Source organism: Haemaphysalis longicornis, unplaced genomic scaffold (assembly GCF_048455015.1).
Source record: "Haemaphysalis longicornis isolate Haplotype H1 unplaced genomic scaffold, Haemaphysalis longicornis Haplotype H1 scaffold_2, whole genome shotgun sequence".
NCBI lineage: Eukaryota > Metazoa > Arthropoda > Arachnida > Ixodida > Ixodidae > Haemaphysalis > Haemaphysalis longicornis.
The window spans coordinates 90,168,970-90,313,148 of record NW_027526295.1 but is presented as its reverse complement, the minus strand read 5'-3'; the positions used below and the strand labels follow the sequence as shown (position 1 = coordinate 90,313,148).

At 45.9% G+C, this 144,179-nt stretch overlaps 1 long non-coding RNA gene across 1 annotated transcript; it reads right to left on the bottom strand.

Annotated features, from left to right (window-relative positions):
- Positions 1 to 32,300: 32,300 nt before the first annotated feature.
- LOC144167245 (uncharacterized) lies at positions 32,301 to 100,806 on the bottom strand. Its single transcript, XR_013321899.1, has 3 exons — positions 100,625 to 100,806; positions 89,048 to 89,130; positions 32,301 to 32,402 (listed from the first exon to the last, which is right to left on the bottom strand). It is a non-coding gene; the product is annotated as an uncharacterized LOC144167245 (long non-coding RNA).
- Positions 100,807 to 144,179: the final 43,373 nt, after the last annotated feature.

Here is a 144,179-nt window from a genome sequence, read left to right as displayed (position 1 = left end):
AATCAGAATGGAAAATCAGGGCTTAGTTAATTAGGACATAAATAAGGGTTTGCAGCCAAGAAGAAAACCTCGGATACCAAAGGGGAGAACGTGGTAGGTCAAGGGTGGCCAAGGGTAACCCGAGAAGTTTAAGCCCTTTCGGGCATATGTATTTGTAAAAACATGACTACTGAGGGGCCAAGGAGGAAATAATAAAATTGCAATCCATTCATATGCATACCTACGTTTAAACATAACGGGTGCTTAAACAGCAGCTCCACGAGCAGAAAAGTGGTACCAGTTCGTGGTACTCAATTCATCGGTATGACCGACCATTGCAAAATTGCCAAAGCAGTAGCATTCTTCAAGTCTGGTGCTGAACGTAACCCGTTTAATTCTTATCCCATACCATTCACTTGTGCCCCAAGAAGTTTTTGACCATATCATTTACTCAAGCCTGGTGACATTTCTTGAAAACAACTCCTATTTTTTCGCCATGCCAACACGGGTTTTGAAAGTCTTTTTGTTGGGAAACTCACTTTATTACTTCTACAAGTGACCATTTCTGCGCTGATGGTGATATGAAGTTCGTTGATTGCATGTTTTTACTTTTCTAAAGCATTTTATCTTGTCTCTCATCAGCTACTGTGTCAAAAACTATGCGTGATTTAAATATCGATCCCCGTATTCTAGCCTGGATTTAAAAAGTCACACATCACGCCGTGAACCATGCCGACGGTGCGAAGCACTGCGTCGCTAGATGTGTTTTGCCTGTTTGATGAACGCCATAATCCATTAGTGATGATGCACTCCGAGGTTTAAAATATTTGAGGTGAAATGATGGGCTGAACTGACAAGAGCCACCGCTTTCCGCACTCTATCTCCGGGTCGGCATGATATTTTTGCAATTTTGACGTAGCTTCCCGCGCTCTTTTCTGCGGGTCCATTTGAAGTCCTAGCCGTTTTAACGTCGCTTCGTTCGCTTTCTTCTCCAGGGGCGCTTGTTGTCTTGGTTCGCGTTAAGCAGCAGCATGATGCAGTTTGTTTTCGTTCCCATCCATGAATAAAGAGGATCCGTGATGTCGGAACGCGCTCATATACGCGTTGCACCGGAGCGCCCTCTCGTGTCTGCGCGTAGCGCCCTCTCTTGTAGCTCACTGTAGGCACCACGCGCATGCCTGGAGAACGCACGGATTACGGACATTGCGAAGTCTGCACATTCTTCGCATCTAAAACTTTTTAACCGGCAGATCACACTTTGTTACAGCAAACGACTACGATATCAATTTCTGTCCAGTCAGCTCCGACGTACCCCGAGATTACGTGCTCGGTCACTATTTTTTCTCGTTTACAACAATGACCTGCCAAACGCCATTACATCTCACATTAGATTATTTGCAGATCACTGCGTTTATACACAATGATTTATTTTACAGCTCACTAATCAACACTACAGTCTGACCTTAATGAAGTAGCAAATTGGCAAATCCGCTGAAATACTAACAAACGTACAATGATCCGTACAAAAGCGCGAAATCTTTATTAAACCACAGTGCCTGCTTTATCTTATCTCATTATGCTCGCAAGACCAGTATATTTTGAAGAAAACGAACGCTAATCCTGCCTACCCTTTTCCTTCGCAGAAAGATGTCACGGCTTAACCGGATTCCCAAAATCTACCACTTCAATCCACAGGTAAAAAATTTCAATCCGCAGCTAAAAAATTTTCCACGCCAGTATACGTATCTTCGCGCATAGATCACCCTTTCAAAGTGAACATACCTCATTGCCGTACTATTCTGTGTTTACATTTATGGATACCTTACACATGAGACGATTGAAACCGCCTGCCAAGCGTGACGGCTACTGTCACCGATGCACGCGCATTTCGATCTGCAATTGAACGACATCTATCTGTCCTATAATAGTGTCCTCTCATGTGTTTATTGGTTTGTCTGTTTGCATATCTTGTCTTCTCGTGGCATTGACAATTTCTTAGGCTATTTTGTACAAGTGTCGTTATGTGTTCTCCCTAACTTACGGTACTCTGGCTCTTGCTTTACAGTGTTGTTTTTCATCTATACTGTGTATTACATATATTTGCACGCATTTTCAAAGAGTGGTTCTTGTATCCGTATTAAGAGCATTGCATTTCTTCCGGGGTATACATCCCATTTATGTAGTTCTTCGTTCCGCTATTAGTAGGAACACCACTTCCTTCTGTAATGCCCCATGGAGATCGAAGGTACCGAAATAAATAAATAAATAAATAAATAAATAAATAAATAAATAAATAAATAAATAAATAAATAAATAAATAAAACAATAAATAAATAAATAAATAAATAAATAAATAAATAAATAAATAAATAAATAAATAAATAAATAAATAAAAATAAAAATAAATAAATAAATAGATAAAAACAGGTAAATAAAAAATACTAAGCAAATTAAAGTTCTCTTTCGGTGATGCTCAACCACTGATAAAGCTTAACCGCTGATGCTTTCGCTGGTAAAACGTAGAAATAGCGTTTCTTTTTGCTGTATTTTCACCCTTTGAACGTTTCTTGTGCATATAGATGTTTCCGTGTTTCTGCTGCATAAACTGTTGTAGTTCTAGCGTGCGCTTTCGCTCCTCTTTACTTTTTTTTGTTTTGTTATTGTTCTCTAGTACGATGAGTTTCTTATTAATTATTCGCCAACTAACTTGCCCAGCTTAGCGCCTTACTTGCACTATTCAGAGCTTGAATTAGCGGACGGCTGTTAATTTTGCGGAAAACCTAACTTCGGCTTTCCATAAGTGTCAGCTATGAAATCAGGAGCAAACAACTGTACATTTGTTTATTGCCTTGATGAGGCCCAAACGTCTGGGCAACATTAAAGAAATGGCCGAAAGAATTTACCCTTGCATTCATATATTTCTGCCCAGGACAAGTTGGGCAAGAATAAGCAAGCTTCAGAACTGGTTTTTTGAGGTTTATATTTGCCTTATATCTTCAATGGCTTTCCTTCCGCTCGATGTTCAACGCACTTATATACTCTGAGAATTGCTGACCAGAGCATTGCGTTATCAGAAAATAGTGGAGAAACAAAGAGCACCATGTTATTTCAATGTTTCGTCTTCTTGATTATTCACTTGGCTGCTTGCGACCGCAAAGAAAGAATGGTCTACACGACGTCATGCTTGTATGGTAAGCTGAGCATTCCTCCTAGTATGCAACTTTTGGAGCGAAGTATAACACCCTTTGACAACTTAGAGTAGAATTGATAGTTTGATTGACCTTAAATTCGCAATAATTGTTGTTTGTAAGCAATACAGCATACGAGATCCAGTACCAACACTGTGTAGTCTTCTTTACAAAGTATCTACAAAAATAACCTTGGTGGGCAACCACAAACAACGCCCTAAATAATTCAGACGTAATGTCGTCAGCAGAAAGAATAAGACGGTGTAAATAACGTGGCCAAACCGGAGAACTCGTTTGGAAAACGTTGATGTCGCTTTTATGCTAGCACTGAAGAGTTTGGCAATATTAAGCTTACTACCTTCTCTACGTGTGCCATCAAGCAGAAACGAGGCACAGCATTGATGTTTCTGTGATGCACTATTAGTAGCAAGTGAAACAGAGGTGCTTAACACGTATGAACAAAAAAAATATATTTTCATTGGGTTTTTTGCATGGTAATTTAGAAATTTTTGAAGTACATAAAAATATAGCAATCAAAAATTTAAATATCTACGGAGGTTTGGGTCAGTATACTGAAATGAAGAGACGTATTTGTTGAGACTATAGTACTCCTGTAAAATGAACACCATCTCCCTCCATTTGAGGAGAAGCCTGTGGTAGTGGATAATATTAAAGGGGCCCCAAAACTAACTGAAACTCATAAAAACTCTGCCTACGAAACTGTACAAATGTGGGGACATTGAGATGACAGGAAGAGACGGGAGCATACAAAAGTTTCTAGGTAAGTATACACAGAGATTTTAACAAGGAACAGCAGCTTCACAAAATTTACGCAGCTCATTCTAATGATGAGGGTAAAAAACAAATAAATACCAAAAACATTCAGGCAAATATTAAAAAAAAAATGATCTGGGAGCTTGATTGACAGAGCCTGGGGTGCAAAGAAATGTTTGACATTGCTGCCACTTGATAGTGGCGCATGAGATCGTCGGTTTCAGTTATGTGGTAATAGATGAGCATGTGTTGCTTCTAGAGCAGACGTCGCCAAACTTGGAGGCATGGTTATCAAGGAAATGTTTGTCATGTGGTTGCACTCAATGTAACTATCAAAAGACGAAGTGCTTTATTAGGCATACACCATTAATACGTTGAAGAGATGCAAGGACGTAATTATGCTTCTGCAGGATGTGACTACGAATAGAATCAACTCTAACCAAATCATGGGTAGTGTGAGATGTAGAAAACTGTAAATTAAAAAATACCAATGCAGTGTGTGAGGCAGAGATATCAGTTACCTCGTTTGGCGTAAACTTAGCCTCTATCAATACGTGAAACAACAAGGAGAATGAGCAGCTCTCCCGGGTTTTCTTTGGTTTAAAACTTTTCAGCAATTTCACACCAGGCATACCGGGTGTTCATTATATACCGCTCGCGTGAACTGATGTTCTAATCCCCCCCCCCAAAAAAAAAACACGGTAAAATATTCTTCTTGAGTACGGAGGGGGCTGGGAGGAAATTTATAAAAACCTAGTTTGACACAGCAGGTTGTTCGCAAAGGCCCCATCATTCTTTATAACGCGGCGAATCGTTAAATGTGCATCTGACCGTGACAAGAAATGGAGGTCACTTGTTCATAATCACCCCTTTTTAATATTTAGACAATGCGAGATGCCCCTGAGTTTATTTTAATATTTAGACAATGCGAGATGCCCTTGAGTTTAGTGTACCACATCCACCTTCGTACTTCTAAAGCTGTGTGGGAAATCCACTGCAAACGAACACTAAAATAAGAATTGGTTACATTTCGGTAACAAATCCCATATCGGGGCTGACTTTACCTCTATGGTGCACACCAATTCAGAAATAAATAAATGAATGAACGAACGAACGTACCAACGCACTAATCTATGAATGAATGAATGATTCAATGAATGAACGAACGAACGAACTAACGAACAAAGATTGAATGTACCAAGAAAGGATTGAATGAATGAACGAATAAATGAATGAATGAATGAATGAATGAATGAATGAATGAATGAATGAATGAATGAATGAATGAGATATCGCTACCGTCACGCATGCAAACGTGTAAGGGAAACAAGTCGCAAAAAGAGCACTTCATCCCAAAAGTAGATGCGTGGCCGATGCGAAAGATGCGCTGCAGGTAAAATACAACGCAGGCTACCTATTTTTAGGATGTGGTGCAGACTATGGTCTAGAGTTACAAAACAAAAAGTTGGCCTGTTTAGGGGCTCATGGGTATAGTCTTAAATTCAAGTTTAGAGTGCGATGAATACCGCCTTTGGACAAGTAACCGGTTCTTTGAAAAAAACAGAAACCTCCGAAGTATGGTTTTTCTGTTCCCGCTCTGCCGTGTAAAAGTATACAAGTCCGCAAATTTTAAATTCAGGCAGCAACTATAACTTTTTTTGTGCAACGTTATGGGGGTCATGCGCATTTACCAAGCTTAGAAAAATCCCCACAGGAGAAAAAAGTATCCGAAAGCGTGAAGAATTTCGGGGAATTTTCTAGTAATGACTAGCACTCATTCGCTATTCCCCTAGCATGTGAGTTTTTTGCAGCCGTTTTTTTTAATTTTCTTACTTTGTCCTACAACTTATCTCCATCCGCTCTTTGTAAACGGTTACTGGTGTCACTTCCGTCAAATCTGACTTTTTCTGTAAATTCATGGTGTTACACTGTTCGCCGTTTTTTGGAATGGTTTTTTTTCAAATTTCTTGTTTTTCAATATCCAGTCCGACCAATTATATCTATCTGCGCTATTGTTGGCTGTGGCAACTAAATAATAGTGTAAACTAAGATAACTGGCGGGTCAGAACTTTCGAAAACCAAAAATAAAAACAGTAAAAGCGAGAAACAAGAACCCTGTAGCTCCATTCATTTACACATAACGTCAGAACTCCTCAAATAACACCTATGTTTGGTATACTGGCGTAAATTGCGACCATTGGTAGAAGAAAACTTAGAAAAACGAACAACAGAGTTTACTTCATTTTAAGTTACAACCCAGATAGTTTGCAGGGTAGAGAGGTGCTACGTAAGATTCGTAGCGGCTATCATAGGTTGGTTAGATGGAGGGTAAGGCTAAATTTGAAAATAGAATTAGGGAAACTCATGAAAAGTAGGAAAACCACTTCGGGGTCAGTCAGAGCCAAGGCGAAGGACTTTAAATTAACTCTTCAAAACAAATTTGCCTTTCTAAGCGAGAAAGGGATGGTACTGTAGCGAATCGAAATGACAACCTAATAATGGCAATTACAGAAAGTGAAGCAGCTCTAGGCGAAGCAGCATGTAGAAAAAAACTGCACAACTAGGAAAACAAAGGAACTAATTGCGAATCGTAAGTACGTAAAAGAATCATTTTGGTGGATGAAGTTCTGCTAGATCACCTGTGTAAAATGAGTAAATTAACACAAGTAAAACAAACGGCACTTGGGCATATAACATGGCAGTGATTCAGGAATTGCTGGGAATAGGACGAAACTCAAAAGGAAAGAAGAGGCAGCTAACCATTCGTACGCCAGTGACCTCAAACCAAGACAAACCTCTGAGAGTACGTGCTGAGCTTTTGACATCCCACTAGTGACTAAAGGGAAATTAGAAATGTTAATAAGGCCACGAAAAGAGGAAAACCTGCAGGTAACGACGGCGTCATCGTAGATGGTTTGAAGGAGGGATTCAATATTGCATTGAGAAATCTTGATGCACTACGTTGTGAATGAATTAGTAGTGAAGAAATGGCCTAAGCCGATAATTTCATATAAGGGGAGGTAGGAAGCGCCTAAATATTTGCAGACCGATCATCCTACTCTCCGTTTTTTACAAGCTGTTTTTAATCTTATATTTAGCCGCATTGGTTAAAGCGTCTAATTCCAACAACCCAGATAGCTCACTATGTTTAGGAAGGGGTACTCAACCAGGAATTATAATCATGTTCCCATCCAAACCATAATCAAATAGGCAGAATTCTATAATCCCCTTTATATGGCATTTATAAGTTACGATAACGCGTTTGACTAAGTGCACACCAAAGCACTGCTAATAGCATTAAAAGACCAGGCAATAGAAGACACTTACATAATACTTAGCGACGACAAACACCGTAGCGGTACTAAAACCAATAAAAGACCAGAGAATACACGAGAGCTACATATGAATTCTAGACGATATCTGCATAAAGTATATATGAGAAGGCTGACACTCCACCAGCAAAGCAATAACTTCCCTATCCGGAAGGGAGTATGCCAGGGCGATACCATCTTGCCAAAACTCTTCACAACTTGTCTGCAAGGGTATTCAGAAAGCTTGACTGAGAAAAGACATAGATAATACTTGAGTCATTTCAGGTTGGAAATTGCCAAAGTCCTGCTCAGTAAGACTGCAAAACACCTGCAACAATGCTCGAGGAACTACTATCAGAAAGCACGGCCGTGAGGCTAAAAGTGAATAATACTATATTTAAATAAATGGAGAATAAGCCTGCTAAAAACGTCGTCGTCTGATGTGGAAACGGAATGCTGGAGGAAGTCAAACAATATGACTACCTCGGGCAGATCGTTAGCGCTGACTCCACCACGACAGTAAGTTGCGGGGCAGATCAGCTATCGGCTGCGGACACTCTAAAAGGATTCTCAAATAATCAAAGGAAGCTACCTCTGTCACTCAAACAAAAACATACAACCAGCGCATACTACCGGTCATGACATACAAAACATAAAGGCGGCGCCTAACTGAACAACTGGAAAGGAAACTTTGATGGCATCCACGGGCATGGAACGAATAATCATAGGAGTAACGCTGAGGGGCACACAGTGAGCTCTTCGTGGATCAGGGAACAAACTTGAGTAGATCGTGACATTGTTCAAATGAAGAAAAAGCAATGGAATGGGATGGGTATGTAATCAGACGAACGGAAAACCGGTGTACAATTACGGCAGCACAGTGGATAGCAAGTGTTTGGTTTGGAAGCAGGTGAAGGTCGATAACACGCTGCGGGGACAAAATAGAAATATTTGATACCAACAGTGCACGACAGGAGTGTTTGGAAGTCGAAGAAAGAAGCCATCGCCATACAATGAGCCTGCCAAGCTCATAATGACGTTATTGCACCGTTGAAAGGTGGGACTTCCGCCAAATCTGCATTTTTGTGGTAACACAAGGTGTTAGAGGATTGGCTGTTTTGGCCTGTTTGTCTTCTAGTTTTTTTGGGGGTTTGCCAAATTATTGCAACAAATTACCTACATTTACGCTAGTGTAGCGATTAGAGGCCGAAATTACTCCAGGTCTGCATTTTTGTCGAAACTCAGGGTGGCACACTGTCCTCCTTGTGGGCTTTCTAAGCAATACCTGCTAGCCATTCATGCAATACATGTAACTACAACATTGTAGGAGATGTCATTGCCGATTGACTGATAAAGTTGAGGCTACAATTTATGACATGCATAGGCCTCCTCCGCATCAATGATAAATGTGTAAGAAGTTTGTTTTCTGCTAAATAAGATCCAAATAACCAGGCAATAGAGATAAGAAATTACCCTGAAAAGTAGTGAACACATCTTTTGTATAAATATGAGCACAATATTATCAAACAAGATACTAAGTGCAAAGCCCCCTTTTGACCACAGTATGCGACATATAATATTGTTCACAGTGGAAACATCTTATTGTCACTTCAAAACATTTGCGTTTTATGAATCTATTACATTTATTTTGCAATAAGGTAATACAGGCTAACGTTTACACAACTGGAAAGTGTATTACTTTCCTTACTAATGGCCTGTTACGCCCCACAGAACTATATGCTTCCTTGAAATGCATTCTATGTTTGCATCAAGTTGCTGTGTTGCGGTGTTATAATAAATGAGGTTTTTCTTTGCAGTCAAACAGCATTCCCCAAAACTTGCAGACGTTCTGTTGGTTGACACTTCGCGAGACAAGACACTCCTTGAAGGCCTCATAAAGGGCCACTTTGTATGGACGGTAGCTGGCCTTTATACGTATATTGCTTTGGGCTCTGCAATATGTTCTACGTTTCAGTGTGCATACCAGCATTACAGACTGCATAACCAGGTGTTAATATTTCGCAGTGGCAGTGTTCTGTGTGGTTTCAAGCGATGGAACACTTATTTATTCGAGCGGTTACTACCGCCTACTCAAAGATTACATAAACTGTAGGTGTGTCAACATGTACAGATCGGTCTGAAACGCTGGGGATATTCGGTGTAGTTACCGGCTTTTGTGGTTCTAGATATATGCCTTTTGCGTTCATTTGCGTAGGTAAGAGAACAACGACCGAACACCGCTTGGTTCAGAGCTTGCCGTTCATTGTCTTCGCGTACTTTTTTGTGTGCATTCAGGGCTTATCGCGTACTCGCAAGTAAAAAAGTGTCATCATTATATTTCAGTTGTCAGATTAGCTTGCTACTTATGTAAGGTCACATAATTGTCGATAATGTTTCTTTAGTTCAACTAAGACCGTCATGGGTAGCTCCTTGGTATCTTATTTAGCTAACATAGTAAACGTGTTTGCCAAGAATATTCGTATAGACAAGGTACCAACAAAATTGATAATTCTTTGGTGATTCAATGTATGTTCCTTTTTTAAGAGCGGGGCTGTTGAGGATCAAGCGTCATCATAAATCTGATATAGTATTACGTAAGGTAGAGGCACGAGCAGGTTCACAAACCTTACTGATAGGCGGTCTCACTGCAAGCGGACTGGCGGAGAAGGGTTCCTAAATGAACACAGATAGGACACAGTGGTCTTGCACAGGCGGTTTCGGGACTCTGCTGATTTGGGAGGGCAGGAATGGAGGTGAGCCTGCCACCAATTCCATTTAGCTGCACATTCTTTTATTGCAAGAGCAGAATTTGCAATGGGGTAGTGCTTCCATTCTCCTGCGAGCAGGTTTGGCGTTAGCCAACGTGTTTCCGCAGATGTTACACCCTGTGCCACTGTGCCTGATTTTGCGGATTTTTCTTTATTTATTCCTCCTCCTTCCCCTCGGAATAATCCAGATAAAGGTATCATTCAGGCCGAAGAGGGCGTAATTCATGGTGAAAACCTAAACGGAAAACCGCAGGCAAGCATCTCTTTCATCGTCATGACAAAAACGGAATTTATGAACCCGGAAGTTCGCATAATCTATGCAGGAATGCCATGGAATACACGTCATGAGTAAGTCTTCAAATAAAAACTGCAATATTGTCCTGCGTGTGAGTAAATGGGTTATTTGAAGGACACAGCTACACTTGGGTGTCTGCTACTTTGGATAGAAAAGTTGTGATTGGCCTTAATATCAACCAGGGCTTTTGTCACATGAGCCTACTGCCGGTGCACTGTGTTTATTTTATCTTCTTCGAGGGCAGTAAAACTTACTATTTATTATCAGTTGAGCTATCTCCGTATCTCGGTTTACTTGTTTTTATTTCGGCAGTACACTACCAAATATAGACGCATCGCCTTGCTGCTAGAGTAAAGGTTGAGCGTTAGTTTAAACCTTGTTTTCGAATTTAATACCCTTTTACCCTCGAAGAACTACCTCAAGGTCGTGCTCCCCAGAATTTCCTTTTCTATTTTGACATTATACGGCCAGCGTTTTTCACACCCTGCCTGGGCGAGATCCTTACACAAGTCATACCACTTCGCCATACATAGAGAAGGCCGTCTCTAAATCTTCATTCGAAGAGATAATTCTTCAAATTTGTTATTGCGTATACCAGCGTGTACACACACTGTTAGATGTCTAGACCTATCGGGCGCACATTACGTCATGAGATCTGCAGGCATTCGCGGAAGATTTTGTGGCAATTTTTGTGGCCCTGTAACTTTTGAAAAATAAGCAGCGTTCTCTTTTTAGGCGCCTGTAGCATCAGAGTTTTTCGTGAAACTACCTTTCCTTCAAAGTGGAGACCTCCTTTCATCACCAACGCTGTATTCGTTCTAGCTGCCTCACTTTCCAGGCCACATCAAACTACTTAACTGCATTCAAAAGTGCTAGAACTAAATCTGAACTCCTACTCCCGTCGCATCGACGTCACCGGTATGCTCAGATCAAGAAGGCGCATATTGTGTAATCTCCAAACACACGGTACTCGGAATATCACTGCATGTCATTTTGATCAGTGCGAGCCCAGTTTATTTTAATATTCTTTGTTGGGACGTTTTGAATGACTTTCACCAATGCAGTGCGCCTCTAAGGCGCAGCACCTGTCGAACTAGAGGATAGTTCGCAACTAGCCTTAACCCTTTCGTACCCACGAAGCCTTCGTTTTCTCTTGCTTGTGTACTCGACAATACATTCGCTTATCCAGAGGTGAGCAGGTGCCATGGGTACTCCCTCTGTCGTGCGGTATCAGACGCTCTAGAAAAATACGGCTAATGGCCCCACCCAGACATAACCTTCCCACAGGCATCCCTTTCGTTCTCGCTTAGCTATTACACCCTGCTTCATCCTCAACTCCGCAAGCCTATCCCTTGTTGTCACTTAACTTGCATAGACTGCAATTCCCACCTTTTCACTGCATGAAAATGACTAAGCGCGATCCCATCTTATCACATAGCATCAGTCTACACCCACATGCGTTCCTATATTCCAAAAACATGCACCCCGTTTGATGCTGCAATGCTAGTTCAGCCAATATTTTACACAAACTGCAAATGAATTGAATACAACAGTGCCGAAAGACATTTTAACAGCCCGGGCAGAAATTGTGGCAAAAAAAACTGCAGGGCCATCTTTGTGTAATACCAGATACACGGGAAATGAAGATTTAAGTGAATGTTCGACCATTGGGGAAACCTGTTAATGTGAATGATTGTCACAAAATGACTGAAAGACTAGCCCTTCTTGCGACAAGCTCATGCGGAATCCTCCTTCAAAAAATGGAGTAGTAAATTTTTTCTAATATAATTCAGTTTTATATAAGTATAGCACTAATGCTTATTCAGTACTAGGATTTTCCAGAAAACAGATTGCAGGACATTGAAGGGGAGCCGAAATAGGGAGTCGTAACAACGCAGGTGATAGCCATGTTGGATAGGTGCCAAGATATGACATCTGGGTAAATAATCTACCATTTTCTACACAGAAAAGCAGAAATTACCACGGAAGGCGTGGCTCTGGAGCCACTGAGTTTGTGGTTTAGATATAAATGGAGTGGCACAAATGATCGTGCTTTTTTAGCCCCGCTCTCATTTGCTAGCACTCTTCGACCTATTCCAAGGGTACTTAGAAGCCGCGACTAGACAAAACATGAATTACTTTATTTGAAAGACGAAGCTCGCAATTGTGAAGATCTGATGTTTGGCAAGTCCAAACCAGTAAATTCCCCGACCATGAGGACAAAAACTATCTGGGTCTGATGACAAAGATATCAGTTAAAAAAACCAAACGAATAAACTTGCAAACAATTTCCAGCGAGAAGAAGTTCAAATTTCTCAGAAAAAATCTGTCCTGCGAAGAACCTAACGTAGAAGTTAAATAGTTCCTACCTAAGATACTTGCAGCATCAGCGCAACTGGAGGAGCAAGAATGAAACTTGCTCTGAGGTCAACTAAGTCACAAAACAATACACCTCATCAACAAGTAACAAACCCCTCCTCACCTAAAACAGGCGTGCATATAACAACAAAGGAACATTTATTGAAAGCGATGGCTTAAGGCCGCATTGGGATGGGCAGGGAAGAAAGATGGAGACATCAATAGTGTCCCAAAATGGAAGACTCAAGAACGAACCGCCACAGTGCGGATAAAGTCTGCTTGACGAGGCGCTTCGGGCGGATCCAGTGCTCGTTAGCGAGTACCCAGGCAGGCCGATGAGTCTCACGTGGCCCTGCCAGACCTATGCAGTCCGATACAAGGTGATGGATGGTTTGCTTCAGCGACAGCCCACATGCTTAGCAGACGTACGAAGGATGAGATGGCGATGCCGACGCAGATGAAATGTCTTCGGAAGCTGCTGCCATGAAATTTTGCGCCTCATTGTTCTAGTCGAGCCGTGCCTCCACCTGGCCACGACGTCATCAGTTAAAGCGTTCCCTGAGCGCGCCCGGGTAAGGACGACATTTGCGGCGCTGGGAAGTCCAGGAGGCGCTGGGTCCGTGTTGATATGCACTGTTGAGAGGATATCTTGACGGCGGCGCTGTTTGCGGCAGCGGCGCTCGCCATCGGGAAGGTGCATGCAAAGGTTGACATCAGCGAAAACGAAAACGAAGAAACAGAAAACGCAACCACCGCAAAACGGAACCGAAAACACCCATGCAAAAAATAAAAACGCACGGGTCGAAATCAATACTCTAAACCAACGATCGACGAAAACAAAACCTTTTCAATTTACCGAGGTTTACCCAACCACAAATATTGGGTGTATGTTATTGCCGACCATTCTTGGCAAATTATCGGAACTTTTTTGGTTGTGTAGTGGTTGCTGCTCTCCAGCGGAGCAAATCCCGCGCAGCCAACACGTGCCGTGCTAGAAGGGGGACTGCCCAAAGAGAGCGACCGACCTCACCTTCGGTGTGGCATGGCGCGCGCGACGACAGCGAACCTCTAGCATATGGTTTCTTCGTGGATGAGTTCGTGGTAGAAAAACGTATCAACGGAACTTCTGCCTTGTGTGAATACTCCTGTTCGTAATGCTGAACCGAAACTTAATTTTGTGCCCGCTGGTAGTCTGCTTAACTAGTTCTTCGCTCCACCCGCTTCGTGCACTTCCCCCCCCCCCTACAAGGTAAAGTCACACAGAGAAAATGTTTTTTTTCTTTGTGTTCTTTCCTCAGCCGGGTAGCACGAAGAAGACGACATAAACAGTGCCTCTGGCAACACTTGTTTAGTTCTGTCTGCCGTTGTATTCGCTGAGATCTAGCCTGGTACCGCGGCTCTCTGTTTTAAGCGCTATGGCTAATAAATCGGTGCAGCGCAGTACAGCCGATTTTTTCTGTGTCTATCAGAACGCAACAATATTGTTAACTCAGAACGTATAGCATAGGTTTCCCAAGTTTTTTCATTTGAATAAGGGTCTATAAGGCCATCCTGGCGCACCTAGTCTTTCAGAGCAAACTCTTGTATGCTACGTCAAGATGCCGTATTTTCTGCGTCGAGATGACTCTGCGAAGCAAAAAAGTGAAGCGCCAAGAAAACCGAGTGCGAGGGTCCCCAAGCCTTAAACAGAAAGGAAACATGGAAGTCTCTTGAAGCGTTTCCCAGAAGGCGTTTTGCGTAAAGTGTTTTTGACGTAGTTTGCGTGAGAAAAAAAAGGAGAACATTCACGTAATGAATCACGCGTTAGCGCGATAACGATGCCGCCAACTGCAGCGCTAGGAAACAAGAGCAATGCCATGCCGACGAATGTAAGCGCTGCCGCCGGGGTGATCTGGCGGCGAGGTGGGAAGAGCAAGCCCGCTACGCTGAGCACACGAGGCTACGCACTGTGGTACACAACCCTGGTGTTCTAGACTCACCCACAAAGAAGCAGTGCCAAAGAGAGTGCCCTACGCCTTCGAGACCACTCTCAAGCCGCTGCGCTTTTTACCTACTTGAAACTGATCTGTTTACCGCACCTCATCGTTCGTCTCATCTTTGCTCTGTCGCCACGTAGTTTGTTTTGGCAGAGGTTGCGGCCTTTATCGCCTTCGGGGCCCCCCATTTGAACCTGTCTCGGCTCCCAAGGCAATACTGTCAAGGCTCGCATGTTATTTCGGTCCGCCGTACCCACGTTTAACCACGCACGTGCCCATTTCCAAATCCTGTGTCCCCTATCTATTATCCACCCACCCAGACCAACCGATCTCACCAGCTGCGACCTGCCCAAGTCGAAGAAATTCGGCAGCCCAGTTCTCCTTGGCATTATAAATGGCTTTAGGCATTGCCCTACGACGAAAAGGAAACGTATCAAGAGGAACATGAAGCGAGCAGTGGTACGTGAACTCATTTCAAGCTCCGACGATAAAGAAGCGGTGTGTAGGGGCAGCCTGCGCTTGCGCTCTGATGGCGCCCTGCACATAAAGTAAATAGATCAATTCATCCTAGCTCATAGCTCATCTCATCTCTGTTCTATCGCCATGTAACAATTGTTGCCCGTTTCGAATCATTCTAAGATATCTCCGTTTCAAAAGAGAAAAACCTTGGCGACTCTTTTTGTCGATATCGTTGTATTTTGAGAATATACCTACTACAGAGCACCCATATATCTAAACAGTTTTCCAAGAATGCATACTCCTTTGTCGGGTTGCTGGAGAACTTTTCACCACCTATTTGCAATGCATTTGCGCTTAGCACCTATTGTCCCAAGAATCTCCGCCTGTCGAATATAGCAAGTTGCTTCGGTATCACCGGACCTACGCGCTACAAACATCCCGCATAGACGCTCCCTCTGAAGTCGGCCCGGAACTACGCAGTGAAGGCTGCCGGATCTCTCCCTGTGTAGGGGGTTACTCGAGGCCTTTTTTTTGCGAGCTTCCATATCTCACAAGCTGAGAAAGTATTAGTAATGTCTCCGCCACGTGGTACAGTCTATTCACGTAACGAATGGTGCCGAAAAAAGAGGCCTTGGTGCCTACGCTTTGGTGCTGAAAAAAGAGGCCTTGGTGCCCTCTCGCAAGCGTGCGTTCAGAGTTGTGGGGCGTTTTGAAGCAATAGATGCTTGTTCTGGAATGGCCTAGATAAATGGCTAATCGAGTTCGTCACTGAAACTCCGCCCACCTTCGAAACCAAAACATTTCCAAAACTGTATGCACAGGTTTTGGCTTAAACTAGTTGGTGGAGAGCGCCGACGACTGCGGGTGGTCACCGTAAGCGCAAGATATAAATTGTGACGTTGACCAGCAACAGTGGATGGTGCACCCACCACTATAAATACGTAATTTAAGTGGTGCATACAGAGATAATTTAAGACAGCGCCATTGTTTTTTGGTGGGCGAAGCTCCTTTTGCTTTGGCCCTGTCCCGACTCTCGTTGCGCCGTGTACATACTGCTGATGATGATTGTAGCAGGATGCCCCTAAGGATTGGCAAACCAAAGATTGGACGAAAAGGTCAAAACGTTCATCGGGTTTGTTGCTACCCAATAAGGAGGAGAGGAAGAAGAAGAGGTTGTCGTTCGTTGTTTGCGAGTTCAAGACACGTATCGGGGGTACGCGACACAAGATGCTCTACAGAAGGCGACGGACGAGTTGTGCTAAATGTCACACACCGAATTTGCCATCGTACCCATTAAGATTCTCATCGTCCCAAACAAGCTCTACATGATCAACACAAACATCGACGTCGTTGACGGGGTTGTCAACGGAGCGGTGGGAAGTCTCAAGCATTGAAAGCAGGGAGTGGTGGTCTTGACGCAGCGGCGCCCGCTTTCAATCCCACTACTCCCTGGCTGCGATGGGAAGTGCATGGAGCTCTTCCCACCGCACTACAAACCGAGACGCGAGCATAGATACCAACGCGCCTTATGTACTTCACTCACTCAGATGGTGCGCGCAGTCAAGAAGGCCTATAAGAACGTGTCTAGTGCCATTGATGCGGCGGCGCCCGGTTTCGATCCCACGACTCTCTGACCGCGACGGGAGGAACGTGGAGCTCTTCCTACTGCGCTACAAACTGAGACACGAACATCGCTACAAACGCACCTAATGTCCTTCAGTCATTCCGACCTATAACAACGTATCGAGTCTTTATATGATCTGTGGACGAATGTTTCACGGTTTTACCGATATTTTATCTTCGCCCCTCTCATCATCATTCACTTCGTGGAGATGGCGGTTTTTTATTCACAACTTTAACTTAGATTGGGAGCTTACGGTTTTACGTGCACCAGCAATACTTGGCTAAGGTTTTCCGGGAATGCAACCTGCAAGTCGCTCAAAATAGTTGGCACTGCTCGAAGCGCACTCCACAAGCCGGGTGGACGACAGGAAGCTCCTAATAATTGTGATAGCGCGCCAAGGTACCTTCATGCGACGAAGTATTGATCTTAAATTTGCAACCTTGAAATGTCAATAAAGTGTGCCTAACAAAGTGTTGCATAAGCTCCTTGATGTATCACTGGCATGACCACCTCGAGTTTTAACTAGACTATAACGAGATTTAAAACAATGTGTCGTCGTTATGAAGTTTTCTGCTCGTGACGCAGAGAAGGGAGGTTACTAGCAGGATAGCATGGTAAGGAAATAAAATTTCCGTCCCAGACGTCCCTTCTATTGTATTTCTCAGATATCAAATCCACGCTTTTGTCAACGACATTCTTCAAAGCGCCAAAAAGGATGCAGAAGGTTGCGTTTAAAGACCCGAAGTAACTATGAGAAACTCGAAATATGTTCTTTGCATATAAGATACCTTAAATGTGAGCGCGTTTTAGATTTCTTGAGCGTTACCGAATGGATAACTGTAACCATGGTGCCTGTAATATCAATGTAGCCTGTTAATAAAAACTTGTGTTACCGGATGCCACCTTCCTATTAATACCTGCAGGCATCTAAATCTCTGTAAACACCTTGGCATCGACGGCCCGTTGAAAAGGGGCTTTTACGAGATCATGAACTTCCCGGCGGATAAGGAAGTGAATGAGTTGGCCTACAATGCGGTAACCACTACTCACTATGTTACACATACAAACTGATATTGCTGTACAGTTTATCAGTGGCCACAGGAAAAATACTATTGGCATGTTTATATGTTATTATTGGTGACGAACTTTCTCCAGAAATATGAATGATAATTCCCACTTTAGTGTCAGGGCCTTGTGTTTGCTCAGAAAAACAGGACAGTGTTTAATTTTTAAAAGTCGCTATTACGTTATGATTGAAAACGATGTTTTTAGCAGTTATTGACACGCAGTATTTCAGGATGTGGTTCCAATGTTTTTTATTACTACTTAGCTAAAACTGTAATTTCGGGGGTAGTATCCGTGTAAGTATAGCCAAATTTTTGCATTCTGGTATAATAGCAGCATCACCACGAGCTTTAACAAACATGCAAGGGCAAAATAGTTGTGACTGTGAAGTTAACGAGCCATTTGTTTATAGAGTTTAAGAACAGCTCCATGATGTACGTACATGTAGGTTATGACATAGTAATGTGTACATCTGAGAAAAATGTAAAGTATTGAATTACATCAACTGAGTGTTATGTTTAAGGTTCAGCGCGCAGTGCTGTGGAGCCAAACATTGTTGAAGAACTTTTAAGTCATCCCCGCATAGCTTCGATACTACGACAAAGAGAAGACAGGCACTTTTTATCTTGAAGCTTCTTTTCAGTGGTGTCTTTTCAAACACGATCCTTAAACTACTAGCCACAATTTCATTTTCATGTAATAGCTACTTTCTTCACATATACTGCCGAGCAGTTCTACTCTGCAAATGGTATTTGGCCTATCCAGGTTTCCAAATAGGATTTTTTTATTGGTGACGGTATGGCAATAAATCAAGTTCTAAGTTGAATCGTGCATTTGCTTGTTTTTGGAGCCACAGACATTCGCTCTCCATATGCAGCAAGCGTTTCATTCTGGACTGCCACACTTAAAAACGTACAAATTCTACACTGCAGTTCTCTCTTGAATGACAGTGTAGGCCAAATCGCTGGAATTTTTTACACCTGAGCAGGCATTTGTGTTCCAGAAGAATTCCAAGGGTTTCTGGGCCGAAGTACTTCCTATCATATTCCAAAAATGCCAGGAATTCTTTTTAAAATATTGCGTACGTTTCAGATATTTCAAAACAAATATAAGTAGCATCGAACTCAGCAATAATTTTAACAACAAAGTGCTCTACTCACCACGAAAGATGTTCGAAGTGCAGAGCAGTGATTCGCAATAGCGGCTGTGTCGGCAATATTCGCTTACTGTTACCTCTCACCCTCGTGGTCATCGCCTCCTTGTCTCACTCTTTCCTCAGTGAATTGAACAGAAGTTTGGCCAATGCAATTCAATTCTAGCGCCTTCGCTGTGTGCGTGCTGCCTCTGCCTGGAACACCAGAAGTGGAAGTTGTGTTCTTTTAACAGCGACCCTGTTTACCAAATTGTAATTTTTCGTGTCCGCATTCATAACTACGAAGAAATTGCCGAGTGCACGCATGTGACTACGGTCACGTAAGCGCGGGCATTGGCCGACTGCCTGGCAGTTGACAAAATTAAGAAAATGCAATGCACTCGTGTACGTGTGCCTCGCGACGACCACCCAGGTTTCCTTGCGCCATAGTCACGGCAGTACGTGCTCGCAACAATAAAGGCACATCATACTGTACTAACCTCCAAGGTCATGTCCAATGATGATCACTTACAAAAAAGTGAGAAAGCCTGACACTCATTGCAAAAATGATGGAGTAGACGTTGTTGCGGCAGCGTAGAAGAAGCCAAATGGCTGCAATCGTGGACGTAAACCTTCGTGATATTCGTGAGAGTTCCGTATAGCTTCGCTGTATTTAATAGATAAGTTCAGGCAACATGGAGCAAATATGCGACGAAAAGGCAACTAACGAAGCCCGGCAGCGCGCGCCCGACACGCAGTAGCGGAAAAAACGTCGTTCGCTGCTTGTCTAACTGGGACAAAAATGTTTGTCATTTGCGAAGCGGCGACTAGCGGCTAACCGAAGGAACCAATCAGGTCTTCCAAGTTCCCCTCCATGGAGAGTAGAAACCACTGGAGGGCGGCCAATTTTAAGGATATTAACAGACGTACACTTGACTCACGCCTACTTTGCGCGCTAAAAAAGGAATTGTTCTCCTGGGATCGTATGAGAAAGAATGAGGTTGCAAAAAGTAGTGTCGCGTTACAGTGACCGCCAAAGCAGCAACGAAAACACGGTCCGGACTCTACTGCCGTGCCTTTGGTGCCGCAGTAGGCATGTACGCTATTTTTTCTTAGGTTAACTAAAGGCGATCCAGCTCAGTAACTTGTTTTAATGGCATTGTTGGTCCCATCTGCAAGATGGCGAGTAAGGAATATAACTGCGAAAGCCTATCAAATACAAATACTAGAAGAAGCCAGCCGTGTGTATTCAGAGCGTAGTTGAACATGACGTCGCTACTGATGATGATGCTGTTTAGCAGTTTTCATTTTGCAACAAAGAGGCATTGCACAGCGACCTCAGTCGTCAAGTCACTCTAGGAACATATCGGCCCCTTTATAAAATATTTCTGCTAGTCTGACTCCTTGGTTCGTATATCTTTCCGGATGTCTCTCTCCTCTTTTCGCGCAAACGATCTTACCTTCTTTTACTAACCGGTACTTCTGTCCGATTGGCGTGCTGTATTTTGCACGAGAGCGCCATCTGTTGATTTAGAAAAAAGGTAAAATGCCGGCTTGTTGTTCTGCGAGTCGTTAGTTGAAACCTCCCCGGGGGATGTTCATTTTTATTGTATTACCCGGCCTTTAGGGCTATTAAAAACCGAAAAGGAATATTTCCGTGCAAAATCCGTCGCCCACGAATCATTCACAAACGTTATACGACGTACATCCCACGCGCGAATGTCCTTCATTTGGTGCTGTCAATGAATGCCTCATCTGGTTCTGGAAATGGGGGTTCAGTTAGCCACATTTTGAGCAACCCAGCGGCGGCTAGGCGGCGGGCGCATTGTGCCTTGCTGTGTGTAGTTCAGCCCGTTAATCATGCGGCAACCTGCCACGGCAGATGTTCTGACACGCGAACGTCGTCGTGAAAGATCGCTACATGCTTCTGGCGTTTGCTCGTTAGTGCGAGCTTCCGCTTATTTTGTGCTTGCTTTCATCTCTCACGTGCTTAAGTCTTGCTTCGCTATTCTGGAGCGTCGTTTTGTTTTCTTCCGCGGCCACCCTTTTTTGCTCACTCCCATATTTTCTGTTTTCGCTTACTAGCTGTTCCAGGAGTTTCAAATGGTTGTGCTTGTATAAACTTGTTCAGGAATTTTGTTAACCATTGCTGGAAGGTGAATCTGGAAACAAGCCGGTATCTTTTCGAAGCCACGTTTTTGTCTCTTTGACGTCGATAGGCTTGATTTGGCTGAGTTACGCCATGTGGCTCCGGTGGCTAGTTAGCGTGACTGCGGCCGAGCAGCGAGAACAAGCCGGGTTCCGAAGCCTCCAATTTTAAGACAATTGCAATGGTTGACACCTGTAGGCCCCTGTTTCCGACAGCTAAACAAGGTCTATGTATGACCGCTGCAGCCAGCAAACAGTAATTTTGCCAGGGTACTTGCATAAAATAGCACTCTTCGTATACACAGCGGCCGGGCACCGGTGGTTTGTCGGAGTATTTTCTGAACTTAAAAGCAACATGTTCCCTAGTAGCAGATATCTCTTCTCGTCCCCAATCCCTCTTGTCTTGGCTGACCGGTACGTGGACCTCTGCTGTAAGAACCGTTCTAAATTTAGTGGTAATTTACACATCTTTTTTTGATAAATCGAGCAGCGTGACCATTTGTTATGTGCATATGAGTGCTGTTGCCTTTTCAATAATCAAAGAGCTGCTAATTTAGCACTGCTAAAAAAAGCAGGCTGCAACATGTCAAACGGTAATCGTAATTTGTCGTCCCCGCCACAAAAAAACTGGATTTTTTATTCTTAGAGGATTCAACATTCACTAAATACACTGAGTTTACACAAGCTGGCCACAACTGAATCAAAGTTGAGCAAGACCTAAAGTGTAGCAGTCCAGTGCTGTCATATTGTACCAGATATCGATGTTGAATTTTAGGATTAAGTACTTTGAAAAAAATTTCCACGCCCATTGTGGTTATGCGAATGCTTAAGTAGTAGTTTATACCACTTGTGTGAAAACAGAAAAATATTTTTCCAACGAATACGTATCGAAGCTGATTAGAACACAGGTACCACGCAACGGCTTGTAAGCACGAATCCCCTAAACCCAATTACTTTCTTCTAGACAGCATTTAAACGTTTGCAAAAATGTTTGATGTTTTTCTTTATTCTCTAGGCCACTAAACATTCTTCAATAAAGCATGAGATGTGCTTTATATTCTGGGAAAACGGGACCGAGGTTGGATGCAGTTTTAGTCAATTCGATGCCATTTTTTGATGTAGGCTTACCAGAACGTCGTGGTACCAGATGTGCATCAAAAACGCCACTACAATTGCATCCACTGTCTGCAACTGCTCCGCACTTGCTAATAAAACAAATAATTTTGCGCTATTCCGGATTTTTTCTCCTAAGACCGGAGGAATTGCGTTTTTTATGCTAAAGTATTACGTTGTCGTAAGTATTTACCTACACTCTTCGGAAATCACGCATCAAATGCGAACGTGCTCTGCACGGGTACATGTGGTTATTGGTGAAAAGAAGCACAGCGTATACAGCATGAAACAACATACGAGGAATGAACACGGAACTCATCGCAGGCTTATTAGGAGCGCAAGTACTTTGCATTTGAAAAACTCCTCTCAAAAAGATGCCGCCTAAGTTATCGCATCAACTTACAAAAAACACAAATGTATTTTAAGTTTACACCAATGTTCGCCGCTGTGCACGGTGACACACAATGTGTTAGAGGTTCTTTGAAAACCAAAGTTCACCGTGGTGTAACATGCCAGGTTAGTTGCTTTGCTTCCGATAGCTCATTTCAGGGAAATAGATCGTAGTTAGATTTGTGTCTCCCCTCCCGCCCCCGCAAGTGTTGGCGTTTCTAAAACAGAGCACCTGGCGGCGAAAAAAAAGCTACGCGACAGCCGCTGGCTACGTAACTGAAGACGCGTGGTGGGGCTGCGTGAAAGAGACTTTAAGCGCGAGGCATCCCCGAAAATAACCTTTTACGCCACAGACAGGAACAGTTCTGCGTCATTTGGAGAGAAAGCTACAAAATTACGTTTCTCTACCTCTGGTGACCCGGAAAACAAAGTTTTCGTACCGCCATTGCCGATCCCGAAGGTTCCACTCTTTGACAGCAAGTTTAAAAAAACCCACGCCCAGCCATCAGTGGTCCAAAACCAAGAGCCGCAACTTCTGTAACAACAGCGCATACAAAACGAGCTACACTCGCCCTACAATTCCGCAGGGCTCCTCTCGCACCACGCCCCCAAAGCCTACCTCAAGCAGTCGCTGTAAATGCTGGCGCCGCTACACCAGTGGCTGTCCAAACCGCGGACGTAAATAGTGTCACCGTCAAGATCCCACAGTTTTAGGCAGACTCATCTGAAGTTTTGTAAGAACAAATCAAGGCTCAGTTTTGCCTGGAAAACATTTTACGGGACGGGAGGCCTATGAATACGTCGTCACCCATGTCGACCCACGCTAAGCGACTGAGCTCAGCGCATACTCTCAAGTTCACCAGCTAACGGAACTTACCTTCATTTGAAGATTTCATGATCGAAGACCAGAGAATTCGTCAACTCATCATTAGCACCAGCCGATCTACGCCCACTGCAGGGCAAAGGCCTCTCCCATTATTCTCCAGTTATCGCTGCCCTGTGTGCAGCGGTGCAGCGGTGTCGTAGAGGTAGAGCATCCGCCTCGCGTGCATAAGAACCGTGGTTCGAATCCCCGTGCCTGACGATTCCTACCAGATTAAAAAAATCCGCGTGTTGATAGAATCATAGAGTGAGGCCTGGGGTGCGGCTTCACCGCGGTGACCATTGCCGCAAATCCTTCCCTCAGCAGAGCAAGATTGGCCACCCTGGTGTAGTAATGGTCACAACTTCCCTTACATACACCAATTACTCCGCCGACTACATTAGAAAACAGAGTAAACATTAGTAAGCAGTACCTACGGAATATGCGTGCAATCGCAATCAACATGCGGGTGGACGAATCCATACTCTGAACTCTGTGGCTTCAGCCCCTGACCTCCCACGCACAATCCATACTTCAGTTTCAGCTGAATCTACCGCAACTAGACCAACTCGGCGAGATCGCGGACCGAGTCGTCCAAGTCTCTTCTGCGCGGCCCCAATTCACCGTCTATGACGTCGGCACCCCATAGCTCACAGCTAGCTAGTAGACCGCATCAATGCCGTCACCCTGTCAGCTGAACATTATTCGAATACACATCGACAATCACGCCCTCGAAACTGCTTACCAATCCCTGGCAGCAACGTTGGTAAATCGCATCACCTTGGCAACAGCCACTGCCACTATCGGCGTCCCCTCGGCGACCGGGACCAGAAATATTAACCAACCGCTTCAATAAACATTGAAGAAAACACTGGCACCCCCAAGGCAGTCCCATTTTTGTCAGTGATCAATCACCGAAACGGTGCTTCCTCATAAACTGCGATTCCAACATCTACTGCTATCCACGGGCGTTCCTTCTTGAAAACGTACTTGCACATCTTTCGAGCTCCGTGCGGCGAATAACACGGGCATTACGGCCTACGGCTCGCTCCGCCCCAACATCCAGCCAAAAAGCCTACAGCGCAGATTTTTACAAATTTTCGTCATCGCCGACGTACCAGAGGGAAACGCCGGGCCCGACTTTTAGGCACACACAATCTTCTACCGGGTTGTCGAGACCAACGACGTACCGATGCCACAACAGATGTCTTCTCGCCGGGAAAGCGTACTTATCCACTACAACCCACCGTCAACCTCCTTGCCGTTGAATATCAATCACCGTACTATGGTCTTTTCACTGAATTTCTCTAAATAACACGACCTAGCGGGCATCCTGGAGAGGCACACTAAGCAACCTTTCATCTCAACAGTACCACTCCTGGCCCTCCCGTTTCTTGACGCGTACGTTCTTAGCTACAGACCACCTGCGATATGCCTCAAGCAGCGCTTGAAGCTAACCTCTGAAAAGAAGACGCCCGACACTTGTACGGACCGTAACCAAAACGGCTCACATGCTACCAAAACAAAAACAGTCTATGGCGACCTTGTGCAGATTAGCGCGCCAATCACCACCCGCACTATCCCCAACAGGTACCCTGTTCGTCACCTACAGACCTTCGCCCACCACCTACACGACCCTACCATTCTCTCAGTTACTGATTTTTTAAAGTCCCACATGCAAATTCCCGAAAACACAAATGATGTCCCGCAGACAACGATCATTAGATTCTACGGCTTGTTCGAGTATTTTTTTTCAGAGTTTTGGTTTCCTGATCGTAGGGCAGGCATCCCATACTTCCCCGATGGAGTTGTGGGTGAACTAGATTTCTGCTTCCTGTATCTGAAGGCATTCAGTTCATCTATCGAATAGAGAGAACCACCGCCAGCACTTCTGACTACTCTTCCGGCGTCTCTTCGACCACGGCGTACTCATGACCGTCTAGAAGAGCACGTTCGTCACTCCCGTAGTCACATTTTTCGGTCATCAAATCTCCTCAGAAGAGAATACACCCATGCCTGTCCGCGTCTTGCCCTTCGCGACTACCTGCAGCCTAATGCCGCAAAGGACCTCCGTCTTTTTTTTATTGGCATGCTCAACTTCCACCGGGTGCTTTGTAACTAAAGCAGCCAGAAATCAGGCCCTTCTCCATGTCGCGTTGGCCGGCCTACCAGGCAGCCAATCTGTAACTTTCACTCCAGCTTTAATACGGGCATTCGAAGGCTACAATGCTGCCTATGTAACTACGTTCTGCTCGCTCATCGAAATCCGGATGCTCACTGGAGCCTCTAGCACCGCTGTTGGCAGTTCTATTAGGCCACGTGTAGGGGTATAATTAGTTCGCGCCAGCGTTTTTTATAAACTATCCTGCCTAAAGATGCTCTGCTCCTCTGGAAGCTCCACCAATAAAACCTCGGCCCCGGGGGTGACAACCTGGCCAGCTTACTATAGCGGGATACTTGCCATCTACCAGGCGGATCAGCACTTTCGCCACATCCTCTAGGCACAGCACTGCACTATCTCTACAGACCCCAAACCTATAGCGTACGCCTTATCTAAACACCCCAACATACGTCCACCGGTCGAGCAGAACCAACTGTCCTCTATCGTGCGGTCTGCCACAGACATCCACCACATCATCGGGAGGAATAATGTAGTCGCTCACGCGCTCTCCCGTGCCTCGGCTGTCGAGTGGCTACGGCTCTTTCCCCCTTCCGTGGGAACGGTTTGAATACATTCACATCGAAGGTTTCACCCCCTTCCTCCAGCCGGACCTTACCGCCATTGCCTAGTAGCCCTTGATCGTCTCACTCAATGACCTGACGCAACGCGCCTGCCCAGCTTCAGCTGGATATCCGGTTCCGGTATCCCTCGTCCCGTGGTAACCGACCAAAAACGGCAGCTTGAGTATAAGATATTCAGGCCCTTCGGGCTCTCCACCGGACTCGAGCGTTTGAGGACTACCAGTTACCCCCTTTTCCAGAAAGGCATGATAGAGCACTTCCACCGACACCACTAGGCAGCCATCATATGCCCCGGTAACCCAACCTAGCTCAAGGTTCTCCTGATCGTCGCTTTCGTCCTGCGCGCCACATGTAATCCGGAAATTTTTGCTGTAGTTACTAAGCTCGTCTACGGGGAGCCGCTTCGCCCACACGGACAATTTTTCTCCAACTCGACCTGCGACAGCACAAGCACGAACCCTACCGACTTCGTCACCCGGCTTTACCACACCATGCGCACACTACGCCCTAGGGCAGCACCACATCACACCAATCCTACTCAGTTCGTGTTTAAGGACTTGGCAACGTGCACGCATGCCATTTGACGCGACCACAGCAGACCTGCACTAGGCTTAATCGAAACATCCGAAGTCCTTTGCCCAGATGACAAAACTGCAACCATGCAAATCAATGCGACAAAAGTTCGTGTCTCCATCGACCGAATGAAGCTCTCATACATCATCTCCAAGGAGACGCTAAAGCCCCAGTGCGCCCCACGTAAATCCATCCCGAAACACTACCGACCCTCCGGCCAACTCTCTAAACCACCCGTTGTAGACTTCATATGTGGTTTATCAATTTTTCTCAGCCCTCAGGGCTCCTTTCTGTATAGACGGAGGAGGGGGGAGGGGGCTAGTGTGCGTCCGTGCCGGCGTGTCTGTCCACGTTTCTTAAAGAGAGCACCCGCCGGCAAAAATAACGCTACGTGCTCCACGCTTGCTCCGCTACCGAAGACGCGCGACGGAACCACGCGTTCACGGTGCCTCTTGATTTCAGCCCTGGCCTCACTGACGTCCCAATTTCAGGGGTCGCATGCTCCCGTTTCGCGTGGCCTAATTCAAGGCCTAGCTCCTGACAAATTTCGATGAGTTCTTTCACTCTAAAGGGTCCCTGAAATACCTTCCGCCGATGGATGTATGTACACGTAACCAAATAAAGCAAAGTATTGGCAATTCCTTCCAGCAAGAATTTTCTTAAAGTGATGACTATTAGATAACAAATCGTAAATCAAAAACCGCACATTATCGTAGACCCGCGCTTCCTCCTCCTTTCAACTTATTCTTCGCTGTTGACGGCGCGCGAGCCTTCCCTCCCATGATGCTGCTCTCCTCAGCGGTGACGTACTTCCGCTATTGCGCTCCTCAGACTGCTGTCTGCAACGGCCAAGCTTTTTTGACACTATAAATCCCGCACTCCGCTCAACGCTGGAAAATCGAACGAAAAATCTGGCCGCATAAGTGCGGCGGCCTGGCCTTGCCTTTTCGCGGTGTAGGTTGCTACAGTTGCGGTCGGCTACACGTCACCTTTTATCGGCGGCGACCTCTCAGCCGCACGGGGAGGATCGTGCGCTCGTTCCCTTTGATGCACCGCACACTGTTTATCCAAAAAGCGCCGTATCAGATGTGGCCCCACTGGTCTCGGGTCTTATTTTGCGGCGCTGGTAATTCCTGCCGGCAGCATGGGAAAACGACATTTTAAACCGATAGCGAACCCGTGCACAAAACGCTTCAATCTTGTGACCAGTTAAGCTTGTGGCGACGCGTGGTGGAGAGCGGCAACGTAGACAAAACATGCTCCGCCGCGGCTCTGAGCTTTCTAGCGCTGGATCTAGCGCCATTGCTTTGACAATCTCAAAGATCGGTTGTCTTGGCAACATGGCACAAACCGCTCTAGAAGTCAGGTACGGTTGCATGATCCCAGTTCAGCTCGGCGCCCCATATCGCGACATGTGGGCACTGCAGGCGTACCACTCACTCCTATTGGGAAGTGCGGGATGCGTTTGGCATTACAGGAGGCGATAGTGTGACAGTTGTGGACGCCTTTGTTTCGCGATGAAATGCTACGTTGTGCTTGTGCGGGTGGATAGTGCTTCCCATGGTGTGGATTATCTTTCTCGAGCGACTTACGACTCAACCTCACATAGGGTATGTGCAGTTAGCGTGGCTAAAGCCATCTTGGCTTGTGCGCCAGAGTTAAGTTACGTGCTGTTCGTCCCCGCAAACAGTGCGCGAGGTGAGTGCCGAAATTACGACGGGCAGGAGGAGGCAACCCATCGTCTCTCAATCGCGGTTCAGACTTGCAACGCATGTTGCGACGTTGTGTTTGTTCTAAATGCATCTCTGGATTGTTTTGAAGTTGAATGAAATGTATGCGTCAAACTCGGGCATTCGGCTCAGGGCGTTCTCTGCGATTGCACGAAAGAAGTGCCGCGGCGCTTCGACGCTAACGTTTTGGAACGTACTCAGGTAAGAGAATATCCATGTCGTGTTATGGCTGTGGTGCATTCAATACAAACGGTTAAGTGTTTGTTTACACTTGTTTCGTTTGTCATAAAATGTCCAAGCACTCCGGCACTCCGCGGGCAGATCAGCCGGCGAGCCGACGCTGAGCAGACGACTCATCTCTTTTCAGGAATTTCGTAAAGAATCCATCCAATACCAGGATGTCTAGTTCATGACTAAACACGAACGGAAGGGTGAGAAAAAAACGACAAATTTCACAACAAAAGTGTAAGCTTTCTGCTCCACGTAAAAGAGTATTACTTGGCACAGATGACGTTGACGACCCAATCTAACAATTGCGCTAGTTCATTTAGTCTGCTCAAAACGCTTTTCAGGGCCCCTTGAAGGTCCTCCATCGTCTTGCTGCTTGCCCTCGTTAAAATTCTATTGCTGTTCCTTTACTATCAGCCACTAGTATGACACGCGTAGGTAATACCCCAGAGTGCTTTGTTTACACCCTCAGCACCAGCTTTGGATTCAATACGCTTTCTCTAAGCTTGAAACAACCAAAGCTTTGTAGAGTGCTTCACACAGCGCTTATTTAAACTACGATAACCTGGTCTACAGACGTCTGGTGAACTGTGAGCGAACATTGAACACTTACCACACTAAGTACGGTCGTTGCCGGTCAATCCCACCCGCTGCCACGACTGCTGGGATTTGGCCAACCCACCGCTATCACCACTGTTCGGACTGGGCCATCTCTTGCTGCAACCCCTATTGCGACTGGCCTTCTGAGCGCAGTCACTGGTGTAGTGACGATGCCTTGCTCTGTTCGCTATCGGCAGAGTGATGAAGTTAACGAGCCGAAGAAAAGATCAAGGAACAGTTATATACAGTAGGTACAAGTGTGACAAAAGCGTTACTGGGCTCACAAAAAGGCTACAGCCAGTCTCCACTCGGTGCCTCCGAAGAGTGCCACGCTCGCTGTGCTTCCGGGCGGGTATTATACACCCGGGAGCGCGTTTTCAGCCTGAAGACGAAAGTATATGACAGTTTAATCTTGCCGGTACTCAACTACAGGGCAGAAACGTGGTGGCTCAATAAAAGGAATAAATTTAAATGAACGATGACTCAACGAGTAATGTAACGGAAGAAGATAGGTGTAAATAACGGACAAGAAGACGGAGGAGTGATTCAAGGAGCAAACGCGTGTTAAGAAAATATAACTAAAAATTTAGAAAAAAAATGGCGTGGGAAGGGCATATAAAGCGAATCCAAGGTAGATTCCTAGAGGTTGATAGAAGAGTACATTCCTAGCGAATCCAAGCATGGCAAAGAACGGCAGAAAGTTCTATCCGCTGATGATGTCAAGAAATTTACGGGTATAAATTTAGAGCAGTTAGCACAGGGCTGGGACAATTGGTGATCTATGAGAGAAGCGTTTGTTCTGCAGCAGTGGAGACAGGCCGATGATGATGATGAAATCAATACTGCTTAAGAACTGAGTGGGGCCAATTTAGCAATTTGGGTCAGTTTGGGTAAGGTACATACATTTATCATGCAAACCTAATCTGGGGCTTTTTGCCTCCCAGAACGCCCTACTCAAATTTGGTCGAAGCTGGGGAAAAATATTTGTGTCCGATGGTAAGTAATTTGCTTCTTTAACATAAAAATCGACGAACGCTGTTTGTGTGAACAACTTTATTCAGTCAGTCAAAAAGGGCACCATTCTGTGTCGTTGAAAGTAATCACACTTTTAGTGTTACATGAACCATTAAAAACCTTCTCACAGTTCTGAATCGTGTCCATACTTCTTTCCTCGGGGTACTCTGTATTCGCATCAACAGCTACCCAAAGTTGGCAGTGGGGCATATGGGAATTTTTTTTGTCTTCTGATGCAGAACGTGCACCAACTGGCGAAGGCTCTGAAAGAAATATATTTAGTGCCTCAAATAGGCAATTTTGACAAATGGTACACGAAATGTTCAAATATGAGCACGGTATACTTTGGGAACCACATAAAATATGAACGCATTGGCTGCCTGCGATTTATGCATTTCCTAATAAGCACCCACAGCGCCATTTCTTCTAATATATGTTTAAGCAGAAGTGGTTGTCGAAAAGTAATTCAACCGTTTTGAGTTTGAATGCCATGGACTGTTTTATCGGTTCTAAAGGAAATTTTGCTACGCACAAAGCTACTGCTATCCAGAAGGGTGTGCTGATTGGCCAGTTGGTACATTGTTACACTAAGAAGAACAGCGCAAACGACATCCCAAGGAAAGAGATGAAAAAACCACAGCGCTTGTGGTTTTGTCATCCCATTCTTCGTCCTGTCGTTGGCTCTGTTTTTTTAGTGCTACTGATGTGCTTTTCCATCTCGTTTCTTGTGCAGTTTTTATTACTAACATTCGAAATGTTCCTGAAGACAACGCTTACTAGAGATTGTTTCATTTTGGTTGTGCTATTGTTTTATCACGCCTACAGGTCTTTGTTGCAGTGAATATCAGCGCGCGCGATTATGATCTGAGAACAGAGTCAAAGTTGTGATGCATATCAAAAAACAAACTTCAACAGCAAAAATTATAAATAGGCAGACTATATTTCATTTTGCGTACGTAATATACCACAGGCCAATTGGTTCTCTTGTGGTGCTTCACAGACACTCGTTTGTTTCTTCTCATTACACCGCCAGCATGGGTCGGCCAAATGCACTACGAAATCGACTGCAGACCGCCATGCACTTAATGGGCACAGCATTTTCAATATATGGTAGCTTCAGATGGCATACACGCATTGTATTTTTCCCAACGGACCTTTTTCAACGGTTCACAGGGGCCAATGGGGTAAATACATCAATACAGGGTGTTCGTTATCTTGCGTTCCGAACTGACAAGAAAATTTAATTTCTCTAGAGGCTACTGTTGCTCAATATGAAAACGCGGGTGGGGGAATTATTCAACCACTGCTTTTAGGAAGGAAACATGGTATTTGGCGTAAAAATACTGAAACACGTATTTCATTGCATTTCTATTGCAGAAATCAGACCTGAAATGTCGGGCCTTTGCTGGTTAGCATAAAATCATAATCAACTCTTCCAAAAATATTGAACAGACACTGGTTACGGCGCGCATAAACCTTACTCTGTTATATTTGAATCAATCACCGGCAACGAGGCCGCATGTGGATAAATTTTATTTATTGCTGGATAGACATTTTATGTACGCTTTGAAGAGGGTATTTTATCTGCGCTGAATTCCTCTCTTGAGCTTCTCTAAAGACTCAGCCTATAAAAACAAGCATATTAAACGTCCCGAAAGGTTACGTTTTTATGTTCATGAGCAAGACAAATCAGCAACAAGGCTTAGCTTGCTATGTATAATGCTAACTAATTTGCTTTTTCGTAGTGGTGTTAAGGCATGACACGCCTCACACTGATGGTTGAGGTTGGCCGCGGCGTGGGCCACAGTGGCTGTTGTTTTATGAAGGCTTAAAATGAGCTTCCGTGAGCCTGTATTTGTGATAACACAGAATTCGCCATGTTTTACACATCATTATTCGGCATTACTTTCTCAGATAGTCGCTCAGGACCAATGGGAGGCTTGACGAGTAAAATAAAAAAAACTTGCTTACCGTCGTGTGACTCACTGCTTGACAAAACCTGGACGACAGTGCAGTGCTCATCAGTATACAAGAACTGCCAATGTATTGGCGGTAGAACATAATCGTCGTCCTCTAGAGACAAGGACAGTAGCGGAAAAATTATGGATAGTCACAGTTTTGTTCACATTCAAAGGCATGTACTTAGATCAAGCGCCTTCTATTACTATCTCTCGACATCTCACTATCAGATTCTCGACATATATCTGTCGTTATTATCAGGTTGCCGCGATGTGGCTGAGCGTTATGTGTCGCTTTATTTTTACCGTGCGTAGGCCCTTTTTGAAGCCCCAGACGTAGGCCTTTAGGTTAGGTGTAATTCTTAGTATACTGTGTTACGACATCGTAGCGTTAAAGTTTGAAGCTCAAGATATAGTGAATGTAGACTCGCTGGGGAAGAAATTTTAACAAACATTTTATGCTCCGTTTATGTAAATGACGTTCAAATATTTTTTTAAATTAGGTAATATGTGAATTGGTGAACGTGAAGTTCAGCTCGGAGTGAACAAACATGCTGGCGGGGGGAGGAGGCGGGGGGCTACCAACGGTTTTATTCTGAACCCTGAAAAAACTACTTTCGTTGCGTTCACCCGTGTGCGGGGGATCAATCTGGACCTTCACATTAGTTTAAACGTAGTGGGAATTCCTGTAACAATGAGGACAAGGTTTAGGCCTAATAATGGATTACAAACTAACATTAGTTCCACTTCCAAACCACTTTATGAAAAAATGCCTAAAAACTATGAACATTCTTGAAGTAGTCTCACACCAATTCCACGGTGCAGACAAGCAGCTCCTATTGCGTTTTTATTCTGCAATAATAGGATAGCACTTGCACTATAGCAGTGTCATTCATGGGTCGGAAACCAGAACGGCACTAAAAATGCTTGACCCGGTGCTTCATTTGGGCCGTCACCTTCCCTGTGGCACCTTTCGCACTAGTCCTGTTGAAAGCCTCTATGATCCCTATATCACCACACGATATACACTGACTTGTTTTATCCCTTGAAAATCATACCTATGACAAATCATCCTTTTATTCGATTATTCATGAGGCATCCTGACAGCAACTCTCTTTAAACCGTCCATCTATTTCGATACCGTTTACTTTCAGAGTTAGAGCAGCAGCTCTTCAGCTATCAGGGTCATTTTCAAACATCTACAAGACATCCATCGCTGATTATAAGGCACCATGGCAAACAGTGCCTGTGCCTTGTGACTTACCCTTTATGCAACTGGCACTTTTGCTCACACCAAAAGGTACTGGTGCAGGCAGGGCAAGCCAAAAGGATGGCTTAAGTGCCGAAATCGAAGACAGATAAAGGATGCTTTTCTATGCATCCAGATGCAGGGGAAAAGAGGGTAAACCAGTGCTGTGCAGGGTGGTTCATGCATAGTGCAAGCTTATGTGGCGCGGGTGGTGGCTGGTTCTTCAGCGACCGTTGAGAAAGACTGAATTGAGCGCAAGTAGCTATGCTATTTTTGGTTGTCAGTAATTGTTGCTTGTTTATTTGTGTGATTACATTTCAGTAGAGATGCAGTTGTCAATTCGTATGAATAAATCTTAGTGAGGTTCGGTTGTCAATTCGTGTGAATAAATCTTTGTGGAGATGCAAATCTCCAGCACCGTACGTCAGCACGTCTCACCTCCTTACTAGCACAGAATGTTTTGTACATCGCGCTCGATAGCGCAGCAACGGTTAAACAAGTTGTTTCGGTGTCTTGTTAACTTAGTGTACGATAAGCGCATAATTAAAACGTCGAATCGAAAGTAAAACATGCCTGTGCTCCTAATTGTGCGGGAAGGCAGCGTTCAGAACATGACCGGAGAAACACAGGGCACCAAAAGTAGCGATTATGCAGAATTTTCTCTTCCGTTATGAGAAATACGAGAGCGGAGAATTTTACTGCGACGCATCAAAGATTTCTAGCGCTGTGTGTTGTGCTGCGCATGGACGACACTTTATGTGCCTGACGGGGTGAACGTCCACAATAGCATTTTTACGACTAAAGCATACGGAATTCTAACTGTTTTTTACCACATTGTCCAAGAACAAATTTTAATGCTCACAGAGCCACAGATTTTCTTAGGGTTGTACGGGCACTGTGGTCCCGAAAACACTCAACATGATTGATAATCAACTTTTCTTTAGGGCTCTTACGGCGCCACATGCCTCAAATCTCTAGATGACACTATTCCGCCTTCCTGGTCACTTTGCGATAGCCGGGAACGAAATTGCAGATAAAATGACCGCTGCTGATAAACTATTGAATACAGCAGAATAAAAACATTATCGTACAGTGACAAGAACCTACACATCACAGAACAACATCGCAACACATGGCAAACACGCTCGATTGAACAGACAGATAATATGCGATACGCAACAATAGAATAACAACATGCAATATTCAATACGCATTATGCGATATGTAATAAAAAGGTGGAATAATGGTGTCTTCATATCCCAATTTTTTTTTTAAACACCCATCCCTTGGTGTGGCGTTCCCACTAAGCGTGCGAGATAAAATTTCAGAAGTGTCTGTCTTTTTGTTATACACAGTGGAAAACGAACAACAGCGATTTCATATCCCCATGTCATTTTCCCCCTTAGGTCATGTGACTTGTCGTTCTGAGAATTTCGGAAAACCACAATACCAGAACTTGCGATTTTGGAGCATTTTTGTATTGGCGGCAGTAGTACAGGCACAAGAATTTTTATCGATGCATCGAAAACATGCAACACGGTGTCATGGGCTGTGCGCAAACGCAGGTTTAATGCCACTGCCACCATGCATGTATATACGATCATTTTTACGGCGGAAGTCTATGTAATTTTTATTGTTGCAGGTAATATTGTTCAACAACATGTCCCTAATTCTATCATCTACACAAATTCACCAACCGCCATACGTAATTTATCATCTTAAAATACTTACAAAAATTACAGCGTTAATCTAGTTTTAAGGCTTTAATATCAGCGTGTGCCACAAATCAGCAAGTATATATATTGCAAGACTCGGATACGGTAGACTCGAAGGACGCGTTTAATGACGACGCAACCTCGCCGAGAGGCCGTTGCAAAAAGCGATGGTCAAGAAGGCGCGAGGATGAAAGATGAAGAAGATGGTGTGGTCCTCGCGTGCGCCACATTGATGATGAGTTGCTAGATGGGATTGGCCATTCGAGTAACAGTTGTGAAAGAACGATGACGCCTGTGCTCACGATAATTCCCCCACGGCGGAAGCGGCCCCTCCGGGCGCTCAAGAGACGAACGGCGCCGATGAAATGGCTTGATGCGCGAAACATAGACAATTTCTGTTCCGCGGCGCCAACGGTCGGACGTGGGGTGAGTAGGAGCCACTCGATAGTTGACTGGAGAAGTCTGCTCCAGAACGGTGTAAGGACCGATGAAACGTGGAAGGAACTTTTCACAGAATCCCACTGCATGCACTGGAGTCGCAAGTAACACTTCATCACCTGGTTGAAAAGAAACAGCCCGATGCGTCGCATCATGACGAGACTTACGGTCTTCTTGACATGCCTGGGTGTTCAACTGTGCGAGACAGCGGCAGTGTTCAAGGCGAGAGACAAACGTTCCAGGGACATCCGCTTGCGGAGAGGCAGGTGCACAAAAGAAAGCAGCATCGAGGACGGAAAATGGAGGGCGGCCGTAAACGAGAAAGAATGGCGAAAAGCCAGTAGTTCTTTGTGTTGCGGTGTTGTACGCATAAGTGACGAAGGGTAAAACGGTGTCCCGATTCGTGTGGTCACGGCTTATATAAAACGAAAGCATATCGGAGAGGGTGCGGTGAAATCGCTCAGTCAGACCATTTGTTTAGGGATGGTAGCTCGATGTAGTTTTGTGGACGGTACCAGCAGCGCGAAGAACTTCATTCAGCAGTGTTGAGAGGAAGGTTTTTCCGCGGTCGCTGAGAAGAATGCGGGGAGGGCCGTGTCGCAAAAATATGTCCTTTAGAAAGAAATGAGCCACCTCTGAAGCGCAGCCGGTACGAAGCGGGACAGTTTCGGCGTATCTGGTTAAATGGTCCACCGCAGTGACGATCCAACAGTTACCTGCTGTCGTCAATGGCAAGGGCTCGTACAAGTCAATTCCCACCGCGTGGAAAGGAGCCGACGGGCACGGCATGGGTTGTAACTGTCCCTCCGGTACCGTGGTTTTATGTTTTCGGAGCTGGCAAGCAGCACAAGATGCAACATACTTGGCTACACTGGTGGCGAGGCCAGGCCAGAAGAACCGGCTCTTGACGCAGTCCTTCTTTTTGCGAAACGCCAGATGGCCAGCGGTGGCGGCATCGTGGAAAACTTCTAGAATCTCCTTTCGAAGCGATCGGGGAATCACAGGAACCCATCTGTCGCCGGTAGGATGGTAATTGTAGTGGTACAGAGCGCCATTCAAAAGTCGAAATTTGTCCAGCTGGCGACGCGAGCGGCTCTTAGAAGGCTGTGTCAAGCCGCCGATGTGATTGATGAGGTCTCGACAGTACGTGTCGGCCCGCTGCAGAAAGATCAGGTTATCAGGCAAGTTGTAGGCATCGCAATCTGCAGGTGAAATCGGCAAAATTAGGGAGTTAACACCAGGATGCTCATCATCTGACTGAGGCGTCAATGGGCAGCGGGACAGAGCGTCCGCATCCATGGGTTTCTTTCCTGACTTATAGGTCACTGTAACATCATATTCCTGCAAACGGAGAATCCAACGACCGAGGCGGCCCGACGAATTTTTCAGTGCCGACAACCAGCAAAGCGCGTGATGGTCAGTCACAACCGAGAAATGACGCCCGTACAAGTACGGTCTAAATATTTGGACGGACCAAACAACGGCAAGGCATTCCTTTTCCGTTATAGTGTAGTTTTGCTCCGCAGGTGGTAAAGTCCGGCTTGCATAGGCAACAACTTGCTCTACTGATGATGAGTTGCGTTGTAGGAGGACCGCCCCGATACCGTGTCCACTGGCGTCAGTGTGGAGTACAGTGGGAGCGCCATCATCAAAGTGGCAGAGAACCGGTCTAGAAGTCGAGACATGCTTGAGTGTCTGGAATGCCGCTTCGCAGTCACCAGACCAGGTAAAAGGGGTCGCAGATGCTAGTAGTTTATTGTGTGGCGACGCTATTTGGGCAAAATTACGGATGAACCGACTGAAGTTGGATTCCAGGACCAGAAAACTTCGAAGGTCTTTTTGATGAAGAGGTCGCGGAAAATTGGCTACGGCGTTGATCTTGTCGGGATCGGGGCGAATTCCATCACTGCTGACGACATGCCCCAGAACTTTGATTGATTTGCTCGCAAAGCGACACTTTTTGGCGTTTATTTGCAAGCCAGCGTTGGCGAGGCTCGTTAAAACTACGTCTAGACGGTGAAGGTGTTCGTCAAAGGTAGAAGAAAAGATAACAATGTCGTCAATATAGCCGAGGCACGCCTTCCACTTTAAGCCACGAAGACCATTGTCAATCATGCGCTCAAAGGTTGCAGGCGCGTTGCATAACCCGAAAGGCATAACGTTAAACTCAAACCATCTGGTGTGGCGAAGGCTGTTTTTTCTTTGTCGGCCTCATCCATAGAAATTTGCCAGTATCCTGATCGAAGGTCAAGGCTGGACAAAAATTGTGCACTTTGCAAGGTATCTAGAGCATCGTCGATTCGCGGCATCGGGTATACATCTTTACGAGTTATCTTGTTCAGGGCTCGGTAATCGACACAAAATCGCACGCTTCCGTCTTTCTTCCGAACTAGTACAACGGGTGATGACCAAGAGCTCGATGAGGGCCGAATGATGTCTCGCTTCAGCACATAAACAACGTTTTCCTGAATAATTTTTCTTTCTGACGGAGACACACGATACGGGCGGCGACGGACGATGCAGGAGATGCAGGATGCCAAGGACGAAAAAGTAGCAGACAAATGATCCTTGGTGCTCAGTCAACAACTTGAGCAATGCTTCTCTTTGATCCGAGGTCAGGTCAGAACTGATGATACTAGCAAAAAAGGGAGGGCGAGGGCGTTGATGTGTGGCGGCTCGGTTGGTCTGAAGAAAGCGAAGAGACCGGAAGAACGATTACGGGATCGTCGCGGGGCACAGAAGCAACAGTAGCGCCTTGAAGTAGCAAAATGGGTTCAGTCATAGTGTTCATAGCGGCTACGAGGGCTGAAGCGGAAGAAAAACGGACAAGGCATGAAGGTATCATACGTCCTTTTGGAATGAAGTGTCCAGCTGGCACGATGAGCGCATCGCCATCAACAATGCTTTCAGACGTGATGGAAAACACGGATTCTCTATGAGGCAGAACAAAATGGGAAGTTGACACTAAGTGATGTATTCACCCGTCCGGTACCGTGTCGAAAGCCGTGTCAGTAAGAGAAAAGGCGGGTGCACGACAGGAAATGATAGCAGATGCTGATGACAAGAAGTCCCAACCTAGGGTCATCTGATGAACACATGGGGCTAATACTGCGAAGAGAATGTGATGACGGATGCCTTCGATGAATACACGCGCTGTACACTGCCCGGAAGGCTGAATCACATTTTTGTTGGCGCCGCGTAAAACAGGACCAACATAAGGAGTTCTGACCTTCCGTAGCCGCGAACACAAGTCTGCATGAATAATGGAAATGCTCGCACCAGTGTCCACCAAAGCTTCGACGGGAATTTATTTGACAACAACTTCCAACACATTGCATGGCCGTCAGAAAGACTTGTCTTTTTTCCGTGTGACGCAGTTCTACCTCCCTGAACTGCGGCTCTTAGTTTTCCGCACGGCGGTCGACGTTCTGAGAGGCTGGACGGAGGGGAGACGAAAATCGACGGAAAAGTGAAGGGGATCGGCGGCGGTCAGACCTGCTGGTGGCACGATGATAAACGGAGTCCGGAGGAGAAGGTGAGCGGCGGCGAGAATAGGTAAATGGCTGCGGTCGGTAGTCGTACATGTACCGGGAATCACCCCGTGGCGGAGTAGAAAATACTTGACGTTCATCCCGCTGGCGCCGTCGGCAGAACTTGAAAATATGGCCCCGGATGCCGCAGTAGTAGCATGTTGGGCGAGGCGGCCGCCATGGTGGGTAGTATGGTGCATGGTAAGTGGCCGGTTGGTATGCAGCGGAGAAAGGGGCCAGATGAACATGGGAAGCCTCAGGAATGGAGGGCGAGGACGGGATGGGTGGCATAGCAACCACATCAGAGTGCGCAGGCCTGATGCGAAAGTCAGGCTTCGGAGGTTAAGAGCACGTGACTGCGGCCAATTCTTCCTTGATAATCTGTCGCAGACTGGAGCCGAATGTCTGGGGCTGCACCACCGGAAAGCTCGATGACGCCTGCCCATGCAGCTCTTCGCGAAATATTGCTCTTATCATGGCGCGCAGGTTGCCTTGGTCAGGTACAAGTGTGTCGGAAGATTATGGCTGCAGGCGCAAGGCCTGGAGATTAGTTAGGCGCTGACAAATCGCCACGATATCACCCACGGTGGTCGGGTTTTGCACGGTGGGAGCCATGAACTCAAAGGAAGAAATTCCCTTGAGGATGTGCTTCACTCGATCAGACTCAGTCATTTCTCGGTTCACTCGCTTACATAAAGCCAAAACGTCTTCACTGTACGACGTGTACGATTCGGCGGGATGCTGATAGCGTTCAGCGAGCTTCTTCTTGGCCGCGTCTGAGCGCTAAGTGGACGTGCCAAATATTCGACGTATTTCTGCGGTGAACCGCGACCAGTCAGTTAAGTCCTCCTTGTTATTCAGGTACCATGTCTTAGCGACTTCTCTTAGATGAAAGTTGACGCTGGCGAGCTTGAGCTTTTCATCCCACCGATTGAAGGCGCTCACCTGATTATAATCGTTGAGCCAATCTTCTACGTCGTCTCCAAAGAGTCTTAAAAACTTCTGAGGGTCTCGCTGCGGGCTGGTGATCATTCACGCTGGGGCAAGCGGGCTTGCGGGTGCTGGGCCATCGGCAGGGTTGATCTGATCGCCTTCCGGCATGCTGTGAGTGGGAAGATGGACATCTTACGTGGATCGAGGTGCACCTCCACCACGTGCAAGACTCGGACACGGTAGACTCGAAGGACGCGTTTAAAAACGACGCAACCTCGCCGAGAGGCCGTTGCAAAAAGCGATGGTCAAGAAGGCGCGAGGATGAAAGATGAAGAAGATGGTGTGGTCCTCGCGTGCGCCACACTGATGATGAGTTGCTAGATGGGATTGGCCATTCGAGTAACAGTTATGAAAGAACAATTACGCCTGTGCTCACAATATGCTGGGTACCAGGCCACTCCGTTGTCGTAGGAACTGAGGGTGGTCATTAAATGTCTGCTGCCGCCACACACACGAATACAGTGGACATAAAAGTACCCGACACATCTCAAGCCACACTCAGGCAATGCCTTCGCACTATCTGGCAAACAAACTGGTGTACGCATTCGCACAACTGACGTGAAATAAAGCCACATTAGGACCATAGACCTCCGACAGACGCAACTGGTACACAGTATTCGGCTGGCTGGATTACAGATCGGGCGCACACATGTAACAAATTTCCACCTGCTTACTACATCTCCAACACCTCTGATAACAGATGTGCGGATGGCCATTCCAGATCCACATCCACTGCAACGTACTAGCAACCAAGCGGTTTTAATATCAACCAAGCATTATTTGATCGATCGAAGTAAACTGGGACTTGCTGATTACCACAGTCGAGATTGTCCATGGTGCCCAAACGTGCAATGGTATACTGTCTCTCCATAAGTTTTGTGGCGAGCCTCGTTGAATAAAGGTATCCTTTTGCGGTTTCTGGCAAGAGACTCTCTCAATAAAATCGTGCAGCTACTTTTGTTTTCAAAGAAACATTGTCTTCGCGGAACATTTGGAAATATAAAAATATGTCTATCCATCGCGTTGTGTGCCATTTTATTTTGAAACCGATTGGAAGCAACATTTTGCTCTATAACATGTTCCTGTTGTTTGTAGCACAAATCGGTTGGAGCGGTTGCGTCGCTTGAAAAAATTGTTCATTGTAACGAGCCCATAAGCTAGGTCACTGTATCCCGTTTGGGTGAGTCCACGCAGAGTCGAGTGGAAAAGACACACAGACGCGAGCCCGTGTAACAGATAACAATTATCTTTAATAATAAGGGGGTAAACTCTGCTGGCTCCCTCACTGGTCCCAAGGAGGGGGTCACATTGGCGCTCATCCGGCTCGTTAATAAAGTAGGGGCGTGTCAGCTGGGTGCCTGGTGTGAGCCGAGGAAGCGAGATCTTTCGTACTCGCGCTGAGGTGCCCAAACGCTCGCAATCGGCGTTGGACCGTGGGTTCGAGCTCTCGAGCCGGTGAACGTGTTATCCGGTGGGCTGAGGAGGTGGGACCCGTCGCGCTATAGGGTCCGGAACGATCCCCGGGTGGCGCTGCACTCTCCCCTCCGCGGGAGTACGCGATGGCTGCCGCCGCTTCGGCACGTGCTTTTTTCGCCGCGCGCGTGCTGCATTTATCGCGCTGCGGTGAGGTCCGGGTAAAATTTTCTTTGGACTTATGAAAGCATACACTTTAGCATCTATCAAGCAAGTTCAGGTTAAACGTAGAGTAGCTACAGGGTCCATTTTTGGCGGTGCTTATCTTGGCGGCTGCTAGAGGCGCGTCGTCTGCTACGCGCCGCTCGAACAGCCGAGCGCCCAGGCGGTTTCACGAGTTAAAGCGTGCTCTTTGGTGGTCGCCAGCTGCCGTTTTTTGTCGTCCATGGGGACAGCTGTGCAACTTGCCAGAGCGCATGTTTCTCTTGTTTGCTACTTTCTTCACGTGCTCCCACTTTGCACACCCGGATGTTATGGATGACAGAAACATTGAGGCTTACAAGAATTTCCGTTAATTCATTGTTTCTAATCCTTGAAATGATCATCTGCCCCCTACGAAAGATGCATTAAAAAGGTGTACATACATGCTGTTAAAGGGGTGCTCTGACAACACCGCAATTCTATTTTTCTTATCTTTGAAGGAATTTTGTTCGCAGCGTTCGTCCCACAGATTGACCCGCTGGGAGTGAGGGTGATACTGTGGCGGGAACAACAGAACATCTTGTCAGGACTCGGGACTCCGCCAACGTTCCACGCCTGTTTTCTGTTATGTTCCTGTGTTTTATGACCATGTAGACACTGCTGCGACAAAGCATGGATGCCTTGTGTGCAGTACGCAAAACTTCTGTAAGATGGGACAGATTCTGATAGATTTTTGCCGTTTTGATGTTGTTCTCGCCGTCTGCACAAAAAAGAAAGGCAGACGGTGCAGCTGGTATGCGGGCCATGCATTTGCGCCTGTGCAGTCTTGCCGCGTGCATAAACGAAAACATGTGGCCCTTTAGTCGTGCACGGCATCGACCAAAGAGTGGAGAACAGCTGTGGCGCGACCACAACCGCTTGGCTCCCAAGGCTGCCTCCGCTGCTTTTGGTGCTAATCAGAGGGAGAAAGCTAAATGGGAAGAAAAGGATTTTGCAGAAGAGAACACTAGTTCTGTGTAGCTCGGGCTGCCTGGAAATAGATAGGGGGAGGAGCGGTCTTCCCCTCTGCACTTTTTTAATGCATGCTGCGAATGATTGTTTTCCGCTATAATAAATGAAATTCGGAGTTGTTTAGCTGGTGCCGTTCGATATCGACCATATATAATACAATTGATTCACATTTTGCATGGGTGAAAAAAAAATAGTTTCTAGCGATTTTCCTGGCTGTAGTAGCTCTGGACCTTCTTGTAATTTTTACTTCTGTTCTGGACGGGATTGCTGCGTTGTTCGTTTCTTTCCCCACATTTACAAATACTGGTAATTAAAAGAGGTATACACCAAATTCGGTATATTAATAGTAATTAAAAGTTATACGCCACAAGCTGTTCTGTTGTTTCCGCGAACTGTCGCTCTAACCAATACTTGTACTTCAAGCGGGTGCCAAACATTGCAAACAAAAACTTCTTCAAGGACAAGTAAAATGGAAATGCGGCGCTGTCCGCGCACCCCGTTAATTAGCGTGTGCCTTTCTAATGCGTTTTTATAAGATGTAGCTGATTGTTTCAAGAGTAAGAAATAACCTATTACCATAATCAATCACGTTTATTTTACATTTCTTGCAAGCTTAAGTGTTGCTGCCGTCCAGAAATTCCGGATGTCCGAAGCGCGAGCACGGGAAGGGCGTAACAAACAAGAGAAAAGTACTCTATGACAAGCTGAACAGTTGTCGCCTTGCAGACGAAAAGAGAGCAGCCGGCGACCGCCGAACAACGCGTTTCGCCCCTTAAAATCGTCGGGGCAGTCTGCCGGTCGAGCGGCGGGTCTCTAGCAGACGACAACACAAACGTCGACAAAAATGAACTCAGTAGCTACTCCACGTGTACACCGAACTTGTTGGACACGTGCTGACGGGTATAATTTCATATAAGTCACAAGAAAAATTTACCCAGCCCTATTCCTTGCGCGAAAAAAAAACACGTGCCAAAGCGTCCGTAGCCCATGCGTACTCCCGCGGAAAGGAGAGTGCTGCGCTGCCCTCTCCCGGCAAACTTTAGCTTCGCGTTCGTAGTGTGGAGTTGCATGGGAGGTGCAGGAACTCTGCTGGGACGGGGCAAGCATACCACGTTGAAGCGAGGATGTTATCCCGGAGTGCAGCTGCATACCTGATGGTCCATGTTTGTTGAAGGTGTGGCGTTCACCTCCGTTTCGTTCTGCGGTTGGAATTTAGGAGCGCGTATCGGATAACTCCTCCGGCGGAATCGTTTGGCGTCACCTAGAGAAGGCTACCCTAGGGCTTGTTTCCGCGTTTTCTTATATCTTCCGCGGGTTTCGTTGAGGGAAACAAAGAAGATCCAGGCGGCCAGTGCTCGCTCCCCGCGCGTACGGGACGATTCCACCAGCGTTGCGGGCGCTTAAAGACGAGCTTTGGCCCATCCTCGCAAAGACTGGGCATTGTACGCATGTGTGACGTCCGAACGTCACACCCACAGATTCTCACATAAGACTATTTCCTGCAAAATTCTTCATGGGCACAAGTCGCGGCACATTACATAGTCAGCCTTTCAGAACACGGTGCGACATACCCTCGACACGTACAGTGTGTTCACTAAACAAACTATGGTCCATCGCCGATACTTCGCAGAGAATGGAGATGCGCGACCACCATTTTAAACTACTGACGAAACGCCATTCGCGACTTGTGTCTTTATTGCTCACCTACGCAAACTTAACATAGAGGGTCCCTCAGATCTTGTGTTGGGAAGTCATTAGAACACGAGCTACAAAGTCGCCTTTCTCCGTATATCGAAAATAATGGTCATTTCCCAAGAAATATGTACGGGTTTCGCCCCATCTATCCACACAAGACGTACTGCTGCATCTTAAAAGAAGAAATAATAGACAGGCTTTATAATTCGCACAAAAATTTCCTACTAATCTTCCATATTCAGGGTGCCTTTCATAATGTCAACCACCAAGCCATTCTTCACGGACAAGCATCAAATGACTCTACACTAGAGGGCACACGGAAACCATCAACCGAGGACACTCCCGCCAAAAAAATTTCAAACGATGCCAAGTGGCACTCCGCTAGGCTCGGAGATAACACCGCTCCTACACCACACATCAATAAAAAACCTCCTTTAGATGTTCTATGATATTCCTAATTTACGGCACTCGCTGTAGTGAACGACGTGACCCTTTCAACACCCACGGTATCTATAGGGTAGGCGAGACGCTCTTAAATTACCTATAGACAAGGCAAAAGAATACCTTTAGCCCGAGGCCTACAATGCGCCCCAGAGAAGTTGTCAGGTCACGAAATTACATATCTGACTGTGGGCATGACCTCAACCGAAGCTGCGAAGGAAACTGCGATTGGCCTGGCTGCCCCGACGCGAAAGGACGTCTTCACAATACTTACCCGCAAGCGGCATGTCCAAGTTATCAGCTGGGTCGCATCACTACACAAGCACTACACAATACGAATACGATTTGAGAGATACCTGACATGAAAATCGTCTATGTTTCTTTGCGTGACTGTCTTGACGGTAATGAGGCAGCTCACGACACAACCTGCCTGTACATACAGCGGACCATTACCCGAGTTGGAACGTTGTCCGCTCGCATCGCAAGAGACCCACTTCTCCGCTATTCAGACGTACGGACACATTATAGGCTTGGTAGAAGACAATTTCATCCCTCTAATCAACGCCTAATCCGACAAGAAGGCGGTGTTTGCAGAAATATTCATATTCTCACAGCACCACTCTTCATTCTATCTGCCCCACTCAGTATCCTCGATATGCCATTTCTGTCTCACGCCCTCCCCTTGGCCACCATGTATGGTAGTGCCACCAAAGTCTAAACCTACCCCTATCCCCTTCCCATATCTTGGCAATTTATGGCACGTTTGGCCTATCCGTACCTTGAACACCAACAAGACGTGGTAAAAAAGACCTGAACGGAAAGCTGTAGCATTGATGCATTGGAATACGAGGCCCACCACCGGGCGTGTCCGGGTGTCAGAACTTGTGGTTCATAAATAAATGTTTATTCTGTCCCTCTGTCAACGCACAGGTTTACAACAACAACGTCTGGACACTTAAAGTAAGTTTTCCATTGGATAGACAGGACAGGCGGTGGTTAGCGATGATACGGCACGGCCCCTGCTTCCTGCGACCATAGGTCGGCGTACTCACTCGTCAGTACACTCATTTGTACTCATTTGTACTCAAACTCACGAGTGAGTACGATGATGAGTGATCACACACCCAGAAAAAAACAGTCAGTACGATGACGAGTGAGTACATGGGTAAGTCCACTACTCGTGAATACAGTACTCATGAGTACACTACTCATGAGTATGAGTACTCATGAGTACAGTATTCATGAGTATGAGTACTCAAGAGTTTGAGTACTCATGAGTTTGAGTACTCATGAGTACACAGTATTCATGAGTACACAGTACTCATGAGTACACAGCACTCATGAGTACACAGCACTCATGAGTACAATACTCATGAATACTGTTTTTGCGAGTGCTTGCACTCTTGAGTATATGCACTCCTGAACACAGTAGTGCAAAGAGTAGTGCAAACAAGAAAACGGATGACAAAAGCTGCCTGCCGAAGACACGCAGAAAAACGCAGTTTACGGCCACGGCTGCACCGTTAAGCCCCGAGCTCCCCTGAGCCCGACCCCGCCTGAGAACAAGAGGAGACGCCAAACGCAACGCGAGTGCTTACGTTCCGTTTCGCTTTCTTACACGTACTTGCCTTCGCGCAGTAAGTCGCCCAACGACAGTGCACCGCATCAGACGTTTTCTTCCTCTGTCCTGATTTATATGTAACCCGTATTTTTCTAATCAATTAAACAATTTATTTTTTGTACCTATTTTTTATTCGATCTATGACCTAGCTAACAGTGCAGATAAATTGAGTACTCATGAGTACAGATTGAGTACTCATGAGTGCAGAATGAGTAGTACTCATGAGTAGTACTCATGAGTACAGATTGAGTACTCATGAGTAAAGAGTGGGTACTCATGAGTAGAGATTCAGTACTCATGAATACTCGTGAGGACAAATGAGTTTGAGTACAAGTCAGCACGATTACAAATGTGTATTTGATGAGTGAGTACGAGTGATTTTGTGAACAGATGAACTTTTTGAGTCTGAGTTTGATTGAGTACAGCGTGAATGAAAAAAACTGTGATTGAGTTTGAGTGAGTTCTTTCTGTTTTGCCGACCTATGCCTGCGACATAGCGGTGGGTCAGCTGGAGGAGTGTCACTGGTTTTCCTAAATAGGGTGCACTGTCAGATGATATGGGAAGTAGACTGAAGCGATTCAACAAACCCCACCAAATCCACAGGGCACAGGGGGCGAAGGGGGTTGCCGTCTGATGTGCGGCTTTCGCTGACCAGAGCGCAAGAATGAGTAAGAGCCTTGAACGAAAACAGCACAAAGACATATTTATACAGGCAAAATACTGTACAAGCATGAGGTAATGAATCGATAGTGACAGACAATTTACAGCGAATTCTCTAGATCAAGAAAAAGTTCACTATTAGGCAAAATGATACAAACAGGAGCGTTAACAATTGAATATTACGAAGCGGAGCAGTTAACAAAAAAAAACGCACAGTTCGATGCACATGAGAGACAGAGTTCCACAATATTCACCGACCGAGCCGGACGATGCAACGCTGTCGGAGGCTATTCAGCTACCTGGGAAGCGTGGCTTTGCTGCAGGCCAGGCCGTCCGAGACGATCACGGTGATTCGAGGCCCGGGAGTACGATGCAGTCCTCCAAGGCGCGGGTAGCCGAAGGTGTGATGCAGAAACTGGCAGGTGGCGTTGCCACATCACGACTTCCAAACGTAGCTCCTTTGCTTAGGTGCGGCTTCTCTCTTTATAACCGCGCCGGTGCGGAGAGGGAGGGCACAACACACAACGCGCCCGCCGCCGTCAGTGAATAACTTCCCTCTTTCTCCCTTCTAGAATCGTCGGCGCGCTTTAGCACTGGCGAGGCCACGTGCACAACCTCGAAAGTACTGGAAGCTTCGACGAAACCAAAGCGGCGGAAGTTTTATTTTTATTATTTTCTTGCCGGCGAGCCAGCGAGTGATCGTGTTATCGCCTCTTCGTTCGAGAAAGCTCCAGCATTTTCTCTGGGCGAATGGAACCAAACTGAATGAACCGAACGACTGCAAGAAGAATTAGGCGCTGTACAATAAAAGAAAAATTTACAAGGTACTTTTAGACGTCATACGCTCGTGTTTTGACAAGGAGGCTCTTCGGCGCTGGGGTTTGTGAATGTTAAATTATCTCCTCGAACATCGCTCAGGGTAAAGCATCCGCGAATGGGTTCGTCGCAAGGATTCTGCGTTCCATGAGCGAAGGACGGCGGCTTTCTACACCACCAATTCCCGCTAGAAATTCTCGGCTGACCCTTTATTACTCCCAAAGCAATTTTCAGTTTGCTGACGTTTGCAAATTTTTCGTATATTAGTTGAATCCCCCTTTTTCGGAACGCGATTTTGGACTGATTTTCGAGTTCCCGGAAAGCGCCTTTCCATTTCGGCGCGAGCTTATTCTAACGAGCTTATGTTAAAAAGACCAAACCATGGGCCTGGCCTTCTACTTTGGTGTAGATCCTGTCACCTACCTGAAAGCTAGCGTCTTGGCTCTTTTTATCAATACGCGACTTTCTTTTCTCCGCCTCTTGTTTCAGAGCCTCAGCCGCGAGCGTGTGAGAGATTGAAAGGCGCTGACCCAGCTACTCGGAGTAGTCTTCCGTGGTGTTATAGTGCATTCTAGGGATGTGGCCAACACGTCTTGGGACCACCGCGTCGCGGCCGTGGAGGAGGAAAAACGGGGTTTTGTTTGTTCACTTATGCACTGCCATGTTGTATGCGTCCACTGCGAAAGGAAGTCACTTTTCTCAGTATCGTTGGTCGTGTGCTACGTAACGAGAAAGCATGTTCACCAGTGCTTGTTTGAGCGTTTCTGCTGTGCCGTTACAATTGGGGTGATACGCGACGACCTGCGATTTCTTTGTTCCAAAAAGGCCATCTGCATCCTCAATCACTCGCGAGAAAGCTTGTGCCCTGATAGGTTACAAACTGCTCGTTGGCGCCGTCTCTCAGTACCACTTCGACGAAAACACGAGCTACGGTGCCCGCGATCTGGTCCGCCAGTGGGACGGCTTTCGCGTAATGGCTCAGTTGGTCTACAAAACAAGTGTGCGCTTGCTTCGGGCAGTCGTATTCTCCAGGGGTCCCACTGTGTTGTTACGTTGCAGTAGGATAGAAATTATACGAACCATGGCAGATGAGGAGCGATCTACGTACACACTGTACATGGTAGCCATCAGAGAGTCCGGGAATGCTGCTCGCTCCACAGAGCTTCGTTCTTGTCTGAGACTATGACCAGAAAGCTACGCCCCACTGTTCTCTTCATCGTTGTCTCGGGGCATGCCCACCGGTTGAAAGTGACCGTCCCAGTGAATGCCGCAGTATGTAGAAAATGGTTGCAAGAACAAAACTTGAGATGAGAATTCGCATGGAAGTCTTTGCCTTACCCGACGACGCCACCAGGAAGCATTCAAGACCAGGAGACTTGCTAAATTCAGGGCGGGGAAACGACGTCAGCTAGATGGCAGGGTTGGGCTGGTCAGGTCGTCTTCTTTCAATAGGTCATGGGCAGGAGACATGGGCCGGGGAAATCGCCACGTCCATAGCTCACCGTAGCTGGGGCGGGCTGACGCAATCCGAGACCCACGATGAGACCATTGCATGAGCTGATACGGGGCCAGGGCCAGGATGGGTATGAAACCAGCACGGTTCACCAAAATGTTATGGACAAGATACTACAGTTGCAAGATTCGTACAGTGGAATACAGGTACTATACAGAAAGAGTGTGTGAGAGAGAAACAGCGGTGGTGATACTGGCTGGGGATAATTATTATAATCGTAGTGACTCGCGTAGATTATCCACCTTATATAACGTGTCTTGTTCCTGAACAACAATACCACCCCTAGTAGCAATATTCGTCCCATTCCGTTGGAAAGGATCTGGAAGTTCCCCGAATAGCGGCCAATAGCAGGCTTGTGATTCTTGGGGGTTTTGTGGAGAGCACAAGAACAGCAATTCCAACAACAATTCAGAAGCCTCCCCGCAAGCCGCCAAAAATACGCCATGCCTATCCTGTGGTGTGTTGTAGGTTCCCTTCAATTAACAGCCTACGAAGCATCAGGATATACACGCAACAGCTCACCTCTCATTGATGCAGGCACTAGTAGACGTCCCGTACTTCCGCCTGCCTTGTTTCTGAACGACAGCAGATTCCCATGGTTCCCCGCTTTTCGCGATGTGACAATTTGCTTGATGTCGGGTTCGTCGAGCTGCTCCCTCTTCATGCGGGACTCATCCACCCATGGCAAAAATATATCGAGTGCCCGTACTGGTGGCCTACTCGAGGTGTCGGCATTCTGATTCATGTTGGCGGCCCTGTGAACGACTTCAAAGTCGTACTCCTGAAAAAGTAGGTTCCACCTTGCCAAGCTTAGGTCGCGAGCATTCATGAGCAATTTGCGCGACTGACAGTCCGTGACGATCCTAAAGTGCCACCCGTATAGCAAACACTTATAATGGCACACAGAAGAAACTGCAGTAAGGCAGCCCTGCTCGTTAGCGCAGTATTTCTGTTTAGGTGGCCAGTAAAGGTTTGATTGGTTCTTTCATTCTTGTTGAAGATGATGAAATTGATGATCTGCGTTGGTGCCAGATGGTGACGGCACTGATGACACGACGACGATGGTTGATGGAGGGTTTTTCAAAACTGGATATTTACACGGAGAGACATACACAGGATATTTACAGACTGAAGTAGACCGAGTAAGAAATAAAGTGGGTTCCTAGGTCAGCTAAGACGTTGTGCCCGCGGCACCCCCGTCAGCGACGGACCCTGACCTAAGACTACCGAAGTGGTGAGATCTTCCCTAGCCTGACCTGGCTAGCCCGGCAATACGCCAGCCGTGCACAGCATATTAAAACCCTGAGAATTCGACCCCGAGACCTCCTGTCTCGTGGTTTTAATGGGTTACTTAGGCCCCACCCCCGATACACAGGCCAATCGGTATCTCCTGGCCACCTGATAGGATGGATTAGTAAATTCGGGCCTAAACCACGGTGGGCGACGCCCCCCGTAACCCTGAAAGGATGGTCACACTCTCCCCCCAGAAAAAAAGGAAGAGATCAAAACCGAACCAAACAAATACAACAAACACTCAAACACACGAGGAAACACGTGCAAGCGCCCGGGGCAAGCGTCTACACACGCGGCCTGTGCTGCCCGTTCCCACGATTGTCGTCCAATGCTGGACAGCAACCTAAGCCAGGTGAAACCCATAAACATCTGCCTTAACGACCCGGCGCATCTCCAAGATTCTCCACCGTTGACAGGCGATGCCCCGTTAATTGGACCGTGGGCCCGAAACAGCGCGTAAGGACAAAAGGACACGGCGGCCGGCCCAGGCGTCGCCTCTGCCTCTCCCATCCCGGGCCGCAATGCGCGCTCCGGCCAACAAAAGGAAAGCTACCGCCATAAATCGGCCACTGTCTAACCACAGTTGATAGCTCCACGCTCCCCGTCTCCAGCCGCCCGACGGTCCAAATGGTTTTACAACCGTTCCTCTGGCCAAACGCGCGCGCAGGCGGCCCCCGAAGCATCCGACCCACGCTTGCCCACGCTCGCACTGTGCGTTGCAACACACTGTTCAAAACAACGTCGCAGCCCAGCTGACGCTTAAGACAATTCGTCTCCGCGCAAAGGCCGTTCGCTCTTAGCAAGCTGGCTGCTATAAAGCCCTTCATGGAACCGCCGCTTCCCACGCGTTCGACTTTGCAGCGTCGCTGACGCCTGGAACCCTTACAGGTGGGTTACGCTGCACACGCGAGCTGGCCACAGGTGTTCGGTGCCATAGAACTCTTGCGATAACTCCACCTCTACAGCCACGTCGGGGGCGTCTGTCGCAAGTGTAAATGGGCTGCTGAAATCCGGGTGCTTCAGAAAGGGATGAATTTGTCAGCTTGCGTTTGATAGCAGAGAAAACTGATTTCTCTTCCTTGACCTAGGTGTATGGATTGTTAGTTTCATATGGGTTAAAGAGCGCGCCTATTCGGTAAACTGGGGGTTGTGTCACCTGTAGTAGAAGTGAAGGCCGAGGAAATGGCTGCTTTGGTTTTTGTACTGGCCCCCTCGAAGGCCTGCACGCATTGTATTTTGCACGGGTATGAAGACGCTCCCTACGCTAGAGGATGCCTACTAGGTATTTTCCTTCGTGAAATTTATCATTGGGAAAACACTCCGCAGATGGCCCTCGAATAAACTTCTGTACACGATTATGTCGTTCGGATATAGATGAGACCCTTTTTCCAAAAGACCAGCGAGTTTGACATTTGCCGTGTGTTAGCACACCGTTGGGTTGTGTGCTTGACTCCTAGGCATGCGTCGCCACTGGTAGTGTTATGAACGCATATTAAATGCCGACTTGTCGGCCTATCTTGTATTTGTTGTCCCGATGACTTTCTGTCTTCTGATACTTGGAAGCCAGGTCTACCGCTGTAAAGAGCTTCACAGAACGAAGTTCTGACAGTGTCTTCAATAGATTTGGGAGGGGGTAACGTTCCAAGCGAATCACGCCGTTAAAGTCGAGGTAATCCAAAACAAAATTGTGCGACCTATCCGGATTCTATACCAGTAGATCCGCGGAACCCCTTGAGGAGTAGAATGGCCGATTATGTCTGCATCGAGCTGGTCGTAACTTGTTCCATCTCTTCGCTTTAGTGTAGCGGACTCGATCCGCACGGCGTAGCAACTACAGGAATCGCCAGTCGAAACTCGGTGTAAGATCACCTTACAGAAGCCGTCATCTGTAGCACTGGTAGACAATGCAGCGACAAATGTCGGGATCAACTCTCAAATTCACGACTTATCTCGTTCAGCCACGTGCGATAGATGATTCTGGCTGCAGAGGTCGGCATCGTCTAAACACCGAAAAACTGCCTCTTGCGCGGGCCTTTTCAGCATCACAAACAGGTATGAGGGCACCGATAGATTTTTTGCCGGGCAACCTAATCTTCTAAAATGTGGTGTTACCTGAGCGCACGGGGACCTTTCCAAGATCAGAAGTTCTATCTAAACCATAAACGCCCAACGATACCCGACACCACAAGGATATGGCTCTCAGCTGCACCACATTGTCCCTCAGCGAGCTCGGCGTTGACGTCAACCATTCAACACGCAATCCCACAATTGGGGCAGTGCGCTTTCGTCGGCGAGGTGCATGTGCGCGCCGTGGCAAGAATGCCTGTCGCTGCGTCTGCTGGTCTTCTCGTATTCACTTTCCCAGTTTACAATGAAAATCTCTATGCCTGCTGTGTTGATGGCGCTTCTGCTTAGTAGCAAATCTACGTTTTCTACGGAAAGACTGTTTTGCCCGAATAGACCGTCCACCGGCACCCTGGCCATCTCTGTGCAGACAAAGAATGTTGCCGTCAAAATGCATTCCCCTAAATTAAAAAGCAATTCAAGGCGCTTTATAATATATGAAGGGTTTTCCGTGATGGCAACGAGGCTTGTTTTGTGTTCTACTGACCGGCGTGTCGTTCACCAGAGGGGCAAAACTTCGTTCAGAGCGCTTTCGCCGAAGACATTTACTTTTATTCCCGTATAAATCGGGGATTTGATAGCTGCTTTCTACTTCAAAGAATATTGAAGGGCTAGTCTCCTGGCATAGGTTTACGGTTACCTCTAGAGTTGTTCCTTCACATACCTCCGGCGATCATGCGCCGCTTCAAGGGGGCTCGATTAGTTTTCTTAATTCGACGAAGAAGCAGAATATCTTTCCGCATTATCCGCGCCTCCTTCAACGCCCCCTTTTGGTCGGCCTTGAAGGCGTGCATACCGCCTGCAGATCCTAGAAGTATGTGCAAGCTCGCCGCACGCATGTAACCTCTGCTGTCCTATCCCGTTGCTGCGACGCCTATTGCTTCGTTTTCTTTGTATATGCTGCATGGAAATGAAAAGTTATAACAGTAGTTCGACCCTGTTCATGCGCTCCCGGGGCTGGTCAGTTTTGTTCTCGCCCTCCCCTGTGCTTCAGACAAGAGCATAACCGCGACAAACTGCTCTTTCGTTTATCTTCACCCTCACAGCCGCTTGAACAGCCTTTCCAATGCTTTCGGTGCGTTAGAAAGAGCAAATCTGAGGACGGATTGTCGCAGTTTTTTCAGGAACTCAGTGCAAAACCACTCGTCAAAAAGCTCTTTGCGGAACTTACGCTTACCCTCCGTCTGGGTGCTGTGTTCCGTCTCAACATTCGTACTTCCCCGCGCGCAGAGCCTACTCGCAAAATACCATAGGTCATCCGGCTCACTAACGGGTGCACTCACACAACTCCCCCTCACCACACACGAGTGAGTGTTGAGTGAACCAGGCTATAGCTTTGGAGTGAGGAGTGCAACTGTGAGTGCGTGCGAGCCCAACCTGCAGTGAGCTCCGCTCACCACTTGCGTGCGCGAGAGCCACTCACGGCGAGTCTCACTATTCACTCGCGAGTGCAAGAGCCACATTTGGGAAGACCCAGTAACCACTCGCGAGTGCGGGTGCCACTCGTAGTGAGCCACGATCAACACTCACCAGTGCAAGTGCAAGCACCACACATACGTTATGAGCCCTACTCGCTACACGGGATTCCTGAGCCCCCCACTCCACTTATGCGTGCACTCACACTACATGCGCGATTTTAGGTGGTGACCTTAGTAGGCGCCACTATTGCGCTTGTAACCGCTGTTGGCTATTCGTCGCAGGATCCACTCTCTGTGTGGGTTGTTAATAGCGCGATGGCGTATACAGCTTCAGAAAGGTGTCGTCACCGCACTCCTTCTAAGAGGCACCGTAAAATAATTCTCTTGTTGCATGCTGATTTAAGAATATGATTTGTATGGACTTGTGACGCTATAATGCACTGATGCGGTTCTTTTTAATGACACATTGAAGGGCTGCAAGCTATACCTCGGCAAAACTAGACGCCACACACAGGGAGAAATATATTTTAACTTGCGCACTCACTCAGACTCACGCTCACCAGTCGCCCTCACCACTCGTGCTCATTCGCACTCACACTGACTACGCGCCCTCCACCTGTTGCACCCACTCGCACTTACGCTAACCACTCGCCGTGATAAGTCGCATCCACTTGCGCTCGCGCTCAGCGATTGCCGTCCCCACTCGCACTCATTGGAGCTCACGCCCATCACTTGCCATCACCACTAGCACTCACTTGCGCTCACATTCATCACTCATTCTGACTTCTCCTAATCACTCACGCTCGCGCGTTGCCATTACCACTCGCGCTCACGCCCATCACTCGTCGTCACCCTTCGCACGGGAGTGTGCGCAGCAGACCTTCAATGAGTCAGTGAACAGAAACGTATCAGTGAATTATGACGTCACAAGTTCATTAAAATCATATTCGAAAATCAGCACGCAACAAGAGAAATAATTTACGGTGCCTCTTAGAAGGAGTGCAGCGACGACATATTTCTGAAGCTGTAGACGCCATCGCGCTATTGACAACCATCAGGTGAGTGGTTCTTGCAGCGAAAAGCCAACAGCGGGTACAACCGCAATAGTGGCGCTCACTGCGGTCAGCCCCTGAAATCGTTCAAGTAGCGTGAGTGCACTCATGAGGGCTGCACGGGGCTCAGCATTCGCGAGTAGCGAATAGGTCTCACGACGCGCGAGTGGTGATTGTACTTGCACTCGTGAGACTTGAGCGGGGATAACGGCGAGTGGCACCCACACTCCCGTGTGGTTAGTGCGTCTTATAGAAGGTGGCTTTGCACTCACAAGCGGTGAGTGACTCGCCGCGTCTCGCTTTCGCGCACGCAAGTGGAGAGCGGAGCTCACTGAGGTTGGGGCTTGCACTCACTCACAGTTGCCCTCGCCAGTCCAAAACAATAGCGAAGCTCACGCAGCACTCACTCGTGAGGGATGAGGGCGATGTGTGTGAGTGCACTCTTGAGTGAGCCGGACGACCTGCAGTCATAGTGGGATCTGTTATGGTGCCGAATTTCCGCAGAGGTGCGAGTGTGAATTTCTATGCCTATACTCGGTGGTTTACTTAAGAAGATCACATCGTTGCGTCACTTAAAACGATTCACCTAACACTTAATGGACTGGTCACTGTTTCGGGCTTAGGTGGGTACACGCAGATTTCAGAGAAAAAGAGAAACAGACAAGAACAAGTAATAAAAAATAAAATAATTGTTTAAATATTAGCGGCTTACACGGTGCGGCTCCCTCATCTGTCCCGACGAGGGGTAGCGTTGGCGTTGTTCCGGACGGTTGATCAGGCAGGAGCCTATAAGGTGTGTTACTTGTGCGGCGCCATCGAGGCGAGATCTTTCTCTCGCGCTCAGAGGTGCATGGGAGGCGCGCGATTGCCGCGAACCGGCCGGGGCTTGAAATCTCGAGGTGAGAAAAAGTACTCTGCAACGCTGAGAAGCTGGGACCCCTCGCTCTCTTGCGGAGGTGCAGAGCAGACGTAGAAATGCCGCTTTGCCGGGTGCCTATAGTCCACTGGACCGTGAAGGGGATCCCGTAGTGCAGGTACGTGCCGTTTATCCGTGTTGGTGGAATGTGCATGGTGTGGCACTCGTCTCTATCCCGTTCTCGGGCTGGAATTCAGCAAAGCGTATTAGATAACTTCTACGGTGGTTTCCTCTTTCGGGATAGCATGAAGGTGGGTGGTGAAGACGACAACGAAGTCTTGTTTGGCGCCTTCTTATACCTTTCACGGGACGCGTGGAGAGAAGGGGAGATGCGTTGAGAGAAAGGGGAGGCACGGGCTCTCATTATTTGCTCCCCACACGTATGTGATGCTTCACCCCAAATTGCAGGCGCTTCAAGGTCGGCTTCGACCCGTCGCCGCTTAAGGCGGACTATGTAGGCATGTGGAATAGTTAAAACGTAGGAGAGGTGAAACCGTCCGAACGTCACATCGTGTACTAAGACAAAGCTCTGGATAATAATGGCTTCATGCTAAACGATGCCCGAGACCTTGTTTCCGCCGGTATTGCTGTCGTGGAAACTCTTAGCAGGATTTTGTCTGTAAAGATTCATCGAGAATTGTTCGACCTTTTCACTTCCACTACTGCCATTTTATCGATGCGGTCACGAAAAGTACAGTAGCTTCGGAGGAAACTTTCAGTGCCTCGAAAGTGGTCTCGGCTCCTGAGAAAATGCCATAGTAAATGATGCCTTTCAACCATAATACGGGGGCGGAAATTATGAGGACCTTTCGCATTGAGATTCTGATGCAGGCTCCTTTCGGGAGGCGTGTCTACGGGCGTCTGCCGATGCATCAAGCACACCACTAGTTTTTCTCGACATCTCGTACCTAATGGCTGCGTCAGGACGTTTTTACCAGAACCTGCCTACCATAATGTTTAAAGACTGCCAGTCAGCCTTGCCTTTAAATTTAGGTCAGCCAGTCAGCGTTGCAGAATTTAGGATCACAGTGTGTCCCCAACCGAAGATCGAGAGTTCGGGAATTAGTTTCAGGAGTTGTTAAGATCAGGCAGCCCACTTTTTTGTGGAGCCTTCCGCATCGACGTGCGATTACAGAGTGTTTATATAAGGGTGTCAGGACCGTTCAAAGAAATTTGATCTTGCGATTGTGTTTTATTCGTTGACACGAGGTTAGACCTACGCCCAACAGATGTCTCGATAGAAGGCTGTTGGGAAGTTCACACATGAATAGCTATGGTGGTTATTTGCAATTTTTAATGTCCTTTTGTTGGGGCTGACAAAGTTTTAATCACATGGATACGACCTCAGTAACGTTTGAAACAATACACCAGTGATAATATTCAACGTGGGCAGCAATTAGCCACATTCCTTTAAATATTACGTGACATCGTTTGCAGGCAGGAGATTCGGCTCGTAACAAGGACATGATTTAAAAAAAAGGGCATTTTTGAATTCCCAATGGGCAATTTCAACTGTCTGGAATCTCTTTGGATTCTCCGGTCATCGAAGGAATCCCACTCAGAGCTTTTTCCGTTCGCCGTTCAGTCGTTCTTCAGGCCGATCGCCTGTGTAATCCAGCAGTAAAACAAATTCCTGACGGCTCCCATCAAATACAATTAGCTGCATAATTTGTCTTATATGCATTGTTGGTGGTGGCGTTTTCAGTTGGATGAGATTAGCCTATGGCTCTTGCACCCTGGAACTAGAAATCGTGGAGATGCGCTCCAGGTGGCACAGCCTTCATGTGGAAATTTCCCTGCTGGTTCTGCCCATTTTTTTCTTGATAATAAACTAATACAATTATACTCTTTTTATGCAGTGGAAAGAGCTGAGTGTCATCTGCGGTTTTAAAATGCTTTTTTGACAATACAAACGCTTTAAAACTTCCAGGTCTGTCAGATGCTACCAAAGCAACTTTTCTAATACTGGATAGCCTAACGGTCGACATAGGCCATGGTGTTTTGTTGTCTCCCCCATAATGAGATTGTTTGGTAAGCGTGAAACTGCCCTACGCACTGTTTACTTTTCTTGCATCAAGCCGAGTAGCAAAACCGGTGCAATTACAATTGGTACTATTATACCAATTATCTGCGTGTAGCTTAACACAGCAAAGGTATCGGCGGGAACTACCGCGCGCTCTAGGACGTACAGAAGATTTCGATGAAACGGGCGCGCAGTGGGGCCTGGGCGTTCGCCCAAAAATAAAAGAAACAGGTGTCGTTCCACCTTGTAGCAAGGCTGTAGGTCTTTACGACCATATACCAGGGATAAGGTCGGCATCCTTTGCACTTTTACCGTTCCGAAGAAGAAGCTGCGAAAGCGTTGAGGAATTCTTCATGGATCCACCACCCGGTTGCTTTCTGCGGCCAGCGAGATTCCCGTGGGCTGCAGTCAACCATCATCGTCTGACCTCAATGAAATCATGCACGGGCTTTGAGAAAAGGTCTCCGCTCTCGCTCAGGAGGATGACCAGATGGGCGACCCACTTGACGGTAAGGAGTCCGAAACAAGAGTAGCACGCGCTCTGGATTACCATGAGAAGATCGACAACGGGGGTTAGCAAGCTTCGTTCGGCACTTAGCGCTCGCTGATCGACTGGCGCTGTGGTCGAGGATGGCAACACGCGGATGCCGGCGGGGATTACCGTTAAATCTGACAGCGCCACCGAAGCTGCTAACTCGGAACTCGTCAGCCCATTTCTCACTGCTCGTCAGCCAATTTCTCACAGCAACGACTCTACACGTACCCTTACCAAAGCTTCAAATAAGTGGTTTCAATGGCGATATACGCAAGTGGCCGGGTTTGCGCGAGAACTACAAGGCAATCTTACGCACTCACGCCGATCTCAAAACTGTTTAAAATTTCACTACCTAAAGTCATCCTTAACAAGCCCTGTGAAGCATTTAATCGAAGGGATACACCTTACCGACGCTAATTGCACAATAGCTCTCAGGAAACCTATTTAGCATTAAGACAAAAGAGGTTCTAATGGACGGTCTTATACACAGCCTGCTCTCAATCGAACTGATGAAGTCGTCATCCCAAGTATCATGACTGCGAGATCTCTAGGAGCGGATCCATTTCACGACCGGTTTTTTGGACAGCCTTGGCATGCCATCTAAGTTACTCGGTCGACGAATAGCAAAGCATGCTTACCGCAGTCTACAAGCTGAGTATAACCGTGGGCTTGAAGAATATTAGCTAGAGAACTAAGATAATGCTCAATGTCCTTGGGGAAGCGCAGTGGATTGACATAGGTGGTGAGGGAGTGAAAGGGGGAACCGAATAGACGTACTTAGGCTACGTAGTGACCCCGGATCTGAACTATTATTCAGAGACAATGAGAAGGATAAGAATCGAGTAGAGTGCATTCAGTAGGTGGTTTCAGATAATGAATGGAAACCTACCATTGTCACTTAAAAGGAAAGTGTGTGACAGCTGCATATTACCGGTACTCACCTGCGTGGCAGAAACTTGCAGGGTCACTATAGGGGCTTAACTGAAACTGAGGACAGCAATGGAAGGAAAGATGATAAGTGTAACACTAAAGGCCAAGAAGAGAGCGGAGTGGGTCAGGGTACCAAAGCGTGTGCGAGTTCTCGCGAATGTAGTATAATTTATTAGAAAGAAATGGGTGTGCTCAAGGCGTGTAAGGCTAAGACAAGATAACCGGTTGTCATTAAAGGTAACAGAGTCGATCCCTAGAGAAGGAAAGCGTAAAGTGGCAGAAGGAGGTTAGAAGGGCAGATGTGATCAAGAAGTTTTCTAGGAAAAATATTTCTCAGCTTGAAGAGGAGCGGGATAATTGGAGATCTATGGAAGAGGCTGTTTCCTTGCAGTGGCCGTCAATAGGCTGATGACTATGATGATGACGATTATTACGACGACGACGATGATGATGATAGCATACCATTTGCTTAGAACGCGGTCGGGCTGCACAGGGTGTGGTTGCTCTCATTGCCCAATGAGATGACAGTACTCTACCGTGTGTGAACGTCCACGGACATGACCGGAGCGGTCTTTATAGCAGTATCTTGACAAGATCAAGTAAACACAATCCTCAAGTTCCTGCAATGAAAAGTCTTTTGCATCCAGAAGGTATCGCGCTACGCGGGAATCCCACCTCTCAGAGGTCATCACAAAAGTACGACGTGACACCGCTACAGCTACCTTCCGCGCTAGGGCTGGCAGCAGAATGTCCATCGCTAGTTGTTCATCGATGCGGTCCTGCCAAGCCCCAGCGGAGGAAAAACGATAATGGCTATTCAGAAAGTATTGCTGCTTTTTAAAGTGGAAAGCAGGGCCACATTATCCGCAATTGCAGAACGCCCGCATGGCTCAAGTGCGAGCACAGTTCATGGCACTTAACAGCTTTCCGATATCTGGAAGCAACTGGAAATGAAGATTACGTGGCTACCTACTTTTATCGGAGCTAACAACTGAAAGGCGGGGCCATCAACGAGCGAGGCACATAACGACAGCCCCTGCAAGATCACGTATTCGTCAACGCTGTTGCTCTAAACCGCTACAGTATGGGCGTGGGGAACCCACGAGCACTTACCGGTACACACACTTCTTGGCCGCGTTGCAAACAGCCTTACTCCGGGGTGCCTTGACTTGGACTCGCCGTCCGAGCTGGGGTAACGAGGTTGAGCTGAATATCCGGGTATGGGCTGGCCGGGGAAGCGCTTGTTGCGAGCCAGGGTAGCGTGGTCGAAGTGGACATGGGTTGGTGTCGCTCCGGGGCAGTCATGATGACAAAGTTGAAGGAGAAGAAAACCTTATGTACAAGTATTTGTATCTGAGGAATTAGAGAAGAGGCAGTGCGCTCCTGCGCGCGCGAGAGTAAATATTCACGTTGGATCTGTTCCCCTTCACCCGTTTTTTTGGCTGACGTCAGGACGCACCAATCACAAAATTCATGGCACAGTAGCGATACCACGCACAAACACACGCACTCACACACGCACAAGAGACCCCCTCCTCTCCGGCGCAGGTGAGTGTTAGGTTTCCCCCGTCGTCGCAATCCGCCGTGGGTCGGAGCACCCCTTTGTCCTGGCGATGTTGCTCCACCAGGAAGACGTCTTGCATTCCTCTGTCGTAATATTCGTGGAGTGGCTCGTTCAAGACATCTCCAGAGTCGTCAAACATGCCACAAAAAAGGCAAGACAATGTTTCGCAGGCACGTCGCCGAAGCTTTCAGTGCCGGGCGCCAAGTTATGCTATTTTAAGCTCCTGGCTGGTTGGCGCTTGAGGGGCCACGAGGTCGCTATTGTCAAGTAGCAGCATAGTTCGCCACTGTCTACCCGCGGGTCGTGGAAAGTCAATTAAAGAAGACCGACAGCACGTTTTTCATGGTTCAACCGAGCGCAGAAGACGGGTTGCGTAACAGCATCGCAACACCCTCCATTTTTCAAAGGTGAGGTTTGCAAGTGGGGGAAGTCCGGAATATTTGGCAATCTCATATCATGTGGTAGGGGGTGTCAGGTTGCGAAGATGAGGGGGTTGCGGGTGGGATGTGGGGAGGTATTCGTCTGGAGCTGCCGCCAAGTTGTAGCTTCCTCTCTGGAGAGGCGTCAGTGAGGCGTTGGGAGGCTGCCGCAAGTTTCCTTGAATTGGGCGGGAGTCCGCAGCAACTCAGGGAGGGTCGACTTGAGGGGGTAGACATCGGCCACCAATTGCAATGGCTCGGTGTATCAAATTGCGAGCCGCGGCATGGGCCGTTTTATTGCCGGGGATGGTGGCGTGGCTAGGAGCCCTGACGCTGAGGATATCAGAGGTTGTCGAGCAGGTTTTGAGGATGAGTAGGGGTTGTAATAAAATGCGGCCAATGTGGTAGTTTCCGCAGACTCTCTGCGAATCGGTGAGAATAGTAACTGTTTCAGGGCGGGAACTGGAAGCCCGGGCAATGACTATTTTCTCAACAACACCAGTGGAGGATGTGGTGGCAGTGGCGTCATTGATGCTTTCACCAGTATGCGTAACTGCACAGGCTACGTGGCCGACGCACCAGGGTAGCGGTTAGAATCTGTGTATAAGGCTGTCGGGCCATTCCCGCATCGCACGTTAAGGGCTTCAGTACGAGAAGCCCGTGGCCAACGTGGTAGTTGGCGTGTAGGTTGCGACGGATTGGGGCCACCCGGATGCAATGCCGGAGGGCTAGCGGTATGCGGTTTTTTGTTCCCTTGGGGTATCGGGTGGTGTCATAATGCTGTAAGTACTTGTAGTATTTGTAGTAGTTGAAGTGCTTCTAGGTGTGGGTTGCATGCGCAGTAGTTGAGTTGAGTAGTGGGCTTCTTGCAGCGTTTCCTACATGTTGTGAGGTCCCAAAGTGAGCAGTGTTTGGGTCTCAGTGGCAGTGGAGAGGCCAAGCGCAGTTTTATACGCTTCGCGGATGATGATCTTTTGATTCGAGAATTTTCTGTTGCTTTGAGAGCGAGGTATGAGGTGCCAATAGTAATGCGGCTAGTAAGCAAAACGTCTACTATTCAAGGGTATTTTGCTCTTTAAAGACTCGAAGGTGGTAGGAGATGCGTCGCACAAGGTGCATCATTTCAAACAGGATTTTAGGCAGTGGCAAAATTGTGTTTAGCCCAGAGCCGTTTTTGGCTATTGCAACAGCATTCACCCGCAGGTGCAGTACGTAGGAGAATGGCTGTACGCAACAGTAATCTGAGGTGCAGGTACACCACGAGCATTTTTGTGAGAAGTCTGGGAGTGGAGCGTCAACAAAGCCTTATTTCGGGTGCTCACTGGAGGCCTCGCGTGTGGAGAGAGTGGTGGGTAACAGTCCCCGCTTGGTTGAAGGCCTTCTGCTGCTCTCCAATGGAGCCAGTAGGCGTCCAGACGGTATGGTGATCCGCGTATAACCCGTATTTATTCTGGTGGATTTACTGCAATTGTGAGGGGGGGGGGGGTGGGCGGTGCTTCATTGAAATGATGAATAACAGTGGCGATATGACCGAGCCTTGCGGTGTACCTTTTGCTTGAATGGTTAAAGCGGACGATCAAGCACTGCTTTTATAAGGCTCACAATAACCCTTCTAACTCGCTACCTTCAAGGAATGACAGTCCTTAGCGAGAAAGCTTCTTGCCTGGGACAAAAATACGTTTACCGAATACACTTAATCACCTCTTAACCACTAACTTCGTGAGGTCTGGCGCTACAAAAAGTTCCGCACATATCACGCACGCGATAGCATAACTATTCAGCAAGATGGCAAGTTTTTGTCTTACCCTGGAAGGCGTATGTGAACTTCTCGCACGTTATTTTTCATCTAAATACTCGACGTCTTCGAAACGCGGAAGCGAAATTCGCTTTCAGTCTCATGAACCAGTATTGCCAATCGCGAACATTACCGACAGCTATTTTTTGTTCGCTATTGGCAAACTCCATTCGAAAAGGCCAGCGGGCTCCGATAGAATTTCCTACTTCATCGTGAAAGGCTGTTGTGCTCCCTTTGCACCTCTGGTCTTTCACATTATACGCATGTCAACCGGTGAGCAACATTTTCTAGCAAACTGGAAATTGGGTGCAATCTTTCATTTGCACAAGTCCGGAAGTGCCACTATCCCCGACACTAAATGCCAATCCCTGTGTTGTCCTCCCTTTCTATATCCGACAAAGAAAGGCATTATTATCTTCTAGCAGCAATGAATCTATTATATCATTCCAACCAGCATGGCGTCTTGCCCGGAAGGTCAGTAGAATCAAATCTCGCATGTTTTTTAAATGACATCGAACCTCTAGTGCTCTCTCATCAACATGTAGATACAGTATATTTCGACTGTAGCAAGGCATTCGACAGTGTTAATTATGACTTACTGCTTCTGAAATATCCGCATATGGTTAACCCAGTGAGCTTTCTCATTGGTTCGGCAGGTATTTGAAAGGCAGGTTCATTTTTTTCTATATGAAGGCGTCACGTCCCAGCATTTCTTGATGATACCTCAAGGTTCGACACTGGGTCCTCTTCTCCTAACTTATTTTTTTAATTACATTCACCCTGCTATTAGGCACTGTTCGCTCTCTCAGTATACCGATGATATGAAACTCTATCGCGCGGTCTCTTTATCGGACGATCGTGTGATGCGACAGTAAATATTTAATGCTCAATCTCTAAAAACCTAACATTATAACAAATACTGGAAAGACTGCCCCGGTAAGTTTCCGTTCGTGTCTGCTTGGTGTACCCGTAAAAAGCGCCACTGTAGTGCGTGATTGGGGTGTAATGATGGGCGTAAATTACTTTTCAACTAACACGTGAACCACCTGACCAACTCCTGTATCCCAACGTTTGGCGTGAATTCCCGAGCCAGCAGCGAATTGAGCGACCGTCTCCCCAACCGCACCCTAATTTTAATGACACTGGACTTTTCCCGTGCTATTTAAGTTGTCTAAGCCCATCGTCATGCCTTCCCCTAGCAAGGATTCCTAAGCGCTTTACCAGAACCGCATTTTATCGTTACTCATTAGAGATTCATTGTCTGCACGGTGGGCTTCTCAAGCTCCAGAATCTTGATGCGCTATGTATTAGGCGTTCGTGGCGCGACCTGTTTTTTCTTTTCAATTGCATTCATTTCTAGTTTCACAGTCCTTGTCTTGTAAGCTCTGTTCACCTGCGAGTGCCTAGCGGACGACTGCGGGCGCATCGCTGCTTTGGTGCTGGTGCAACACTGAGCCTCGCACCAGCTAATCGATGACAGCATGCCTATAACAGTCGGTTTATATCTTACGCCAGCATTTTCTACAATAACAATGTTATTTTAAACACTCCTTGAAAAATTTGACATTTCGAAAGCCCATGTTGTAGAGAGGCCGCACATGCACTTCTCCCTCTGTTCTTGTGTTTCTGCGCTAAAAGCTCCACCCCGCTATGCTTGCTTGTGTTGATTAGGTGACCCTCTTTATACCACCTCCCACTTTTTGTTGTTCAAAAATTATTTTCGCGCCTGATATCACTCTCCTTCCTTGTGTATATCTACTCATGTATTTTTACCCATATTTGAAACAATTTCCTTCCTATATGTTGTCTTTTGTATGCCTTATATTCATATACCCACTGCTACACCCGAGAAAGCCCTTGCGCTGCGGGTAAGCACTTCAAATAAATAAATAAGTAAATGAATAAATAAAAAAATAAAAAATAAATAGATAGATAGATAGATAAATAAAAAATAAAATAAATATCAATAAATAAATAAATTCATCACCCATTGCCACAGAGCAGTCCGTTAAGAAGGCCCTGATATAGTATTGCATGCGCTGGACACATTTGAGAGATACGAGTCCTGCGGGTATTGCAGAGTGTGAGACGCTAACAAACGCATCCTTGATCCCCACTGTGCGTATGCAGCGCTTGTGGCAGGCCAAGAGGCGATCAATATTTCCCGACATAACTTGGAATAAATAACCTTCTGTGGACAGATGGGGTCGAAAGCCAAACTTGGTCATTGGGAACAGATCATTATCGTTCATATGTGCTACCGAGCGGTTATGCACTAAATTTTTATAGTTTCCAAGCACACAAAGTCACTGACATGGGGCGAAGGTTTCCTTGAGTAAATAGTTTCTTGGGCTTAGATATAAGAGTATTATCCGCGTGCTGCCACAGTTGTGGTAGATTATCGGCATTCTATTGCTTGTTGATGTACTATAGTAAAGTTCCAAGGACGGCTGTATCGAGATTGTGCAGGTATTTTTTCTGGATGAAGAAGGAAGCAGGGGCAGCTGGTTGAGCGGTAATTTAGGGGAGTGGATGGGGTTGCTTACAAGTTCTTCTAAACGCTTTTCGAGGTATGCGCTGCGCTCTGGCTGGGCGGTCGACAGCTGCCTGAGCTGGGCATTTTCTTCTCGAAGTGCGTTGATCAAAGCTCGGCTCTCGAGGTCGAGCTGCTTAAAGCGAGGGGGGGGGGGACGGGCAAGGAGAAAAGTCAGTAGATGGCGTTGGGTGCTGGCTAGCAATATGGCGCAGTGGCCTCGCTAGTTGTGGTGGTGGAGGAAGCGAAGCGCCGGCGACTGCGTTTGAGGGGGTGGATTGCGGTTGGGTGATACGTGCACTGCAGGGGTATTTGGCAAGTCGTTCACGCACTGGTAAGGCCAATTGAGGAGGCCGGAGTTTTTTTTTACACTTATTGCTTGCCACTGGTTGTTCCAGCCTGGATCTGGGGGCGTATTGCTAATTGCGCCTGGATCGCGTTCGCGGCACTGGGGAAAGAAGCGCACATCACGGTTTTGACATACGTAACGGCGGTGACCCACATTCCCGCTAATCGCACATCAGTTATTCGAGTGGTGGTATCGCCGGCATATGGTTAGTAAACCGTAGAGATTGACATAGAAAGGGATGTGTGGCCCTTCGGAGGTGCTTACTGCTGTCGTAGACGAGCCAAGCACTAGCGCATGGAGGATTCTGTGGCGTGGGAAGGCGATGATGTCCGCGAGCTCCTGGGCAGTTGTGCCTGGGTACACGCCAGCGATTACACCAAGAGTGCCATGGGAAGGCTTTAGGTACTGCACGAGCGCATATGTAACAGTGCCGAGTGAACGTTGGTGAAATCACCAAGGGCGGCCACGCAGGCAGGAGAAGAGGTGCTGGCCACCATAAAGATCTATGTGGCCTGGACATGTAGCGTAACTTGCTGGTAAAATATTTTAAATGCGAATGCATTTATTAGCCGGGGGTTGTCTTGCTCCGTTGGCCGGCATGCGCCTGCATTCCTCCAGCGCTAGCGCACGTGAGCACGCGCCTCGTAGTTCTGCCTTCGTCATCGTCGTCGTCGTAATTGCGAATGCATTTCTGAGTCGGGAGTTGTCGTGCTCCGTCGGCGTGCGCCCGCAGGTGTTATCTCTCCGCGCTCCTCCTCGCCCCTAGCAGCAGCTGTGGCGCGCCTAGCAACCGGAGCAGGTGGTAGCTCGGGCGGGAGCAGCGGAGGGCAAGGGGGGAGCAGGAGTGCTGAGGGCGCTCGGATCACGGAGCTCGGGTGGAGTAGCGGAGAGTGAGTGGAGAGGAGGAGCGCGCTCGGGCGTGTGAGGGCGCTCGCATCCCGGAGCTCCGCGGGAGAGAGAGCTCGCGCGCGGGGCGGGCGTGTTGCGCGGGTCTCTCTCTCCTCTCCGCGTACCCTCTCTCCGCTCGCTGCGCTCGGAAAATGTATATAAATGCAGTGGAGCGCACGCCTCTCTCCGTTACTGCTTGCCGCAGCGCACTCATCGGTGCACCCAATGCATTCGCATTTCCGCACCATCCCCTTCGGGGAGGTGGGGGGAGTTTTTTTTTGTTTGACGTTGCTAGCCTGCTGAAGCCCGTGGGTTAGTTACCAGTCGCTCCAATTGCACAGAGAATTTGACAGTGTTCTCATTCGGCACGTCCAACCGATCACGCCAGTATCAATGCGGAATGGTCAATTTTACGCTGTGTGGCCGCGTTTAATCATAGAAGCTCACCCTTCAAAGCCTGAAAGCTCCACATGTGCGTACCGTAAGTGGCATAGAAGAAAACGGCGACAAAGCAGATGGTCAGCGGGAGCTGCGTCCGCAAATAAAAAACCCCAGCCGGTCGATCTTGCAGCGAGGCAGTCGCCTCTTCACTGTCTCTACAAGCTGCATAGTGCTGCTGTGCCACCCAGCGAAAGAATTCAAGAATAAGGTTCAGCTCCGTCCGCGTCAAAAAAACACTAAAGCGGTTCCACTCAATATTGACGATGTCAGAAGCAAACAGCAGTCATTCGGCATAATCGGCTGTGGAGCAGTTATCAGCTGCCTCTTACCACCCATCACGCTCTTCGCCGTCTTGTCTCATTCCTCTCCCTATGAATTCGTCGGATGTTTCTCCAATGCATCCCAAATTTTGCGCCTTTGCAGGGTACGCGCGCTCGCTGCCTGTAGCTGCACCTGCGGAAGTTCTCTTCTTTTCCTGCTTATTTCCGTTCCCTACGTTCTGGCGTTGCACTGCCACTTTTTTTCGCTCCCTATCGTAAAAACCAACCCACCCAGCCTTCCTAATTAACTGAACGCAAGGACTGGCGGTTAATTAACTATATTTTGCGTCAAACGTACCCAACCTTTTCTTTGCTATAAACAACGCGAAGATGTATGGGAAGCGCCAGCGTTTTACGAGTTTTGAAGGATAATGACCCTAGAAACCGCTTGGCTTTCGGAGCCTCTGGGATCCGGTGCGAACAACAGCATTACTTAGATTAGATTTGATCGGATTGGCTACACTGGCAGAGGATGACCAGTTTAGCGTAGCGCCTGGAGAGCAGTCCTGCGCAAGCGTGAAGATTGGATTGAATCGCATTGTATTTCCTTGGCTTTCTTGGATTGGATTGGTTTTGAATTGGTTTCGATTGGATTTGGACTATATTTGGATTGGATTTGGTTTAGATTTGGATTGGATGATCAGCAGCAGTAAACATGATAATCAGCTAATCCTAGACAACGAGCAAAGCTAAGAGTAACCAGCTGAACTTTAACTCGCGCCACGAGTATCCTGGCATAGCCGCTTGGCTTTCGTCGCGTATGGGTTACGCCCTGGCGAAGGGACCGTGACAGGCTACACCGTAACGTCGAGCCTATATGCTTGGTTCCAGGGAGCGAGCTAGGACGACATGGCGAGCGCCTACAGTGCTGTACACTTAAAAGCTGGACACACCTTAAGTGCACGGAGCATACCCAGTACCACCGTGCAATCACTTCTTTGTCCAACAAAATTATAACAAGAAACAAACCTCTTTTCCCGCAAAATGTACAAAAAACTGAACTATTACGATACAAAACGTCCGCAGTGACGCTATAAATGAATTCAGACAGACTTACATGTTGTTTAAAGTTTTTTAGTATTAAACCCTGTACAACCGACGAGAACTAGAGGCCGCGCTAAAGCAACTAGTAATGTTTTTGGCAGTGGCTTTCATGGGCGGGCGCAAGTAATTTAAATATTTTACAAATTTTGAACCATGAGTGAGAGTGACCTGTGAATTATCCCTATTCGAGCTAGTGTTTCTCGACTATACCCCCTAACTGTAATAATTTTTGTTAAAATGGCATAGCTCTTGTTCGTACAATGAGCCTTCTGAATGTAGCGTTCCTGTGGTTTATATCAGAGAATGGTTTAAAATACCTAAATTTTTGAGACCTGAATGTTATTTCTATATGAGTAAACCAGTTGAAAAACCGGCTCGCAGTAGCTGTGATATCTGGGTATAAGCCCTTTTTAAATCGATCAGTAAAGAGAGGTGGTGGTGTTTTTATCGCCATGACTGACGCCCCTACTGGCTATATTGCGCCTCAAGTATCTCTCATTACCGATGATTTCGAAGTGTTAGCAATGCAGCACGTATCGTACCTAGTATCGTTCGCATACAGCCCACCTCAGAGTAATGCTGCACCGTTTTGTGAATTTTTAGATCCTTCTGATGAGTATGCATCTATATTCAGATGTGACCTTATCTCGGGTGTCGGCTTTATTGGTGATCTACTCAGGCCTTCTGCTATTGGAATTGAGTTCTCAAAATTTATTGAAAGCGAATAATTTGAGCAAAGTAATTCACTTCCCCACACATATCCGAGCTTCACACTCGTCACACTCGTCCCTGCTTGATCTGTTTTCAACCAATATTGAATTCAATATAGCATCGGCTGTAACAATACACTGCGCTATCAGCAACCATTTACCTATATATTGAACACTGAAAATGGTTTTATAAACCGCAAGCAAACATAATATGCCCTGCCGAAATATTACCCAGGTCACGCTGACTCTTTTCCGGAAATCAGTAGCGAATGAAGTGTGGGAAGATGTTAGCGGCGTAAATGACGCTGAAGGTGCCTACAACGTATTTTGTCGCCTAATGTGAAGCCATTTACAACGACTGTTTCTCTGAAAAATTGTTTAAACAAGATCGCAAGGCACAGATGATTTGGGTAAGCAAAGCAAAGAAGGCCTAGAAATGATACGAGAAAAAAAACGCTTTTGTTCTCAAATTCAAAGACGATGTTCAACGATTCAGAAAATGTAGAAACAAACTCAACAAAACAATCCGCCATTCCTAAAAACGCTACCAAAGTGATATTTTTTCACGTACTACATTGTCTAGTTCCTATAAAACCTGGAAGCAGACAATAATTTGCTGGGTCGTTCAGTGCCGCACGGCATACAGATACTTAAGATTGGGGGTGTGGTTGCAGACGGGACTCTTGCCCTCATGTTTAACGAACACTTTATTAACTTTACACCACAAAGCATTACCAAAACACCAAACACCTATCTTACTGAACATAGCATAAAGTTTACACTTCCATACTTCCACTCAAGCAGAAGTTTTTGTAGCCTACCAAGCTGTACGAAACACAAGACAGCAAAGATGTCGATGGTATTCATCTACGATCGGTTAAATTTGTGCTGGACAAAACAACGCCCGTTATAACGTATGTTTCCAAACTCTGTTGTGCCTGTCTAATTTAAAAAAAAGCTTCAGGTAGCGAAAGTGAGCGCGGTAGTTTGAAAAATTTACACCCACATCAGTGCTGCCACGTTTCTGTAATGGCACCGGAAAAATATATTTTTCGAGAAATACGTTTTGTGATAAGTTTTTCACTTTTTCGGACGCGCAGTATGAATTTCGACGTGAAAAATCTCCTACACGTGCACTACTTTCACAAAAAAATTATATTGAATAGTTTTGAGTCAAACTACTAACACTTGGAATTTTCAGGATTGTTTTAAAGCGTTCGACAGACTTAATCATACGACGTTCATACTTAAGCTTGGGCGATACGCTATCCGAGGCACGACTTTTAATCTATTTAGAAGTACTTCCTATTTTGCAGTCAGTGTTTCATTAGCGAAACCCATTTAAAATTCTGCCCATCAGTGCAGGCGTTTCACAGGGCAGCATTTTGGGCCGTTTCTATTTTATACTGTACGGGAATGACATAATCAAAATGAACCCAGATGCAAAATATGTAATATATGCGTATGGTGTCAGCTTTTTTTCACTGTAATACCAGTGAAGAACTAACTGGTGCGGCAAATAGTACCTTGCAAAAACTGAATGACTAAATCAGTTGTTTTCAGAACCACAATTTACTAATTCTCGGCCTGTGACTTTATTCCTTGGTGGCTCTGAAATATCCTGTGTTCCTAATGTCAAATCCATGAGTGTTACATTTATTAAGCGTTTATATTGGCACCCGCATATTTACCAAGCAGAAATTATTGTTTCGAGGTCAAGTGGTGTTATAGGCAAGGACCGGTAGTTTGTACCACAAAGTGTGAAACTTTATTTACAGTTCATTGTTTTACAGCAAACTTACGTATGCTGTATTGGTCTGGGGGATTACTGCACAAAGCATCTAAATAAATTGCAAACATTGCAAAACAAGGTATCGCGTAACGTAACAAAACGCTCTCTTGATTCGCAATTGAAGTCGTCTACCGTAATCTAAAAATGATTCAAATTGAGCGCCTATATTCACACCTGCTCGTACGAAACTGGATAAAAGAAATGAAGACTGCTATTAGGTTCTTGGAGGATACTGCTAAATTAACAGAAAACAGATTAACCCGAACGCTCCGTCACATATATATCGGCTTACCCCCTCTCCAGGACAAACTGCGGAAAGCAATGGGTGCAGTCCCAGTTTCCTTACAACTTGAACCAAATATTCGTATATAATATACAGCAAAAAAACTTAACGCTTCAATCGCGGAAGAAATAAAACGTTGATTTGGCGCTCTTCTTCTAAATGTGCATGTGGATTTTCTGTACTTGCATTCACGCTTGTTTTTGTGTTATACCGTGGTTCAAGTTGTGTAATTTTCTAGGAGGTAAATAAGCTGCATATTTATTTCGTATAAACTGTGCATTGTATACCGTACCATTCAGAAATTGTAATGTTCATTTTCTTTCCTTCAATTTTTTCATCTGTCCTTTTCACACTTGGTTGGTCGACTGTGGTGCGAGTTGTGTCTGTTCATTTATGTATATTATAACACTTGCTTTGAACCTAGAGGCCGGCAGTGCTGCGCTGGCGTCGACATATGTACACAGTGTAGGGTCCCCGGCAAGCCAGCGCTTGTGCTGGCTCTTTCACCACACCCCTTGCAACGTGCGATATAAATGCATAAATGAATAAACTTGAATTTGAAAACTTGAAAACTTCAACTGGAACAACATCGAACATCCTCAATCCAAGACGTAACTGAATTGATTGTTCGAGTCGACACTCGAAAAAAGCATCAGTTCAGTTAGATCTGTACTTGGTGGTGTTCGATTCTGTGCCTGTTAGGTTCCTGTTTGAGAGTCTGATTTAATTAGTATTACTACAATCGGCCATATCAAAACCTCGTCGTCCCCGCTACTACGCCTTACAAGGCGAGTAAGAAAAACATTCAGCTCTAGCGGTCGTTCAAAACGAGACAAATTTGGAAATTATCAGTGTAAATGCAGTCTCGGACGTCGCCTACAAGGAAGACACACACACCATTCAGCATACAAAAACCTGTGATCTAGAAGGGCGAAGTGAAATTAAGGCCAATGACACTTCCCTGCAGCCAAAGAGTGCCGGTGTTTTGCAGCAGCTATAAAGATTGTTGTCCTCCTTGCGCCCGTTTATGAAACGCAAGTGCTCCTGCCGTCTCGTTTTTGCTCACATGGTATGTACAGCGGGTCGGCAGTCATGATGTCATTCTGCTAAAGTACATTCTGCAATGGAAAGCTAGGTGAGGCCAACGCCAGCGTGACTGTGCTTCCACCAAAGCGCACTGGCTCAGGCAGAGGTCCCTTATGGATTCTGTAAACACGATGGTATTCTCATGTCAGCCAAATTAGGGTACGTTGTCGTTTTGCCTTGTTTTTATGCCTTTTCATGGCTGGGATTTGGGCAGTAGTGCGGGTATTCTGTGACATGCTGCCTTGCAAAAGAAAATCGATAAGTTAGGTAATAGCAGTATCTCATGCTTGCGAGAAATGGCCAGAATAGCTGTGTAACGTCATTCACACAAGAATAACTAAACACATTAACTAGTCTAAAACGCTGTCGAAGTTGAAACAACGCCGAATGTTAGCAAAGAAAGCCATCACAAAAGGGAACAGAGAGATAAAGATAGAGAATAGTCTTCAATAACACTGGAAACGTTAGGAGAACTGGCGAGTCTTCCTTTAAAGTTAACTGAAACGCATTAACAAGGTTAAAGTAAGGGTCGCATGACTACAAAAAGAAGACAAAAACAAACTTGGGAAACAGCTGCGTTGGGCTGGTTTAAAGGGAAGCTGAAGCGCTTTCCAAAAAAATTGAGTTAGATTAACAGTTATATAGTTTCTTGTGCGCTGATTCCGAATATCACATTGAAATTTATCGTACATGAGTCCAAGTGGCATTTATCTTGCAAAAAGCGCGGCCCCGTTTGAAAGGCGCGTGCTTTTCGTCTTTTGACGCCCGTGATTGGTTGCGCCCGTCATGACGTCAAAGGAGGACACCCTTCGGCCGCGCGGGTTGTCGGAAGCATTGCGAACGACCGCACGGTTGCCTTTGCGGCAATTTAGTTTGCAGTTTAATTTTCGCACGTGACTGGAAGTTTGTTTTATAATTTCCCGTGCTGTTGGTTCAATTATCTTGGAGCTTAAATTTGCTTACACGACAGAGAACCCCAAAGCAGTGACTGTGACGTCGACTAGTGGGTTCCATCCAAATATTTTTGAATTAGGCAACCAGCATAGGGGGATTTTATACCTTATGTTAATATTAGGTACTGCCTTGACTGTTTCTTATTATACACAAAACCATTTATGCCTAAGAATAATGGGCGTTTTATAAACAATCTACCATCGAAAAGCACGTACGTGCTCTGCGCGAAAAGATAGCGTTCATGCGCTGTAAACGTATATGCGAGACACATCTTGCCGGTACACGCATAAACCAACAAGCAGACTCTGCTTCCGAATTTCCTTTGTTCGCTGTCGCCCACCCCAGCCCCGTTACTTTTTAAAAAAAAATTGTTTTTTTTTAACAGTGTCCTGAGCCCATAGGGAAAGAAAACCGACGCGTTTAACGAAACAAGTATTTCCTGAACAAATGTGACTTGGTTTCTGGAATGGAACGAAGCATCCCCGGTCAAAGTACGGCAGTATTTCTCATCCTTCCTAAATCTAGAATCTAATGTGAACATTCACGTCCGTCGCATCAAAAAAAAAACGCATTGGAGCGGTTTACAAAGTATGTAACGTAGGGCAGTATATTCTCTGTCATCAAGCACAGCCACCTCGGCTGTCGCTTCCGTATGTTATCAAGCATCCCGGAGTGGCATTATTCTGCTTAGGAATACGGCATGATAACGTATGCCTCGTTTGGTGTTCGTGCATACTTTTTGAACACGAAAATTGTACAAATGAGTGCTATCAACCACAACAACAACAAGTATCATTCACAAGGAAACACGGCGAAAAGAGCATGGCCGAGGCGGCCGATCCGGCCGGAAGTCCAGGTATGACGTTTTTCAGCCGGTTTTCGCCCGCGCTCTTCGGTCTTCCGGCATCGCGCGGCGAGATGGGGGCGGGGCATCGGGCCACTTTTGTTTGCTCATTGCGCAGCGTCTATTGCATTTATTGCAAAAATATTTCGTACACATGAACTATTCAATGTTTACTTGCTGCTAGTCAACTTTTCTTTTAATTCTAAAACCGCTTCACCTTCCCTTTAAGCCTGCGTTTCTAACAGGAACCGGAATATAACACAGCAGGTATTTTTTACGCAATTTTGTAACTGAACCCCAAGCGAAGCAAATCGATGGAAGCGTTCCGAACCGGTTCCGGGAACAGTTTTAAAATCGGCGTTTTTAGCACACAGGTCTGGTAAAGAGAACGTTGTTTGCTCGAAGTAGTTAAAAAAACTGGAGGCGCTGCCGATAAATATTGCGGCGGTTTGTCTTGGCGTAGACTTTCTACGCTCCGACATCTTGATGGAACCATTATAAGTAGCAAACAAGTGATCATCCTCTTATGGTCAGCTTTTCTTTTGACTTAAGAAATTTGCGCATATAAGAAATCCCTACGCGGCTCGTATAAACAAGCACGCGTGCTCTGTAGAAACCCTAAGAAGGATGCAGAGAAACCGACTCGCGGCATGAGAAGAGTCTTTACACTGTTAAGTGAACACTCTCAACTTTCCTTCGCAGGCGTTCAGGCAGCGTTGACCAAACCGACTGGAACGTCCTTCAACTTCTTAAGGTGTCTTACCATATGTTACGCGCCTTGACGGGAGAGTTGGAACGGCGTTGTGCTGTTGTTGCAATGTCGATCAGCGCTACTGCTTTCGCGTGAAATTACTGGCGTGGCAAGCCACTCAAAACAAGTCAGAGAGAGAGAGAAAATTAATTTTTTGTGATCAGACTAAGACCAATTGGTATTTCTCCGCAGAAGACCCATGTTCACCTGGGAAATGAAAGCCGCCGACGCCACCCACACTGTGATGAGGTGACATTGTGATGAGATTACACTTTGGCAGAGGTGGAATGTACGGCGGAAGAGGCATCGAAGACGAGGAAGATGATCAAGATCAGATGACAGACCATGTGCAGTCGTTGCCTGTGGGTATGCTCCAGCTACGTGTCGCCTTAATGGAATTGACAGAACAGCCTGAGGAATAAAAAGGACGGGAGAGGAAGAAGAAGAGGAGATAGTGACTGGCCCACGTAGCGGAGTATTCGGAGGAAAACGGTTATGAGGGCTACCTAGATTACGTGGTAGCCGTCATCTGCTGAGGCTGTCGTGGAGGTCGCCCTGAAACACATTCAGATCACGGAGCCCGCAACATATACCTTCTGCACGGCGGGCGAGCAGTGAACCGTCGGCATCGACGCAACGACGTGGTGTTCCCCAGCCCGGCTACAGCATCAGCCCGTCTACTGCCTTCTCGTCGGGAGTGCGTTAGAATTGCCGTTATCGACTGGGCGATACGGTGGTGGCGTGACGAACTACCAACAGCCACCGCATCGGGGAGATTTGTTTCCGTAGTAAGTGCGCCACCGCACCTGATACGTTTGTTTTATCACCTGCTTATATGTGAGCTCGACTTCCACTTAATTGTTGTTTCTCCTTTTTCAGAACTTTTCGGGTTTGGATGAAGTGGAATATTATATTTTTTTTGCCCCCTGCAACGCCATTCCCCATCCTTGTTGACCGTCTCTAGCGCCCGTCTTAATGCTCTGAGGCGAACCCAGAGATATAGCAACCAATACCACCCCACACACCATCCACTTTGGGGGGAAGTATTACAGTAATCAGTAAGCTGTTGGGTGCCTAGACAGAAAAGAACCACGTGATTATTTAGTGCGCCTATAGAGGGGCAGTTAAAACGTGGTGGCTCGCCGCGGTTACGGCAGATGTGCAGACGTATATGAGGGCTGAGAGTTTTCATGTGAATTCTCCAAAGGATGTACACTTTAGCAGTAAATACGAAAGTTAGGTATGGTGGAAGCGTGTGTAGCTAGTGCCGGGATGTATTGGTTAGGTTGTTTGATGGCCTTCTTGTAGAAATATGTTTCGTCCGCTATGGGTAGGGTAGCTAACAAATCCCCGGCCGCCGGCTAGTAAGTTCGAAGGCCAGCTGATGCCCCAGCTGATTGTCGGGGATCCCTGAGTGGCCCAGCACGCACACCACAGTGACCGAGGCAGAAGAGAGGTGCGAGAGAGTGGCCGAGAGGTCTCGAAAAAAAGTTTGTGTAGGTCCGTTCTTGCGATGATGTAAAATTTCAGCTAAAAATCATAGATTTGGCGATATCAGTGATAAATAGGTAGAAAACAGTTCTCTGGTTGCAGGAACCATAGCTGTAAGTTTGGGGTTTAAAGTGAAGTAGGGTGGCTGTGTTGGGCTGCTGTGGAGGGGACTGGCCGTCAATGGGGTCTGACACAATGATCCAAGTAGTGAATCTAGAAGTAGAGTATTCTGCCGCGTCAACAAAAGCATGTCTGAGGGCCCAGAACGAAGGGGTCGTGTTAGTGGGCGTGACCTTGCCATTTGCTTATTGGAAGATTTCGGGTAATGTGCGAGGGAGTGGTGCGAAGAAGAAAGCCAATGGGTCGGATGCTTTCTCGCTGCAGCAGCGAGTAGATCTGCGCAGAGCCAGAAAGTCGGCTCAGCTGTAGATCCTTGTGCAGGAGCAAAAGATCAGGAAGAGCACGCATGATTCCTGTTGCATATACATATTCTTCAGGTTCGTGTAATCGGGCATGAAGAGCATCTTTGTAGTGTGTATTAAGGTCAGATTGAACACTTCACTTTTTTGTCCTAGTTAGTATGATAGGCAGTACAAGATTTTTTTAAATGCGGAGCATTTATTAGGCTCGCCAGCTCCTCCATCCATATGCGTCCGCAGCTCATGACGTCACGTCGAGGCGCAGGTGCGCGCCTCTCCCCCGTACCCTCCTCGCTCTCAACAACAGTGGTGGCGGTGCGCCAGGAACGGGTCTGCGCGTGCATGCGCCGTAGCTGCCCCGTGCGCCTTCGTCGCTCTCAACAACAGCTGCGGCGGTGCGGGGGGTACGCATCTGCGCGCGCATGCGCAGTAGTTACCCCGTGTGCTCCGTCGCGCTCAGCAGCAACTGCGGCAGGTGTACGCGTGATAGCGGCGTGCTAGCGGCGTGACAGCTGTGTGACAACAGCGTGGCGGGGGGCGTGGAAAGGTCGCGCGCTTGTGTACGGAATTGCGCGCATGCACGTCTCTCCCCCATACTGCTCTCCCTCGACAGCGCGCGCAGGGTATATAAGCGGTGGAGCGCACGTTCGAGCTTCAGTCAAGGGTATCTTTGCTTACCTTTTGTTTGGCTCCAGATGAAGTATAAGCGATAGAAGCAACAGTACCATCAACAAGTTAAGCATTCCAAAACCTCCCCACATCCAAACGGTAACCACAAACTACCCAATTACGCAACTTTCACGCAATACAACCACCCCCATGCGACGCATTTACTCGAGTTCCCCCCTTGGGAAGATACGGGCGGGCGGCTTTTTTTCAACAGGCTGCTACCAATTGATTGGTTCTGAGTACCTCAAGGCCCCCTTGGCTCTTGCCCACCCAACCAATTGGGTAAAAAATGACATAGGGCTCGCTCTGCTCCAGCGCTAGTCCTGTGTCTTCGTTTCTTTGTATCCTGTGTTTATTTGCACTGCTTTACCATGTTTCATTCCAACCAACAAACCCATATTTAAACATGGGCAGGTCCTAAATAGACATGAGGGATTGAAACCGATTTGATGGGTAGAGGGAAGTTGGTGCCTTCAAGAAGGTCTGTGAGACGAGCCAGGGCAATGCATTCCATGACCTGTCCCACAGAAGAATACAGATCAACAGGACGAAGATTTGGACCGTGGTGGGGTTATAAGGCTTGAGCATTAGGGAGATGGCAGAAGAGATCAATTTAACCCGTGCTACGGTATTCATTGATGTGAGAGACAAGGAATTTTGTTTTCGTCAGGGAAGTTATTTATGGGAAGGTATAAGATCTTGTTCCTGCCCGGAGTGTTACCAGGTTATTGGGGATGACGGTACGTTCCAGCTTGGGAAATGTGAAAGTGCCATGAAAATCACTGTTTGGAAGTCCTCCGTATTTGAGGATGGGAGAATGGAGTGGGCAACGTGTGTAAATCGCGCACTTCCCCGCTAACAGAGTCGTCATCGAGTAGCGAAACGTGCTTTTTGAAAGTTGGAATGAGAGCTCTTGGCGCCTAGCAGGGCCGGGGAGAAAAGAGAAGAATTTTGTGTGGAGCGAATTATTCCAGATATTGCACTAGTGATTCGAGTTTCTTGAATAATGTGCGGAGCACTGAATAAGCATATTTGTGTGGGGAATATTTAGGCTATTCCTGATGTTTGTGTCGGACCATTATTTACGTATAAGAAAAATAAGGCCTTCACGGCGCCTCCAGATGCACATACGATGTGGATTGCCGTGTTCCGATGACGGTTCAGCCACGATTGCACTGGTGGTAGCGTCAGACTACTCTTTTCAAAAAACCTATCCACAACCCACACTATGTTGTTGGTTTTCGGGCCGGCAGGTGGCGGCCAGAGCAAAATATGTTTTGAAGAACGACTTAGGAAATATGGATGATCAGAGATGGGCGGCCAAAGTGTTACGGTAACTTTACACGAAAAGCGTGGAGACATAATGGAAGAAAAGAACCAGAAGGCTCAGGACAAAGTATATGAAACCTGGAAGTGCAGGGGAAACGACCAAGGCAATAAAGATAAAGTTAAAAAAATAGAGACAACGACGTGGAAAAAGGGGATGGATGCGAAGAAGTCCTTAGATATCTACACGATCGGGAAGCAGGACATCACAAGGGAAAAATGTTTTGATGATATCAAAGGAATTGCATCGATTTTTGAAGCCCGAGCGGGTTGCTTGCGGACAAAAACGATTATCCGCGAGGCGGTACAGCGAGAACTATGCGGAGGCTACGGAAATGAGCCAAAAACCACGCAACGTATTGTGACGGAGTGCAAAAGTATCCGTCCAGTCCTTATTGATGGAGGCACCCAGCTCCCGGAAGCCCTATGCTCTAAGATTAGCGGAAAAGTGATCTAGACAGCAGTAGAGGTTAGTAAAAGAAGGTTAGACTGTTGTTGGGAAAACAGCAGAGAACAAGTCAGACTAGCACAAAAATTTTGTAGGAGTATTTTCTTTTTATTTTGACATTATTTTTATCCATTTTGTTTGTATTTTTTTGTGAGGTCATTGTACAGTGGCGTTGCAATTAAGACCGCTGTGCAACGCCACCCCGTTATAAAGGGGAAGCCACTAAGCATCATCATCATCATCAGTGTGTGTAATTACACGTTTCTCTTTTGTATCCGAGCATGGGTGTAATTAAAACTACGTGGGAGTTGCAGATGAGGAAGCACGGAAGGATTTGTCAGATCGCCAGTGGATGTGTTAATTTCGTATGTGCGCCTGAGTAAAATTTCAGATATATTGAGGTCGGAGAAAAGGTATCCTTAAGGAGTGGCCAGGTTTCCGGCAGATTAGTTTTGTGTGCGAGCATGAGTGTAATTTAACTGATGGGGTGCTTACAGAGGAGGGCTTGTGAAATGACTTCCAAGGTTACCGGTGGATGGGGTTCATTGTAAAAGGGCAGGTCAGCTGCTGCAGAACGTTGTGTCGGGTATCCATCCCGTGTAGCTGTTTCTTAAGTATTGATGAGCGTGAGCCCTTTATGGTGAGCGCGTGAAGACGGCCGTAACAAAGGGTGTTCGATTATGCTGAGGTGGTATCTGGGGATACAACGTCTCCCGCGAAGATTATAGCACCCCATTTGGAAAAGTAGTAAAGAAAATGAAAGACAGCGGAGAGCGAGACTGTAAAATTGGTTGAATTCAATAAAGAGGTGACTTCGTTGGGTCTCGATAATGGGAGAGGGCTGTAACATATGCAGTTGATATGAAGGGGGGCATTTTCCTGTTTAAGCACGATGCGGCTACCAGATTATCTTCACGATAGCTTGTCAATAAGGTCGGCCGGAAGTGCTCGTTAGCCGGCGACAACTTTTACGTGACGTGTGTCTTATAAAAGAATAAACAGCGGGAGTACGGCTGGTGTAAGGAGCGGTGTGGTATAAAGGCTACTGCAGTTCTACTGTATCAGTTTTAGTGTCATAGTGTTGGTTATTCGAACTGGTCGGGTATGGTTAGAAGAGTGGTGGGCTGATAATTAAGGCTAATCAACACGATGCGGAAACAAAGTGGGCGCGTTCAAAGGAATGGTTTGTGTCATGCTGGGTGTTGAAGAGGCATGAAAGTTTTCTTATGGTACATTTTTATTGTTCATAAATGGAAAACAATAAGCTCTCTCGAACTCTCCATGACGAAGCCCCAACTTTTAAGGCTTTAAGAAAACGGTTCCGCTTGACTCCTTTTCTAACGCCACGGTCGGTAGCCACGGCTCTGAAGGGAGCGCGTGGCTGTTCTACGCACGGCTGTGAGCATCCGCACACCGAGCCGAATATTAAGGGATGGAGGAGAGGAAGGGCCACATTATGGCAGCACTCGATGGTACAACAACGATGATGAAAAGACGGGTCCTCTGTTTCCCGGAGAGGCTACCTCTCTCTCCCAAAAGCTGCGGCTCCTCGGCCTGTTGAAATGACCAATATAACGCTGGTGTTGGAACACCGCTTCGTTTCGGATCTACCCAGTTCAAAACAATTTATTCGGGTTTAGGCGGCTTTGGAAAAAAAAAGTTTTTTTGCTCTTTCAGTCCTATGTTTCGTTTATCAGTCACGTGCTGATAAACATAAATTCGCACTGTCAGTTTCTTTTTGTAAATGTTATGACTTCGTTAATTTAACTCTACTATTCACTGCAAAATATTTTTCAAAAGAGGCGAAAGATGGAAACAATTTTTGAAGCGAAAGAAAAGGTTTGCAGAGGCACTGAGTGCTGCGTGCGTGTGTATAATTTCAAACAATTATTCGTAATTGTTGTTAGGTGTTTTTTGGCAATTTTTTACCTGGTTGTTTTTTATTTATTTAAAATTTGTTCTTTTTAATCATTTTTTAACTTGTTGTTTTCTTAGTTTAGTTTTAATTAATATTTTAATTAGGTTATTTATTTAGTTGCTTTTGTTAGTTTATTAGTTCATTATTTTAGTTTATTATGTCACATGTCAGCCTATTCTTGGCTCATAACCATCACTTTTATACCCGGAAGTGATTTTCTAGAGGAAAAGAGCAACGACGGCTCTAGGTAGCCGCCCCAGTGCCGCTCTGTGTCATACCAGGAGGTGGCCTCCCGGCTTTCGCCCCATTGTACGGGGTAATTCTCGTACTAGAAGCACAGGCTCCAGTGGTGAGCCTGGTGAAACGTTATTTTGTGGTAATTGCCATATGAACGCGGCTTAATGTTAACCTTTGAAGCGTTATATTGGTCATTTAAACAGCCCGAGGAGCCGCAGCTTTTGGAAAAGAGAGGTAGCCTCTCCGGGAAACAGAGGACCCGTCTATTCATCATCGTTGTTGTACCATCGAGTGGTGCCATAATGTGGCCCTTCCTCTCCTCCATCCCTTAATATTCGGCTCGGTGTGCGGATGCTCACAGCCGTGCGTAGAACAGCCACGCGCTCCCTTCAGAGCCGTGGCTACCGACCGTGGCGTTAGAAAAGGAGTCCAGCGGAACCGTTTTCTTAAAGCCTTAAAAGTTGGGGCTTCGTCATGGAGAATTCGAGAGAGCTTATTGTTTTCCATTTATGAACAATAAAAATGTACCATAAGAAAACTTTCATGCCTCTCCAACACCCAGCATGACACAAAGCATTCCTTTGAACGCGCCAACTTTGTTTCCGCATCGTGTGGATTAGCCTTAATAATCAGCCCGCCACTCTTCTAACCATACCCAACCAGTTCGAATAACCAACACTATGACACTAAAACTGATACAGTAAAACTGCAGTAGCCTTTATACCACACCGCTCCTAACACAAGCCGCACTCCCGCCGTTTATTCTTTTATAAGACACACGTCACGCAAAAGTTGTCGCCGGATAACGAGCGCTTCCGGCCGACCCTATTGCCAAGCTGTCGTGAAGATAATCTGGCAGCCGCATCGTGTTTAAACAGGAAAATGCCCCCGTTCATATCAACTGCATATGTTACAGCCCTCTCCCATTACCGAGACCCAACGAAGTCACCTCTTTATTGAATTCACCCAATTTTACAGTCTCGCTCTCCCCTGTCTTTCATTTTCTTTACTACTTTTCCAAATGGGGTGCTATAATCTTTGCGGGAGACGTTGTATCCGCAGACACCACCTCAGCATAATCGAACACCCTTTGTTATGGCCGTCTTCACGCGCTCACCATAAAGGGCTCACGCTCATCAATACTGAAGAAACAGCTACACGGGATGGATACCCGACACAACGTTCTGCAACAGCTGACCTGCCCTTTTACAATGAACCCCATCCACCGGTAACCTTGGAAGTCCTTTCACAAATCCTCCTCTGTAAGCACCCCATCAGTTAAATTACCCTCATGCTCTCACACAAAACTAATCCGCCGGAAACCTGGCCACTCCTTAAGGATACCTTTTCTCCGACGTCAATATATCTGAAATTATACTCAGGCGCACATACGAAATTAACACATCTACTGGCGATCTGACAAATCCTTCCGTGCTTCCTCATCTGCAAGTCCTACGTAGTTTTAATTACACCCATGCTCGGATACAAAAGAGAAACGTGTAATTTCACACACTGATGATGATGATGATGCTTAGTGGCTTCCCCTTTATAACGGGGTGGCGTTGCACAGCAGTCTTAATCGCAACGCCACTGTAGAATGACCTCGCCAAAAAATACAAACAAAATGAATAAAAATAATGTCAAAATAAAAAGAAAATACTCCTACAAAATTTTAGTGCTAGTCTGACTTGTTCTCTGCTGTTTTCCCAACAACATTCTAACCTTCTTTTACTAACCTCTACTGCTGTCTAGATCACTTTTCCGCTAACCATAGAGCCTAGGGTTTCCGGGAGCTGGATGGCTCGATCAATGAGGACTGGACGGATACTTTTGCACGCCGTCACAATATGTTGGAAGGCAATCTGCTGGACTGCTGGACCGAGAACATCTTGTTAGGACCTTTGGCTACGTTGATGATTTCATTGTGTTTATTAAGTGTGAAAAAGAAGGTTTCCTTCCATGTAACGGACGTGCTTACAACTTGCAAGAGCTGCCTTAAACCTTTTAAGCTGACACGCGAACCCCCTGAAGGTAGCATGTTGCGGTTTTTAGAATCGAAGCTCTTTTTCACGACTGAGCATGTGTTTTGGAGCTACGAGCCACGCGCCAGTAAGCCGTTGCTACCCTTTTCGTCGGGTCACTCTCGCTTGGTGAAACGGGGAGTGGCTAAGCTGTGTTTGAGTAATGCGCTGCAAAGGTCTTGTCCCCACAAGATCCAAGAAATCATCTTGCAGCAGGTGCAGCGCCTTCAACAGGCCTGCTTCCCGCCACAGCTTGTCACCTCTCTCGCTGAGGCCTTACTCAGGACTATCAAGCACGCCGGTCGAGATGCACAGGTTGAGGCGCGTAACGGCGCTGATAGCCCTGTCAAGAAACGGCTCGCTGTGATTCCCTACTTCCACGACCTGTCATATAGGCTGAAGAAGATTGCTGCGAAGGCCGAGGTGAATGTTGTCTTTTCCGCCCCAAGGAAATTATTAAGTCTTTGCCTCATAAATGACGGCGCAGCTCCCCGGCAGCCAATGTGTGACAAAAACCACAAAAAGCCGTTCGTTCCATGCATGAGAAAAGTTGTGTACGCCATTCCCCTTAAGTGCCGTAAAGTATACGTCGGCCAAACAGGTAGGTCCCTGAACGACCGACTGCGTGAGCATGGCTACAATGTTAATAAGGTTTTCAAGGGTCACTTGGGCATTCATTGCCGCGATTGCGGTTGTACGCCTTTTTCCGCAGTTGTGCCGTCATCGCTCGTCACGCCAACCAAAAGACAAGAGAAATAATCGAGGCTGCCGAAATAGCACGCCTGGAGGATCGTTGCCTGTCCGCGCCATCCATGGCCTTATCCGATAAGGACATTGGCTATCTGAGGGGGGGGGGTGCCACCTTAGTTAATGCCTCGTGCTGCCTTTTTCTGGACGTCACAGTGTTTGTGCGAATTATATTTGTGTGCAAATTTTGTCATGACCTGTTTTTTTCTGTTCTCTCGTATCTTTGTTTCTTTTGATAAGTGTTTTTTAATTCACGCATTTTTTCAATAAACACAGTTGGAAGTTAGCGCTTGTACCCGTCCCCCCCTTTGTCCTTGTCATTTTGTTGGCGCTATACGAAGTCAAGGATTACCGCTACCAACTAGCCCAAACCCAAACTCTAATAAGATAGAAGCCTATCACAAGGTGCTTACTCGAAGAGCTGGTGAGCCACTGTTGTCATGCATCTCGAAATCAGGTAAAAACCGGACGCTCTTCTTGAAATGGCACAAAAAGTGCGCTAAAATTGAACAACTAATCTACAATAACGACCTACTGTAGCCAACCCTACAATCACTTCTGTCCCTGGCGCTGCAAAGGAAACGCGAGTTCAAATGGCATTTGTATGAATACGGAACCGAACAATCTTTGCCCGGAAAATCGAATTTGCCAACCTCGCCCACATTGAATGCAAAATCCTCCTGCACAAAATCGGATAGGTGAAGAAATTCGGCAGGAGATTTTTTTAGTTTTCCTAGGCCGGCGGACTGCGCCAACAGGAATACTGCTTTGCTTCGAACACCCCAGCGCCTTAAAACACATAACACAATTCGTGTTCCATTCGTGTTCCATTCCATTCATGTTCCATTCATATCTATGCACCACCCCTCTTCAAACAAGACCAATCAGAATATTTTTTACGACTTGAACTTCATTTTGAGTACAATATTGTTGTCTGATTCTTGGTACCATAGTAATAGCGACGTGCTGGCTTTAGTATATATAAACGGCTACTTTTTAACTCGCAGTGAAGTACGAGGAGCAATGTCGCAATACATGTTACATGGCGGATGTCCTGTGAGCTGCTAACCGCGTCCACACAGATCTCTACACACCCAAATTGCGTATTCCTTCTTAGCGGCAGCAATATGGTCGCTGTTATCTATTGTCCACCATCTGAAAACATTAGCACATGCCTAGAGTTCACAGAAAAACAATTGACGATGCTTCGCTTTAAGGCTATCGCAGTTCACTTAGCGACGGCTGAAACATCACCAGGGCCCAAAATAGTAGCGATTCTTTTCAATTAAGTACCCTATTCGAAGCAGCGGTTTCCCACAATATTCTTGGCATGCCCACTCGTGTAACGCCAACTACTCATTATATCATACATCACAAATTTATTCGTCGAGAGCACAACACTACCTTTAGAACATTTAGCACAATATCGTATGATATTAGAGACCATTTTTTAGTCTTTGTCAAGTATAGGACTTGTACAGCATCCAATAAAATCCAACAAACTGGCTCCATCCAAACGCGAATCCCATGTGCAGACAGTGCTTTGTTCCCCCTATGCATTCTAAACAAAGATTGCTTTTAAGACTATGCCCACACTAATGCAACGAAAGCGTGCAATACATTTCTCTGAAATAAATAAATAAATAGATAAAATTTGTTCTGATTTTTTTTATCACTACAAAGCCTCAAGTTCATACAAGCGCCAATAACCAGAAAAAGTATTGGGAAGCCGTGGGTGACAAAACAGCATATAAATGATTGAAAAAAATGCCAGGTCTTTCAAAATATCCTACAAACAAATTACCAAACTGTATTAGCGGCTCCTAGAAATTCCTAAAACAGCTGAACACTGCAATAAACCAAAGCAAAAGCATCGTAGTTTGAAAACAATTTCTGTATTGCATACAAACCACGCCCTGCTGGAGGCAGGAAAATATTAACCAAACTCCGCAGAAACAAGCACAATCTGTAACTTTCGAATTTAGTGTAGTCGACAAAGCTAATTCTGTTTTTTTGTTGCACCTAAGTTTTGTTATGTCAACATGCTTTGTGCACATGGTGAAACCTTTAAATAAACCATGCGACGTTCCTCTCGGCTGAAGCTGCAAATAATGTTTGTTATTCTTCGAAGGATGTACATATTTGATAGACAGTCAATAGCGTGAAAAATAGTAGAACCGAGAAATACGTTATTGATATCATTGCCCCTCGCCTCGCATGAATATTTACTTGTTCTTCAGTGTGGTTGTGCTCCACATGCTATGGACATAGAGGACGTTTCCATAAGTTATAAGGGAGGGGAGAAAGCATTATAAATCACTACCAGTCAATTTTTATACTTTTTGTGATTTCCAAGGGATCAAAGAAGATTGTTTTATACCTTATATAGAATATTTTGCCAAAGCCTTCTTACGCACAGGAAGCCAGCACAGGTTCGGTGAGGGAATGTAAACTTAGACAGCACTTTTACAACAAAAGAAATCACTATTAAAATATTTCGCGATGAAAGTACGCGTTGTATATTTGTAGAATACAGTGAAGCCTTTGACTACCTAAACCATACCATATTGTACATTACATTAGAGTCGTATGGTTCCTACGGTGTTGCAAAAGCTCTTTTTCATCGTATCTTCGTAATCAAATGCACTGTGTTCATGTTGAATTTGTGTACCGGCAATAAGCAAAATACGTTTCGGTGAACCTTGAGGAATTATTCTAGGACCGTTTCATTCTAATTCTCCGTGTACAACTTAAATAATAGGGACGCAACTCTGAAGTTTTTACATTATGCAGACGCCACCAGCTCGTTATTTTAGGGCCAGATGCAAACGATGACGCTACCAGCGGGGCAAAATGCCTGTCAGAACAATCCAGACGGTGTACATTTAATTGTTAGAAATAAATAAGCAGAAAACAAACGTAATGTTCAGAGCCAGGGACAAACAGATAAAGTAACATAGGTAGCTGACTGTTCCGTCCGCTCCTATACAATTTCCTAGAACACTTGAGGCTTTTTGTAATGGTATGACTTGCACATAGTATTTACAGTTTCCAGTGAAATTCTTGTCATCTGCATCGGGAGTGCTAGCCGGATGCAGTCATTTTTACCAATAAAAGCTGACCTGCAAATATATAACGCTGTTTTTGTCTTGCATGCGAATCAATGCACTCTTCTATGGTGCACGACTACTGATAAAAATATATTCGTAGTTGACTCTTTGCAAAAAAAAAGATTTTCGTAGTATTTCCATTCTATATGATGACAACCATCTCTGTTGACATACGAGTTTTGTCTGTTTTACATTTTTTGTTTTCAAATTTGAGCTTCGATTTTTTTTGAGAGAACATCTGAATTATTCATAAATATTACAAACGCATGCGCTCAATACTATGATAACTGGCTCGTTCACCCCACCACACTGGTTATTTTGTGCAGTCGCTGGAATTCCCATTACCGGCTATTGTTATTCGTGTGAAGAAGAATGTAACAATGAAAGTGTCGCCTGCAAAAAGTTGGTGGAAATATTCATAGATAGCCGACCTATTTTGAAAAAAAAATTGTTTTGCGCATATTTTCATTCCAGGATCAATACCTGTTTTTGGGAGATAAGTTTTTTTTTGTTATTTGTTCGTTTTTGCGCGAGTAGTTTGACTTGTAAATAGGTCATTTCGAACTGTTTATTATTCTTAACACACCGCCGTCTGTAATGGTCGCCAGGTAGCCTCAAAACGCATGCATCTTCCCCTCACATGATGTGTGCCCAAGCTTGTGAACGAAAAATCAGTGTTTGATTGATTGATTTATAATTCAATTGATTGATTGATTGGTAGATTGGCTCTGCTGCGCACCATACACCTTTCTTATCTGCTGTGGGTATTTGTTTTGTAAAAATGTATAATGTGTGCTGCGTAAATATTTTCGCCGGTCTGCCATGTAGCCGTTTCTGCTGGTGCATATGTGTATGTTCCGTGTTTTCGTGTCGTCGTATTGAAATAATAAAAAATTGGTAAGTGTAAATTCAGCGCCTCAAATAAAAACCAACTACGTGAGGCACAAGTTTTCATTTGGCACGTGTACAACAGGATTGCATTGCCCTAGAGGTGCGTTACCAACGGTACTTACTTTTATGAATCTCGGCATTTACCTTGTCGTAGCGATGTGTTCCTTCCACTTGGACAAATGTCATATTCAATGTTGCCCCTAAGCTAGATGCACACCAAAAATGCGAACTGATGTCAATAGGGTGTTGAAAAACGACGAAACATAAAAATGCGCTTGTTATACGTTAGGGTTGTTCTAGAAACATTTTATTTGATCAGTTAACGCAGCCTAAATTTGAAGGCATGGACACATAAAATATTAAAAGGTTATCTCTGCGTATGAAAAATATGAGATGGCGTATTGTGCCAAAATACTCATTATGAATCGTAAACATTTAACTCATGGACAACGAAGGGTGCGAAAAGAGGCTGGCGGCAAGCGACAAACCTTCCGCAAAAATTGTTGAAAATAATAAATACACCCAACGTTATACTAATTAAGAAAAGGTTTATAAAGGACTGCAATTAGGATTCAGAAGCCATTATTAGGTGGCGTGTTCACAATGTTGAATAATATAATTTGGTGACAGAAAAATGGGCGCGGCTAACTTTATTCTCAGGAATTACTCCTCTCTCGGGAAATATTTTAGTTGTTTTCGGTAAGTTCCTGTATTCTTCCCGCCCTGTTGTATAGGTATTCTTCTCCCGGATATGTTTACGAGATAAATATGTTTGCCTTTCGTCTGCTTAACTCCATGGTTGGTTCCGGCACCAATTACATTCTCATCTTGTGTTACTGAAAAAGACGAGGTGGCACATTGATGTGACACCACACTGACCCCAGCTCAATAAAACCCTAATTTATAAGCCAGTCAGTGTACGGTCAGATGCTTAGCACTCGAGAGGCACTCTGAAACGACAAACGGACATGACCCATTTCTCGATGCAGCCCTGTTGAATCGGTGAACACAACGTAAAGCACTGGCTGGTTCGCGCTAATGGGGCATTCGCACTCTCGTTAATATAAAGTACATAAAAATAGAACTGTTTGAAAAGAAAACACAAATTTTCCACCATGTAGAAAACCCAATGGCAGTCGGGCAGCATATTTATTTGACGACATGGCATTGCAGGAAAAATAACATTACGCAACAAATCACTGGGGCCTTTCAGACAAGCAGAAGTTTTTTTTTCTTTTAGATTAAATTCCGCAGCTTCTTATGTGTAATGAGCACCTGATTTGTGCTTTTCACAGTCTCTTACTGAAATAAACATAACAATCTGTACTACAATCAATCGAAGTGTTTTTAGATTTTTCGAGATCAATTTCCAAATTCAACGTTAGCAAACACCTCAATATTAAAGAACTAAATAAAGAATCTTCAAATCAATGCGAGCCTAATTCGTTCAGGTAGCCGAGACACAGCATACGGCGCAGATGGCAAGGCTAGCGCAGACGAGGACAGAGTGCTCGATTTTGCAGAGGTTAGGATACCGCGAAAGGGGGTTGCACGGGGACGGGGGCCGGGCTTCGCTGCCGCGTAGACTGCTCTGCCAGTTGCAGGTGCCGCCGATCCCGAAGCACATGCATCCCGAAGTCAACCAAGAGCGGAGGATCGCGAGGGCGAAGGCTCTCATGGCAACACACGCATCGGACAACGGTGCTTATTACGTCGATGTGGCCAAGTACCCGGACAGGCCGGGCACGTATGCGGTGGCCGTGGTTGCGGCTAGCTCCGAGGAGCTGTACATGGCCGGCAGCGTCCGGGCGTGGAGTTAGGAAAAGGCCGAGGAGCTAGCCATAGCGTTGGCGCTCGCGAACCAGAGGTGTTCAATGGTGATCAGCAACTCGCGGTCGGCGATCATGAACTACGCAACGGACAGAGTGTCCCAGTTCGCAGTGAGGGTGTGAGGGCCCCTACAACCACGACAGACGCCGGCGACGCTGAAATGGTTCCCGGCACACGTCGGCCCGGTCAGCTCGGGCGAGAACCGCAACGAAGGGGCAGAGCGAGCTGCGCGCGCGCTCACCATTTGCTGCGCGAGCCCGGACCCCCCGCCGATGGAAACGGAAGACGACGAGGCGACACCGCTCACCTCGTATAAGGACATTCTGGAGTGGTACAGGGGCAACAGACAGGTGTTCCCGCCGCCCCATCACAAGCTTATGAGGAGGGAAGCGGTGACGCTGCGACAACTACAAACGCGCGCGATGTGGACTCCGGTGATAGCCAGGCACAATTGTGCCCAGACGTGTATCCGAGCGATGTGTGCGCGGTGTGTAGGAAGGACAGGGCCACGATGGCTCATATCCTGTGGAACTGCAAAGTGAACGACGGTGCTACAGAGACGTTACCGCCGCACCTAGCGGATGCGGTGGCAAGCAAGGGCTACGACGTGCGATACAGGGCCGTCCAGCAAGTGTTGGAGGCTCTCGAGCGTCAGCGGCCGAAAGCACTGTCCCCTCGGGGGCTGGGTTCATGTAGGTAGCCGATGCCGAGGGACCAATTGCCACGACGTTAGGCAGCGTCAATTTTGCCGGACAATAAAGATGTTTTATCTCTCTTTTTCTTCGTTCAGGTTCGTAGCAAATTCACGATAAAAGGGCAAGTTATGTGTGGTGTCCTAGTCCTATCGGAGAGTTTAGATGCGAAGCAGCCCATGGTCGAGCCTGTTCCCTCCGCCATTGTGTGGGCGCCGTTGTGCGGCGTCCACACTCCCACAGCGCATCCTTGGCCTGGCAGCGCTGATGATGATTGTGGCAGGATGCCCCTAGGTGTTGGCCAACCGAAGAATCCATCACGAGATAGCCTCGTGTTCAACCACCGCTGTCATCTTCCAGCAGTGGAACCCTGAGTACCACAATCCCAGTGGGAAAGCCTGGCCAGGCACCGCTGATGATGACTTGGCAGGATGCCCCTATGGATCGGCCAATTAAAGAATCCATCACGAGACAGCTCCGCCTTCAACCACCGTTGTCATCTTTCCTTAGGAGAACCCTGAGTAGTATGCGAGGCATTCCTCCTCTCCTCTCCGACACTCCTCTCCTCTCCGGCATTCCTCCACTCCTCTCCGAACGTCCTCTCTTTTCCAGGATTGCGGAGCGAATGGCAACAGCTGCGGCTCCGCGCGCAATATTGCGAAGCAACTTAAATTTAGGATAGCTCCGGTAGGAGCTGCATACTCCGCTGGGGCGAAACTGTAGCTCCGCGGTTTAAAAGATGCGCGTGCGCTCCGCTCCCCTGATTCTCCTCACGCAACGCCGCGATCGAACTGAAAACTAATTGGAGCTTGCGTCGACCCCATGGCTGCTTCGCGTACTACTCAGAGCCCCCTACGGTAAGATGGAGAAATTTTTTTCTTTGGTATAATCATCGAACAGGAATAAACAACAAACACTACCCTCCTCTTCTCCTCTTCCTCATCTTTCGATACTGATAGGCTCTGCCGGCGGCAAAATTCAGCGTCCAGAAGCTGTTCCCGACAGTGGTTCTCGTAATTACCAATTTTATTTTGAAATGCCTCTTCCTCTTTCATAGTGCCTGTTTATCTTGCCCGAAGCGGCCCATCGCCGTATCTGAGCGCCTTCCTCTAGCCTGCGCCCATACTGCTATTTTCCTTTATGGTCCTCTAACGCCCACTCACCCTCACACTCCGATTTTTGTTACGATTTTCTTTATTTCCCTCCAAATTTCTCTCACTGCGAGTTTTCTGCAACGTCAAGATCACAGAAAGATTCGCGAATTAAAAAAGTTCTCTTTTTCACAAGTTTCCGTTCTGGAAGCCCTCATAGGTTTGGAGACATAAGAAAACTTTTTAACATTATAATGGGCGCATGAATGGCCTTTTGAAACCTTTCCATAGATAGAATAGCTTTGCTTAAAAACAAGGTACAATTGCTCACCAAAGTACAAGGTACATTTGCTCAAGGTACAATAGAAGCAAGAACTTTCCACCCGAAAAAAATTAGAGCAGCTAGAACTAGGTGTGGAAGGCTGGAGAAACCGCAAAGCTGGAGGCCCCTGTCCTTTCATCTGGTAACCCGCTCTTCCACCTCAAACGAATTTCCGAACGAATGAATGTTCTCCATGACTGGCAGGCCCGGATTGCTACTTACCCCGTCTTAGATATCTCTTCGGAAGTGGACCAAATTACCTATCGCTAGAACGCGGCGCCAAGACCAAAATAAACACCCGTGCTACGAACCCAAAGGAAATGCTGTGCTTCCGGAAGGAGATTGTATATCCCAGAAATGATTTGCATTATGAACTGTTTTTTTCTTATGGCTGTACAGAGTTTATGGAACGCTCGCAGGTTAACTGAAGATGCTCAGCCGATGGTACCGCCCAGGTCGCACTGTAGTAAAATGTTAATTAAGGTGACAGACTACTCTCACTAACATTATTTGAGACCCGATTTTTATCGTGTTTGGCACGGGCTTGTAGCATTGCCCCGTTATTAGCGGAAATTGTGGTCAACGTTTCGTTCGCCGAACTACGGGATACAACTTTCATCCTGTATATTAGTTGCCAAAGTTTGTAAATCTTTCCTGTATATACGTTTTACAATATTTGAAATGAATACCATGGAAGAAATATGAAATAAAATGTTACCTCACTGATACAGACGTTTGTTTCCTAATGCCAAGGACCCAGGCTTAAGTCAGACAACGGGAAGCGTTTTTTTAATTGGATGAACTTGATATTGCGCCCGACGCCGATAACGCCGCACCCTCGGGACTTTGTGCTGGCCTAGTTGGTAGATTGCCGGTTTCACGGCGTGAAGTCCCGGTTTCACAAAATGTAAAGACCTGCAATTTTCTCAGTTGGAATGTTGCACTCACCACTTTCACTTGCACAGGTCCTGCTTGTGTGGATATTCAGTCATCCATCTTCAACATCACCTGAACTACTCCTGGTTGTCGACTAGGCGGACGGTGCGGCTTCACGTTTGCAAGCGGCGAGCCACGGACCATACCAAAAGATTAGACACCCCGGATGTCGTGCCAGCCCGCCTGACAGATTTTCCTTCATTCGGGTGGCAACCAGGAACTATGTCAGCTGACCCGGCTATATTTAATCAGGCACTGCTCTTCGGCACTCTGGGCCACGCACCTGCAGTTAGAATATTCCACTCACCACTTGCATTTGCACAGATCTTCCTCGAGTGGATACTCTGTAATCCGTCTTTAACATCACCTGCACCACTGTCTGGTTGTCGACTGGGCGGAGGGTGCGACTTCAAGTTTGCAAGCGTCGAGCCACGGACCATAGCAAACGGACCAGACCCACCGGATGTAATGCCAGCCAGCCTGGTGGATTTTCGTTCATTCGGTTGGTAACCTGCAACCATGTCAGCTGACCCAGGTACATTTATTCAGGCTTGGATCTTCGGCACTCCGGGCCACGCCACTGAAGTTGGAATGTTGCACTCACCACTTTCACAGGTTCGTTACCTTGAAACTTCATGTTACCTTAGCAACCATAGTTGCCTCATTGCGGTGTCATGCCCCTATGACCTGTCCAACAGCTTCAGGTGGTTAGCATGTAGTGCAGTGTACGTTTGGCGGCTTTTGTTGCTTAGAGGTGACATTGAAACCATTTCGGGTCCCGTGACCAAAGCGCAAGAGGAAAAAAGTGATATGGTGACCACTGCCATGCAACGTTTGGAAGCCAGTTATGTTAACCTGCTTGAATCGGTGAAGAAAGTGGTATGCTCTCACATTGAACTAAAAAAACGACCTAGAATCGCTGACGAACCGTGTCGATGAAAAAGAAGGTAAATTATAATCGGTTTCTGCACAGAGATCACTACCGGGTCCAGAAGCTGGTCTAACAAAAATGCAAAACCAAATCAAAGATTGAGAATCAAACTGTGCATCAGGAGCTTCTACTAACCCTTACAGCAGCAACCAGGGTGACATTGCTTTGATGTAGGATAAGATAGACGATTTACAAAACCGCTCGACGTTCTAATGTTCTTTTTTTGACATTTAAGACACGGGCGAATCAGAAAGGTGGGAAGCGTCCAAACAAATAGTCAAAACGTTCTGCGAACACCACCTGGGAGTAACAGCAGCATCAATTGCACGTTCGCATCGCCTTGGTCGATTTTCGAGCGAGCGCACTCGACCCATATTAGTAAAGTTTTTCACTGAACAAGAAATTGACACAATAGTAAGTAATGACCACAAGTTGAAAGATGCGGAATTCGGGATTTCACGAGATTACACTGAGGCAGTTCGTGAAAATAAGAACAAAATGAAGCAGGTTTCAAAGACAATAATTAAAGAAAAAGACCGTGTTAACCTTGTGTTTAACAAGCTAAAAATTAATAAGGAGTTTTACATATAAGATACTGAAGTCAATTGTGCGAAGGTTTTTTCCCCTGTGGTTTCTGCAAATTGACGTAATGTCAGCCCTTCATCCTCAGCAAACCTGGTACAAGCAAGATCAAATAGTAATACAAGTATTGATGATAGTTGCCATTATTTATACACTAACATTAGGAATGTTACTAGTAAAAATGTCGCATTAGCTTCATTAATAGACTCACCATCTCTAACCGTAATAGCTCTAACTGAAACTGGGCAAATGATTCAATTCCTTGCAATAGCTAATTAATTTGTGAATCAGACTTAAATATTTTTTGTTGTGAAAGGCAAAACCGCCGGGGTAGCGGTGTCCTCCTTGCTGTGCAGATGGGTACATGGTTGTGCCAGTCTTCAACACCTTTCTGGAGTGTGTAGAAATTCCTTTAAAATTCATATTCAGTAATTTAATAGTGAGTGTTTTTATCATCCGCCCGACTGTACACATGGTTGCACTGTAGAATTCTGTCGTATTCTTGTCGAACTTGCTCGTCGGTTCCCTCATTCAAATATAATAATATTCGTTGACTTCAATTTCCCTGAGATAGTGTGGTCTACTCAATTACTTCTAGTACACAGCCTGAGTATTATGCGTGTCTACAATGTTGTCATGATTTTAACCTCACCCAATTAGTCGCAAGCCCAACACGACGTTCAACCCACTGTTCCAATATTCTTGACTTGGTCCTGATGAACAACCCAGATAGATGGTTTATCCGATCACGACGTATTAAACGGTCGCATAGATCCTCCTTTTATCAAAACGAAAATATTCAGCAAGCTCATTCGATGCTGTAAGAAAGCTAACTTGAATCGTGTAAACCATGAACTACCACTTTTTGGAATTGACTTTCTAACAGATAACGTGTCGCGGGCCGTCGAAGATAACTGGTTGCTACTAAAAATGCCCTCAGTAATCTGATAGATAAATAAATCCTTGTAATCTCTATAAAATCCGATAATACTGCCCTTTTGTTTTCGCAGAAACTTCGCCGCGTAAAAAACAACAACAAAAGATTATTCAGGCAAGCTGACAAAAATAACTTAACTGTTTCCTGGCATGGGTATTAAGCATGTGACAGAGAATATAAGAAACTGCTCAAAACCACGCACTTACAGGTTTTCCAACGTTACTTATCATCGATGCTAACAAATAACCCTCAACGTTTCTGGCGTCCAATAGATCCCGAGCATAATCCTGACATCGTCTTTACTGATCAGAACAGCGTAAAAATAACAGGCAGGGACTGTTCTGAACTACTGAACAAATCATTTTCTTAGTATTTATATATGAATCTTTCTACCCACAGGTAAGCATACGCCGTCGCACTGATACGTCTATGCCAGAAATAACAATAACCGAGGCTTGCATATATTCTGTTCTAACTAATCTCGAGATTTCTTGTTCCGCTGACAACACTGGTTTAAAAACCTATTGTGAAAAATACCGCACAAAGCATCTTTTCTCTATTCTCCGCCCCATTTTAGCAATATCTGTCATCCGGCATTACACCCCATGACTAGAAGGTGGCGATGGTTGTTCCGTTTTTCAAATCTGGAGATCGTACCTTCTCACTAAACAATCGCCCCAATTCCTTAACCAGTATCATTAGCAAACTCATCGAACATATTATACACTCCCAGATCATTAACTAGCTCAAAAAACATATCCTTATTATTCGGCAGCAGCACGGTTTCCGTAAAGGCTTTCATGTGACACCCAACTAGCTGGCTTCATTCACGAATTTCATTCATCTATAACCGCTGGAATTAAAGTAGACGCAATTTCCCTACACTTCTCAAAAAACATTTGATCGTGTCCCTCACCATCGTCTCATTCACAAGCTTAAGCTGCTGAACATCGACCATACTGTTGTCACGTGGATGAGAGGCTTTCTTTCTAACAGGGTGCAATTCACATCAGTTAACAATCACAACTTATCTCTAGTCCCTGAAACATCTGGTGTCCCTCAGGGAAGCGTACTCGGGCCCAGAGGTCGACGGACTCACTCATGAGTCCACTCACTTAGACTCATTCGGACTCAAAATCACCCGTGAGTTTGAGTTTGAGTGAGCGAGAGGCTAGTGTCGCATGGTGAGTTTGTACTTGAGTGAGTTTGAGCCCGGCTGAGTTTGAGTACGACTGAGACCTCGGGAGTTCTGAGTCCATTTGGAGTTTTCAGTACATTTTGAGTTTGAGTACTTTTTGAGTTTGAGCACATTTTGAGTACTAAGTACATTTTGAGTTTGAGTACAATTTGAGTACTGAGTACATTTTGTGTTTGAGTACATTTTGAGTATTTAGAACATTTTGAGTTTGAGTACATTTTAATTGCGAGTACATCTTGAGTTTTGAGTACATTTTGAGTTTGAGTACATTTTGAGTTTTGAGTACACTTTGAGTTTTGAGTACATTTTGAGTACTGAGTACATTTTGAGTTAGAGTACATTTTGAGTTCTGAGTACATTTTGAGTTCAGAGTACATAGGAGTTTTGAGTCTATTTTGAGTTCTCAGTACATATGAATAGTCTAGGAGGCAGATATGGTTGGCGTTTAAGTTTCATGTGCCGCTTTGTGCTCGCAATTCATGTTAGCGGCGGGTACGGCAGCATTCGCAATGCGCATGATCGGTTGATGGGGAGGCGGGAGTGTTTCGGTCAGGTGTCTGACTTAGCGGCTAGGCGTGTGAATAATAATCGACTGGCGAGGTCATAAAAAAGGGTTATCGCACCTTTTAGATGCGATAACCTGCAATAAGGATGCTGAAAGAGCTTCATCTGTTGTCTTTATCTTAGTAGAGCGTAATCTGTTGCAGAAAGCAGCCGTAAGTTTACCATGTGACCAACGTCTCTGTTTAGATGTTAATACTAAAAATAAATCCCCAATGTCACTTTTGAAGTCTGACTGCTTGTTCGCAAATCCTACGAAATTACGCATCTTTTTTTCCATTTTCGAAAACATTGGTAAAGCGTGTTCTTATTTGCAGTTGTGAAGACTTCAGACAGTAACGTTTTAAACAAAGGCTACTTTTCCGCTGTTCTTGGCCCGCGAGGTGCTGGTGCTGCTTCATTGACGGAATGCACCGGTGATTCCCGGTGCCTACTAGCCTTTGAGTACGCACTGGGGAAGCAAGGGGAAACTTGTAACCCCTTGACTCCTTAAATTAAAACAAATGGCACTGGTCATGGCCAGCACCGGCACGTCCGTTAGTGTGCACTTGGAGCTTGTGAGTGAAGTATTGGTTGGCCACAAATGAAGACTGATCATTAAACTCACGTAGCTAAATGGCTCAAAGGCGTTGCTTTAGTGTCGGCGACTTCCAGGTGCAAAAAAACGAAACAGAGAAAAGCAACGCTACGCTTCGATACGCTACAAAACGTTCTGCATACCGGAAATATTCGCTTGGTATGCTAGCTCAGGAATGCAAGGAAGCCTCATGGCGACAAAGGGAGAAGGGAATCGGAACTACTATGCGACCCGAAGCGGCACAGGAACAAAAATGCGAGGCTGAGATTGGCATGTACTTTAATTACGTCGGCTCCCGTGCAACTATTGGAATTGCGGGCGCTTAAGCTACAAGAAGCTGTTCAGACAACCTGAATAAGGGATGATTGCAGTTTTTTTAAAGCATCGGATCATGTTGATTTCAGCAGGTTCCTAGAATACGTCAATTGTTTCGTTTCTCGACCGAAGAGAATGTCTGTTGAAAAACAATAGTGTTCTTTCACTGCAGCCAATGTACCGCCATCCAAAGAAACAAAGCTGGTTCTGTCGAATTGACATGACTGTCGACCCCTTGTAAATTTAAAAATCAAGCGTATTTTTGGAATTGATACCCCCCTCCCAAATGCGACTTGAAGCCTGCATGCATACAATTACACGGGAATAATGGGGAGGTGCAGCTGAAAAAAAACCCACTGCGAAAGCCTCCTCCATCCGACCATGACTACGGTTGATCACCGGTTAGGCGTACGGGACACGTTGTTCTTTGCTATCATCAAGAACATATCTCCGCCAGGTGCAACGCCGATCGTTGCCGATCTAATCGAACGCTAGCAGTTGTTCTTTATATTGTTTTAAAGTTTAGGACTTCGCTTCTGTCATTTTATGAATATTATTGTTCATGACCCTATTTCATAAAATCAGTTTTAACTTGAGGGTTCGGCAATAAAAACCCTTAACGAACGCATCCCTACGTCCCGGAGAGGTCCGTGCTAATCACCAGAGAAGCGTGACCTCCACGGGAAAAGTTTCTCTTCTCTGTACCATGTCGCTCGGAATTATTTCGGCAACTTTCCACTTGGGGCAAATGTCGTCTTCTCAGAACTACTTTGAACGACGGCATCTAGTGTGCCCTGTGTTTGTGAGGCTCTGGAAATCGCGAGGCTCCGTAATGGCAATTTCAAGAGCAAATGTTGCTAATTTGTGTCAAATTTGGGAGAAAAAAAATTGAGCACGTTTGGCCTTTATGCTGCTTTATTTTGGGCCCGCAACATTTTATAGTGTACTATTATAATTCTTGTATCAGGAACACGTGAATTGGTTGTATGTAACAGATATATAACAGTCGGTCAGATCTGTAGGTATGACATTCATGAAACGAACATGTTTATTATTTACCCTTATTTAGCTAATTCTTACTCCAGGTCTTTTTAGCCAAACTAGTTCCGCCCACACTTGTGATCCTGTTTATCTAGGCAACTAACAACTTGGGGCAGCCGATTCAACAAATCTTGTGGCATGTTGAACCTCCGCACAGGCAGGCTTGCAGATACCTATAACAGAATGTCTCAACTTCTTAAAACATGCTCTGAATGCACCCATAACCGTTAAAAATATAGGATCGTAAACCCTAAATCTTCTGAAAAATGTGGAACCGTACTGATTATGACACCAAGGCTGATGCCGGAAAAAAGCGCAGTATCAGTAGAGCGTAGGCTGCCGACCACCATTTTGAAACGTTTGGGAATCCAATTCCCCACGTTGCGGTATTTTATACATCACACCACTGGCAATATCCGACGAGATGCAAGTGTGCAGTACGGAATAAAGAGAGTTGTTCAATATTGCTGAAAATTCGATTGACATTGAGGTAGGCCAGGAATCTTTGTGAACGTGTGAACGGAAGCCATGATCACTTGAGTAAACACTACCGGGACCTCGTGATCTGGAAACGAACATTAGGGCTTGGCCTTAGGTCGTTCAAAAAATAATTATTCTTGTCTCTTCATCTGGCAGCATGGAAAACAGATTGCCAGAATGAACGAAAATAAAACGAAGACTCTTACCTTGCCGGGAGTTCTTCACTGTTTTCTAATATAGATTTATTCACATACTCTAAAATCACTTGCAATCGGTGGTCACCGTAAGGAATCTTTGTTAACCCGAAGGACGGGCACAAACACTCGTTACGTTTTTTTGTTAGGTTGTAGGTTGTCTTTGCCATCCTAATGGTTACGTTTTCTCTTGTCGTGAACTGCAAAAAAAGAACACAATAAAGTTTCCTGATGACGTTTACGGCAGAGGTTTTTATACCACTTCTTTATTAAAATAAGGCTGAAGAACTATACAAGTTCTTGATGTGTGATTAGACATATTGACCGCTGGCGGCTCTTTACTGGAAGCCTCATAGAGGTACAAAGACATGGGAACGTGGGGGAAATTTGGGGATTAAGAAGAGGTTTTTATACCTTAACAAATAATTTTTGTTCAGGGGTAACCTTGAAGTAAAAATGTTTACGAAGAAAAGAGCGAAAACGTTTTTCTCCGAAATTTCAAAATTTTTCTACAGTGAACAAACACAAGAGCACATCAAAATACGTATATTCATTGAATTCGAACTGATTGTGAATGCTTGGCGTATTTCTAATTTCAAGCATTAGAATTTTAGGGAGCCATGCAAACAAACCCCAAGTTTTGTTCAGTCGAAAGATTGCCTCGTTAGAATCATACTGACAGCAGTCTTAGCGCGCACTTCCCTCAAACGTCCTATATATTCAGGAAAAATGGGAACACCCATGCGACCCACTAGCTCATTTGCCGCTACAGAACCTACGATGTCATATGCTCAGCTGTGTGGTTGGCTGAGACGGCGAAATGCAAACGCAGGTTAGACAGGGCTTATAAGCTTGCCGAGCGAGCTATTTGCGGGTAAATGTAATACATATTATCTTTTATACTAGAAAGAATGGCGGGGTAAACAATGAAAGTTGGGAAAGTACACGTAAACATTGAGATACCGATGCGCAGTGAAGTTGGGACTGGGCTCACTATGCTTGTCTTAGCTGCACAGCACTCCGCCGCCTTGGAGTTGTCTTACATTGCATTTAAAGATCGGCGTAAGCGACTTTGTCTAACGTGACCCTGTTTGTCGAGCATAATGCCACACTTACTTTCTACCGTAAGGAAAACAACCAAGGTGGAAATACGGTCAAAACCAATGCAATGGCGGACAACGGCCCGCGACTGAGTATGGGAGCGCCATTATGGATGACTGACGGTAAGCAATGCTGCACAGACTAATGACGCACTAAAGTTTCGTTTGAATACCCTCCCCTGTGACTTCATGGCTTACGTCGTAAAAACACACGATATGCCGGGCGAGTCAAAATGCCAACCTAAACTGATTGATTTCTGAGTAAATACGCCATTGTTCGCTGCCTCACCTGCGCTGGGGGCACTATAAATCACGCAATCTTTCGAATCAAACAAATTGCATTTTGTCTGCATGGCCCCTTAAAGCACGTGCGATCTGCAAAATGATGTTGATACATTCAGCTTGCAAACATTGTGACGCACTCTTCAATAAACTATACCCGGGAATTTTGGTTCAAAGGAGAAGAAAAAGAAAGTCACTAGGACTCCCAGCCGGGTAGAATGGGTAACTCATGCAGGCAAATAGAGGAAAATCGCAGTCAATACTGGAAAACGAAAATAGTTTAGGATAAATTGGTGGGTCTTTAGGACTCAGTGAGCTGCTCATGTTTGTCCTTTTGTAACTTGAGACCGGACGTGAGGCGCCCTACTGGGAATTGGGAAAGTTGCATATAGAGCGTTTTTATCATATCTCTTTAATATATATCTCCATAATGCCTTTCCATGGATTTTATTGTTGCTGAGTATGACGGCACCTGAGTAATCATTAGGTGCCTAATTGTTCGCAATCATCTGGAGCCCTTGGCACTACTTCTACATTTTGTCAAATTAGAGTGAGTAAACTTAAATATTACTACGTGCCTTCAAAGAATTAACGGTGGTTGTATACTTAATACTGGAGCACAGGGAAAGTGGGGTACTTCTTGAACCTGGACGTACGCACACCCCACCTAACTAGCGCTATATTTCACTCACTTACAGGTTATAGATATACCGAAACATAGCAATAGTACTCACGAGGTTACACCTTGAGTCGATAAGTTTTTCAACAATCTCAACACGAATGAGGAAATAATATTTGCGTGAACATAACCACTCATACTAAAATCTTGCACTGCCTTCTTAACTCTGGCTTTGAAACCGACTGCGTGTTTTTGCTTTTGCTTAAAGCATTTTATACTGTTAGATTAGACACCTACCGCTCACCTTCAGTCGGTAAAAAAGTGATTTCAGCTTTAGCATGCAAATCTGTGTATGCTAGGTAATGCAGCTAAATATTTTGCAACTTGAGCCTCTGGTACTTACGTTAATCCACGCTCATTTAAGTGTCATTGCTATTGACAGTCTTCATGAATTGTCTGAAATATAAACTACCCTTTGCTCTCCATCTTTTTTGCCAATCTCTAAGTGGTGACACAAGCTAATTACAAGGTAAGACTTTAAGCCCTACAGATCCACCTTCGTATAATAATGCACAGTGTACGCCAATTCCAATGAATACTAACACTTCTACACAAATAAGTGAGAATTGTTGGTAATCAAGAATGACCCAACAATTTCATTTCCAATATTTACCTTGGTTTACAAGCTTCACGTGCCTTCATATGGCCCCTTAGTCATATATATTTAATTTATTTCGGGAAACAGCCTATCTAATATTCATTTTAAACTCAAACGGCATGCGTGGATGCTAGAAACGGAACTTTTGCCGTGCACCACAATAACTAATAGCAATTGTTTGTCCAGTTGAAAACAAGCTAGGGTAACCATCTTCCATAACGTATAGAGATTACGTCACATCAGTTATTACAATAAAAACGTGCAGAATCACTCCGTATCTTTCACGCCTTACACGTAGTACCTTGCGCAAGCGTGAGTAAAACGGAGGTCACTCTTGAAGATCAACCTATCACCTCTTAAATAAATATTTCTAGACCATGTTCTTTTTAGGATTTATGATCAGAGCCGTGTGTCAGCACTGTCGCTTCATCCCACTTGATACAAAAATATCCATACGCGAAGAAGACCGTCCTAACGTGGGGATTTATTTGCAACGCTCAGCAGTAACGCATTCATTCCGAATGCATGCTATGGTTAAAACCACCAACATGCCTCCATATCATAAAATACGCCCGTATTGTTTTCGCTTCACTTGAAAACACTCTCTGTTCTTAACTATACTAGATAAAACATTTGGTGGACCCTGAGGCGAAAGCGCACATACTCTGATGAATGTTCTATTTCTGGTATAATGTCTATGTGCCTGAGGTGGTTTTTCCTGAAATTTAGCTTTAATAGCCACCGTTTTTACGGGAGTTTACCTGTGGTGATTTGCGTGATCATTGATTTAGTTATAAACTATTTTACGCGTTTTGTACTACGCTGTGAATAAAGCTCTTTGTGCCTCCAATATTTAAGTTTATCTCATATTTCCACCAGCCAAACAAGTGGACTCTTTCACCGCGATCCTCAAAAGTCATAGCGAATATGTCGATGAACAGCGGTCTTCGACGATAATTTCAGTGCTGGAAGTCTCCTCGGCACGCCTGGTCATTTTGTGGCTGAGGGCTACTTGTGCAGCCTCTGCACAAAATTATTATTGGTAAAACTATGCAAGCATGCCGCTATAAATCTGAAGCCTACATTCTCAGAAAAACATAACCAGCTTGTCTGCTTCCACCTCAGAGTAAAATGTCCACGCAACCACCCCTCTCCCCTACTAGGGTCGCCTTCCAATAAAAGCATTCTTCCTCCTGCTCTTTTCTTGAGCGCTTACTGTATGTTCTGAAGAAAATAAACTGATAAAATATATTAATTTTAACTTTGCTTTCTGCTATGAGCCTCACAGTGGTCATGTCTTTAAGTATTCAGTCTGGCGGTGGACGGACGTCACAAGTTTTGTTCAGCACCGTTGTCACCACTATTCCTGCTACCTCATCTCTAATTCCCTGTAAAAATATCTACACTAAATTTTCGACGTAAAAAATGTGAGACAACAGTCGCGACAAACGAACCAATAGAGACGTGGTGTGAGAGCGCCGCCCACAGAGACAGCTGGCAAGTTGCCCTTAGTAATGATTTATTTCTGTGTATATTTATTGATTCATTTTATTTTTGGTATTCCGAATGCCAAGAAATTTAGAATTAAAAGTGGTGCAATACAAGAAGCAACACTGAAAAACCGTCATATGCATTATTGCACTAAAATTACTAAACATGATGCAACAAAAATGGTTCAGCTCAGGTCATGGAGCACCAAAAATACAAAACCTCCCGATTATAAAATACCAACCACAGCATGCCAAACTGGTCGTTATCACAACTTTTACAATGTTAAAAGGAAGCTTACTGCAGTCGTGATTTCTCTAAGGCAAGAACGAATCAAAACGATTCTTAGTTTTGCATCTATTAATTCCTCCTTCGTGGCATGGTTCAGGTGGTAGGATTGGTAAAGCAGCGTATGCAGAAGCTGGTTACAGAACATTGAGTGATAACACAACATGGGAAAACGAGTTAGGCGTGAGGTTTAGCGTCATGTGAAGAAATATGGGGGGCATGATTATATTGAATATATTCTTTAGATCGCTGTGCAATAGCAAATGGACCGAGCAAATTTTACAAAACTGGTTTGAACATGTTTTAGTGTAGGTCCGATATCTTTCTTACATTGGTGCCATACTGATAGTGGGTATTTATTTTTTTGAACAAAAACATTTTTGTACAGCAATGTTGTAGCGACAAACGTAGCTCAACGGGACCACAAAAGAGGTTTAGCCGATACAACAGTTTTCATAGTTTAAGCTTAATCAATATTCTTGCAATCAGTTCCTTCAAGAATTTGTTAAAGCACTGTGTATTAGTGGTATTATTTCAAAACAATACATCGCAATAAAAAAACGTCTTGAGCTAGTTGGTTCATGCTTATTGGAAAGACTAAAAGGGGGCGCCAAGCAGACGAGGACGGTGTAAGACAAGAAGCAACACTGTATGTGGTGTTGTGTCTTACTTCGTCTTCGTCTGCTTAGCGCCTCCTTTTAGTCTTTCCAATATTACATCGCAATTGCGCCTGCACCATAATACCACTCATTTCTTCCACTTCCGCACCTTGCGCCAGATTGATTTCTCATAATGCCTCGCTTCTCCGTTACGTCTTCAAGAACATGTAGTTCGCGGCCGTCTGCTTGTGGGATACCCAGCTCCGCAGCATCACTTTGGGGAGGGGCCTTCCCACCTTCTGCGTTCCGTTTGTACCGTTTCTTTTAACATCCTGCTTATTAATGCTGCACTCCGCTAAAGGCTCGAAAATCTGACGAAAGGAACGGGCCAGACTTATACGCTTCCACACCACGCTGAAAGATGACGCAAAAAATCCGGGGCCATCACCACAAACGTGAAACGTGGGTAGGGGCGAAGCATGCAGTGCAGAAGTATATTCTTGGCGCATTGACGTTTTCGTTAACGGAAATGATACCGCTGCTAGTTAGAGGGCTACACATTTGCTCCAACAGTCTCGTGTCTTTGAAGCAGTAAGCGTTCTAGAGCGAGGCCTAAACGAGTGTCACGGTGTTTCGTTAGTGAAGGTTTCAGAAACGTCCCAGTTGAAGAACAATTCGTCCTGGTCCAGGATTTGAACCCGGGACCACCGCTTAACAGGAACAGTTGCTCTACCAACTGAGCTACCCAGAAGGCTAGTCGTTTGTAGCGCGAAAGCCTCGAAGTGAAGGACCGGTGTTATTAGAGTACGCTTTAGAGCGTCCCACCGCGAGGTCTAAGCGAGTGTACCGGTGCTTTTTAGTACGCGTTACTTTCTAACGCGAGTGTCCCGGTGTTTTAGTGCCTTCACCACAAGAGACGATGGTTACGAGGACGACGTAAGACGCCGACAGCCCGAGCGCCTAAGGGGCTTCGCGCCTAAAAGAGACCGACCCTGACACCGTGCGTTCGCGGTGACGGCATACATTGGTACATACGCGAGTCTACAATATGTGAATGAAAGACTAAAGAATACCCTCAAATTTTGTTAGAGCAAGCACGTACATGCGGTCCGAACCGACGGGTGTTTTGTAATGCTAAATTGGCCACTCGCTCACGTCAATGTCGAGCTTCGCTGTGTTGTGGTGACCGCAATCATGCGCGAACACAGCAGTAGTAGTATTCCATACCGTTATTCCAATCAGCTCTAAACACTTATAACTGTAACCAAAAGTAACCCGAAGGGTTCCACCGTATGGCACAGCGACTTCTTTAGCGAGTGCCGTGCATTCCATTTCCTTTCCACCCCCTTATTTTACAGGAAACTTCGTCGCGGCCTTGCCTTTATCTGCTACTAGACAAGTGCACAGTGACCGATATTGTGAGTCATCTTGAAAAGGTAGTGTCAGTTTTAGAGCTGCGCCCTCCTGTATATTCGTCCGACTCAACAAAGCAGCACAAATGTATTATTGTTTAGTCTGTGTTTCCGCTCGCCACTGCGGTCTTTCGCAGGAATCCCGCTAATTAGGTTCCGTAGCGGACTTTTCTGCTGCGCAGCACGCTTGTTTATCGTCGTAACTGCGTAGTTCTCGTGACATTGTTGAAAGAAGGATCAAATACGAAAAAGCGGAGGTGTAAAAAGTTTGGGTTCGTCCTCTTCTGTGTGTCGGAACCACGGAATGATAACAGTGCATCGTCTCACCGCTCCCCGCGATAACCAGACGACGCACCTCTAAAGGCGTCGTGGACACGGAATCTACGGATTGAAAACTAAGTAACGGCCATCATGCAGGTATTCACATGCAGTTCGCTCAAGACAACTACTACTACCAGGTCAGCAGCCACTTCGTTTTTCATAATAATGAAACCGCGTTGCATGCGCATGGCGTTCTTTTTGTTGGCGCCCTTCCCAATTGTGATCTGCTGGATCATGTGCCTGCACAGTTCGGATACCTGTTACGCGGTAAAAATGCAACTGCACCAATCAGCTTGAACACGACGTTATCCTCTCAGCGCGCGCTGTGTCGCCTTTTTGTTTACTTTTACAAAGGCTTCTAGCTTAGTCGTTTCCGAAGTAAGTTGTGTACGTTTCAAATGCCAGCAATTATCTTCGCGCCTGGTACCCGGCTAGTATGACGTTGTACTCTTTATTAATTAGGGAACGCGGTCGGCGCCTGCAAAGCAAAATAGTACAGCTTGGCTCTCATAGAAAAGAATAACAATTTTCGTGGAAACATGTACCCCGAAGGAAGCTTGCATCAGCGAATATGAACCAATTTAAAACACAGCACAAATGCATAAAACCTGACTTCTTCCGCAGCTGCCCAACGCCCAAGCACTTCCGCGATGGCGTGAGATGCTCGGTTAATAACTTTGCCCAGCATCACTAAGCTGTATGCAGTAATGGTTGACACTGCAAGCAAAATATTTTCAGTAAAATGTATACAGCAATTTGACATAAACAGAGTTATACACCTACCGTTCTTAGTACTGAGCTGGTATTTCCATTGCTTCATTAAATGTGAGTCTTCTTGTGTCATGCCTAAATTGTAACCTGCCGAATGATAGTCTGAACCGCGTTTCGGAATTTAAACGGCAGGTATTCAAGAAAATATCAGTTCCAAGTCAGAACCGGCCAAAATCATTACACCGTGCTGCCATGAAAGCTGCCTGTCATGAACACCTCAGCGCAGAATGACAGCTCAGGATGCCGAGGTCTAAAATTCAGCACGGTAAATACAATTAAAATATTTCTAAAGGTGCTAGCAGTAGTACCCACCCTAAAACTGTACACCCATACACCCCATATCGCCGAGATGTCGACAGTACCCATTAGTTTTACCTTTCTTGAAATCAGTGCAGGTAGATGTCTACATCCATAACGTGCAGCTCAAAGATTTTTGACACGCCAGCGATCACCACTTCTTGAACTTGCGTTATTCAGCGGATACAACGGTGCAACTTTTCTATGCCATCTAAACCAACACGTCATGATTTGTGCCAATCAGGCATATAAGCATTTTCGAGGAATAAGAAGGCTTGGAGCACCATCTCCTTCCAGCTTGTGACACACGTCATTCCCTATACCGAACACGGACAGCTGCAAATCGTGGCCCCGAAAGAGCGGGCACCCCTCTCCACACCAAGTCATCGAAATCATCGAGCCTACTTTTATGTAATGCTGCCAAAAGTGTAGTGTACAGAGGCAACAAGGAAAACAAATTAGGCAATCACATCATAATGATACAGCCAGCCACAAGATCTGTTGTCATAGTGTTGTTGGAATATGTTTCTCTGAAGGAAAGATCTTTTTCAACATACTCTGAAGTGATGCGTTAAAATGATAAAGAGAATTCACACCAAAAAAATGTGCCACGTCCAAATATATCATTTGGTCTGTCCACATCAACGCTCAGACATCCTAGTAAGACATTATCAGTGTTTTATTGTCTGGGTAGATATGCGACGTGAGCCCGCATGGGTTTTACGCAGCAAAATGCTGCATTTTTGCATTGCTGTTTCTGTTCCTAGTGAAATGTACAAAACGCTTTGAATGTCTCTTCTGTGGCATATGCCCCAAAAACGGCGAACTATACACAGAAAAAAACGCACTTTTAAAAGATTAATTGCGTGATCTTCTGGGTGGGAAGGTCGGCATGCTTCCTGTTGAGGAGGACACGGGCGTGGATTCAAAGCTTAAAATCTTCGAACCGCCAAAACAATTTTTTTTTGTAGATCTGCTCGGCCAGGTGTGACCCATGATATAGTACTGGCAACAGACATCGTGAGACCCGCAGACAAGCCAAGAAAAAAAAGCGCTCGCGTATAAGCTACTGTTAGACGGGCACATAGGCCCCGCTTCGCTACGCCAGTCGTTTTATATTGATGCTTTGTGTGTTAAGACAAGATGACTGTAATGATGACAACACCGAAGAACCCTGTCGGGACGATGACCCCCTCCTTTCTCGCGGCCTTGTTGTGTCCCCCTCCTTGGGCGGCAGCGATGGACGGCCTCCGCGGACGTCAGGGAGTCGCAACCCTTTGTATGGGCCTCGCCGGCGACTTTTTACTCGGCGTCGGGGAAGGCTTTTTTGTCTTCCTGGCCTCCGGAGACCGACAGGGGGAAAGCGGATGTCAAAACCCCAATTGGCAGCTGCGCTGCTGTGGGGAGACGGCTTTGCTTGTGGCCTGCTGGCCCAAGCTTTCCATGACTTTGTCGAGAGCTGCGACTGCGAGCGGTCTCACGAAGACTCGCTCCCGTGGCGGTTTTTGGGAGCCAGAACTCAATGCACCTTTCCAGCCGACCATGTGGCGGTTTTGCACCTTTTTGGCCTCCGGGCCCCGTCAGGGATTGTGCCGCGATTCCCTTCTCGTGCGCGCAGCGCCTTTTAAATGTAATCCAGTTTTTCTTTTGTCTTATGTTATGCTTCATCCTCTGTGTAAATAGGTGTAAAAACACCTTTTTCTTCATCATCTACTTGCCTCGTCTCGTCATCGGGCCCTTAACTATCCTCCACGACGACACCATTCACCTCAACAACGAACCAAAGTTTACTTGCGCAGCCGACAGGATTGTAATGATGACAGCGCCGAAGAGACCTGTCGGGACGATGACCCCCCTCTTTCTCGTGGCCTCGTAGTAAAACCCCTCCTTGGAAGGCAGCGATGGAAGGCCTCCTCGGACTCCTGCGAGTCGCAGCCCTTTGTATGGGCCTCGCCGGCTGCTTTTTTGTTCTCCTCACCTTGGGCGACCGAGGGGGTGGGGGCGGAGGTCAAACCCGTAATTCACAGGTGCGCTGCTGTGAGGAGGCGGCTTTGCTTGCGCCTTGCTCACGCTTTCTTCAATGAGTTTGTCGAGAGCTGGTACTGAGAGCCGTCGCACGAAGACTCGCTCCCGTGGCTGTTTCTGGGAGCCAGAACTCACGCACTTTTCTAGCTAACCGTGCGGCGGTTTGGGACCTTTTTGGCCTCCGGGCCCCATTAGGGATTGTGCCCCGATACCCCCCTTGTGGGCTGCGGCGCCTTTTAATTGTAATCCCGTTTTCCTTTGTCTTATGATATGTTTCATTGTCCGTGAAAATGAATGCCACTAGACTTCTTTTTTAATCATCTACTTGCCGCGTCTCGTCAACGGGTCTTTCACCACCCTCCACGACCACACCATTCACCTCAACAACAAACCAAATTTTACAGGCGCCGCCGACAGGATCGAAGATGTCGCCGTCGCCTAATGTGACGATCTCGTGAACGTAGTGTGACTAACAACAGCTCGGGGAGTGAAAAAAGAAAGAAGTCGACAACGACGAAGCAGGGCGGCTGCGCGCCGCCTACGACAAAATGAATGGATTGGTTTTCCTGCCGGGGAAACTTCCCTTCATGACCTTCCGATCCCCGTGGGAGACGAGTGGGACTGGCCTGTGTGGTGGAGCGGAGTGGCCTTATCATCGACGGTGAGTGGTCTGTCTCTACACCTTTCTTTTTTTTGGAGGGAAATCCTTATTGCCCGAGCCCACCATGCCTAGAGATAAAGAACTGAGGCCTAACGCGCAAAAACGCGAGAGCTGAAGTGGCTTTTAACTCTTTCCTTACGGCGCCATAAACCATCGGACACGGAGTTCTGATGATCGTCCCGCGAAAGCTATCTATGAAGGATATGAATCTATGAAGGCTATATATAGGGATTCAGTATACTCAGCGCACTTCTGTATCACCTGATTGATCGTGCGAATATAGTCCATTGTTAAATAGCTTTACGGAACCCTGTTTGTTGTTAAGGTTGACTTAAATCTAAGGTTGCAGAAATTTTGTTAGCGATTACCTTGGTAAGCACCGCGTAGACTACTGACAGTAAGCTGTTCGGCCTGTAATTTTTCAAGTCCTTCATGTCACCTTTCTTATGGATTAGGATTAGGATTAGACCGGCACACTTGAAGTCATTAGGCATTGCCAGTTTTTTAAGTACAATTTTACCGACATCCTTCAAGAGGGTCAGCTGTTATCTGATGTTCACGAAGTGTTTTCCCCTGTTCATTTCTTTCAAAGCATTTCTTACATGTTAAGTCGTGAATGGTGGGATGTCTATCTCCTCTGAACCACTTTCTAGTTCGGCATTATCCTGGATGTCCCGGCTACTGTAGAAATCCCTATAAAACTCCTCGGCTACTGTGACTATGTAATCCCTATTTGTGATGACATTGCCTTGCTTATCTTTAAGTGCATACATCTGATCCCCCCCCGCCCCGCCAGAACGCCTCCTCACTGCTTTCAGGCTACCTCCGTTCTTTACAGTGCATTCGATCGTCTCCATATTACACTTCCGTATGTCACCTGTATTACGCTTCTTGTATAACTTCAAAAGCTCTACTAGTTTTATGGTGTCAGCTGGGGTGGAGATTTTCATGGGTTGCCGTTTCCTAATTAGATCTTTCGTCTCCTGGGAACGTTTACCAGTACCCTTTCTAGCGATCGTGCCCCCGACTTTTACTGCACACTCCGTAATAATGCGTATAAGGTTGTCGCTGGCTTCCTCTGTCTTAAACTCTGCTTTATTGGTAAGAGCCGAATATGGGTTCTACCGGGCGATCCTGAATTCTTCTACTTTACCTGTTACTGTTAGCTCATTAGCTCAAAGTGGAACCCAAGCCCCCAACAACTTTACAGATTCTTGGCGGAACGCTCAAGAGAACCACTGAAAGGCAATGACAACGGCTTCGATCTTACACAGGCAGTGATCCTTCTCAACGACCACGTAGATATTAACGATATCGAGAATGAACATGAAAGCCCTTGGCCAAAAACAAAGCCTAATTCGAAAGGACGTCGCCGCACTAATGGATGACATATAATCACAGATGAAAGAAAAAAACATCAATCGGCCATCTAATTTTCCTGAAAACCTTGTGATAGAAAAGTATGAAATAGTGAAGGAACTGCACCGTGAGATTGAAGAACTCGTCGATCTGGAGGACTTATCAAAACAATGTGAAGTCGCATATAAATGGAAATTTTGTATGCGACTTACATTGAATGAAAACAGCCATTTGACGAATTCACTGAATGAACTTCATGGGCCAGATTTCGGTGAACAAGATGCAATCTTTAAAGAAAGGCTTAATTCATGGAATAACCGAGGGGAGGCACCTGCACCTATTCGCGCTTAGACGACTGCAATGACAAAGAAGAAATTTCTGGATCAACGACAACAAACATAATGAACAATTTCACCAATAACCACGCTGTGCAGGGACCTGCAGATCCGTCTTGTTTAAAGGTTTTAGCGGGTAAAATAGGATCAATCCGCAAGACCAAATGAAGGCCCACAATCACAGGTGAAGGAATTAGAACAGGAGAGTTGTCGACACCAAAATAGAAGCCCTGACTTACCCATCTAATGTCATCACACAAACACGGCTTCAGAGGAGAATGTGTTGCCCAAACGAAAACGCAGAAACGACTTCAAAATACCGACGTAGAACGAAATAGGCGAAAACAGCTAAGCTGGCTGACTCCGCGACAAGCCAGAACAACAAATCTAAACAAAACGTCTTGGTTGCAACTTATCAACTGCCAATTGATCAGGACGACGAAAAAGAAAAGGAAAGCCTCACAGAGAAAGACGGTGAAGATGCTGAGCTGGTACATTGACGTTTCTAAGATAACACAAACGATCCGACACGCATTTCATATAGAGCTACCACGGGAAGTGTCAGCTCATCAAAGAATGACGAACTCGGAGACAAGCAACTTGCCCTCGACTGATTCCGCAAAGGGCAGGCATCACCAACGCTCCAAGGATCACTGCGAAGAGAAGAATGCCCTATCACAGATATGAGAGCGATTCTGATGACAACGAACCGCTTCATAAACGCGAACAAGTTTTTTCCCTAGTGGTGTGACGATCTTTTTTCTCAATTCATTGCGTGGCCGAGAGTACGTTGAAAATATTACAGACAAAAAGGTGGCCATTTGCAGCTGCCGCCTAGTATCCTTATTGCATAGGTTCATCCGCCATTAAAAGACATGCGGGCCTGGTGGTCCCCGCATCGGTTTCGTCACAAAATGGTGCCGATACTAGGATCAACGCAATCAGTTTAAGCTACGTCAGATGTTTTAGTATTTTGCCGCAGTGGGGTAAGAAACCAGGACAAAAGTTGCGAGAAATATTTTAAGTGCGAATGCACTTTATAAGCGACCCTGAATTCCGGTGACCGCCGTCCGTCCACATAGCAACAGCTGCGGGTGCGCGCGCTCCTCGTCTTCCTTGGCAACGGGGGAGATGGGCGCGCGCTGCCTGGCCGCTGACATGGCACATACCCACGTGGGGGATTGGCCAGGAATCTCCTCGTCTTCCTTGGCAACGGGGGGAGATGGGCGCGCGCTGCCTGGCCGCTGACATGGCACATGCCCACGTGGGGGATTAGCCAGGAATCGGGCGTGAGAAGGGCTATTGCACCCGCTTAAAGGACTACTGACACAAAATTTCAAAGCTGAGATCCGCTCTAGCAATCAAGTACAACGACAACACAAATAGGTGTCTGTGCATGGCACATACCCACGTGGGCGATTGGCCAGGAATCGGGCGTGAGAAGGGCTAATGCACCCGCTTAAAGTAGTACTGACACGAAATTTTAAAGCTGAGATCCGCTCTAGCAATCAAGCACAACAACACAAATAGGTGCCTGTGAATAAATGCATCTTTCTTTCTTTGTAGTTGTGTGAGTGTGTGTGTGTGATCTCTCTTTCGCGAACATTACCGAACCGCGCAAATTCAACTCATGCATTCGCACTTTCACATTCTTCCCCTCGGGGAAATGCGGGGAAATTTTTTACGATAGTGCGCATAAAATGAACTGGAATCTCGCTCCATATTTTCTGGTTCTGGCCGCGTTTGGTCAACACGGCAACACAGTGCTGCCTTCTTGATGACATGCTGCCGTTCAAACCACCGGTTGAGCAGCAACCTGGTGCCCAAACAACACCTACCTGTAGGGGCTGCGGTGGGCCGGCTCTTGCCAGACCGCTTACGGCAGTCCAGAATGGTGAGGAATCGCGGGTTGGGGTGATATCCAGCGAGTGTGGTGATTGCGATCGCCGCGGGGGCTCTGCTGCCTCACAGTTTCCTCACTACCGGCCCTAGGCACACTTGAGCGCATGAAGTAGACGGCATGGAAGGTCCCGCTGCAGCGCCCAACCAAGCCCCACTACCCGGCCCACCAGAGGCACTTCCCGCGCCCGTGGCGCTCGTGGCTGAAACCAAGGTGACGCGAAAGGGTGCGAAGTCCAGGGCCCCGGTCCGCTAGACACCCTCCGGGCATCTGCCGAGGAAATGGACTTCGGAGCGTTCATGCCTGCATTGCAGCCAAAGGAGCGGGCTGCGGCGTCCTAACCAACAGAAAAGTTCAAGAAACCTACTTCAACGATGCAAGCCCCGAGAGACAAAACATAAGCACACCCACGTTCCAGTAGCGCCTAAATCTACATAACCGGAAGAGAAAATGTTATACAGTGCAACTGTAGAGACCTCCGTAAAAAGCTAGATGATGTCTTGGAATTATGGCATTGCAATCGGCCAAGTGTGTTGTGTGTACAAGCAACGTATCTAAACTCAAAACACACAAATTTCTTGCATAGTTACGTGGTATTTAGAAAAGCCAGGTGTGGTGGGGGTACATCTTCTCGGGGTGTTGCCTTTATTGCCCGAAAATTATTGGCATTTACCCTATCCAATAAAAACTGTCCTAGGTGTGCTGTTGCCATTAAATTATTATTTTCAATGGGCTGTAACAGTGTGCTTCCCACTTCTGACTACTAATGAGAGTTCATGACTGTGCTGTTCTCTAGTTTCATAAAGGACACGTTGCACGAGGCAGGCTACAGCTAGCATGGTGACAAATAATAGGTAATAGATTTAATGAAGCTGTCTCAAAAGAGGAAACCAAGTTTTGTCAGTTCGTTTGAACTGTCTCTGAATAAAGGCTCACCAAGACGTCCTAAATTTCAAATGAACTCTCAAATAACTCTAAAGATGTGTTTACTTTAGGTGAAAGCCTTAAATGCGCTACTCTGCAAAAACCTGCAGTTGACGTAATAATTGTGTTCAGGAACTGCAATGGCCGCCGCCGTAAAGATTCATTTAAAAGCTGATGGGTAATTCAGCGGTTTCGGTCTCAAGCCTTCAGAATGCCGTTGCAGTACGCTGCCACTAAGTGTTTATTTTTTTATATGTACATCGCGCAGCTCGTAATCGCGGCTATGTCAGGTGTGTGGAAATGCCTAAAACAGGATGGGTAATACGTAGTGATATGATGCACGTGAGGGATAAATAATAAATAATAAATGTCGTAGGATATAAAAACCAAAGCTTCATGGAAATCCAACGACGACGCGTCATGAAACACACTTGTCAAAATTAATTCATAGACAAACAGAGAACCTCATGAAAGAAATGGCGCAAATGCGATGTACCAGTGAATACTCTCGCACTAGACCCAGGAACAATTTCCCCTCTAAACCTCCGAATAAGAACACTGATTCATATGTATTCTAGAAATATTTTCTGCAGATGTCCTCCCTGTCAACTGTAGGGTTATATAGAATTAAAATACCTGTGCTATGTTTTCTAGTAGTTCATGTTAAGAAGTCTATGAGGTCACGAGGCCACCTCTACAGTGTAAACTGTCATTAGGATGGCATTAAAAGTGCCCCAGGTATAGGGTCAAGAGATTGGTAAGGTATGCCTATTGAAGAATGGGTTTAACAAAGGTTTCACACATGAATTTTACGTGTGGTTGCGATGTGAATTGACTGGGATATTTGAAAGCGTAACAATTCTTGGCAATACTGCAGACCACCTTGCAGTGAGTTTTTCTTTTGAGTCATTGTTACATTCCCACATGCTTTATGGCTAATTTTAGCAAAAGCCGTGTGGCTTAGGATTGTGGAAACACGGTAAATACGGAAAAATATTATATGCCGTAGAATTTGCAAAAAGTGGACTGACTGTGTGTATAATCACTTGCAAATTACTGAATTTTGACAGGCAAGCCAAAATCTATTGAAAAAATGTAGAAGATACAAGCGTGGGCACCCAGGGGGCTCTCTAGTCCCCACATTAGAATAAAGTATTACAGCAGCAGCTTCGCGCTGATGCCTTTCTTCTTTACATCATTTTTGACTGGCTACCTCATGATCCTGGTGCATCAACGTACATGTCTTCCTCTTTGTTCACCGCTGACCTCGGAAAGCTCCGTGCTGCCACCCTTAACGTGATCGAATGGATGCATGCAACAATGTGCGTGAAACACTGATACATTCGGATCCACGCAAGAATTCAGAAAACAGTCTCCCCTCTCCCCCTAGAGTAGTTATGGGGGGTGTACTACATCTAAGATGTGAACGATCGCCAGAATTTCTATCCAGTTGTAGAAGCATTGTTGATCAGCGGTACAAACCGCAAAAAATAAGGTTGTTTAAAGAGAAGTCTCTCAGCAGGAAATATAGTAAAAAGTTTGGGTGTAGTTTCACATTTTTGGTACATTTAATTTGCTGCCGGTTGGCTGCTCTTTAGACATCCAATATTGTTGCTTGTATTCGCCACAAATAATATTCCAAGCTCTGTTCTTTGAGTAGGCGGCAACTAAGCAAGGATTTACGCGTGTTCAAAAGAGCTTTGACAATGGCAAGCGGACCAAGGCCCTTTAGTGGTTGTGTTTGCAAAACCCCGCCCAGGATTTTTGCAAACACCTTGAAAACTGCACACGAAGCTATCTTTTCTTGTGCGAAGAAGATGACGCAACACTTAATATGTTCACCTAAAGGCCAGTCAGGGTTTCTAGAAGGCAGCCATATCTTGGTTTATAATATTCTCATGCTCGAAGGCCATCCCATCAAGCTCACTGAAATTGGTACCAGATGAATGCTTTAAAGTTACAAGTTTCGCATTATTGTTTGACGAGCTAAATATTACGTTTTATCGATTGTGGTAACACGTGGCACACTAACTGTCACGTTACTTCCAAACTGACTTTTCATCGGGTCAGCGAACGCTGCAATCACCCCAATATCTGCTGCTGTTGTAAACAGAACATTATGGACACGACCACAGCAGCATTTTCATCTTAATATTTGCTGGTACTATTTGACAACGCTACTTACGTTATAGCCTTCCATTGTGCTGTGGTAATCACAACCGTCTATTGTGATCTCTGCCGTCTTTACACCCATCAGCGGTAGTAGTAAGAACAAGAGAGTAACGTGACAAGTCACGAAGCACATCAGACGACACATCTAACAATACGTGCAAAATTTCCTCGGGTATGTCTACTATACACAAACGTTGTAAAGGTATATATATATAAAGATGTCTGTGTGTCTGTATGCATCTTTTATAAAAATAGGATTCTCAAGCGGTACTGGCTGCACATTCCAAGCGCATAAAGAAAATGGTGAATTTCTCATAAATTGAAAAGTCAACCTGTTTTTGTTCCTATATTTTGCCGCACAGTTGGTGCCGTTGTCCCCTCATTTGTGATTTTTAAAGTGTCAGAGAGAAACACTTGAAGCGCAGCATCACAAATCGGGAGACCTTCAGAAGATAGAAAACAACTTGAATCTTTTCGTCACAAAAAATGACTCACTCCTCCACCTAAAGGTCGGCAACCTTTTGCGAGGAGCGGACAACTTGCATAAAGCAGCCGCCATGGAGGGCCAAAGACACATCTTGTAGGAGGACAGCTCTGCAGGGAAATCGGAAAAAATGAATTTAAAATATTATTTGAAAAAATTGTCAATGTTTCCTCTAAGGGTGAAGATGGCGGAAAATGCCAACTGGAAGAGATCAGTTCTTTGCTGTTGTCTCCCGCCTAACACAATTTCAAGAAACCTGAGGTGTCGGACTTCGGACAGCACGTTGTAGAGAGGGGGGTCGCATTACGTGCTGGGGGCCACCAAATACTTCCCCGCATGCCGCAGGTTGCCAACCCCTGCTCTACACCATAGCCCAGTTAAAAAAGGTGCTATGCAGTTGAGGCGTTACTACTCTTGGGAAATGTGAACATAAAAAAATCTGTCTCGTTGTGTGAGAACAACAATTAAAAAAAAAATATCCTTGACACCGAGCGCTAGCAAAAAACTTTGATTGATTGTTCCGTCATCTGAATCTGTAAAACACGAAAGTGAAATGTGTACCGGAATCTGCAGCGAATGGAGCATGATTTGTGGGTCGGCCGCTGTCTTGTGAGTGAGCTTGGCGAGCGACGTCCTGCTGGCGGGTCGCTTCGGCGAAGGTGCGAAAACTTCGTACCTGCTATGTGGCTGGTGCAGCAGACGGTTGCGTTGCGACGACCTCAGCTTGTGGTACGCGGGAGGGCCAATCCATAGCTTGGACCGTGAACGCGCTAACGCATTCTGCTTCCCGCTGGCTTTCCCCTTCGCACCTAATCATTACTTCGCTGTATTCGCCCGTAGGCGTCGTTGCTTTTTTGGGGCGAAATAGCGCTGAGCAGCGACGCTGCTTGCGCTGTCCGATCAAGGCGCCAACTGTCGGCGCTCGTTAGAGTCATGATGCACTGCTTTGCTTTACCACTCATGGATTGCAGCACTGTCCACGTAAAAAAACTATTTCAGCCGTTTCTTCTGCTTTTCTTGTACTGGCGCCATTTTTCTGACGGATGTGACGTGAGTGAAGTTTTGAGTTTCCTGGCATAAAACACTTTCGTGTTAAAACTTTTCCCAACTTTTTTGAGCCTTCTTCATGAACAAAAATTCTATACCGAACACCCATACGATCGTCAAACTATTACAACAGCGCCAAGACGACGTTTGCAAGTGGAATATACAACGCAGCGCATTAGCAGATTGCTACATAACACTAAACAGTGCATCGATGTGCGGCGCGCGCTGCTGATTTACATAAAATCTAATAACGAAAAAAGTATCTTCTTCGAGTCATGACGCATACACTCGAGACGGGAAACGCTGAAAAGATGTTAATTTGCTCTTTTACTCGTTTATGCCCACAACCACCCGTGAACGACGAAAAGAAACAACTAAACACTTTTTTCTATCACAGCTGCTTTTGACCTAACCAGTCACCCCTCATGATAGGTCAGTGTAGGCCGAAGAACGCGAAATATTTTGTAAAATATTTGCCTCGGAGCATCGCTGTAATTTCTTTATTCTATCGACCCGAAACGACATTTATCACAGCGGCGCTGCCAAAAGAAGGAATGAGACACCTTGAGCGCAGTAGACTCATTAAAGGAACATACTTTGGCCTCCTCCACCTTTCCGCAAGTCGCTGAGGATTCTCTTCGATGAAGCAGTATTGTCATAGAAACCAGTTTTCTATACAATTCAGGGTACCTTGTATGGGAAACAAAAGGTAATCATACTTTACGACATGCCTCGGGAAACACACACATAATGAGCCAGGATAAAATTAGGGCATGGAAGGATGGCAATGCAAGTATGCACAAGACCGTAGCCCGAGAAACACAAACACTGCCTGTGGCCTCCAACAAACAATCGCTTTTGCGTGAACAGGCATTATCTCCTACTGCCATTACGGAATACCCATATTCTAGATTTCACATGCCTCTAGATTTCTAGATTTCACATGCTAGATATTCTAGATTTCACATGCCAAAAAAGGCATACCAACTTGTGTCTCGACCGCACTTTTTGCCATACCATCTCGTATAGCCTACATCTGGACGATTGGAAGTTGTGATTTTCCTGGATAGGCGACTAAAGAAATACGGGAGTTCAAGCAAACTCTAGAGATAGCATTACCTGTTACACCACCTTCCCATGAGCGGTGCGCCACCTGACAGAAATATCAGGACCATGTCACCCTGCACATATTGAGGAGGAGGGATGAACTACCCGGCAAATTTCGGTTCTTCCTGATTGGACATGCCCCATCAGGGCTACCTTAGTAGCACAAAATCTCCTTCCATAAATATTATAATTATTCTCACCAGTTCCGTAATTTGCGTAAAAAATTAGACATTTTTGGTGGAAATAGAAGAATTAGTTTCTGCCACCGGAAGAAGGTCAAGACTTTTATTTTCTGGTGCTATCAAGAAACCGCACGTCGCCATGGTATGGCGAGGTTCTTTATAGCTTGGACCCTTCTTCCTATTGATCGCTAGGGTTTTTCTTTTTGTAGGGTACGAACAGGGGATTGCGTCCAAAATTTAATATTAACTGTGAGTGTTGTTGTGTTTCTCGTCGTACAATCATTTACCGTGGTTAAGGCCTATTGAAGTTACACTGCAGCATAGCTTGCTTGTGTTGTTTACTTATGCGTATTGTTATCAACATTTGGCGTACCCGGCTATGCTATATGGGCTTCTGTTATGTGTGTTTTGTACTGTTCTGCCTATGTAAATATTGACTGTACCTTACTGTTCCCGCTAGTGGGCATTATTCATCGCGCTGCCACATATGACAGTTCCGGCGAGACAGTGCGAATACCTTGTGCTCATTAGACAGGTCACCCTAAACACACGCTATTTTAGCGGAGCTCATTCCCGTTGCACAAGCGCTGCCTGTACCCACGTCCTGCGTAATCCTTCATCTTCTCGGTACTACCGTTATTTTGGCGGGAGCAGTATATGTGATATGTCAGAAAACTTTTCGCTTCGCTCTGTGAATACACCCGCCTCGCTGTGTTATCTTAGCGGGTGGGGTATAACGATTATATTGCCGCAAACCATGCATTAAGTTTGTTTTTATGTTTGGCTTTCGCCGCCAGGCTGCCCCGGTCTGTGTTATGGCAAGCGAAGGGCGTGTTCAATTCTATCTTACTACGCCGCATGTATTATCTCTTCTTATGGGGAGAGCGTTCTCAACTGACGTCACCAGCCTGGAATACTCTTCTGTGGTCTACAGTGTTCTGGATGTAATTCGACGGTTCAAGAAACACTCGTGCCCAAACGTAAATTCCCGCGGTGCCGACGCCGCGGTAATCGATTCGCCGAGATTCGCCTACACAAGTCAGTTTGTTGATGGCTGCTTCGCCGCCTGTGCATTGAAATGTCAGGGGAACACGAGTTCACTCCACTAAACTTGTTTTTTTCTTTAAGACAGCTGCGTCCTCTTTGTCTACGTGACATCTGGTGGGGGTGCTTAGAACATGCACCTTAAGCCCTGATCAAGCCGACAACCAAGCCCATCTCGTGTCAGTCGCCGACAGCAAGGTCTTCAACCAAACTTTGGACTGCTTCCGGATCACGTCAACTAAGAAGGCACCGTGAAAACCACCATGATGAGCGCAGGCACCATGACCAGTGCTTTCAATCTTGCTCCCGTTCTACAAAAACCCAGGGAGACCTCATTATTCCCTAAGTCACCCCGAAGACTAGTTGGAGCAGGTCGAACGGGTCAGGCTGTTTAACCGATGGGACGACGCGGAGCCACTGAGGCAAGGGTTCTTCTACCTTGGGAACTCAGCACGGATCTGGTTCGTAAAACATGAGAGCTCCGTAGAGTCTTGGAACAATTTCAGAACCCAATTTTTAACGATATTCAATACGGTTGTGTGGAACGTCCGGGCCGAAGTGTTGGTGCAGACGTGGACGCAATAACCTAACGAAAGCATTGTTGTGTTCGTCAAGGAAATAAAGAAGATTGTCAGGTTTGGTGGCCTTGCATGGTGGAGAAAAGAAGTTACGCTTCTTGATGCGCGGTGTGAAGGAGGAAGTGTTCGCTGGACTTGTGCGCAATCGCTCAAAACCGCCGCCGAAATTGCGACATAAACCAGAATAATTGAGAAGGCCCTCGAAATGCGTGCTAATCAGTATTACCGGAACTTTGTTGGCACGGCCAGTGCGAACCAGTTCGACACAATGCGGATTATGGCAAACACCCTACGCGAGACTATGCGAGCACTAACTAGTGAGGGAGGAGCTGCAGAAACTTCTTCGAAGGCCGCCACCACACCAAATCAATTCCCTTACCGACGTCTTTATAGAAGAAGTTTAGCAAACTCCTGGGAACATCAACGACGCCAGAAGCACCCCGCGAGCCGCAAGCCATGGCCTACCCGGCTGCTGTCCATCGAACTCCCCCGCCTGCCTCGTATCATCCAGAGGCTCCATACCGTCGTCACCTGTCGCCGACCGGACCACCTGCGGTGCCACCCCCCGCCCCAAGGAAGACCGCCGTGTGGTGAACGCGAGATAATCGTCCGCGGTACTCCAACTGTGGAGAGGCCAACCACATCTACCGTCACTGCCCCGACAAGAGGATCCGTTTGCGAGGGTTCCCTGTCGACGCACCACGCCCCCGGCCCGGCCAGCACCCTACCGAAAGCGAACACTACCTTTCCACCGCCAACCAAGCTCCAGCGCACTTCAACCGTTCGCCGTCACACTACCCATATCGATTACCAAGCCGTCGAAGCAACGCAGGCTTCGCGCATCAGAGTTCTCCAAACGCACTTAGGGGAAACTAGAAGCAGCAACTTCGAAGCAGCAACTTCGGAAAAATGAAAACTCTCCAGCAATGCAACGACTCGCCGAAGACCATGATTCACGACATGCCCTCAGCCGGATGAACAGATTCAACCCGGACGTGACTCCCGAACACGACGACACCGACCCGACGCGACGCGTACCCGAAAGGGCAGAGCCTGCCGCTGAGAAGAGGACGATAATGACGACGCGTAGTGCCCGACCCCCAACACGAATTAGCTGATATACGACGCCCTGACGCACCCAGAACTCGAAGAAAGCGGCATCCGACAGCCAGTTGTCCATCGACGGCTTTGACTTGGTCGCTCTCATCGGCACGGGAGTGGACTACTCAGTAATGAGTGGAGTCATTCGCGTCTAAGCTGAAAAAAGTTACGAGATAGGATAGCAAGAACCCACGCACAGCAGGAGGCCATCTCGTTGCGCCAAGTGGAACGTGCACATCGCGCGTCACCATCGACGGCGCACTAAGGTTCTGCGTTGAATAACGGCGCATGAAATAGATCCCCAAAAAGGACGTGTACCCCCTACCACAAATCGACGAAACCCTCAACCACCTCTGCCACGCGAAGTACTTCTCATCGATGGATCTGAAACAGGCTACTCGCAAATAGAAGTGGACGAAAAAGGTCAAGAGAAGACTACATTCATAACCCCGGACGACCAAAACGAAATCAAGGTGATGCCCTTTGGGCTCTACACGGCGCCAGCAACGTTTCAGAGTCATGGACACTGTGCTAACTGGCGTGAAGTGGTGCACCTGCCTCGTATACCTAGACAAGGATGTGGTATTTGCCCGGACTATTATGAACACATTGCAATGTTCGAGTGTGTACTCGACGCTATCCGTACGTCGGGATTGATGCTGAAGCCTGAAAAGTCGCTTTGCGTACGAGGAACTCAAGTTTTTGGCCTACATCGTGAACGCCGCGGAAGTGCTGCCTGCCCTTGCGAAAACGTCAGCCATAGTGAACTTCCCAAGACAGAAAGGCAAGAAGGGCGTGCGAAGATTTGTCAGACTGTGCGCATACTATCGGCACTTCGTCGCAAACTTCGCACACATTGTAGAGCCACTCACGCGCTTGACAAAAGATAGCACACCTTTCAGCTGGGAAAATGCCCAAGAGGAAGCATTTTGCGAGCTGCAACAACGCGTGCAAACCCTGCCCATGATTGCTCATTTCAACGAAAACGTGAGACGGAAATGCACACGGACGCCAGTGTGACAGGCTTGGGTGCCGTACTCGTCCAAAAGCAAAGACGTTCCGAAAAGGTAATCGGCTACGCTAGCCGTGGTCTGCCAAAGGAGAAAAACTACTCTGCCTCCGAGAAAGGGTGCCTCGATAATATATGGGCCATTACAAAATTTCCACCGTACGTGTATGGGAGACCGTTCAAGGAGGTGCAAACCACCATGCGCTGTGTTGGCTCGCCAATTTGAAGGACCCGTCTGGCCGACTTCGGCGATGGAGCTCGCGCCTACACAAATTTGACGTCACAATCGACTATAAATTCCGCAGGAAACACTCCGTCGCCGACTGCCTATCGCGCGCACCCGCCAACCCACCACCTCAAGAACCGGATGCAGAAAGAGCGTTCTTCAGAGCCGTGTTCTGGAGCAACCTAGCCGCCCAGCAACGTGCTGACTTCGAGTTACGCGTCATAATCGGCTACCTCAAAGTACGAAGTGTCGGCTTGCCTTGGGCGTTCAAACACAACTTACCAGCATTCGGCCTCAAAACTCCGTCTTGGTGAAAAACCTTCAACCCCGGAACCAGAACAAGTTATCTTCTTGTAATCCCTGCCGACCTTCGTGAAGAATTTTGGAAGCGTGGCTTGACGACCAGTCGTCCGGACATCTGGACGCAGCACGCACAATTGGAAAAATCAAGGGAAAGTACTACTGGCCGCGCCTTACAGCCAATGTGTCTCAATACGATCCGAGCTGCCGTGACTGCCAGCAAAGAAAAACGCCGCCGACGAGACCCGCAGGACTTCTCCAGCTAATCCCCTTCCAATCGAAGCCCTTCCAAATGATCCGAACGGGCATTATGGGCCCGTTTTGGTACGTCACGATCCGAGGACAAGTTGATTGTCGTAGCGACAGATTACATGACACGCTACACAGAGACCGCCGTTCTTCAGCGGGGTACAGCTCAAGACGTCGCAAAGTTCTTCATAAGCCAAGTTGTGCTGCGGCATGGAGCCCCTGAAGCCCTAATCACGGACCGCGGAACGGCGTTCACTGGGGAGCTCTTGTCAGAAATCTTACGCTACAGCAACACGGACCCCCGAAGAACGATGGCCTACCACCCCGAATCAAAGCGACTATCGGAACGTGTGAACAAGACGATAGCGGATATGCTGTCTATGTATGCCGACGTTGAACATATCACTTGGGACGAAGTCCTTCCGCATGTCCCGTTTGCGTACAACACGGCTATCCAGGAAACTACGCAGACGGCACCGTTCCAGGTCTTCTACGGAAGTTGCTGACTTCTATAATTAACGATATGCTTCCACACGTAGACGACGACGACCTCAACGCAGACGTCCAAGGATAAATTCCGCGTGCGGAGGAGGTCCGCCAGCTCACTCGAGTTTTAGCAATGAGCCAGCAGTTGGTGGATGCCGGACCCTACAACCTCCGACACCGACACGCCGAGTACCACCCAGGTGATCGTGTGCGCGTTTTTCTCCAATCCAACGACGTGGACTCAATGAGAAGCTTTTACGACGAAATTTCGCACCCTACCGGATTCTACAACTTCTTGGCCACATTACCTACGAGGTAATCCCTGATGGTGATTCCGAAACATCAGGCGACGCACGCAGCCCAAAGTTGCCCATGTGGCTCACTTAGAACCTTTCTACGCAAGATGACAAACTTTACTGTTTTATTATTTATTTTTGTTCGGGCTGCTTATTTTTGTTAGCATCGGGTCGATGCACTCTCAGAAAGGGGGGGGGGTAATGCCGCGAACCATGCATAGGGTTAGTTTGTTTATGTTTCACTTTTGCCGCCCGGCTGCGCCGGTCTGTCTTATCCATGTTATGCCAAGGAAAGCGCATGTTCCAATATTTTTTTCCATGACCCATGTGTTATCTTTTCTGATAGGGAGAGCGTTCCGAACTAACGTCAACAGCCTAGAATAATCTGCTCTTATCTACAGTGTTCCGGGTGTAACTTGACGGTTGGAGAAATACTCGCGCCCAAAGATAAATTCCCGTGGTGCCGACGCCGCGGCATTTGATTCGCCAAGATTCGCCTACGCTCGTCACTTTGTTTACTGCTGCTTCGCCGCCTGTGCATTCAGTTGTCAGGGGAGCATGAGATCGCTGCAATAAACTTGTTTTTCCTTTAAGACAGCTACGTCCTCTTTGTCTACGTGACAATATAGTTAACCGGGCACAATAAGATCACTGTCTTCCAGAGCTGAACGAGCAACGTTGCAAGAGAGCCAGTCCTCCTGCTATTCTATCTTGTCATCCCCAATATTCCGCCGTTGCGTTGAACTGCTTATAAGCAGCCAATTGATGCGTTTGTTCGGTTGCTGTTTGGGTAACCTTTGGTATATGAAATGTTTTCTGCTCATACTTTTGGGTCGAGAACACATCAGTATTACGAATTGTGCTAGACGGTGACTGTTTGCCAAATATGCTGAACAACAAAAGGAAAGAGACGTCCATGCGTTCCTAGCGATCCACAAATGGGCTATGTGATTTTCCAACAAGGAAGCTGTGGAGAAATTTGTGTAATGTTTCCGCAGTTGACGAGCTTAGATCGCAGGCTCGTCAAGATAAAATTACCCGCACTTCGAGATCGAACAATACAGGCCAAAAAAATACGACAGCTCAGCCTTAACCACACGCTATGTCCATGCAGCGCTTCTCCGGTTCACCAGCGCTGCCTGGCTCACGTCCCTCATAATCTTTATTCTTTTCGGTACTAGCGTTATTATATCGTGAGCAGTAGATCTGTGATGTTAGAAAACTTTTCACTTTGCTCTGTGAATACACCCGCCTTGCTGTGTCATCTTAGCGGGTTGGATATGGCGATTATATAGTTAACCGGCCATGCAAAGATGAACTGTCCTCGAGAGCTGAAAAGGCAATATTGCAAGGGAGCCACTCCTCGTGCTACTCTATTCTGTCATCTTCAATATTCTAGCGTCTCCGCGCTATCCTGGCTTGCAAAGCTTCCGTCGGTGCGCTCAACTGCTTATAAGTGTCCAAATGAGGCCTTTGTTCTGTAGCTGTTTGGGTCATCTTTGGTATATAAAATGGTCTCTGCTGCCACTGTTGGGTCGAGTAGACATCAATAATACAAATTGTGCTAGACGGTGACAGTATGCCAAAATTGCTGAAAAAGAGAAGGATAGAGATGTCCATGCATTTCTAGCGATCCACAAATGGGCTAAGTACTTTTCCAACAGGGAAGCTGTTGAAAAAAGCATTTGTGTATTTTCTCCTCAGTTAGGTAGTAGTAGTACACGTTTGTTGGAGCAAAAAAGAAATGGAAAAGGATGGTGGTGAAGCGTGCGTAGCCCAGGATAGAAATATAAAGGAATTTCACCATCTTCCCGTAGGGGAACTCTAAGTAGTATGCGAAGCAGCCATGGGGTCGATTCAAGTTCCCATGAGTTTTTATTTTGATCACGGCTTTGCGGGAGGAGAAAGAGGGGAGCGGAGCGCGCGCGGGCTTCATTTATACCGCGGAGCTACAATGGTGACCTCAGCTCAGTATGCAGCGGATAGCGTCGCGTCTCGAACCCCAAGCTGCTTCGCATTATCGCACGCGGAGCCACAAGTGTTGCCATTCGTTGCGCTATACCGGAGAGGAGAGGAGCCTCAGAGAGGAGAGGAGGAATGTCGGAGAGGAGAGGAGTGTCGTTGAGGAGAGGAGGAATGCGTCGCATACTATTCCGGTTCCCCCACGGTAAGATTACGACGGTGGTGAACGCGAAGTAATCTCGTGATGGCGTGTTTGGTTGGCCAATCCCTATGGACATCCTGCCACAATTATCATCAGCGGTGCCTTGCCAGGGATGCGCTGTTGGAGCGTGATACTCAGTGTTTCCATACGAGAAGATGACGACTGAACGCGAAACTATCTCGTATAGGAATCTTTGGTTGGCCAATCCCTTGGGCCATCCTGCCATTATCATTATCAGCGGTGCCTGGCCAGGCATGCACATTGGGTGTGCGGGCGGCAGACAACGACAACGACAAGGGAGGGAGGGACCATAGAGTTTCTCACTAGCTTACCTAGAAAGGAATCTGGCGCTAGCGTCAACGTGATTCGGCGGAAGCACTCTACGCCTCCATGAGTGCCGCCATAGTGTGTAGTTCGGCCGGAAGTTCGGCATGGCATGGCCGGCAATGGCTTCGTGGCTACGCAAATTGATTTTTTGTTTAAAAAAGTGCTGCCCAAAGTGCCGCTGTCAACAAATTTTGTTTTGTGTAAGGCACTGTGTTGGAGGTCTTATGCTGCAAAACAAATTAGATGGTTACAAAGAAAAGCAAAAAAAGCAGAAGTCCTGCCATTGGCTCACGCTGCCAGATACAACGGGCCGTCTCGGATATATTTTTTAAGGTATTACATTCTCCAAACTGGGTGAGGTTTTCTTTGATTTTTTGTAATATTTAGCTGAAAAAAATTATTTATATTGTCTAAAGCTGTGTTCTTGCTCCCTCTCATTAGTCTCAATATCGTATGCTACGCGCCTTGGCAGGCGATGCAGCAATAAAGATGCGAAAATGATATAATTCCGTTGTATTTATTTGTTTTGTCTAAGCAGGTATAAATTACGTAGAAGTAAAGCCTGCTACCGCAAGTAAGTCTTCAAGTACGAGGGCAAAGCATTATGAAATTGCATGAATGCTTGAAATGACAAATAAATACTGGCTTGTCGAGTTGCTATGTATGTTGCCCCATTGCGCCTGCCAAGGCAGTGCATGCTTCAGGGAGTAAGTAAACGCAGCGGCGGCGACGAGCGATGCGAAACTCTTAACTGAATGTGTGCAGAAAACGGATAGTGTGGGCTAGCGTAGCTTATTTTGTGGCTGTAGTGTGGGCGGCGGCGGCCAGGGGTATGATGCGGTATAAAACAGGCCGCTAGTTTTTGCTGGCCGGAAGCAGCCCACAAGCGAGCGGCAGCGGTGATACAGTAAACTGCAGCGACGAGCGACGACGACACAGTACATTCCCGGAAGTGTATTAATTTTTTTTCGGCTTGTCGCTGTCACCAAGTGCACTCTGCTCTTGTACCTTTTAAGTTACGTTTTCTGTGTCGCTTGTCGCCGAAACTGCATGTGGTCACCCCTTCATCTTAAGAAACTCACCACTAACACGAGCACATGCGTTAAGTGCTAATCACGCTGTTATTTAAACATATCTGTGATAGCCATTGAATGCCAGAAAGTGGCATTCTGAAAACGGTAAAGCATACCGAAAACAGAACTAACAAGCACCTCCGAGCCGAGAAGCCTAATCCATAGCCATTTGTACTAGCCACTTGTTGCCAATCCGATTCGCACACTACACACAATTCCAATGTCGGCGTGCGATCGCAGCGACACTTTTCCCTCTAGCTGATAGTGAGCCCCGAGCATGAGATGCTTCGAATCTAAACCAATCCCTAGGGGCATCCTGCCACAACCATCATCAGCGGGGTTTGTTTATTCTTCAGCAGCCTCTCGTTTGTTCTTCCTCGGGTCGTCTTGCACATGCTCTTTGTACCGCAGAATAGCCGCGACCTAAATGTCGAAGCTGCTGTAGGTGGATATCGATTCCATATACCCCGGACGCGGATAGTTCGTACCCGGCCAAACAAGAGGTGCCGCTGCGATACTGTCAAGGTGCAAGGCAACCGATAGAGATGATACCTTGAGTCTGCTGTGTGTCGTACGAAAACAGTGACCAAAACTAGAATCTTACTCTGGTCTTTCTTAGCATAAGGTCACTCAAATGCAATGCAACCGACCGCAGCGACTACACCACAACGATACTAAAATTCAACTTTGTGTCCGCCAGTGATCACTTCAAAATTTTGGCATTCAAGTTTTGCGCGTCAGTTCAAGCTTCTCTCTATTTTTTTCTGCCCGTATAGAGCTCCCTCTGCAATACAGTATGTTATCCCACTTTCTGCTCAACTCTGCCGCGGTCCTTACCCTTTCATGCTTCCGCAAACCTAGCTGGACCCCCTTCGTCCCAAATCCATTTTGACTAGTATTATTTCTTTACATGATTATACAACTTGCGTTGGACAGCTTCTCCCTGCATTTCTGCACAGACACGCAGCGTTTACGGGCTGGTACAAGGGAAAATGTAGTCCGCTTAAAACAAGTAGTCCATTTATTATACAATGACACTGTATTGAAGGGCGCATAAAATTGGTAGCCAGAAAGTACATGGAAGCCGCCTTAAACAGATTAGACAATATTTCTACGCTTGGGTACAGACAGCCATCATAAAAATCTAAACAGCATAACCACATGAGCAAGCCATCGTCGTGAAAGTGGCCGTGTTGTAAGACTAAAGGGGTCCTTTCATCCAGCGCCAGGGGCCCAATTATCTTTGTCACCAAAATAAATAGAAACATGGAACCCAATTCTAAAAGATGACCAAGCCGCGATTACATCTTATTTAGGGGATACGGCGGAGCTAAATGAGGACAAGTTTCTCATTTTCCGTCGTGTTTCCTGCGCGCAAGTACAAGTCCGAGTGACAACACAAGCACAGCGCCTTTTAACGATGTGTTATGATTAAAAAAACGGAGCCACGACGTGGACGGGGAAAACGTTTAATTCCTGTCTTTTTCAATATATAATAGGTTCGGAAGGTTTCGCGCAAAAACCGTCTGCCTGAGCAGATCTATCCTGTTGTTCATATGATGACAAGAGCCAAAGACAGGATCGCTCGAACAGAATTTTCATATTAGGCAGTCCTTTTCAATCCGACGTGTATAAACACAGGCACCCCGGAATTTTTTTTAATAATAATGATTACTTGCTTGTGAAAACCCAAAGATTCTTTTAAAAATATGTCCATAGCACAAACTTCACTTTTTACTGTAGGAAAAGTTGCAACTAACTTGAAGCAAAAACCAAACATCAGGTACGCTAGAGCTTCTGAACCGAACCGCCCATTCTCAATGAGATGCCGGTACTGCACTTTGGCTATGTTCCCTTTTTAAAACGTTGGGAGGAGGTATATAAATATTACCAAAGAATAAACTAGTACACACGTGAAAGAAGGACTGGAAGCTGTGTACTGTCCGGTTCTTCTCTGAGTATGGTTTAATTATTTGGTAATGTCGTCTGTTTACGTGAAATACTACCAAAGCAGCACGTTTTATGATTTATGCAAGTCTGTGTACCAATTATTAATATAGCGACCCTTTACAGGCTTCGCGCGATAAAGAATCTCGGTTTCTCCGAAGCTGATACTATCAAACATTGATGAAGGAAGCAAGGGTCTGGCAGCAATCAACGTATAAGAGAACATCTGCTCAACAATAAAAAACACAAGTGGTAAAGTAGCAGTCAACAAAGTAACGTATAGAGGTGAGAGTCGCCGTAATGAAGGCCGTGGCGTTTGACTTGCGAGCATCTATATCACCGCGTTATTCATTAGTGATCCACCAAACCTAAACGAGAACATTGATGACAAAAGAGCTATATTGTAGTCCTCTGATGGCAGGGGGGAACACTTTTTCTGTAAAATAAGGCACCTGCCAAGAATACAACTGCCTGCAATGTGAAGGAACCAAACGATCCGCTTCGAACAGTGACTCCGCATCCGGGTGGGGCACGACGCTTGTAACAAAATACGTAAGCAAACAAAATAAACGGCATGGTTCGGGGCGTTAGTTACCCCCTTGAAATGCACCTACTTGATGCAAAGTAATATTGTAGTGCTATCAATAAAAAAGTTCTTTTTCTGCTGTACTAAGTGATGAAGCGAAGCACGTCGCTGACTTCGGGGAACAATATGGTGGAGGTACCGTCAGAAGCAAAAATGTATCCAATGCCTCATTGGATATCGTGTCATCTAAAATACCGCCGCAGTAGCTTCTCGCTTCGTATTCATTGTCACATTTGGATCCAAGTCCACTCACGCTCACCTAGGGGATAAGGCGTCTCTGTGTAAGTGTTCGTAGCTTCCCGCAAACAAAACCTGGAAGCCTTTTGCACCCAGTCGAGGGAGTTGGCAGGCCTCTTCCGTACGTTCCGGATACTCTTGGATGTCGCTGTTAAGGTCATCTTCTGTCTCTAGCAGAAAGGCATGGAGCACAGTGGACGATTGTACTCAGTACACAAGCTAGATCGAAATCGCACCGGTGGTCCCTGGGAAAAATGGGTTGTGTGTCAAGTGTGATAATAGAGAACTTTCTCCTACTCTTATTTATTTATTTATTTATTCATACTGTAAGTCTAATTAAAGGCTCATACAGGAGTGGTACAGTGCAAAAAATACGACACTTTAACAAATCTTTTCAAAGGTCTTAGCATACAAGGGCTAATAATGGCGATGTAGGTTTATATTTCACAGGTCAACACACTTTCATTATTATTGAGAGTTATACAATATTTCAACTTTAGCAACAAACATGTGCAAAGAACGCGCTTCAACAATTTCACTAGGTAATTTATTCTATGTTTCTATGGTTAGTGGAAAATAGGAAAGTTTGAATGTGTTACTACGAGGAACAAAAGGCCTGATATTACAGCTATGGCTGGTTCTACGTGAATGATAAAAAGGAGGCCGGATATACGAGTCTTTGTCTATGTTTAGGGCGCCGTGATAAAGAAGATAAAGGAACTTTAAGGATGACACCTGTCTGCGGCATTTTAATGTTGGTATGCAAGCTTGGTTGCGGAGTGCGGGTATGCTATCGTACCGTGAGTATTTCGAGTAAATGAAGCGGAGGGCCATATTTTGTATGTGTTCTATCTTATCAATGAGGTATGCCTGGTGAGGGTTCCATACTACGCTCGCGTATTCAAGAACGGGACGTACTAGCGTTGAGTACGCTGCTAGTTTTGCTTTAGGGGGCCGCTGATAGTTTTCGTCGCAAAAATCCTAGTTGTTTAAATGCTTTAGCGCATATATTGTTTACATGTATATTCTACTTTAGTTTTTAGCAATTGTTACACCTAGGTATTTCACACTGTCCGTCTGAGTTATAATATGACCTTCTAGATCGTAATTAAAGCATAGGGGCTGTTTTTTCTGGGTTATAGTGATACTTTTTGTTTTGGTTGCGTTAATCTGCATCCCCCATTTTGCGCACCAGGTAGAAATGTTCGCTAGGGAAGTGTTTAGTTTCATTTGATCATCAATATTCCGCACAGCCGTATAGAATATGCAGTCGTCTGCGAATAACCTCAGTGTTACGCTCGGATCAATGCAGGTATGCATATCATTCACGTAGATCAGGAAAAGAATGGGGGCTAAAATGGATCCCTGGGGTGCTCCTGAGTACACGTCAAGTTGGTCCGATCTGATGTTAGTAATTTCTACATATTGGATACGGTTTCAGAGGTAGGCTGATATCCATGATATAAATTGTGAATTAATGCCTATTGCTTCAAGTTTACCTATTAGTTTGTAGTGGGGGACGCGGTCGAAGGCCTTTGACAGGTCCATTAGGATTGCATCTGTTTGTTCATTGGAATTAATTGTCGACGAGAAGTCATGGATGATTTCAAGCAGTTGGGTGACTGTCGAAAGCCATTTACGAAAACCATGCTGTCTATGATAAAGTAGCTGGTTTTGTTCAAGATATGTCATTATTGCCTTATTGATAATGTGTTCTAAAAGTTTACAGCAGCAACTTGTTAGTGATATCGGCCTGTAGTTGTTTACCACAAACTTATTCCCGTCCTTGTGAGCTGGTTTTATTTTAGCGCAGAGCCAATCTGATGGGAGCGAAGCCGTTGATAGTGACGTTCTGAAGATGAAGAATAGAAGGGGTGTTAGTTGTTCTGCATATCGTCTTAAAAATGAGTTCGAAATATTGTCAGGGCCAATAGATTTTTTGGTGTCAATATTCAGCAACAAGTTAGGAATTCCCGGTTTTGTAATCACAATTTCAGGCATCGCAGATTCGTGATAACATGGGATATGGACTGAACCTGGCATGCGCGAGAAACATACTGCAAAAACTCATTAAAATAGTTGACGACAACACGAAGATCCTGTACAACACTTCCATTGACCTCTCTTTGCTGAACAGCGTCGTCACGTTTTGACAGATACCCGCCGCGGTGGCTCAGTGGCTAAGGCGTTGCGCTGCTGAGCACGAGGTCGCGGGTTCGATTCCCGGCCGCGGCGGCCGCTTTTCTGATGGAGGCGAAAAGCAAAAATGCCCGTGTGTACGAGATTTCGGCGCACGTTAAAGATCCCCAGGTGGTCAAAATTAATCCTGAGCCCTCCACTACGGCGCGCCTCATCGCCTGCGTTGCGTCGGCGCGTTAAACCCTACAATCAATCAATCAATCGTTTTGACAGATGGCGCCAAACTTTTTGAGGCTCATGATTCATAAAGGTAATTAGGGTTGTGGATAAAAAAGTTGCTCCTGGCGTTTTTCAGTTTAGCGCGCAATTCGTTCGGAAGTTGACGAATGATTGCGGGGTTATCTCTACGCTTGCGCATTCGTGGCACTTTTCGTTTGAGATGAATGATGTCACGTGTTACCCAGGGTGTGTCACGCTTCGTTCTCTTTGTTTTAGATGGAATGAAATGCTCCTCACAATATTCAACGGCATGTTTCAATTTCAACCATAAATTGTTCACTGTGTCGCAATTGTTAGTCAGGAAACCATCCCACACTCTTTCAAGGTAATCGACAATGGTTGCATCATCTGCTCCGTTGTACATTTTAACTACTGTTTTTCAATTGCAACTTTCACGTCTCAATCTATAACCATGAAAAAATAGCTTTATCAATAGCAGTTTATGGTCAGATATACCCTCCTCGACACTAATTTCGGAGTCTATAGACTCTGATACAAGGGCCACGTCGTGAAGTGAAGAAGAAGAACCTTGGATGCGGGTGGGCTGTTGAACTATTTGCGATAAGGAAAAGCTAAATGCGGTATTCAGCAGTATTTGGGAGCTAACTGCCTTCTTGGTGTTTGCTGAAACGTTCGTCCAATCAATACCTGGTAGATTGAAGTCGCCGGTAAGTACTAATTTTGTTCTATGAGGCATCATACTATTTAGAAATTTATGAAGTTGATAAAGATTGTCATCAGAGGCGTTAGGACGCCGGTAAATGCCGCCTATTAGCTATTTTCAATGTCGGTGAACAGCACAGCATACCCCATCATCTTATTTCTGCGTTTCGTTAGTTCTTTGGCTTGGGGTGGTAGGCCGTGTGTCTTCGGTGATCCTTGTTGATCCACCTTAGGACTCCTTACATAAGCTATCAATGACTACGACTTCATGGGCTTGGTTTCGCAGCACAACGTATATTATTTCTGCGTTTCGTTAGTTCTTTGGTTTGCGGTGATAGGCCGTGTGTCTTTGGTGATCCTTATCGATCCACCTTAGGACTCCTTACATAAGCTATCAATGACTACGGCTTCATTGGCTTCATTTCGCAGCACAACGTGGTGAATAAAAAAATTGTTTTTTGTGCATTGGCCTTCAAAAAAGCTGTCTTTAGACATTCTCTGAGAATATAGTTCAGCTAGGCAGGGAGCTCACCTGCCTAGCCCCAGAACGGTGGGGAGTAAAGGGTAAGTGAAAGGATATAGCAGAGATTTTAGGAGAGACAGAAGAAGAGAAGAACGATAAAAATACGACTAGGTTAGTTTGGACACACCGGTCATTACCAGGGCAGTATGGGCTACAGCCGTTGCTTAAGGACCCTCATCTTAAGGTAGCGGAGCAGCTCGGCGAAGACGTTTGGTTGGGGGGCCCCAAGCCACTCTGGGAATCGAAGATCCCGCATGGTCCTGCAGAGAATGTCTTGATGACACTGCGCTCTGTGGAGGTCTTCTCTCGGCGCCTAGTGAATGGGCACAAGCAGAGCAACTGCCGCGAGATCTCTGGTTAAAGCGCCCGCAAATGTCGGGGAGTCCAGGCGCTGTGCTGGTGGCGGACCATCGAGATAAGGCAGTAATCGAGCCGTATGTGGAGTAGTTGGCAGCAGAGATTCTTGCTGACTCGAGCAAGCAGCGGCGGCAGCGCCAGGATACGCAGAACACGGTGGTCGTTGTGGGTGCACCACGCATTTGCACCACGTGAGCGAGGAAGGTGCGTTCCTTCTTGCAGGCGGTTGCAGCCCAGGGTACTAGGGGGGAGGGATGGGGGCGTCCTTGTGGGCTAGCCTGTCCAGGTAATTCTCGTACTGGCTGCCCAGGCTATTGCAGTGTTCGGCATCTAGTGAAGCCGCAGTGAGCAGTTTGGCGGTGCATTTCACCTCTACGCACGCGCCCATAACTGGTTGCCGCTTTATAGGGCAGGTGTTGGGAGTGCAGGGAAGAGAGGTTGGGCGTGCGGGCGCCGGCATAGGTTCTATTCCCTCACCAAGACATGCCCGTTGTGCTGGCGAGAGCTCTAAACGTGTACGTCTACCGCCCAATGCGAACGTTTTGTTGTTTTTAGTGGTCCAGGCTATTGTTTTGGCGTTTTCCTTAGATGCCTACGATTCGGGAGGGAAGCACTCAGCTCCATGCTTATCTACTAGAATAAATCTCAACTCTTTAAAAGCTTCATTGTGATAAATGATAATTGCTCGATCCCCAATTACATGCAAAATTGGTTTGTTTCGTGAATTTCATGTCTCAGTCCACCTTCGCAAGTTATCCTTCTTCACACAGTGGAAGGGCACTAACTTTTTTTTTCTTTTGCTTATACTTACACCTAGACATTGTGCCCGCAGTCTGGCGCATCCCTCTATCATTCCCAGTACCTAAAACAGAACAAATTTCCTCATACCAACGGCAGAAGATACATCGCTCACATGCACCTCTTGTAAACTGTCGGAGTACATAAGTTTTAATTACATGATCAATTGTTTACACGCCCTATATTTTCCTTCGCCATTCCAAATTGGCTTTCAAGAATTGTTCTTCTCGTGTCCTTTATTCCTCTCTGTTCGAGATATCTCCGACGAAACAGATCCTATCTTGATATAATACCGCTCTCAAAAATATTTAAAAAAGTAATCTGATTTACATTTCATATATCATTGTAAGCGGGTTGCATCGTCTTTAGGTCCAGTTACGCAGTTTGCCGGCGATATAAACGGTGTTCACTCCAACATTCTGCGGTTACATCCTCGTTTCCCAAGGAAGCGATGCTTAATCCTCCAATTGTATTTATATTTCAATAATAAAATATGTGCTGAACAATCCTTCAATAACCTCTGCATAATATGAAAAAAAATGGTAGATCAATCAGCCAATTCTTTCATTGCGTGGGTTAGCGTGAGGGACTGAATATAACCCATTTTAGAACTGTGTCTATCACCCCCAGGAATAAGATAATAACCCCAGGAATAATTTGCTTACCTGTACAGTGTAATAGAAACTCCTACTAACATACTCTCATAAATATCTTGGAGAACAATCACCCCAAACTAACTTTTGGGATAACTGGAATCTTCTGATGGTCAGACCGAATGCCGTCGTTGAGACAAGAATACCAGCGCAATTATCTAACGTTTACCCAAGCGAAATGATTTAGACTTCAAAATCACACCTCGTTCCTTGATGCCTAGAAAAAAGCCAATGCGCTGGTTCGGCACTAGGAGCATTCTGACCAACATAATGCTGTCGTCGATATAGCACATACATATTTCGAAATTGAGGTCCCCAAGGATTGTGTCTACGAAACTCTCCAATATTGTTATGTTGTTGCACAGCCAGAAAGACATCACGTTGAATTCGGAAATAGAGCTGATTTAGAGAGGGCCCTTGGTTCCTTGTGCAACAGATCCATAGGAATTGCCTAATCACCACAGCGGAGATCAATGGAAAGGAAGTACGATGGTATATTTACTTTTTGATGTATTGTTTCAGTAATTAGTACTGCCTCCTGTAATCAGGGCAATTGCAGGTACAAAAGATAGATGGGTTAATATGTTGCGATTTAGAGTACGTGAGCGATAATTTGTGCAACAAATAAAACCTAAATGCATGGTGGCCAAGGAATAGAAGAGAAGAATTGCCAGAATAATAAAAAGCGAGAGAAATACAGCAAAAAGGTAATAAAGGCTAACGAGAATTTATTCAAAGGAACGAACGTATGTGACCAGGTAAATGTTTCTAAAGTTTAACGTTCCGTAGAAAAGCACTGAATCTAAGAATCTAAGTACGGGCGTGGAAATGCGTCATAACGAGAGCATAATTTCAACTTTATTTTATTTAGGTACCCTAAGGGCACAAGTGGGCATTACAAAGAGCAGAATGAGTTGAATGCTTACAAAGCATATGCTATTGTAAAAGTAAAAGAATAAAGACAACAAAAGCGAAATTGGAATAACATAAAAGCACAAGTATACAATACCATTGCAAAATACACCGTTAAGTATTGTATCCAAATACCAACAGTGTAAAAGCGACAGAAAGTCTGGTATTTTAAAAGCAGGAACACATATATACAGCCTGGAAAAGATAAGCACGATAATGGCAATTTACAGTGTGTGTCGAATCGCTAAAAAGCTAGGGGTGCCGTTTAAAATGAAGAGTTGTCTGTTTGATCAACCAGGCTGCTAGATAAACAATTCGATTCATTCACTGCCAATACAAGCGGTTAGTTGTGATATTTGTTTCCTCGGGCCAACAAATATTTTTGTGAGCGTCGTCTTTGTGCGTGGTCTTCGGACTTTGTGAGCCTGGTCGGTTTGTGCGGACATGTACGATGCCGGAAAGACAAATTCGAGAGCGAGCGGTGTTGGATGATGGTACAGGGTGTAATAAAAGGCTAATCCTGATAACTGTCTGCGTTAGGTGAGATGCGGGAGGTTAAGTTGGTTCTACAAGGCAGATACTCTGTGGTATCTTGAGTGTGACGACAGAAGTGATGATGTTATTCTGTCAATGTTAGTGGATTTATTCGTAGTGTGATGATGTTAGTCAGACATTTTTGATATGGATGCCAGATCCCGTGTGCATACTCTAGTTAAGAGCTGATGAGATTATTACACGCGTGAAGCTATACCTCGGAATAAGCTAATTAAAGCCGACGCTTGAGCTGGCCGAGCTTTTTACATGCCTTGGATGTGATTTTTTTTATAAGGGGATCCTAGTCTAAATGTGAGGTGAATGTAACTCCAAGATAGGTAAAGAATGCAACTTGTTCAATTTTGGCATTATCTCTCACGTAGTTATAAGTTTCGGATCTTGTATAAGTTTCGGATCTTGTAGTTGAGTTTTTTTCTGGGTATATTCTGATCAGCCGTAATCCGCACCATTCAGTTAGAGTAAATAAGTCATGCTGTACTAGAGAAACATCATGAGAAGTCGCTATTTCTTTGTAAATTATGCATCCGTCGACAAGGAGACTAATTTACGAGAGAATGTTGCACCCCATGTCGTTTATATAACTTAGGAATAGTAATGGGCCTAGTACGGATCCTTTGGGTACTTCTGATGAATTACCCATGATGTAGAAACGTGGTTGTTTAATCTTACAGATTTGAAACGGTTTGGTAACAACTGCGAATCCAGTGGGCTCTTTTGTCATCCAGACTAGTTTTACAAAGTTTAAGCATTAGCCGCTGATGTGGGACCCGATCGAAAGCGTCAGACAAATCAACAGATATGACATCTACAAAGGAACCTATGCAACGAAACGTGGAGATCACCAACCAGCTCAAAAAGTTCTGTCTCACATGAAAGGTGCTTTCCAAATTCGTGTTGACTGTTAACAAAGAAGTGAATCGCTGGACAGAAAACCTCAGTTTAGAGATATTGCTGCGATTGCTGCTATATTGCTGCGATTTAGGGATATTCCCTTCCAACCTAGTTGAATGGATATCGTCCTACTTAAACACGCGCCGTCAGTTCGTCGATGTAGATGGCCACTACTCTGACTTCCTTCCCGTTAATTCTGGCCTCCCGCAAGGAAGCGTCCTAGGCCCGTTGCTTGTTTTTAATTTACATAAATGATCTAACAGCCTGTATTGATGAGAGCGTTACTATTAGATTATTTGCCGACGATTGCTTTGTTTACAAGGAAATTAAAAATAACAATGACCAGGTTGTTTTAAATGGTAGTATAAGGGCTATTTCTGACTGGTGCGATAAGTGGCACATGAAACTTAATCTTGAGAAAACAGTGTTCATGCGCGTTACCAACAAAAAATGTCCCGCTGAATTCTAATACCGCATTAATGACGTTGCAATTGCTCAAACTGAAAGCTTTAAGTACCTGAGCGTAACTCTCACTAGTCACTTAACATGGTCCTACCATATCGATGCTGTCTGCGCATCTGCTCGTCGCAAACTTGGTCTCGTCAGACACAGGCTGAAATACTCGCCCCCGCATGTTAAACTGTTGGCTTACAACTCGTTAATTAGGTCTAGACTAGAATATGCATGTATTGTTTGGGACCCCTTCTATCAGAAAGATATTAACAAACTTGAACAGACTGACAGACTTGCAGTTCGTTTTACGTGTAATCGTTATAAAAGGTCTGATTCTCCTACCGAACTAATGAACGCAAATGGAGATAGCTCCTTAGAATCTCGGAGAAAGCTTGCTAAGCTAAAATTTCTTTTTCATCTCTGGCATCAGGACTTAAAGCTCCACTCCTCTACCTACCTTCAGCCTTCAACCACTTGACCCACACGACATCACCATTCCTGGAGGTTAACTCCCATTTTTGCACGTACAGAGAAGTTTAAACATTCCTTCTTTCCAAGAACCATAATAGATCGAAATGCCCTCCCGGGCCACATATTTCTTTCAAACATTGTACCCCGGTCAATTCAGAATTTCCTTAACATGTAAAATTTCAGCTGTCTTGTGTTCTCCCCATTTCAGTTGCTTGTTGTATGGTGTTATAAATGGTCTTCTTTTTTGTCCCTGTTCTTCATGTTTTTCATGCATGCCTTGTATGCCAAACCTCGGCTTTGCTATACCCTTGCTTTTTTCCCTTGCACTGCTTTTATTAGTTATTCTTTACTTTTTGCTTGCAATGTTAATGTGTATCAGAATATTGTATCTGTACCCCACTCCTGCTTGGGCCTCAAAAAGGCCAGCAGTATTTTGTAAATAAATAAAAATATTGCTGAAATAACGAAGCCGGTAAGCATGTTCTTTTTTCACCGTGGTCTGAAACGACTTTTTGTATGTTTCAGCCGCCGTCTTCTTATAAACGAAAGAGATCCTTAACACATCATCCAGATATCACTATGAATGGGAATTGATATAAATGTACAATTTCTCGAAAGCCTGCAACTTCCGAACGCAGGCTACGGGCGTCCCATCGAAAAATATCCATTCATCGAAGACTGTCAACGTGCAAGGCAACCGATACAGATGATACGTCATGCCTGCTGTGTCGCGCACGAAACATTGACCAAAATTACAATCCTACGTTGGCCTTTCTTAGCATAAGGTCACTTAAATGCAACGCCACTGACCGCTGCAACTACACCACAACGATACTAAAATTCAACTTTGTGTCCAGCAGTGATCACTTCAAAAATTTGCCATTCAGGTTTTGCGCATTAGTTCAAGCATCCCTCAATTTTTTTTTCTGCCCGTATAGAGCTCCCTCTGCGCTATAGTATGCTATGCCACTTTCTGCGCAACTCTGCCGCGGTTCCTACCCTTTCATACTGCAATAAACTAGTTGGACCCCCTTCATCCCAAATCGGCTTCAACCAGAAATCTTTCTTTACCCAATTATACAAGTTGCGTTGGGTAAATTCTCCATGTATTTGTGCACAAAACGCAGCATTTAGTGGGTGGTACAAAGTAAAATGTAGCCGCACAAAATAAGTAGGCCACATTTTCTACAATTATACTGTTTTGCAGGGCACATCAAATTGGTAGTCAGAAAGCATATGGAAGCCGCGTTACTCAGCTTAATCAATATGTCTTCGCTTGGGTACAGACAGCCGTCATAGGAAACCAAACAGCATAACCACATGAGCAAGCCATCGTCGTAAAAGTGGCCGTGTTGTAGGCCAATAGTGTCCTTTCATCCAGCGCCAGGGGCCCAATTATTTTGTCACCAAAATAAATAGAAGCATGGAAACCAATACTTAAAGATGACCAGACCGCCAATATATCTTATTTAGGTGATACGATCGAGCTCGATGTAGCACAAGTATCTCATTTTCCGTCGTGCGTCCGGCACGCATGTAGACGTCCGAGAAACCACACATTCACTGCGCCTTTTAGCGAAGCCTTATGATTAAGAGGACGGGGTGACGACGTAGACAAGAAAAAAAGTTTTATTCCTGTCGTTTTCGAAATGTAAAATGTTCGGAAACTATAGCACGAAAACCAAAAGCCTTCGCAGATCTATGCCATTGTTCACATAATCACAGAGCCAAAGAAGGGATCGCTCGAACTGAATTTTGATATTAGGCAATCCTTTTTAATCCGACGTGTATAAACACAGCCCCCACGCAATTTGTTTTAACTAATATTGATTGCTTGTTTGTGAAAACCCAGAGATTCTTTTAAATTCAGTCCACAGCATTACTTTCACTTTTTACTTTAGGAAAAGTAGCAACGTACCGTGCACCCTCAATGGAATGCCGGTACTGCTCTTTGGCTATGTTCCGATTTAAAATATCGTCAGGAGGTCTGTTAATATTACCACAGAATAAACTAGTACACAGGAGAAAGAAGGACTGGAAGCTGTGTACTGTCCGGTTCTTCTCTGAGTATGGTTTAAGTATTTGGTACTATCGTCTGTTTAGCGTGAAAAACTACCACAGCAGCACGTTTTATGATTACGGCTAGTCTGTGTTAAGAATGATCATATGGCGACCCTTTACGGGCTTCGCGCGATAACAAATCTTGGTTTCTCTGAAGCTGACATTATTGACGGGGATGCGAGGGTCTGGCAGAAATGAACGTATAGGAGAGCATAAGGATAAAAAATTATATATATATATATATATATATGCGTGTGTGTGTGTCTTATATATCTTTTATAACCATTGAATTCTCAAGCGGTACTGGCTGCACATTCTAAGCGCATAAAGCACATGGCGAACTAAGCATAAATTCAAAAGTTAACGTGTTTTTTTCGATATTTGGCAACCTAGTTGGTGACGTTGGCTCCTTAATTGGGTTTTTTAAAGTGTCAGAAAGAAAATCCTGAAGCGAAGCATCAAAAATCAAAACACCAGCAGAAGAAACAAAACATCTTGGATATTTTCCTCACAAAACAATGAGTCACTCCTCCACACAATGTTCGGCAACCTTTTGCGATGGAGGGACAAGTTGCATGAAGCAGACGCGATGGAGGACCAAAGGACAAATCTTGTAGGAGGGGGGCTCTGCAGGCAAAGCAAAAAAAATGGGGAATTTTAAATATTATTTAAAACATTGTCAATATTTTGGCTAAGGGTGAAGATTGCGGACAATGTCAACTGGAAGAGATCATTTCTTTGCTGTTGTCTCCCGCCTAACACCATTCGAGTAAAACCTGGCGTGTCGGTTTCGGACAGCAAGTTATACAGAGTAGGGGTGGGGTTCTGATGACTGCTAGCGGCTGCTTACTACTGTCCTGCACGCCGCAGGTTGCCGACCCCGGCTCTATACCGTAGCCAAGTTAGGAAAGGCGCTATGCAGTTGAGGCGTTACTACTGTGGGGAAACGTGAACATAAGTCAATCTGTCTCGTTTTGGTACAACACAACTTAAACGAACCAAAAAATATGCTTCGCACCGACCGCTAGTAAAAAAACTTTGATTGATTGTTCCGTCATCAGAATCTGTAAAACACGAAAGTGAAATCTGCACCGGAATCTGCGGCGAAAGAAGGATGATTTGCATTTCGGCGGCTGTCTTGTGAGTAAGCTTGGCGAG